The 142,148-nt window shown below is 46.4% G+C and overlaps 6 protein-coding genes across 18 annotated transcripts; 2 read left to right on the top strand and 4 right to left on the bottom strand.

Annotated features, from left to right (window-relative positions):
* Positions 1-22,393: 22,393 nt before the first annotated feature.
* On the bottom strand, positions 22,394-68,138 carry RPA1 (replication protein A1). Its single transcript, XM_038376262.2, has 17 exons — positions 68,000-68,138; positions 65,543-65,590; positions 65,093-65,171; positions 64,342-64,450; positions 63,371-63,459; positions 50,871-50,960; positions 49,028-49,160; positions 46,844-46,946; positions 45,544-45,612; positions 45,205-45,397; positions 43,957-44,096; positions 41,417-41,565; positions 32,223-32,355; positions 30,751-30,927; positions 26,129-26,236; positions 23,859-23,945; positions 22,394-23,470 (listed from the first exon to the last, which is right to left on the bottom strand). The coding sequence occupies exons 1-17, from the start codon at positions 68,030-68,032 to the stop codon at positions 23,360-23,362; spliced, it is 1,851 nt and encodes a 616-aa protein (XP_038232190.1). The 5' UTR covers positions 68,033-68,138; the 3' UTR covers positions 22,394-23,359.
* Positions 68,139-68,170: 32 nt separating this feature from the next.
* Positions 68,171-89,438, top strand: SMYD4 (SET and MYND domain containing 4). Of its 11 annotated transcripts, XR_006276135.1 has the most exons (13): positions 68,191-68,294; positions 68,568-68,726; positions 68,808-68,952; positions 70,525-70,605; positions 71,668-72,838; positions 75,057-75,239; positions 76,448-76,617; positions 77,572-77,704; positions 78,207-78,323; positions 78,680-78,803; positions 79,615-79,830; positions 81,122-81,314; positions 85,360-87,816. XR_006276135.1 is itself a non-coding variant. In XM_043499164.1 (11 exons), the coding sequence occupies exons 1-11, from the start codon at positions 68,191-68,193 to the stop codon at positions 79,716-79,718; spliced, it is 2,451 nt and encodes an 816-aa protein (XP_043355099.1). In that variant the 3' UTR covers positions 79,719-79,977. The 11 variants fall into 11 exon arrangements, 6 of the variants coding, with proteins under 6 accessions (XP_038232186.1, XP_043355099.1, XP_038232184.1 ...); XR_006276134.1 differs by lacking the exon at positions 81,122-81,314; XR_006276136.1 differs by lacking the exon at positions 85,360-87,816 and having other exon boundaries at positions 78,680-78,763; positions 81,122-81,258.
* SERPINF1 (serpin family F member 1) lies at positions 80,340-88,354 on the bottom strand. The gene is made up of 8 exons (XM_038376268.2): positions 88,221-88,354; positions 85,399-85,484; positions 84,787-84,988; positions 84,553-84,708; positions 83,401-83,604; positions 82,297-82,439; positions 81,199-81,409; positions 80,340-80,748 (listed from the first exon to the last, which is right to left on the bottom strand). The coding sequence occupies exons 2-8, from the start codon at positions 85,474-85,476 to the stop codon at positions 80,489-80,491; spliced, it is 1,254 nt and encodes a 417-aa protein (XP_038232196.1). The 5' UTR covers positions 85,477-85,484; positions 88,221-88,354; the 3' UTR covers positions 80,340-80,488.
* Positions 89,439-91,559: 2,121 nt separating the features above from the next.
* SERPINF2 (serpin family F member 2) lies at positions 91,560-103,115 on the bottom strand. 3 transcript variants are annotated; one of them, XM_038376267.2, is made up of 11 exons: positions 102,272-103,115; positions 101,593-101,631; positions 100,960-101,023; positions 100,072-100,143; positions 98,614-98,688; positions 97,347-97,803; positions 96,855-96,998; positions 96,408-96,611; positions 95,380-95,522; positions 94,568-94,772; positions 91,560-93,307 (listed from the first exon to the last, which is right to left on the bottom strand). In XM_038376267.2, the coding sequence occupies exons 1-11, from the start codon at positions 102,385-102,387 to the stop codon at positions 92,982-92,984; spliced, it is 1,845 nt and encodes a 614-aa protein (XP_038232195.1). In that variant the 5' UTR covers positions 102,388-103,115; the 3' UTR covers positions 91,560-92,981. The 3 variants fall into 3 exon arrangements, with proteins under 3 accessions (XP_038232195.1, XP_043355106.1, XP_043355107.1); XM_043499171.1 differs by lacking the exon at positions 101,593-101,631; XM_043499172.1 differs by lacking the exons at positions 100,960-101,023; positions 101,593-101,631 and having other exon boundaries at positions 91,561-93,307; positions 102,272-102,323.
* Positions 103,116-106,506: 3,391 nt separating this feature from the next.
* On the bottom strand, positions 106,507-120,323 carry WDR81 (WD repeat domain 81). Its single transcript, XM_043499158.1, is given in 14 exon segments — positions 106,507-108,530; positions 109,629-109,808; positions 110,049-110,192; positions 110,780-111,480; positions 111,849-112,014; positions 112,148-112,313; positions 112,658-112,848; positions 114,798-114,988; positions 115,234-115,341; positions 115,736-118,718; positions 118,720-118,791; positions 118,793-118,983; positions 118,986-119,335; positions 120,103-120,323. Coding segments are annotated over 13 exon segments (5,733 nt in total). The 5' UTR covers positions 119,299-119,335; positions 120,103-120,323; the 3' UTR covers positions 106,507-108,203.
* Positions 120,324-124,140: 3,817 nt separating this feature from the next.
* LOC119844576 (protein ABHD15-like) lies at positions 124,141-131,300 on the top strand. Its single transcript, XM_038375606.2, is given in 4 exon segments — positions 124,141-125,926; positions 128,353-128,613; positions 128,615-128,706; positions 129,761-131,300. Coding segments are annotated over 4 exon segments (1,293 nt in total). The 5' UTR covers positions 124,141-125,506; the 3' UTR covers positions 130,281-131,300.
* The last annotated feature ends 10,848 nt before the right edge of the window (positions 131,301-142,148 follow it).

Here is a 142,148-nt window from a genome sequence, read left to right as displayed (position 1 = left end):
CTCATTACACTTTGGAGTCATTAAATAAAGTCTATTTTTACTAAAAATTTTCCTGTGTGGCTGAGATTTTGAATGTGTCCAGTCATTCCATAACAATTTGCATATTTCTCTACATTCTCTTGAGCTCTTCCCCTACCTTACCAAGAAATCTCTATCTCAGTCAGCTCCCCTTCCTCTTCTGTAAAAACAGAATCAAAATAACTGTTAAATGAATCAGCCATTACCTTCTCCCATGTCACCAATTCCCTGCTATCATTTTGTAATGGACCAATTTTCTTTTTTACCTTCTGTCTGTTCTGAATATATCTCCTGAAGCTTTGACTATGCATGAAAATATCCTCTCCAGTTCACTGCTTGATCTCTTTCTGCTCCTCTAATTGCCCTTTTAACTTGCTTCTAAATTTTTGTACAAATCTCCCAACCCCCCTCCTTTGCAAGTTAATATATAGTTTATAACTTATATTTACTACCAAATTGTTGTTTAAATAACACACAGCAGAACACAACTGCTGCATCGTAGCTCTGATTACACTTTCTGCCAAACAAATCCCATTTTAACCCCCCAGATTAGCACTTGCTCTCACTGCAACTCACTAGTATTTTTTACTTCTACTGCAAAACATTAACAGGACTAATTCCAGCTTTGCTAGAAATCTGTCTTCTGAAAAATCAGCGGGATAAAGGGGATTGTACAGCAACATTCCTGTCTAGCTTTTTCTGGGCCATGTGTAGAGGAAACAAAACAATACAGCTATACCATAGAGAGATGGGGCCTAACCTGAACAACAGTCAACAGGAGCTCTAGTGACCTTAACGCTTTGAGAATCGTGCATTGCTCCTCACTCCCACAGAGCCCTTGTACTATTGACAACCGCAGGGTAACATGTGCATTGTTCACCACACACAGCTTTTTAAAGGACTTGCTAGAATTATTCAGAACCTCCATTTTTTTTCCCATTTCTTCACCCAATTTGTTTATTTTAGTCTGATATCCTCCCTGACTCAGAAAATGCTCTACTTAAGTACTGCAGTAACTTTCACAAATCCTGAATTATCTAGAGTAACAAAACCTCACACACAGATTCTAAAGGCAAAGCTCTCCCTGAGGTCAGTGAGAGTTTTGCTTAAGTGAAAACTGAGTAAGCGCTTTGGGGTTTGGCCCTCAGTCTGGATCGTAAACTAAGTAGACTCCCGCTAGATTGTAAGATCCTTGACACAGGAACTGTCTCTCTATATTTGTCTTGTACTGAGCTGAGCAAATTGTTGCTAGTTAACAACTATGAAATAGCAATTAACCATAATGAAGCAGGATCCCTCCCCAACACCACTGCCAATGTAAATGATATCCTTCCCATTGGAATATAGTCAGGGTGTGGCTACTGGCTCTGTGGAGTCAGCAACCTGCCAACAACATGGCAAGCCAAACCTCCAGAAGACACAGCTGCATAGCCACACACCCCAGAGCTTCACTGTACCTGGAGATTATAGCTCTCTCCATACCTCAGTACAAAGAGCAATATATCTGACTTTAACCAGTGCAAACCTATCTTCTCAGGGGACAGGTGTTAAAGAAAAGATACAATTAAGAGAAAGAGCAGTAGATAGAAAAAGGCATTAACTAACAACATCCCAAACCCTTCAGTCAAGGGTTACAGAAAAAGGCATCAGGATTCCATTCAAGAGCAAACTGCCACTATAAAACAGACTATAGATCTCTGAGGCCGACACAGAAAATAAAATATCTATTAGTCACTCTGACCTGCCTGAGAACAGGTTGTAATTTCTTCTCCACTTCATACCTTTTGCTTTTCAGAAAGGTGGATGCCTCTTCGGTCAGCCAATGTTACTTTTTTCCATTCCACAGAATAACTTTGTTTAGAATTAAGCAGCATGAGCTTCAGCTGCACATCATACCTCTTGCTTCCCCCTCCGTAGGTCTCCAAGCCAAATTCCAGAGGGGATTTTGCAGTCCTACAAAATCACTTTTCTTAAAGAACTTGTGTAGTTTCCCCTAATATTTATCGTGAGGAGTCTAATGCCTGTACTTTAAAGCTAACAGTGTAATTCTATTTATTAAACACACAGATCATTTCCTACAGGATTAGGTGCAAAGTAACCTGACTACTCTGTTTCAACCAACTGTAGGAGACAATTCTATGCTCTCACTAGAAAAAGTTTGTATAGAGGTTCTCTCACTCAATACCTCAGTGATTAAAATATCCAGTGAACAAAGTTCTTGGGTTCTTTATACGTCTGACCTATGAAAGAACTTTTGGATCTACTTTTTCACAACTGCCCTTCAGGTCTGAAGTTTAGAACATCTAGGAGCTACCCAGTTACCGTCATTGTTCCTATCTTCATAATCACCATCCTAAACATGGAGGAAAGCCAAGTAGCGCTATTACACTAAGAATCTCACTTTTTGATTTAAGGTCATATCCATGTATTACGCTTTTGGTGTGTGCATTACGCAGTGTATAGTGCAGTGCAACTGGGAAGGACCAAGCAGCCTTCAAAAACTCAGTTTGTTTCCTGCAGACTACCCCAACTCAAAGCTGCTCTGTATCCTCTGTCCATTGGAAATATTCCTATTGTATGAGAAGCTAGTATCACATTTTCATCTGATTTCTGCTATGAAGAGACCCTGGGACACCCATAGTTTCCCAGCTCTTATATAAATGCTATTTCAAAGCATAACCCAGGAAAATGCTTCCATGAAAGAGCATAGAATGCAGAACAGTGGAAACCAGACAACAACAATTAGCCAGAAAAACAGGCCATAGGGCCCTCTGCGGCAGCAGGAAAATTCCTCAGCTCCCAGGCTCATTATTGTACCAGTTGCGCATGGATAAAGCAATGAAAAATCAGAAGACATACATGTGTTGGGTCCTTCCCTACAAATTATAGTAAACAGAAAGCAAAGAGCTGAGAGCTTGGCTCCACTATCTGGATTTTCAGTTAGCTCAGCAGGGCCTGATACATTCAAGTTCACTGAATGGCTGAAAGAGGTTCTCTGCAGAGCAGGCATAGGCAGACTCTGAAATCCTTTCTTTACTTGCTATTGTTAAGAGCTGTCAGTATGCTAAGAGCTGTATGACTTCAGGAGAAGACCTGGCCCCTGCACTGAGAAGCTTATGGTCTAAACAGTGGGACAGCACAAACACATGGGAAGATGCAGAGGGAGGTTCTGCCTTAGATCATCTTAGTTTTGATCATGTCTGTCTTTCTAGAAACTTACATGGCTCCTATCACTGTAGAGGATTAACACTATAGGTGGGTAGCAGCACTTTTCTGACGGGATAGCAGCATTTAGGGGCTGCGTGGCAGAAGTGAGCACTGAGCAGGCACTGAAGTGAGTTAGAAGGGAGCTTGGTGCATTGGGATGAGGAGAGGGGTTCTTTCCAGGTGCAGGGGCCAGCATGGGAGAGTGAGGCAAAAGGAGAGGTGAGGCAAGAGCACCGTGGACAAAAAGACTGGTCAGAAATGACAGCACACATATAGGCTGGGATGGAATCATGCAATCATGAAAGGAAGAAGGATATTCTGATTCAGAGGCTGAGGGGAAAACTAGAGAAGGGATTCCAATAGGGGAGACTATGCTCTGAGCAGTGGCTATGAAAGATAAACTTCGCTGCTGTGTTCTGAATGGACTACAGGGGACCGAGATGAGATTCAGGGAGGCCTGAGAGGAGGATACAGAAGTAACAATTATGTGGTTTAGAGATCCATTTCTTTCTGCTCAGATGGGACAGCATTCAGTGCAGATAATATTCACAGATTCCAAAGGCAGAAGGGACCATTGTGATCATCTAGTCTGACCTCCTGTATAACGCAGACCAGAGAACGTCCTCATAATATGTAAACGACTCTTCTCTGGTGGCACATGTGACATTCTCTGGTCAATGTTAGCATGTCATGCACATGTATGTACTGTAGTGTTTGGGAAACAGATATTTGCCCCAACAGTCTGCACAAATCCAAGTGCAAACATTAATACAATTAATACTATCATGAAATGTTTTCTTTTCAGCGTTCCAATGGAACAATATTTTCTAATAAGATACAATATACTGTTCCTTTGTGTGAATGTTTGTGACCTACACCAAGCAGTTGATTTTCTATTTGCAGTCTCTTATTTTTAAAATCTTTTAAAACAAAGGCAATTCCATTATCTGTGCTGGTTTTCATCATTTCATCTCAGGTGCTAGAAATGGGATTCCTTTAACAGTGGTTTCCAAGCTATGCAACTATCATAAATATAAAGGGAAGGGTAAACACCTTTAAAATTCCTCCTGGCCAGAGGAAAAACCCTTTCACCTGTAAAGGGTTAAGAAGCTAGGATAACCTCGCTGGCACCTGACCACAATGACCAATGAGGAGACAAGATGCTTTCAAAGCTGGGGGAGGAGAAACAAAGGCTCTCTCTGTCTGTGTGATGCTTTTGCCAGGGATAGAACAGGAATGGAGTCTTAGAATTTAGTAAGTAATCTAGCTAGATATGCGTTAGATTATGATTTCTTTAAATGGCTCAGAAAATAAGCTGTGCTGAATAGAATGGATATTCCTATCTTTGTGTCTTTTTGTAACTTAAGGTTTTGCCTAGAGGGACTCTCTATGTTTTGAATCTAATTGCCCTGTAAGGTATTTAGCATCCTGATTTTACAGAGGTGATTCTTTTTACTTTTTTCCTTCTATTAAAATTCTTCTTTTAAGAAATTGAATGTTTTTTCATTGTTCTTAAGATCCAAGGGTTTGGGTCTGTGGTTACCTATGCAAATTGGTGAGGATTTTTATCAAGCCTTCCCCAGGAAGGGGGGGGGTGTAAGGTTTTGGTGAGGATTTTGAGGGGGAAAGACGTTTCCAAACGGGCTCTTTTCTAATAAAATAAACCCGGTTAGATGCTTGGTGGTGGCAGCAAAAGTCCAAGGGCAAAAGGTAAAATAGTTTGTACCTTGGGGAAGTGTTAATCTAAACTGGTCAGAATAAGCTTAAGGAGGTTTTCATGCAGGTCCTCACATCTGTGCCCTAGCGTTCAGAATGGGGAAGGAACTTTGAGAGCAACTCTTCAAATTAACTACAAACTGAAAACCATAAAAGGCAGCTTTAGGCACCAGAGAAAGCAGAAGAAAGGGGAAGCTAAGTCAACACAGAGCCAGTTCCTTTGGGCTGCTAACGAACCCTAAACCCAAGCTAGAGCAGAGAGGCAGTAGGACTCCCAGGCCCCTTTTCGTTGGAATATCCTCTGGCTCTGAACTTGCAATACACACAGTGGGAGTAACAGGCCCTGAAGAAATGCCGGGACCGGAGCCACAAAGACCGCCATCTCACATCTTTCCTGTTGACAGAGTCTGATTTTATTTTCTTGTGTGTTTCAGGGTCCAAATGTGCTCCCATTGAAGTTAATGGCAAAACTCCCATTGGCTTCACCGTCAACAGGAGCAGGCTCACAATGCTCACGTTAACCTGGCTCATTCTGTTAATTGTGTCTGTGTAGCAGCATCACTGCTGACATTATCACTGCTCTGGGAACTGAACCAAACAGTACCCTATATAAACTGCAACTCTTTAAAAAACTCAATTGAGAAGTTGATTGTTTATTTCCAGGGGACACTCCCCACAAGACTGCAATAGTTTGTTAAAGTGGGTCAGATTTTGGACGCAATTTAGGAGACTGTGTAACAAATTAAAAATAAATAAAATAAAGCAAACATTTGGGAAGTCCAGGACATCACCATTATGATCTCAAATACTGCAGTCATTGTTAAGAGTTTGCTCTTATTAAAATAGCAATTTGTGACTAAGAACTAAGTAAAGTTCACCAGTCAATTCTCTCTGGGGACTTCCAGCAAGCTAAGGCCATCTCTGAAAGCAGCTCTATTGTATTACAGCATAGGCTCCATAACAAATTAAATGTGCTAAATACCCTACCCTGCCCATCAAAGCTGCAACAGCACTTAACCTGTTCATGTATTCATACGACCAAAGTCACAAAAACATGCGAGTGCTCTAGCTAGGAGCAGTGGAACTTGCCATTGCCCACGTGGACAGGATCTGAGGTTTACAGAGATAAAACTATTAGGATTATCACATTAAAAAAGAAAAAACCCTTCAATGTTACCTCCCTGCAAATGTTCCTCCTGTTATAGTTCTGACCATTGCACACTGATTGTCCATACTTGACTCCTTGTGGGCAAAAACAGCAGCAAGAGCCAGTTTTTTCAAAGTTACCAAAAAAAAAAAATGTCCTGCTGTGTTTGTAAAGAGATGTTTTCTTCCTGAGCTATACAGCATGGTGGTTTTAATCTGAAACTTCTTTTTAATCATAGCAGGAGTCCCAATTAGCACATTGGATAATCTTTCAAGTAGAACTGGATTTTCATGGATACAGTGAGCAAAGGAAATATACAGCAGCAGAACAACAGGGTAGAGAGAGTGAGCGCACATGCATGCAGGTGCCAATGTCTGCTTCACAGGCTCCCAGAAGCTCCGCTGCACTACAGCAAAACTAGGGCAGCTTTCCTCTGCAATATTTACATTCAAACAGGTCTCCTGACTTTCCAGGCATCATGTGTCTGACAACTACAGTAAGGATGGGTGGGGAAGAAGTGAACATTATGGTGCACCTTTACCTAGTGAGCTGTAAACATCAAACCACATGCAGCTTCCTGTGTGGAAAATATTGTTCATATTCCTGCTTCAAAATGCAAGCGTGTAATTCAACACACATGCTTCTGATGAGGCAGTAGAGGGCGGACTTGAGGGGGGGGGACCTGACAGCGACCTACTTTCTTTTGTTATTGGAAGTGCTGATCTCTATGCAGAATTCAGCAGAGAGCAAGGCAGAGATACTGAAAAGGGGCCCAATTCTCCTCTCTTACACCAGTTTTTACATCAGTATAACTACTGATGTCAGCAGTTACTCCTGATTTACATCCATCTAAGTTACAGGAAAATCAGACCCAGTGTTTGTAGGAGGCAAAGAGATTGCACAGGTGTAACAGAGCAGATTTTGGCACCAGATTGCCATAAAGGAGATTTACCCACATTGCAACTCTTCAGATACTAACCTTTATCCAGAGGATGCACTGAAAGTACCGTGGTCAGCATGCCTTGGTGGCTTAAGAAAAAGGTAACATTTGAGGAACCCTTACATTACATTTTTGTTTTCATTCACAAGGCAATCAGGCAGGTCTGGGTTAGTCACTGCACTGACCTAAAAAAGAAAGGCTGTCTAATAGATTCAAATGCATACTTGTGTGGTAGATTTCAAATGCACATATTGTATAAACAACACAGGCAAGCTTTCAGGAGCACTCCTGCTCCTTCTACAGCTATAGTAGGTACAATGGTATACATCCAAACCCTATAGCTGTCTTTGCAGTCCCAGTGGTATCCTCAGTTAGAATGCTGAGCTGCAGCCCTGAGATTTGGGAGTTAAAGGTTCAGTGCAGTCACTGGGGCTGGTATAAATTGGTCTTCAGAGAAAAGAAGTCAGCTGCCTTATGCATAAACACTCCTTGGTAACCTACTAAAGAGTCTCACCAGAATTTCTCCTCCTGCCTTCTCAGGTACCATGGAAAAAGATTGTCTGAATTTGCAGATTTGGGGATAACATGCTTTTATCTTTAGCTTACTTCCTTCATGCTACATAATGCAGTTATTCTAAACCTCACTTTCCTTTTGCAATGGTTTAAGAATGGACCATTTTAATTGATTAGTTTTCCCATTACAGATTATAAGTGGAACAACATTGTTGGAACTGAACTTAGATCTTTGAAATGCAGAACAACATTAGCCTGCAGTGCATTTGGAAACCTTGCAGGCTAATTTCTGCCCTTTCTGATGTTTCACACTCTCACTGTGGGATTTACCTAAGCACACAGGATGCATCTCTATACGGCTGGTGGGTGGAATTGCTTTTCATTGACATTCAGTCAACAGATTCTAATGATAAAACAATTTCAAATCCACATTTTCATTAAAATCAAAGCCATGGGAAATCATGCTAAGGTACATCTAATGAATTTCCCCTTCCAGGACTTTAATGGAAGCCTGCCAGGGGACTAAATCCAATGGGGCAAAGAAAAGTTGGATAGACTTCATTTTCACCCCAATTCCTAGAGCAGGCTTCACACACAAACAAGTCTGGCCACCAAGAAAATAATCCTTTCAATTTGGCAGCAAAATCAGTCTACTGGGGAAAGGATAAAAGGCATCTGAAGATGAAAAATCCCCAACAATCTCAAACTGTATATCCATGAAATTAAAAAGGGATCTAGGTAATTAATTGTCCAATAAAACAATCCAATCTATGTTGAAACAGCGCCATAAGATTTGGAAAAGTCAGAGTTAGCATACTTAAGTCACCAATTCCAGCTGCTTGTCAATGCACATCTTCTAGCATTTTGTCCAGTGTATTTTTCAGTCAGTGAATCAACATTTTTGGTATTCAGTTCAACACCAAACAGCAGCTATTGGCATTTGTTGAAGATGAATACAAATAACCAAACACTGTTGCAGTCTCATGAAATATTCCAGAAAGATAGGGAGTAGCTTCCACCAGCAAACTGACCCTAGAGCATGGAATGGTAGCTTCAGAGAGATCTACACAGGGCACAGCATGTTCTGTAGCAACTGAAACTGGCATGTAGAGTTATCAGTAACATCACAGCCTAGCATTGTCCATTGAGGCAGTGGGTACTAGCCACAGTTGGCAAAAGGACTAGATGGCCTCCATGTCAGATCTGGCCTAGAAGTTTGTCTGTTTTGGGGATAGGAAAATCCTGGTTTGTATCTTTAACCTTGCTCTGCTTTCATGTGACTACTGCAGTGGTGGATTTAGAGTTAGTGGGACTGTAGATGCAACTTCATTTTCAGGGGGCCCTCCTCGGGACCCAGCCAAGAAAAAGAACATTATCTCTTACCTCCCCGCCCCCCCCATTTTTCATTATTTTTTTCTTCTCCTCTAAAAGTAATGGGAAGTAAATGAAAATAAAGTGAGGTACCCTGATTGGGGCAGGGGGTTGGAGTGCAGGAGGGGATGTAGGAGGTGGGCTCTGGGACGAAGTCTGGGTGCGGGCTCTGGGCTGGGGCAGGGGTGCAGGAGTGGGACAAGGGGGCAGCGCTTACCTCAAGCAGCATGACTCCCAAAGTTACCAGCACACACACCCCGGCTCCTAGACTGGGGGGGGAAGCAGGGGGTCTCCACGTGCCACTGCCCCCCCAGCTGCGGAGTCGGTGCTCAGGGCGGGGGCAGTGCACGGAGACATCCTCACCCCCCGGGGCTGGAGGGTTATGCCAGCCGCTAATGGGAACAAAGCGGCACAGAGGGAGAGAGGCAGAGCAGACAGGGGCCACCTTAGCCCTGCTGTTGGCACATTTCTGTGTGCCTCTTGGTGGGAGGGGGTCAGTGGGTCTCCGTGCGCTGCCTGGGGTAGGGGCAGCGCATGGAGCTGCCTTCTCCCCCTGCCAGGGCCGCACAGAGACATGCCAGCAGCCAGCTGCTTCTTGGAGCAGTGTGGGCCCACTGGCCTCAGCATGCAGGCAGCCTGTCAGCCTGAGCCCTGCTGCACCGATGACAGGGACTTGGGGACAGGTTGTCAGATATCTGTCCTGTATTTTGGGGGGCACCCTGTCATTGGGGGCTCCGTGCCATCGTAGGCTTTGTTTCATGATAAATCCGCTCTTGGGCTGCTGAGCATGAAGGAGCAGAGGATGGGACAAAGAAACACCAACAAAAGTGATCAGGGACATTATGAAAAAAACACCACATGGCTACACTTGTTAATTTAGCAGCTTCTACCACGAAGAGTCACAGCCAGAGATGTGGGTGTCCTGGGACAGACTACATGGCATTGCAGCCAAGATGAGCTAGAGTTCTCTCCTTGGGTCTCTTCCTCTCATGCTGTAAAGCAGATTTCTTTGTCTCACAGAGATCTTTCCCGTTTTCGCCTTGAAGGAGCTTCACTTTTTATTTTAAATATCCATATGCTGGTGTATGTGAAAATTCCTCAGGATGACATTTACAACAGCAAGCATCCTACAATATTTTCCTGACTTAAACGCAGATGAGTGTCTCATTCCTCTCCCTTGTACTACAGAATTTCTTTGCCTGACTGGGGCAGGGATGTAACTAGGAATTGATGAAATTGTGAGTCATGCTCTAACAACCCCTCCCTACAAACTCATGGCAATGTCCCTACATGAGAATACTTTAGACTTACACAATCAGCTTTGTAAAACATTTTGTATTATCCCCTTTTACAGATGGGGAAACCAAGGCACAGTGACAAAGCAATTTACCCAAGGTCACGCACCCAGCTGGAAGCAGAAATGTGACAAACACATGGCTGCTGCCTCCAAATGCTATGCTCAATCCACTAAATCTATAGTCTCTCCTTTTGGAGCAGGCATAGCCAGGGCCAAGTGCTCCTGAGGGAACCCTTCTGACACGGATGTTGAGACACAGACAGTACCACGAAACGACCATGCCCCATCCTGAGTAGCCTGCATGCTGCGAGATTTCCCCATGCATTTCATGCTAGTCACGGTTTATAGGGGCCTTAGCCCTTGCTCTTGCCCCACAATGCAGGAGAATTTTCATCCACCCAATGGCATAGAGTTTTCCACCTAATTGTGTCAGTCGTGCAGCCTTTTCTGAAGAAGAGGGTCATCTGGCCCACAGAGCTCTCATGAGTGTGTGTGTGTGTGTAATTTTGGACATTCTTGGAGCCAAAAGTCATCATTTTTTAGGTGGGCTTGGAAACTAACTGCTCTTTAATGTAGTTGCACACATTCCTAAAGATGCACACTAATCCTAGTTAACCTTTTTGGGATGCTGTTCTGCCTTTTGCCCCAGCCCTTCCTAAATGGCAAGAAGTTTGGTTTGAGAGAACTTGTCTCTCCCGAGTTACTTTTGCTTCACTGTTCATAACCTTCTGTTTAACATCACAATCTGTTGCAAGAAACTGGGGCATAAACAAAGGGTTGTTGAACCACAGCAGGAAGAAGGGGAAATGGCCTATTCTCTAAAGGCAAATGCCTTCAATAATTAGAAATAATAAGACCAAAACATACATGAAAGTGAAAAACGATGGTGCTTAAATGTTGTGTTATTTAAAGAGTACCCTGGTGTTAAAGTCCCTCATTACCATACAGGTATGCAGACTCAATGTAATTAGCCAGGGAAAGCACAGCGCCACCTGCTGTGGACTAGGGTCACACGCTCTCTTTCACTTCTGCTACTGCTAAGGGTAGCATTTAATTTCTCTTCCCTTTTTATTTTTTTGACAACACCCTTCATTTTGGAAGCATACATCATTAACTGCTTTCACATCAAAAGCCCTGAAAGGTTCTTATTAGTTCTAATGCTACACAAAAGTATTGAGAGGCAACTGCACATATGTTCTGCCCTGCCTGGAAAAGTATATAATATAATGGTATTAGCTGTACTCCAGTAAAACAGCTGATACACCTTGGTTATACTGTAATCAGACAGGTGATGATAAAGAGAATACATCTATCCACAAAGCACTTGCTGGTCATGAAATGGCGTCTATCTTATTAGTCTGAAAGAAAGAAGCTAGGAGGTCCCACAAAGAGTAATGTGTACATTTCTTTTGGAGCTGTCAGGGCATTGATAGAGACTGTCTTGTTGCAAAAAGCAAAGTGGGGCTCTGTGATCTCACTTATCTCCCAGCTGAAAGGCATAGAAAAATAAATGAGAGATCAGCACTAGCATCACACCCAGGAGCCTTCCACAGTCACAGTCTGGTTTGGGAATCCACAGGGCGCATACAACTCGCATTACATTCACAAAAAGAAAAGGAGTACTTGTGGAACCTTAGAGACCAACAAATTTATTTGAGCATAAGCTTTCGTGAGCTACAGCTCACTTCATCTGATGCAGTGAGCTGTAGCTCACGAAAGCTTATGCTCAAATAAATTTGTTGGTCTCTAAGGTGCCACAAGTACTCTCTTTCTTTTTGCAAATACAGACCAACACGGCTGCTACTCTGAAACCATTACATTCACAGTACACCTCAAGTACTTTGAGGGTCAAAGGCCTGAACTTGTTTGCTCAGGGACTCATTCCCCTCAAGATACTGAGCATGGAGCTAACTCCATCAAACCCTCTTTCATTTGGGAAAAGCATTGCCATTGACAGTCAGCTGCTGCAAGAGAGATTAAAGATGAAAGTCAGTAAGGTTATGGTTTATATACACCAAAAGAAAAAGCCATTTACTGCTGCTTGAAAAGGGGCCAGGCTATCACTAATTCAGCCTTCCATGTAGAGGAGCAGCAAGTTATGTTACTCACAACCAGCACCTGGTTTAAACAAGAGGTGGCGACTGGCTGGGTATTTTCCGAAGAGGGTCTTCAACAAGGGGATTCATTTCCGATCCCAAAAAATCATGAATGTGTTGAGATTCAGTGAATACTGCAAGGGCCACCTCATTCCCTGGGCTGCAGGTGAGGCATAGCAGGAAGGAGGGGCTATGGTTTCCACAGGTAATTGCCCAGTTAAGTGATTTCTTCGGTTATGGGGGCTGGGTTGGTACAGGCAGAGTTTGCCTTTTTCTTTTCTTTTTTTATTAAGCAGATTATGTAGTACAAAATATATTAAAATACTCTGAGTTTGGAACAGATTATCCCAAGAAATAAGAAAGTTAAGCAGCAGAATGTTAGTGCCTGATTAGTTCAACTATGTGTTAAGATGAAGAATTTAGATACTAACATATGCACTGAGCATGGAGATGTGCAGTGTATGAGGCCTGCTTACAATTCGTGACCTAGCAGAATAAAAGCAGTAAGTGACGAAGAAGATTAGGAGTAGTAATGATGAAGGCTGAAAGGGGTGTGAAGCAGTAGGGATAGGTATGCACCCAACTTCCTCAGGGTTGCACTAATGCCCAAAGTAAACACAATGGACTATACTTTGCTTGAGGTGCAGTGTTTTCTCCCCCCACTGTCATCCTAAAACTGCAAAGCGGGAAGGTATTGAGGGCAAAGAGCCCCATGCCCAAACACCCTGGAGCTGCTGTCTGTCATGAAATGGTACACATCTAAAAGTGTTCTACAGTTTACATGCCTGCTGCTTATTCTCCATGAAAGGGGCTGACTCTTTCACACATGAGCAAAGAGCTAGGAGAAGGACACTGCACTTTTTCCCCCCTTGCACACTCAGACCGGGTTAGGTAGAATCTGGTTCTCTTTACAACAATGCTCAGAGTACTGAAATAGCACATTAACAATTTTCACTTCAATAGCCCCTTTCATCTGAAGTTCTCATAAGACTTTCCAAACATTAATTACATTAAACCTTACATCAGAGTCATGTTGTACAGATGGAAAAATTAGAACAATCCCGCACCCATTGATACACTGCCCCAACTACTGTGGAATGCAATAGCCACAGTGCACAGGAACTCTATGGAACTTCTATGGCAGGAAGTGAGAATGGCTCAAACAATTTTTCATAAAGCAGAGATGCTTATTTAACATGGGCCTTTGTTCGGGTGGAGGAATTCAACTGCTATAATTTATTTCCCTCGTAAATGCAGCAGTTATCACACATTTTACCACAGGATTCTTGGTCTCCTAGTGAACTTAAACGTAGTGCCATTATAGCAGCACTTTAATATGTAAATATTACATTCCTGGTCCTTTAGAAGACATTTAGTGAAAAAATCCTTCTAGTAAAACACCTGATCAAAACCTTCAGTTAAATTGGCCCAGTAATTGCTGTAGGACTGGAGAGAGTCCAGTGACTGGTTGCAATTTATGACCACTTTTGGTGTGTGTGTGTGTGGGGGGGGGGTGGAAATCCATCCTGAAGCATCTACTAAAGACTGAGCTGTGGTGAGATCAGAGTGAATTTACATTGCAGCTTTCTGTAACACTAAGTTTATGCTGAATTCCATTGTAATTCTGATGGAATCATATCTGACATTCATATAAGTAACAAAATTTCTCAGGAATAAAGTTACTACAATAAGGAGCAAAGGGAGGAAGAATGATTCATCTTTCATGGAGAGATATGCCCTTTCCTATAATCTCTGCTCACACAAAATGATTTGCCCAGCCCAAATCTCACACCCAGAGGCCGACAGAATCCAAGTTGTAAGGTGGTCATTTTCATGGGAGCCACACAAAAAAAGCAGTTATGGTTTATCAGAGAAATATAGTTAAGGATGAAAGCTGTGAAAAAGCATAAAGAAAATCAAGCACTTGAGATGAGCTGACGGGGGGGCTACAGAAAAACACTGCTCTACAAAGGGGCATGAATTAGATGACCCTCATCTTTGCTTTTATTAAATCATCTAGGAGCTGTGGCTGGAGCAGACAGGAGGGAGCTAATAAGACCATTTTAACCCTTTCAACTAAACGCGCACACACACGGGATTAAAAAAAGCCAAGAACAAATACAGGAAACAGTGAAATCAGAACTTTCAGACTATTAAACAAAGACTCTATGGAACCTTCATATTGCAGAATGGCAGTATGAAGGTCCAACACAGAGTCTCTCAAGGAAAGGCATGTCAATCATGACATTTGCAAAGACCTGAAGGAGTTTGGAATCTCTTCCTTTCTCTAGTGGGGAACAGTCCCATAGCATGTTGGGGTTGGGAGACAGACACATCCCTGTACAATGGGCTAGGGAGCAAGGGCCCGCTCCAAGGCTGACTGCATCATTTCCCCCGAAGATAGTACACATTCAACATTCAATTTTACACTGCAACAAGAACAACTTTGCACCTGAACTGCATGCATCACACCCCTCAAACAGGCATACAGGACACCATAAAGATCATTCAACATTTTTATGGGGCTTGACCACCAGGGCAATAGGCACCTTAGGAGAAGCTAAGAGTAAGAGCCTGAGGAAAGGACGGACGGACGCAGCCATGCAGGTAAAACCAACTCAAAACTCCAACCAGGCCTGAACTCTGGGGCCTCCAGAAGTTTGCCTAACTTCTCCCAGATAGTGTTGGATGTGGTACCCCTCTTGGTTCTGCTCTGCTTCTTGAAGCAGGAAGTACAGTACCAGAAAACTCACAGCAGTCTATTCAGAAGATGTCCAGCCTCACTCTACAGACCCAAGAGGCCTAAAGAGCGCCTCTGACTGTGGTCAAAACCTAAACGTACATACATAGCCTGTGAAGTCGTCATCTAATGAATTAAGGCAACAGCTAAATCACGAAAGAAAGGGCAGCAAGCTTTACTCTGCTGCTTATTCTTAAGCAAATACTTCAGGGACATCTCTACTCATTAGTCAAATACTGTTAATATGATTGGAATGACATCTGGCTGAAGCCCCAGCTCTTTGGGAGACACAAATGCTCAAATAAATTTGTTAGTCTCTAAGGTGCCACAAGTACTCCTTTTCTTTTTACACAGAATTGAAGTTGCATTTTTTTAGACTCCCATTGGGTCTAGTAATCACTGATACAGAACTCCAGCATCTCTCTTCTTAAGTCAGTTTGCCAGCTAAGCCTATTCCTCTTTCCTATAGTGTTAAAGAGATCCTATAGCAGATTCATCAATTTTTGGATGGTACTGAACTTTTGCATATGTTGAATGAAGAGTATATTAGCACAGCTACTTTTTCGTTACAGTAACGAGAGCCTTGAAAACACCACCAAGGGAAACATACCGTTTAAGAGCTGAGACAAATTACAGCAACTGAGTCTTAAAAGAAATTTTTGAGTAAAAATATAGTATTGCATGAAGTTATGGCAACTGATGATGTAAAAGTAACTGCATCAGGGCAAATTTTCTTCATCCATTCTGCTCAGCAAAGTCTTGGAAAACTTATAAACGTAGCTTATCCCAAAATCCTTAACATTCCAGCCTCATGCCATCTGTGTGCAGTGAGTCTACTAATAAGAAAATATATCTACTAAAATCCACTAACCATTAAAAAAATCCCATCCAATATTTTTCTAATGTAATTTCTCAATTTAAACACATTGCATAATGTAATATTCTACAGCATTTCATTAAAATGATAAATAGCTGTAGAAAAACAAGAGATTAAATATACTGTAATGCAACATAACAGTATTTAAATTTAAATAAACCTGAACATGGAAGGGGAAGCGTACTGTGTTTGGGAACAAGAACAGTGCAAATTTAACTGCAGATCTCCGAATCAGAGAGTATTAAGAAGACAGAGGAAGAGGAGCAATAAGAAATGACAGTCAACTTCAGAGGAAATAAAATTTCCATTAGGCTTTGTTATAAGATTACATCAAAGAAGTTCATGTGTTTTAATCTGGGGAAAGAGAAAGTAGCTACTTGGGGTTTGTGCCTGGGGGATGCCTCTGCGTACTGAACCAGACAGTTTGCATAATGAACAATTTTTATTCAATCAGGATTTCAGCACAGATAGCTCCCACTCAGTGGTCCCTAGCACAAATGGGGTTTAGAAATAGTTTCTATTCTTAAAGCTCCACCTGCTGGCTCCAGGATATACGCCATTAATTCACAGAAGATTCGCATTAGCCAGTTGTTATTGTCCTAAAAATGTTAAATTAAATACCCTTCATGCTAAAAGTTAATGCTGGGCCAAAAAAGGCCAGAAGAAAGAAAATCCTGAGACTAGGCATGGATTTTTCTTTTTTAAATAAAATACTAAATGGAAGAAAATGAATTTTTATCCCAGAATTCTGCCAATATTTTAGTTGATTTAGGCATGTTCAACAGCCTAGTTAGACCCTGGATTGTGATGACCGTTTTGAAGCAGCGAAGATCCATGGGCTGCCACACATGCCTGTAAGACGAAGGCCCAGTTAGGACAGCAGGAGGAAAGATATGATGTGCACACAGCAGCCACAGAGTATCAAGACAGAAGGGGGATCTCTGTTTACTGCATACAAATAGGATTTTGCACTTTAACCACTTACTGGTTTTGTTTTTGTTCTGTTGCTGTTTGAGGTATAAGAAAATGCAACATACACCTGCATAAAATCCTTTCATTTTAAGAGCTGAGCCAATCATTTTGAAAACTGGTACAAAATGAATATTGCTTCCTAGGAGAGGCAGCGTGTATGAGACAGCTGAGATAGGGAGGGTTTATGACCTAAACCCCATTTTCCAGCAGTTATTCCAGTGGCTGCGCTGCTGATTACCTTCAGCAATAGTGCAGGTTGTGGCTGTTCTACCCTACTCATCCAGATTAGTCACTAACAGCTTTATGGAAAAATCAAACCAAGCTGCATGAAACTGTTTACTAAATCCTAGGATGATAATTTAAATGTTTAAAATATGCACATGGTAATTCAGAACTAATTACCCTGAGCACATTTGAAACATTTATGCCATCATCTCTGGATCCTGTCTATTGATTGTGCTCTGCTGAAACACTAGTGTTTCTATAAACTGCTTCAGTAAATTTAACTTCCAGCCTAATTCAAGTAGGCTCTGCCTCTGCCTCCTGTCGTTGACTGGTGCAGAAACCCATTTCCCTTACTTTCAGAAGCAGAGCCTTCTTGTACTTCAATCCAGCTCTTTACAGAGCCACGAATGTGCTCATGTAGTTCTGATTTATTGTTTTCTTCAATGTTTTTATTCATTATTTCTATGGTTTAAAATCTAGATTGCTATATGGCACCACTAGTACCTCTTGACTTTTAATCCAGAGAGATCCCATCTCTCTCCTCAGTCCCTGCAAATTTTCACTAGTCATGGAAGAAGAAACTTGAAATTCCTGATTATTTTGCAGTCTATTTTCTCCAAGTTTACAACTTCTTTAAAAGGATTACTACCACTGCCAGTTATTGAGGCTTCTAAACCTGTGTCAGGACATGGGTATAAAGGAGACAAACTCTCAATGCTGCCCATATCAATAAATTAGAAACAATCTGCCTTTGGTGAGAGTTTACAGAACAAATGTCATGCACTGGTATCCTGGTGGGGCCCATAGCCAATATGCCTATAACTAAACTGGCTAAAGCAAGGAAAGATTGACATTACTTCTCCAAATTACAAATTCTATTTCTCAATCTATCTGGATGGATTAACCTTAGACGAGATCCAGAATTTAAAGATTCTGGATTCAGAAGCTATTATGAATCAAGAGGAGGAATTAGCATTCGAATTATAAATATTCTCCAACAAGCTTTCAGGAGCTGGCTTGCTACTCCTTCGCTGTTTGAAGATGGTGGCATCAGGCTTGCGGCATTTAGAGACAGTACAAACCTAGAAGGGATTTCCACAACCCAGCTGAAGTTTGATAGTAACAGTAGTTGGAAAAACATTCTTCAGCCTCCCATTGCCAAATGAGGAGAATTAAGAGCCTTTAAAGAACTGAGTATGGGTTATTCCAGTATTATCCCCTGCGGGAGCTCTACATCCAGTTGGATGAAGGCAGATAGAACCACTAGAAGATAGACAAAATATCTTTGCGATGCTTAGTTGGGTAAATAGAAGCCACTAATATCAGACAAACACTCAATGCAGTAGGTAATGAAGGTAATAAATAATGATACTAGCTACTCAGATTTTCTGCCAAGCAATCACTGATTTAACTGGTAACAAGAGGCATCTTTACAAGAGAATTTCTCTGAGTAGCGTCTTAAAAGCTGAAGTTTGGCAGGAGACTGCAAGAAGGATGAGGAAGAGGTGAAAGCCAATTTTACCTGGTAATTTGCTATGCTATTTTTGTCCTATCTGGATCATACCTCATGCATTAATAGTACCCTACATTCTTCCTATTCACTCTAGCTCTTCAATAGCACCCAGGAGCTAATGGTTTCTATTATAGGCATGTGCAGAAGGTGGTTGCAGCACGTACATCTGTCTGTGAAATAGATGTTAACCCGGTAAAATACCTAAACACCTTCATTCTTGAGCAAATGGGGATGGCAGTGGTGCTCTTCAAGCACCCTCCCAATGTGACAGACAGGGCTCTGTGCTAAGAGATTGCACATGCTCCTACTGTAAACAGTAACACTTCAGAGGGGCCCTAACAGACTATTTCACAAAGGTATACCCTTAAGAGTTACTCTAATGAGTATTTCCACACCAAAAAAAACCAAAAAAAACCCACAACCCTATACAAATATTCCAAATATAGAAAAACACCAAAAACAAACAACTGGTGGAGCAAAATATGAGGTTAGAACCCTCTCTGATTCAAGAGAAAATTATTAAGAATAGCTATAAAGATAGTGTTGGCATCTTTTGAAATGAGTTAGTTAGATTCAGAAATGGCAGTTTCACATGGCAAACAATTCTCTATTTAATTAGAGGGCTCTGTGTGGAATACTTCCAGGCAGAGGAGAGGAGCAGATTGTGATGCAGCATCTCAATTATCAGGACAGCACCTTAAATGTTTCCATGGACAAACATTTTCAACCAACCACAAAGAGCAAGGGGGTTTTGTTTGGATGATCAATGTGGGAGTAAGAAGTCTTTTCAAAGGCCTTTAGTAGGAAACAAGCAAAATCTGGGCCTTATTACAATAGGCATTAGTGCAGGGCATTCTCTCTCCAAAAAGGATGGTCTTCGCTCCATGACTGGCTGAAAACACAAATAAGCATCTACAGCAGAAGCTATGACAAGGAGACATGAGTGTCCAGTTTGGTCCTTAGGTAAAATCTTTAACTCTTAACTAGGTTAGAGGGTGCTACGTTCACACAGAGAAAAATATCCAGCTATTCAGTCCAGGACTCTGGAATAAGTTTCGACCACTGAAAGGAAATTCTCACTAATACAAGTTAAATATAGGTTACGTTAGAAGCATTTTACAAGCACTAGGAATGTTATCGGAGAAAGCTGTCATTTTTAATGACAGCAAAAGCTCCAATTACCAGAAAGCTGATACACTTGGGAGTGGAAGAATTTTTTTAAAACTGCTTGAAATCTTAAAAAAAAAACCACATTAGTTATCAGCTTCTGAACCGGATGTAAATAACTTCACCTGGGCTTAAAAAATTTAACCATTTCACATGACAATGGAACAAATTAAAACAATTTTTAAAATGCAGCTTTATTTTCCTGCCAAATTTTACACAGGCTTTGTGACATAACACCAAGGAGGACATGTAACTTGGAGGCAACACCGTCACAAAGAAAGAAGCAAGGCTGAATGTGGCTCGGAGTATTAGCAGGGAATGGTTTAACAAGCCAACCAAGCCCATGAAACAAGGCAGGTATGCACCCGTAAGCAAGATGGCTCCGTTCTTCAGTGGCAAGATGCTGAACCTTCTTTCCTGTATTATATTAAAGGCTACCTTGGCTTGAACCAAAACCATGCAAAACCGACCACCACTCTGGTTGAGCCTAAATTAGAACGTCTTATTTAAGTGTGGCTTTTTCACACCAGACAGATCTGCTTTAAAAAGGGCAGAATTGGTTATGCTGAGTAACGCTGTACTAATTTCTCTTAAGAATTTACATAACCCAAAGATCCTTCGGGATACAGCTGTTTATAGGAAATGCAAAGCTGCTTGGAGACCTCTGACCTAATAAATTTTGGAAAAAAAACCAAAAACAAATAAAAAACCAATGGACCTATATACTAGCAGAATAGCTTGGTATTAAGAGCTAGTACAACAGACCTAAAAGCTAAATGCTGAAAATCTTAGTCCCCCAAAGATAAATGAAAATCTTAGAGTGAGTCAGTAAGGGGAACAGTAGCTTTCTAGTTTGTGGCGAGTAGAAAGTAGGATTGAATCATTACCTGAAGAGGAACCTGTATCATTTTCTATAAATAAAACCTGCAAAGCACATTGCCAAGGCAGCACAAGTCAATACAGCTTTTCCATAAGTGCTGCCAAACTTCACTTTTAGACAGTATATTAATTATATAATCAATAACTGTGGTTTTCATTAGCGTATTAAATACCTCAATCAATATTTTTACCTTTCAGAAACAGTCCTTTCAAAAAGGGGCGGGGGGAATTTTTGACCAGGCAGTTCAAAAAGTTAGTGCAACACACCAGAGAGGAGAGCTTTAACAGAAAGCATAGAACAATGGGAAATAGAAAGAAATTAGATGATTACTCTTTTTTCAGTCTTTTGCACAATAAAAATATGAGGGGTGTTCTAGGACTATAAAATAAAGGCAAGAATATTAATTTTTTCTTAATTGTTTAACAGTGATGTCATTGTGGATATGACAGAAAGATTGATCCACAAGTGAAAGATATTATGCAGAATAAAATAATTGGCCTTTATTACTGTTATACTTCCAAAAAATATATAAGGTCCAAGAGCCAGAATCTATTTAGAAGATCCTCTAGGAACACAAACTCTTAAAAAATAAAAAAAAAACACTGGCACCTATTTACGGTGCATCTCCAAAGAGAAATCTAAAGTGAAGCTTTGGCAATTGCTCTCACTGGAGCACCCCAGTAAAAATGTGTTCACACAACAGTTGTGCAATAGCTATACATCTCCTCTTCCCCCAACTTGAGAGCAAGAGAAATAGACTAAAGGGCTCACCACACACAGGAACATTTCATGTTAACACCTTGTTTTCAGTGCTCCCAAGAGGGAGGTGAAGTATAAGAAAGGAGCAGAACTAAAAGACTGGTTATCAGAGTGGAAAGACAGATCATCACTCCTAACACACAATTTGTCAATCCAGAACAGCGTCGAAGACTATAATTTTCTAGTCAACGCTTTACAAGCAAGGTCAGAGTGAACAAGTACTTCCATAAAAATTCTGAGGCATCAGGAAAAGAACCAAGTGCAATCTACTCACTACCTTTAGAGTCCAAAAAGGGAAAAAGGGTTGTCCATGCAGTTAATGGGCCTGGGAAAATGCCATTCATGTCCTTTATCAGCAATGGCATTTAGAGCTCCTGAATATAGAAGGACCCACAAACTGAAGGACACGAACAGGACATTCAGGAAGTAAAGAGTGCACCAATCAAGCACACAAGCTACAGTTCTATAACAAAACTCAGTTTTGCTACCACAAACTGACCGCAATACTGTCTGGATGTTTGGAGCTGCGCAGCAAATGCCAAGCTGTGAGCTGCAGCCAGGGAACACATAATTAATGTGATTAGGAGCACACACAGCTAGCATGCTCTGCTGACTGAAAAGCCCAGTAGCATAATTACTGTTTTCTATACTAGCTCACTGTCTGTACAAATCTCAAAGCCTGGTTAGCTTTAGACTGCTGTGTAAACGTCAATAAAAATCCCAAAAGTGCCAGATCATCAACATTCGCAGGCAGAGAAATGGTAAAAAAAAAAAAAAATCATTGCATTTCCATTGCTGCCAACATCAGGCAGAGAACTCTCCATTCCTCAGTCTAACCTTAGAGTCTCAAAAAAAGGTGATGTCTCCCCCAAGTGAACACTTATTATGAAGCTAATTAATTGCTTTCCAGTAATAAGAAAACTTCAGTTCAAAGAAAGCAGATTCACAACACAGGAACAAAAAGCTTTGTTGTTTATTGTTATTGTTTATTGAAACACAGTTTTAACATAAAGCAGCCCCCATTTAAAAACTTGTTAATGATTAACACTTTTACAAACAAAACCAAAGAAATTAAACACCAACACAAGAAATACATATAAAGCAAGAAGTATGTGAAGTGAAAACTAAAGCAATGCTTTGTAGTTGCCTAGATTTCCCTGGGGGACAGAGAGTCAATGCTTATCAGCTTCTCCCAGAAGAGAGAATTTTGATTAATATCAGACCCATCTGACTCAGTCTGATAAACCCTGAAGGAAGGATATTCTTCAGATATGAGAGATGTATCTTTGATTAATAATTCTACCATATTGCCATTCCAAGCATTAACAACTGCCTGGCACCTGTGGAAAGAGAAAGCCTTTGAATTCTGCGGAAGGAGGACTGATTCGTGCTAATAGGCCCTTTCGTTCTCCTTAGTCCATATCAGAAAGCTGTATGGCAGTCTCTCTCCCTCCCTCTCACTCCCTTCAGAACAAAAAAGTCAAAAGTGTCAAGGGTGTCACCAGTCTCGTCCAGTAAAAAAAACAAAACAAAAACATCTGTCTGTAATTTAGCTTTAAATCTCTGAAGAGAGCAAAGGCATACAAAATGTCTGAAAAATGAAATCTTAACCCAGGTTGCAGGCCGGCAGGAGCAACTAGTATCCGTTTGTCTAGAGATTCCTCTTTATCTCCGCCATAGTTTAATTGACCAAGATAGTGCACTCAGGAGGCCTTGGTTTATTATGGACTTTCTTTTAACTTACCACTGAGATATCTGCACACAGGATTCCATGAAATCACTTACCCACTATAAAAGGCTACCATGCACTGTATAACTAATGTCAAATCATCACATGGAGTGGGAAGAAATCAATTTAACTTCAGCTCTTTAGTTATTCTGTGTGGAAGTTCTAGTTTCAGCTCAATCAACACCATCCTTCTCATCCTAGCTGCACTGCGTTTTTTCTGATGTTCATGATCAGCCTCTTGCTGTATTCTTTGTGGTTCACAGGCTTCACATCCAGTACTGTAGCCTTAATTCGAGATTCATCCTTTGAAAGAGAAAAGTGGTATGTAAGAGGGAAAGCTGGGGCTCAGTGCTCCAGACACTCGAGTTCTAATCTCCCTTTGCTCAAAGTAGCTTCATTACTCTTGGTGTCAAGTTTACTCAGCAGTGTGAAGTTCCGTCTTCCAGAGCTAATAGTTCCAGTGAAAAGAAAGTGAAAAGCTAGATTTTGCTGAGTAAGAAGAAAAGCAGAGTCACAAAATTATGCTAATTCTTCTCTCAGTCCATGCTGTTTTAATTAGGATGGCCACTGTTCACCCCTGGAAGCTCTTTCCCCTCCCCCACTCCATAGCATAAAAGAAAGCAGCTTCCTGTCAATCTAGTCTAAATATAGCAGAGCGATATGCCCCCATCCACCTGGTGGGAGTACTCACATTGTAAGTCTCCAACTTGACTCTGATCCTGAACTCGTATGAGCTGAAGTTGGCATTTTGGAACACTTCCTCAAATGCCTGCTCATTCTGTGAGGAGTACAAAGACAGAGACGTGAGACGACGACAATCCAGGCATCCAGCTGCTCTATAGAGTCTCAGAAAAGCTCAGCCATTGTAAAGTTTGAGGGAATTTGTTAAAATATAGACTAGCTGGGCCAACGGAAGTGTGTGGGCATAGTAAAATCTAATTTGGAGGACTGTTCTTCCAACAAATTGTTTAGTTTCCACAGTTGTAGTTTAAATTAAAATTTTAAAAAAGATGAAGTTTCCAGTCCATGCTGAAGACTCTTGATTGGCCATATGAAACAATGCACAGTTGTGTTCAGTTTGCAGAGAACTAAACTGAGATCACCAACAGCTGTGAAGTCTCCCATGCTTCTGAATTGGGGTTAATTCTGATGCTTAATTATAGTCACTGAAATATCAAGATGGTTAGCCATTTTACTGCCAACAGTCTTATCAAACTTATTCAGCTTCTGTGCTTATCTAGTGAAGCTGCATGTGTATCCTGGCATCCTGACACGTATTCATTGGAAAGGATACCATACTAGAAAAAGGGTGGTGGGAGGGGGGAAGTTGTGATTTTTTTTTTTTTTTTTTTTTTTTTTTTTTTTTTTTTTGCCAGCTATATGACTGTCCAGGTTGCATGGAAAAGCACTCAAAAGTCAGGAAAAGTTAAGGTTACACATGCAATTGTACTATTCGTCATGTGTCTATTATACCACCAAAGACTGCTTACATGACCACATACCATTTCTCAAATACAATACACTTTTTTTTTAAATAAAGCTTTACATTTTAAAAACTGTATACACATTCCACTAGATCTCTCAGCCCCTGAGTGATGCAGGCAAATAAATACTGCTTTAATGTCTTCTGTATAGAGTTGGGCTACTGTGGGAAAGTGACTTATCCAAATTCAAGTTTCAGAGTAGCAGCCGTGTTAGCCTGTATTCGCAAAAAGAAAAGGAGTACTTGTGGCACCTTACAGACTAATAAATACAAAGTCAAGGAGCAGATAGCTGTCAGACCCAGGAATTGAACCCAGACTTTTTGTTTGTTTTATGTTTTTGTAATTGGGAAAGTATTTTCCCCAATTCTCCTCTGACTCAGAATTGGTTGAACCATTTTTGTTCAGAATCAGGCAGAGACTAATCATGTCTGAAAGATGAGAGAGTTTCATTAAGTTAGGGATGTAAAATAAAATTTATACAAACGTAACTATGCTCATGAGCAGCATCACACCTCAATGGTGGACAGCTTAGCCACTTGCTACTATCCTTTCAAAATAAAGTCAGATTAAGTTATATAGCTAGCTGACTGCTAAAAATATGTCATCCTGTGCAACAGAGTTCCTCTAAGACTTTAGGTCCAGCAACATTTAATACATTTTGGTTTAATAAGCCAAGTATTTCTGAATGACCTGCTTCAGTCTGATATGAGCTTTGACACCAAAAGATCATTTTCAAGAGAAAAAGCTAGAAAAAGTTTTTTGGTTTTTTGGGGTGGGGGGTTTGGAGAGGGGAGGGAAATTGTGGTAGAGGAGAGGTATGTATACATAAAGAGAAGAAAAGACTCATTTTTATTAAAGCTTAAGTGGTTTATTATCAAACTATTCTAATCTGGTGAGACAGATGTCTAAAATATCTCTGCACACACTATTTAAAAAGCCATAATTTGTCATGCCCACAAAACTGAATTCCACTAAGCAGCACCAGTAAAATTAGCCTCAGAATTGAGTTGACAGGATATTATGCTAGTGTGAACAAGAAAGTTGGAAGCCATGGGTAAAATCAAATTCCTGCTAAATGTAGCTGGAATCTCTCAGATACTCTTTGTATACTCATTTCAATAAACAAAAGTTCCAATTTTGCAATGAGAGCCACATGAGTGGAACCCTAGGCCCCTGCAAATCCCTGCTAAATTCACTGGTGTTGTGTGTGCATACAGGGGTCTGTCCATACAGAACTCATGGCAGGATCCAAATCTACACCCTTCAAGGGTCCTTTAGAGTTAGTGAATTGCCACAGAAGTCTAACTACAGGATCAGAAAGAACAAGAGACCTTTTTGAGGGTAGCGCCACTATGCTATAGCTACCACTGTTAGCTTCTAAAATCCCAAGCGACAAAACACATGGAAACAGAATCTTGTATACTCTTGACATTTACTTTATTTTTTTTTTAAAAAAGGAACAAGCTAGTTGACTCACCTTTTCTTTCAGTTCTCCCAGGAAAGCAGCATTTTGCCCAAGAATGACCTCTGCTGACTCCTGAAAACAAGTCACCCACTGATTCTCCTGACAGTCTGCAATGTTCACCTAAAAAGAGTCCACAGCCATTTAATCCAATTGCCTCCACTGAAGAAAACTAAAGAACAAAAGTTTTATTTTACAGCTGGGGAAAGCTTTAAACTTTAAATGCGACTGTTGCAGCCTCAAGCTCCCTGTTTTTTGTAACTATTTGTACTCATTGGTGGATGAAGTGCAACAATCTTTTTCATGGCAGTACAGACTACCTAGCAACATGCTTCAACCAGAGTACAAAGGAGAGGCCAACAAGCTGATAATTTAAACATATGGAGGAAATGGCTGCATGCCACCATCACCCTGAAGTACTAGTGTAAGTGACAGCAGAAGACAGACCATTAGCCTCAGTGCAACATGGCAATGAATGAAGGTAGCTGCAAGCAGCACTACACTTTTTTTTTTCATGCCAGTGAACAGGAGCAGCAGCTGCATGCAGACTGACAACCACACTACACTCAGGCAGGAAGGGTAGCTGTGCAGAAGCCTGGTGTACAGATCACATTTGGAAACTGGGACGTGATGCACAGGCTATGACAAACTTCAAAGATTTTGTTTGTTTTAAGTGTCAGATGAATAGTGCTTTCAACAGAACAGCAGAGGTCTTCAATAACTCAGATGCCAACACATGCGCAGGAATGGACATGGGTGGAGCTTTATCTTAGCCTGCAATCTCTATCACTACAATCAGTTTAAGAAACCAATGTGTGTCCTAATTTAACCTTAACGTCTCCTCACAAACCAAATTGCATCCAGGTATTTCAGCACAACAGCATGCAAAAAAAAAAAAAAAAAAAAAAATCACACTACCTTGAGACTCCCACAATACCGAGCAATAATGTGGTACAAATTAAAGACCAAGCAAAATCCTCAAGTGAATTCTCTGTCTTCTGTGAAAAACAGGTTTCAGAGTGCTAGCCGTGTTAGTCTGTATCACCAGAAAGAACAAGGAGTAACCCTAAACCTATGCTGACAGATTGTGCCACATACACTCAAAGAAACTGCGGAACCACTTGATCAACATCCTACACAGCAAACAGGGAAAGATTAAGAATGAGCTCTCAAAACTAGATACTCTCATAAAAAACCAACCTTCCATACAAACTTCCTTGTGGCTGGACTTTACAAAAACTAGACAAGCCATTTACAACACACACTTTGCTTCTCTACAAAGGAAAAGACACTAAACTACTACATGCCACAAAGGGCCACAACAGTGGTTCCCTTAACCCACTCAACAATATTGTTAATCTATCCAGCTATACACTGAGCCCAGCAGAAGAATCTGTCCTATCTTGGGGCCTCTCCTTCTGCTCCTCCACCCCCATGAATCTGATATAGTTCTGTGGTGACCTAGAATCCTACTTTCTATGTTTCCAACTCAAGGAATATTTCCAACACACTTCTGAACAGCATACTAACCCACAGAAACCTTCCTACCAACACTACAAAAAGAAGGATTCTGCGTGGACTCCTCCTGAAGGTCAAAACAACAGACTGGACTTCTACATAGAGTGCTTCTGCCAACGTGCAAGGCCTGAAATTGTGGAAATGCAGCATCACTTGCCCCATAACCTCAGCCATGCAGAAAACAATGCCATCCACAGGCTCAAACACAACTCTGACATCATAATAAAAAAGGCTGATAAAGGAGATGCTGTCGTCATCATGACTAGGTCAGAATATGAACGAGAGGCTGCTAGGCAGTCCTCTAATACCACATTCTGCAGGCCATTACCCTCTGTTCCCACTGAGGGTTACCAAAAGAAACTACACCATCTGCTCAAGAAACTCCCTGAAAAAGCACAGGAACAAATCAGCATAGACACACCCCTAGAATTTTGACAAGGGGTATACTATCTGCTACCCAAGATCCATATACCTGGAAATCCTGGACACCCCATCATCTCAGGCATTGGCACCCTGACAGCAGGATTGTCTGGCTATGTAGATTCTCTCCTCCTATGCTACCAGCACTCCAAGCTATCTTCGAGACACCACTGACTTCCTGAGGCAACTACAATCCATTGGTGATCTTCCAGAAAACACCATCCTGGCCACTATGGATGTAGAAGCCCTCTACACCAACATTCCACACAAAGATAGACTACAAGCCGTCACGAACAGTATCCTCAATAATGTCACGGCAAAGCTGGTGGCTGAACTTTGTCCTCACCCACAATTATTTCACATTTGGGGACAACGTATACCTTCAAATCAGCAGCACTGCGATGGGTACCTGCACGGCCCCACAGCATGCCAACATTTTTATGGCTGACTTAGAACAATGCTTCCTCAGCTCTCGTCCCCTAACGCCCCTACTCTACTTGCACTACATTGATGACATCTTCATCATCTGGACCCATGGAAAAGAAGCCCTTGAGGAATTCCACCAAGATTTCAACAATTTCCATCCCACCATCAACCACAGCCTGGACCAGTCCAAACAAGAGATCCGCTTCCTGGACACTACAGTGCTAATAAGCGATGGTCACATAAACACCACCCTATACCGGAAAACTACTGACCACTATACTTACCTACATGCTTCCAGTTTTCATCCAGACCACACCACACAATCCATTGTCTACAGCCAAGCTCTACGATACAATCGCATTTGCTCCAACCCCTCAGACAGAAATATCTACAAGATCTCTATCAAGCATTCTTACAACTACAATATCCACCTGCTGAAGTGAAGAAACACACTGACAGAGCCACAAGAGTACCCAGAAGTCATCTACTACAGGACAGGCCCAACAAAGAAAGTAACAGTACGCCACTAGCTATCAACCTTCAGCCCCCAACTAAAACCTCTCCAGATCATCATCAAGAATCTACAACCTATCCTGAAGGACAATCCCTCACTCTCACAGATCTTGGGAGACAGGCCAGTCCTTGCTTACAGACAGCCCCCCAACCTGAAGCAAATTCTCACCAGCAACCACACACCACACAACAAAAACACTAACCCAGGAATCTATCCTTGCAACTAAGCCCGTTGCCAACTCTGTCCACGTACCTCTTCAAGGGACACCATCATGGGACCTCATTACAACAGCTACACTATCAGAGGCTCGTTCACCTGCACATCTACCAATGTGATATATGCCATCCTGTGCCAGCAATGCCCTCTGCCATGTACACTGGCCAAACTGGACAATCTCAACACAAAAGAATAAATGGACACAAATCAGACGTCAAGAATTATAACATTCAAAAACCAGTCGGAGAACACTTCAACCACCCTGGACATTCAATTACAGACATAAAAGTCACAATTATTCAACAAAAAAACTTCAAAAAACAGACTCCAACGAGAAACAGCAGAACTGGAATTAATGTGCAAACTGGACACCATTAAATTAGGCTTGAATAAAGAATGGGAGTGGATGAGTCATTACACTAACTAAAAAATATTTCTCCATGCTAATTTTTCCCCCTACTGTTACTCACACCTTCTTGTCAACTGTTTGAAATGGGCCATCTTGATTATCATTACAAAAGTTTTTTTTGTTTTTTTCCTGCTGATAATAGTCCACCTTAATCGATTGGTCTCGTTAAGAGTTGGTATGGCAACCCCCATTTTTTCATGGGGTGTGTGTGTGTGTGTGTGTGTCTTCCTATTGTATTTTCCATTGCATGCATCTGATGAAGTGGGCTTTAGCCCACGAAAGCTTATGCTCAAATAAATGTAAATGTGTTACTCTCTAAGGTGCCATAAGTACTCCTCGTTCTTTCTGTGAAAAACAGGAGATTCAAGTGTGTGAAATTCATAAGTACACCTCCCACATCCCCCCTACACTCCACAGTAGAAATACTAATTCATAGGGTAGTTTGTACATTTTTAGATTTTTTAATAAGAGGAGTATTTCTGTTTGGAAGCACTGTTTCATTTAGTCTTTGTGTTACCCAAAGTGAAATTGCAGCAATAGATCCGCTCCCAAGCAGACCCCCCAGCATAGCAATTCTAAAGGCAGGCACAACCCACTATTTTTCAAGCATTTTATAAACATAAAGGCTGAAAAGAATCTCAATGTGAGTGGTGCAAGCAGGTGTCACAATAACAATTCTCAGACACATTATTCTGAAGCAGGTTCTATTAATGCATTAGACGCAGAACACTGCCTACAAAAGAATGAACTAAATATAGGTAGCTGTAAAAGTGCAATTACTACTCTCCAGAAATGCCATTTTACATTAGTTTATCTTCATAACTGAAGAGATGTGGGCTATCTAAGTTTTGCACTGCATGCCATGTTTGCAAACCAGAATCAACTGCGTTAGCCTGAAACTTTTTGGAATAAAGAAAAAGCTTTTCATTGAAACAGAAGGAAACAAACTGCTAATCAGATCAATGAAACACTCCTTACCTGCTTGGATAAAGCACATAAGCTGCTTAATACTCATTTATCCACGTTGGACCACTCTGCTCTGGTGCCCCATTCTCTCAGACAAAGCATATAATTATGTTTATACTAGGCACGTGGTCAATGAGCAACACTATTTCTCCTAATCCTTTTACTTACCGAGAGTATCATGCGATACTTGAAGTTGGGGAACTCGCGATCGCATTTCTCACAGCGATACAGTCCATTTTGTTGGTCTATCACTTTCTTATTGCAGTCCTGAGAGGGACATGCCTGGTACATGCAATTCTCTTTACGCAGGAATACCACTGTGCCCACGCAGCTAAAATAATCTGCCTGAGAGAATGAGAGAGCAACATTACCTACAAAACACTGGGATTTTTTTCTGAATCTGAGTTCTAAATGAATTGGAAAACATGAAAGGCCATAGCTAGATTTTTATGAGTAATAGACCTCAAATTTGTGGGTCACTGGGACTTGCAACTCAAATCTGCTGCTGCCACTGCTCTTGGATTCCATTAAGTTAAATGAAGTCCCTACATCGTCATTGAACCATGTTCACAATCCCTACTTTATTAGAATGAGCACATTTGCTCTCCCATTGTCTCTAGTCAAGACTGGAGATTCATGTTCTGTTGTTCATTCACAACATTTCATACTTTCCCCATTCTTCTTGAGAGAGTAAAATTAAAAAGGCAGAGGATCTATATACAATAGAGTATGCTGCAAACTAACATTCAGTAAAACCACAGCCTGCAGAACAAAAGAACATAGGAACTGCCATGCCAATGGTTCATCAAGTCCAGTCTGACAGTGGCCAGCACCAGATGCTTCAGAGGAAGACAAACCCCATAATGGACAATTATGGAATAACCTGCCTATATGAAAAGTCTCTTCCTACCCTTTAGATGCTGGTAGGTTTATACCATGTAGCTTTCGCATTTAAATTTCAAAAACAAAGGCAGTGTGATCTCATGAACAGAGCACTGAACTGGGACTTGGACGTGGGTTCTAACCCCAAAAAGAACTAGACAAATTCATGGAGGATAGATCCATCAATGGTAATTAGCCAGGATAGGCGTCCCTAGCCTCTGTTGCCAGAAGGTGGTAATGGGCGACAGGGGATGGATCACTTTTTGATTACCTGTTCTGTTCATTCCCTCTGGGGCACCTGGCATTGGCCAGTGTCAGAAGACAAGATACTGGGCTAGATAAGACTATTGGTCTGACCCAGTATGGTGTTATGATGTTCTTATGTAACTCTTCCACTTCCCCAAGGTCACACAGAAGGTAAGTCACTTCACCTCTCTATACCTGTTTCTCCTCCCACAATTAGTCTTGTCTATTTAGATTGAAAGCTTATTGGTCATAGAGTGTCTTTTTTTTTTTTTAAACAGGGCCCAGAACTCTGTTGGGGATTCTAGCTGCTATTATAATATGAAAAATAAATAAAGTGATGCCATGAACTTCAGGATCTGATTAACCTCTGTTCAAACTCAGTAAGATCAAAAGTTCTAACAGTCTCCAAAGGTATCCCTCAAGAATCGGTAACTTCAACCACCACACTTTGGTAAAACCTAACTTATTTTCTATGCAGCATACACAGTTTTCATTTAATAGCCCTATTTTACCTTATCTCCTTGTCCCAAATTTTCAGATTTAGCTTCATGCAAAGTTTTCCAGTTGGTACTTCCCCCAGTTGTTGGTCCACCTCTCAGATCAGAGATTGAGGTACATTCCAAAAGCTGCCCTTCAGAGTCAAACCTGAAAGCACAAAGATTCTTTCAGTTTTGGAATGCAAACCAGCCAGACTTATCCAAAATCTTATATTTAGTGTTACATACTTAATGCAAGAGGGAGTTATCTGCGACTTGCACAGGAAACGATTACTGTGCCATGGGCATATTACACAAATAGCATTTCAGGATAAATTAATCCTGTTTTAATTAGCATAGCATTTTATAATCTCAAAGGTGGACAAATTCTGCTTCACATGTCCATAGCTTTGATGCTAGCTAGTGGCCAAACCAGGAACTGCATACATTTTAGAAGCAGCCACATAGTTGCATAATTAGAATTAAATTACATGCTGCCATTATCTTTCCTGCAGCTTTCAAAGAAAAGCAAATAGTATTTAATAGATCATATTTCTTGAGTTAAAATAAGCAAATAGATCTGTCAGTGAAATTGGTGCTACAAGCCCTGCTCAGGTGATGTTGCGATTTCAACGTAGTGGCAAATTTATTTCAGCAGAAAGCTCATTTCAGTTGCGTCAAACCTCCCAGAGACCACTGTCCACAAAAGGGTAGCTTCTTGCATCAATACAGCCATGACCATTAATTGAATTACAGCACATCTGATTTGGCTAGCGGAAGTTCTCTCAAAAACCCACTAGTTATATATCCATCACAAAGAAATAACAGAAGTCCACAGGAGCAGTAATGACCATTATAGGTAAAACTGCATAAGCTTTTGATTCTAATCCCATTTTCAGCCATTCACTTTGAAGCAGAAGTTTCTCATATTCAGTCTTTGCACAATTTTCTACTGGAAATTGAGTAACAACAGTTCAACTATTTTTGAGAAGAATGGACCACCACTTAACTATTGTAATAAATTCTTGCAACATTTTTCTGCACAGCTCTACAGCCTAAATGGTTAGGGAGTGCAAGTTGAAACCTGGCACAAAGACAGACCTCACTGAGAAGTGCTTTTGAGGGTTCTGATAAAAACTGGTTTGGATTTGACCAAGTTATAACGCGCTGGAAAAAAAACAAAACAAAACAAAACCAGTTACCTACCTTTTGTAACTGTTTTTCTTCGAAAGGTGTTGCTCATGTCCATTTTATTCTAGGTGTGTGCGCACTCCCACATATTCGGTTGGAGAAGATTTTTGGCTTAGCAGTATCTGTAGAGTCGGCAGTGGTGCTCCCTTCGGTGTCATGCTCACGCATCAGTATATCAGGCGCCACCAACCCTATGCCCTCTTGGTTCCTTCTTGCAGGCAACTCCAACAGAGGGGCAGGAAGGTGTGTAATGGAATGGACATGAGCAACATCTCGAAGAACAGTTGCAAAAGGTAGGTAACTGTTTTTTTTCTTTGAGTGCTTGCTCATGTCTATTCCATTCTAGGTGACTCACATGCAGTGCCAATGGAGGTGGGCTCGGCCTTCACAGTTTTGCAGCTAGCAGCACTGTCCTGCCGAAGCCAGCATCATCCCAGGGACGTAAACTTGTGGACAGACGACCAGGTAGCAGCTCTACAGATCTCTTGCATCGGCACCTGAGCCAAGAAGGCCACTGATGATGCTTGCGCTGTAGTCAAATGCGCTTTGACTATCGCCAGTGGAGGTGCACTTGCACGCTCTTAGCTGTATCAGATGCACGCTGTGATCCAGGACAAAATCCTCTGTGCAGACACTGGGTGACCTTTCATCCTGTCTGCCACAGCAATGAACAGTTGCGTTGATTTACGGAAAGACTGTGTCCTGTCAATATAGAAGGCCAGCACCCTCCAGATCTCCAGGCCTGTAACCTGCACTCCTCTTTGGAATTATGGGGCTTCGAAAAGAAGACCAGTTAGAAAATGTCCTGGCCGGTATGAAACTGGGAGATTACTTTGGACAGGAACACTGGGTGCAGCTGCAACTGAAACTCATCCTTGTAGAACACCATATAGGGTTGTTCTGATGTAAGTGCCCTGAGCTCAGACATCCTGACGGCAATTACGTCCGCCCGCAGAAACTCCATCTTCCAGGAGAGAAGGAGAAGAGAGCAGGAAGCCAGAGATTCAAATAGAGGGCCCAGGAGCCTTGACAACACGAGATTCAAATCCCAGAGGAAAAAAAACTAGGAGTCCTTGTGGCACCTTAGAGACTAACAAATTTATTTGGGCATAAGCTTTTGTGGGCTAGAACCCACTTCATCAGATGCATGGAGTGGAAAATACATTAGCATGTATACATACACAGCACATGAAAAGATGGGTCAGTGAGAGGTCAGTCTAACGAGACAATTCAATTAACAGTAGGCTACACCAAGGGAGGAAAAAATCACTTTTTTAGTGGTAATGAGAGTGGCCCATTTCAAACAGTTGACAAGAAGGTGTGAGTAACAGTGGGGGGAAATTAGGTTTTGTAATGTCCCAACCGCTCCCAGTCTTTATTCAGGCTTAATTTGATGGTGTACAGTTTGCAAATTATGTTGGAGTCTGTTTTAGAAGGTTTTTTTTGTAGAAGAATTGCCTCTTTTAGGTCTGTTATTGAGTGACCAAGGAGACTGAAGTGTTCTACTGGTTTTTGAATGTTATCATTCCTGATGTCAGATTTGTGTCCATTTATTCTTTTGTGTAGAGGGGCATTGCTGGCACATGATGCCATATGAGGGACCAGATCCCGGATGTGCGGATAAAGACTCTCCAGATCTTTCAGGAATTAGGCCATCATGTCATGAGCGAAGATCAACCTGCCTTGGAACGGAGGATGGAAAGCCGAAATAGCAGCCAGGTGAACCCTGACTGACAACAGGACAAGCCTTAGAGCTTGAGGTGTGGGAGATAGTCCAGGATCACCTGCAGGAAGGCCTGCTGGACTCAGACATGCCAATCTGAGGCCCAGCATGTAAACTTTTCCCACTTTGCCCGATAGGTCACACTGGTGGAGGGATTTCTGCTACCCAGCAAGACTTCTTGCACTCGGGTTGAGCATTCCCGCTCATCTGTATACAATCATGCAGCAGCCATGTTGTCAAGTGCAGCACCTCCAGGTTCGTGTGCAGAAGACTGCTGTGATTCTGAGACAGCAGGTCCGGCCAGAGAGGGAGTCGCAGCAGCTTGGCTACCGAAAGGTCTAGCAGCATGCTGAACCAGTACTGGTGAGGCCACTCGGGGGCTATCAGGATAACCCTTGCCCTGTCCCGCTTGACTTTCACAAGAACTCTGGATCAACGGCACTGGCAGGAAGGTGTACAACAGGGCCCCTGACCACAGAAATAGGAAAGCATTTGACAGCAAACTCCTGTCCATCCCCTGGAGCAAACAGAACATGTGGCATTTCCTGTTCCGGCGGGACGCAAACAAGTCCACCTGACGAGACGAGAAGTCCTGCTGAGGAGATCCGCTAGCACATTTTTGGTGCCGGGCAGGTGCATGGCTACCAGATGAGTGGCATGCCGCACACAGAAGTGCCAAAGGTTGAGAGCTTCTTGTCAGAGGGCTGATGAAATGGCTCTGCCCTGTCTATAGATATAATACATTGCGGCAGTATTGTCCATTAGGACCTTCACCACTTTGCCCTCAGGTGGGGCAAGGCGGCCTGGCAGGCCAGGGGAACCATTCTGAGCTCCCCGACACTGATGTAAAGGTCCAGATCGTCCCGCAACCATCTGCCCTGGGTGCTCAGCTCGCCCAGCTGGGCTCCCCAGCCCAGTTCCAAAGCATCAGAGACCAGGGTCAGTGCGGGGAGGGGTCACGAAGGGGACACCCTGCAACACTGACCCGGCATCCAACCACCAATTCAGGGACGACAGGATGTGATCCAGCACCCTGACCACCAGGTCAAGATCATGTCTTTTGTGGGTGTAGACCAATGCCAGTCATGCTTGCAGAGGCCGGAGGTGGAGCTGGACATGACTGACCACATAGGCACAAGCACCCATGTGGCCCAACAACCGCAGGCAAGTGTGAGCCATGGTGAGCGGGCAGCTCCTCACATGGGAAATCAGGTCCGACAGTCTGAAAATGCTCCTCCAGAAGCTCTGGAAGGAAGGCTCTGGCTTGCGTGGAGTTGAGAACCACTCCTATGAACTGTGTTGGACTGGCCTTAAGATGGATTTTTTCTCATTTATTATCAAAAGGCTCAGGTCATGGCAGGTGGCATGCAAGGCTTCTCTATACTTGGTTCCAGGACCTGCCCTTGATGAGCCGGGGATGGCTGGAACTGCTTCCTCACAGGCTGTGGCGTATGTATTCCGAGTGAGCGAAGGGTGATCCTGGTGTCCTTCAGCCCATGTAACTTTGCATCCGAAAAGAGACCATTCCCATCAAACGGGAGGTCTTGGATGAGGTCTGCATTTCCTGGGAGAGACCTAGAGTCTGAAGTCAGGAGCTGCACCTCATCACCACCACCAACGCGACCATCCTGGCTGACGAGTCTGCCACATCCCACAACCTCTGAAGGGAGCTCCTGGTGGCTGCAGTGTCCTCCTCCACCAGAGTGCCAAATTCTTGGGTCAAACCCTGTGGAAGGGACTCCTTAAACTTACGGAGAGATTCCCATAACTTAAAGTTGTAACAGCCCAAGAGGGCCTGAGGGTTTGTCACCCGGAACTGCAAACTGTCCGTCGAATAAATTTTATCCTAAAACGTTTAGCCTCTTTATTGTTGAGAGTCGAACTGGTATGCCCCTCCTTGTCTCTTTTGTTGGTCACAGAGACCACAAGCGAGCCGGGAAGAGGGTGGGTATAGAGGTACTCAACCCCCTTGGCCGGGACAAAGTACTTTTTTGGCCCTCTTTGAGGTGGAAGGAATGAGTTTGCCAGAGACCACTGGCAATCTTAAGGACACCATTGTGCAACAGTAGTGTGATATGGATTGGGGTGGAGCTGACAGAACGTTAAACAAGGTGTCCATCTGCTCAGCCATTTCCTCCACCTCCAGGCCCAAGTTCTTGGCCACCCAACGCAGCAGAGCCTGATTTTCCTTGAAATTGTCCAGCAGGCTTGCCCTTGAGGGACCTGCAACCGCCTCATCTGGGGACGAGGATGATGATTGCACCACCAGGGGAGGTTCTGGGGCATCTTCCCCCACAGGGGAGGGAGGCTTGGGGTGGGCACCGTTTCCTCTGTTTTGACTACTGGGAGTGCCTTGTGCACCAAGCCCGGTGCCACCAGCTGCTGCTCTGAGATGGTGGCCGATCAGTGGTGAGAAAGGGACATCGCCACAACCAGCATTCCCCATGAACCCCAATAAGGCCACTGCACCAGCCACTAGCCATGCTGCTAAGTTGGAAATGTCGACGTAGCCTCGGGTGCCCGTTTGTGCTAGTGCAGACTGAGCGAGGGGCTGAACTGGGCTTCCGTGCAAGATAATCCCTTTCCAGTGACCACAGTGGAGCTGTTGACACTGGATCTGCTTGCTGGCCATTGCTGTTGGGGACCGGTGCCCAAAGTGAGGTGATCGGTGCTGGAGGACCTGGAGATGTGATGGGAAATGCTCCCACTATACAGACGACTGGAACCTGTGCCTAGAGGATGATCTGTGGGAGGGGGAGCAGCGTCAGTAGTACAGAGACTGGCGTCTTGCTCTAGGCGATCCTCTTTGACATAGTGGCGACCATGAATGTGGTGCCGGTGACCGAGGATGAGCCCCAGAGCATCTGGGCTGCGACTCCGGCGACCTGTAGTGCAGAGGTAGAGAGCACTGCTTCATCTCAGGGGATTGGCGGTGCTCCACTGCCCCAAGGGGTCTTAGCAGCTGGCTTGCCCTCGTGGGGAGCCTTTGCCAGTTCGTGGGGCACATGCTGCAGTGGTGGCACGGCAGAGACCTGTGCGCTCTCAGCACAAGGGGAGCCTATGAAGGAGTCAGTGCTGCCAGGATTTTTAGTTCCATGCTGCTCCTGGGAGTCGGTGGTGGACCTTTCATGGGACTAAGAGCCCCGGCTGGGGGGGCAGTGCGAGCGCACAGCTCTGTAGTGGCCAGGCAGCCTGAAGCGGGTCCTTTGCCCAATGGCCCATGGCCCTTTTTGCTTGGCGCTGGGAAGCTATAATATTTAGTCTTCTTTTTGGGCACCAGTGACAGGGAACAGTGCTGTGGGAGCACTGCGCACCGAGGCAGAGGTACTCGGCAAGTCTTGCTGGGGCTGCTCGGAGGCTGGAGGCAGGGTGGACTCCATGGGGAGAGCCCATAGCCAAATATCCTGCCCCTTTTGCATGCGAGCCCGGAAGTTCTTACAAATTTGGCACTTGTCTCTAACGTGTCACTCCCCATTGCACTTGAGGCAGCTGCTATGGGGGCACCTACAGGCATAGGCCTGTTGCAGACCAGACAGGGCTCAAACCCGGGAGACTGGGGTATGCACCGCCTGGGGCAAAGTCCCTGCTGAGACCCTAACTGCTAACTATTAACTACACTTAACTACTTAACACTAAGTGCTATTAAAAAACAAAAAAACTATTTACAAGGCCTTAAGGCTCGAAGACAGTAGACGAAAACCACTAGCACTTGCAATGCAAGGAAAGGTGCACCGACCAATCACCACAGGCAGTAAGAAGGAACTGAAAGGGGGTAGGGTTGGCCGCACCTGATATACTGGTGCATGAGCGCGGCACTCAAGGGGGTGCCACTGGAGACCCTACAGATACCGCTAAGGCAAAAATCTCCAACAACCACGCACGTGGGCGCACGCACACCTAGAATGGAATTGACATGAGCAAGCACTCGAAGAACTGCACTTTGCATACAACTATCTTGCTGAGCTTATGAAGTATGCAGCTAAGGCAGCTGCAGTACCCAACATGTGCATGACTAACTTAGTTGTATGCTGAAAACTGAACTGAAATAATGAGGAAGCCTTGCCTCAACCTATGTACACTTCGAATGGGGTTGAGGGAGGCCTCAGAGAGGAACCGAGAAGTCTTGGGAAGAGGAGACTAGAAAACCTGGAAGTCATTGAAATGGAACCCAAGTGTATTGCATAAAAAAAGCAAAAGCACCCTCTACATAGTTTTCCAAAGTAACTGGTATCAATTTAAAAGGCTCCCAAGCCCTTACTCCAATTCTCTTCCAAAGGCACATCTTCTCCAAGCTTCCCTCAGGTATTAAAGTAAGCCTAAAAGCAGACAGATGGTGCCAAGTGGGAGAATCAGAGGTTGAGTTATGACCCTATCTGTCCCTTCCCTCAAGGTCAGAAGAGGCTGAGAGCAGGCTGGTGAAAGCTCATCACTTCATGCTCCAGCAACCACAGCTAGGTGACAAGTGGCACTGATAGACTAAACCCATTCTCTGATAGAGAGAAGGACATCATGATCTTGAACTAACACAAATCTAGAACTCCCAAAAAAGAGAATGATACTCTTTAGGATTCTGATATTCCAGAGCCAGGAAACCCAAAAGCTGAAGTACTTACTGGTGTTTCTCTCTCCCACCCCTGAGGAACTGCTGTGCATTGTTACTTTAATGCGGTGTTTGTTTAGCTTTTCTTATGGAGGAAAAGGTTTCCAGTTTGTTTGGGAGGCCATGCACTCTTCACTGGACTGTAAGGTCTTATGACTTTCAATAGAGTGCAATGCAGACATCACACTAAACCATCACAATACATGGCTATGTTAGTGTAAAAACTAATTTTGAGAGCTGTAAGTTATTGTCCATAGACAACCACCAATGAAATATTAACACTGGTGAAGCGTGAGAAAGAACCCAACTATCAGGAAGATCTACTAGATCATGTCATGGGCTAACTTGCCCCAAGTTATTTTTAAGCAGCCTGAAGTATAGTGCCAAATACACTATTCCCCACCATGTTGCTCAACGTTAGTTATGTTTATTTAAACGTAGCAATTCCATCATGTTACAGTTTGGAGTGTTTTCTTTGTAACTTGATTCCAAAAGGCAGGGGATTTTGGGGGGAGGGGGTGTTAAGCTTCTCATCCTCACCTTTCAGACCGCACACCTCTGCCCTTCCCTGTATCTTTGATCTCATTTCTTACTTCTTATCCTCTCTTCTCGTCTTCCGTCACATTCATTTTTTTCCCCATGGTGTGCCCTCCACCAGATTCCCACCCCTTTAAAATTCCTCCTCAAACCTCACTTATTGTACAGAGCCCACAAACATGAGCCTACACTTACATTAAAACAAACAAAACATGTATCTTAAGATAGAGCCCTGTTCCATATTTCGCAATGTGTTTGATGCTTGCTGTCTACTACAGCATAACCTCCTTGAAGGAGGAGCTATTTCTGTATCTGGTACAGACTGAGCATGCTGACAGCACTTTGTAAAAAACAGCATTTAATGAAAACTGCAGCAGTATCTGAACCTCAGAACCATTAATGATTTTATTCTCAACAGTCCTGTGAGGTATGGAAGTACTATCCTCATTTTACAGGTGAGAAATGGAGGCACAGGGTAGATTAAGTGACTTGTAAAAGATCACACAGGGAGTGTCTAACTGAGCCAGGCATTGAATTCAGGACCTCAGTCCAGTGCCTTATCCACTCATCCTTTCTACCCTTGTAGTTTCCTCTTAGCAGGACTTGTAATCTAGCAGCACTAGGGGAACCTCTGGAATTACATTACTTTGTTGACAAAGATCTGTCATCATTTTGTTATTATACCATAAAAGGCATCTAATAAAGGAAAAGGAGAGTGCAATACAACAAAACCTTTCAAGAATCAAAACTATTCCTCCCACCCACACTAGCTGAACACACAAGATCCTGCAGCATGGATAAAGCTTGTGGAAGAAAAACATTCTCAGGTAAAATCCATAGAAGCAGAGTTGTTAAAAGTCTGATTTCATGCTGCCTTCCAAGGATATGGGTCAACATGCAGCACTTCCACTAATTGCTTCTTCTCCAATTTCTTCATAGTTTGCTATGGGAATACAGGTTTGTCAGTTTAAGAATTTTAAAACCAACCTTTCAAAGGCCATAATGCCTCCAAAAGAAATAGAAACTGTTCTATTTAGAACCCAAATCCTGTGCTTCCCTTCTTAATGCTCTGTAGACTGCTCACGTGGATTACAGGGGTAACACAAGAACAGAATCCTCAACAAGTTAAAGTCAAGCAATAGGCAGTCCCCTCTATTCAACACAAGTACACAGTCATACCATCCTCGGAGCTTAAATGCTTCTGGACTATCTGGGTTCACCACGACTGTGCTTGAGGCCAGGACAGAGAGACTACGGCCACCAAAATCAGAGACTCTGGCTCCTTTGATAGCTACCACAGGTTGTCTAGAACCATCAAATCTTTCAGCCTGTGAAAACACAGAAAACATTAATGGCCCAATGTGGCAGCTCACCTCGGTTCATAATTCATAGATCATGACTAAAAACAGGTCAAAACTGGACCAGATTTGTCCAGTTGCATCTATGAGGTACAGTACCTAAGCTAGGTCATTAAGCCTTTGAAAACTGGCTATTAATCATTGTTTAAAGGATTTTTGTATCCCCAATGGCCAATCTAAGAGAATTCAGGAAGTCCCCAAACCCTAGTGTGTGTGCATTTAACTGGAGAAAAATGGAGTCAGCCTAATTTCACTACTTGGAAACACAAAAACAAAATTATTAAAACAATGGGTACACCTGGAGGACAATACATCAGAATGCATCCGATGAAGTGAGCTGTAGCTCACGAAAGCTTATGCTCAAATAAATTTGTTAGTCTCTAAGGAGGCACAAGTACTTTTCTTTTTGCGAATACAGACTAACAAGGCTGCTACTCTGGAACAGTGATAAGAAATAGCTAACATGGGTGTGTCAAGAACAAATCATGCCAAATCAACCTATTTATCTTCTTTGACAGGATTGCTGGCCTAGTGTATAGGAGGAAGTAGTAGGTGTGATCTTGAATTTAGTCAGGTTTTTGACCGTCCTACATGACATTTTCATAAACAAACTAGGGAAATGTAGTCTAGGGCTCCTCATTTGTTTTTACTGATACAGACTGACAGGGCTACCCCTCTGAAACCTGTCACCACTCAGAGTAGTTATCAATGGTTTGCTGTCAAACTGGGATGATGTATCTACTGAGGTCCCACAGAAATCTGTCCCGAGTCTGGTACTATTGAATATTTTCCTTCCTTAGATAATGGAGTGGAGAGTATGCTTACAAAATTAAAATATGCTTATAAAAATTGAGGTCCCTTCCAGCTCTACATTTATATGATTCTATAATTCTTCCTTTGTTTAATAAATCATTTTTAAAATAGAAAACACGTTTTGATAAGCTTTTTTCCTTATGTATCCAGCACATACAGTATTTTTATTTAACTAATAAAAATTAAAATGATGCAAATTTTTAAGTGAAATTGAATTTCCATCCAACAGAGCTTTACACAAAGCACAAGTAAAAAAAAAATTAATCTAGTGAAGAAATACATCGTTCACCAGCAATAAAAATATAAAAATTAAGAATCTGAATAAATGTAATTTAAGCTATAGAATTGTGCATCAATAAAGCGTATCTTCCTGGTTAGCAAAAAGCAGCACAAAATTTAGAGTAGAGGCTATATTTAGTTACAAATCATCATGCTTTAATTGTTACCAACTAATCAGAATCAACCCTTTTTTATGACGATAACTAAAAAGTATAAATGCAAAACACTACTAAGATTGATACTTTAAACCAAGATTTCCTGCTGGCTGATTTAAATCATGATCAAATTTGATGATTTAAAAATCAATCCACCCCCCAATATTCAGCCGTGCAAACAAACTGCAGTAGACCAGGATTAAAGACAATGAGTGCTTATATTCAAGAAATCCAGCCAGATCACAGATCTCCCCCTGCAGCAGCAGACTGGCCATTCACTACCCACACTGTGCCCCTCTCCTCCCTCTCAACTTGCTCACCCTCTCCAGTCTGTGACAGAAAACAGTTTTAATTCATGATGTTTATAGCTCTGCACAATGGCTATTTGCATGGAGTTAACATTTAGCTCTTCTGTGGCACCTTCCATCAGAGAGGCTGTGTAACTTATGAACATCTAGCCTCATAGAATCCTTGTCAGGTGGATCAGAAACATACCCATTTTACAAACAGGAAACTGGGGAACAGATCAACAAGAGCCTACCATATCACTAGAAAACAAAGTGATTTGTTCAAGGCCACAACAGACATTTATGGCAATGCTCAAAATTGAGCTCATGTCCCCCAAATCCCAATGGTTAAAAACCAAATACATCCATGAGCTCTTTATTCCTGATAGCTTTTTGAGGTTGACTCCTCCTCACAACCCTAGACAAGCACTGGTTTTAGTCAGGGTTGCAAGGACCCTGCCCGACAAATAAACCTTAACCCTGCTGGACCCTTTGGTCATTGAGCTCTTCCTTGATCAAGCAGCAACTCACCTGGAGCTAATGCCGAGATTGGCTTCCTGAATCAGAAGCCTGTTTATCTCCAGACTCTTGACAGCCATGATGCACAGTGTTGCTCAAACTACACCAGATCGGCCACAGCATAAAGTTATTTTGGAGAAAGACTAACAATGTCAGATCAGAGTGAAGCCAAATTAAATCTTTTGCCCTCAATATTGAGATGCTTCCCCTCCCTTAGCCCAGTACTATTACCTGCCTCAGGTGACATACAATACCCATTCTTTTTTTTAATATACCTGAAAGCTCAGAACAGGTAACAGGGCACTTACCTCATCTCCCCACAGAGTAGCTGTCACCATCTTCCCCGATGTATCCATCAAATGCACATTCCTCTTGGACACCTCTCTATTGTTAGATTTCACTGTAATTTTAGTGCTGTCTTCATAGCTCTTACAGACTCCAATTACGTCTGAAAAGTAGGCATAATTCAGTTAGAATTACTTGAAAGGTCATGGCTGGAGCAGATGAGCAAAGACTGCATGGGAAGAACTCACACATAGGTAGCATCAGATTACATCTTGTGAGATTCTAAATCATTATTAAAATTCTAAAAGTCGAAAACCTGAGAACCCTGTCTATTAAAGTAGAAAGGCTGTTGGTGAAAAAAATCCATTACATCTTTGGAATACTATTTTGTTCATGAATTTAGCGTTCATAAAAGTAAGGGACTCCCCGTACCAGGTAGATTAAGATTTTGTGCAATCTTCTCTCCTACCACTTTATAAAATGGACTTCATTCTCATCTTGCAGCACCACTTTCTATTCCAGTATGACAGGTTTCAGAGTAGAACACAGACTGGGAGTGGCAGGGTCATTACATATATTGAATCTATTTCCCCATGTTAAGTATCCTCACACCTTCTGGTCAACTGTCTAAATGGGCCATCTTGATCATCACTACAAAAGTTTTTTTTTCTCCTGCTGATGAGCTCCTTTCTGCTCATCTTAATTAATTAGCCTCTTATTCCACTTTTTCATGTTCTCAGTATGTATATCTATCTCTTCTTACTATATGTTGCATTATATGCATCCGATGAAGTGGGCTGTAGCCCACGAAAGCTTATGCTCAAATACATTTGTTAGTCTATAAGGTGCCACAAGTACTCTTCTTTATTCCTTTATGAGGCTCTCTTGAGCAAGGGATTATAAAAAGTGGCTATTATGCAGACAAGCATCTGCTAGAAACTATGATGAGGACATCAAAGTCATTTTCATTTGGCAACCCAAACATGTTTGGATGTTTTAGAAGTGATAAACTCGTGCAACATGTCCTCTAATCTCTATATTGTTTTGAACTCGGACATCCATCTCTAAAGTTCCTAGCAGCAAAACGAGCAAAAGTAACTACCTCAGGCATTTCTAGGGACATCCACCACTGCAGTAACTGAGTGTCAATGTCTAACAGAGGACATATCAATCACATAGCACTATAGGTTTCTTCATCTGCTCCACAAGTATTTGGTACAAGAAGACTAATTTTAAGCCTCATGGCTCCCCATCTTGCAATACAGACTCACCGATAATTGAATCTTTGCATGTGTTCTCCAAGTCAGAGATGGGCACAAACTCGAACTGAACTGAAGGAAGGTGCTGAGCATCCTCACAGGGTACAACAGAAGTCTCATTATGGAATGTGATTTCATAGTCATTTTTCACAGCTGTGTACTGCTTGTTAGCTGTCTTCAGATGGCCTTTGGTGAAGTAATACACCTACAGGAGAAGAAGTGATGAAACATAGGATACTCCTGTACTGAAATGCTGCAGATGGCTTACGTTCACATTAAACAACCCTATAAACTCTATGAAAACCTCTCTTTAGCTCATATTGGTTTATATAATAAATAATGATACTGTACCTTGTTCAATTCAATGAGGGGAAAGAACTTGTCCACTTGATCATTGAAAGCAGTAGCTCTAATTTCACCCTGCAGGAAAATGCAAAAGCCAGTTAGAACTAAAATTCAGCATGCAAAAATCTTTCCAATATAAAAGTGGCACATTTCTACAGATGTAGAATGCTCTGTAGGGGTAGCTACAGCCACGGAAGAAACAAATTTTCCATACATATTTTGCTATAACTAGGATGATAAATCCTTTGCTTGACCATCTGATTTCATCTCCATGTTTTAACAACCCCATATAAAAAAACTCCAGAAAGAATGAGATGTAGTGGTGCATACAGTATGCCATCATGTTGTAGTAAAGAAGCGTAGCTCTGAACAGATATGCCCGAACCTTGCATTAATTGTGTCATTTTACAAATTAGGCAATACCTCATTTTAGATATAGCATTTAGCTTCACAAATTAGGGGATGACATCATATCTGATCAGTACAGCAGTGTGTGTTGTGACAAGCTCTTCCCTGAGTGACAATTAATGACAGAGCTAGAATTCCACTATTTAAGATATTTATGCAATAGAAATATTAACAATCAAAATAAAAACTGTCAGTCAAAATGCTGACAGCATACAGAAGTGAAATAAAAGGCTGATGAAGATGTGTCAAATTATGAACCACACATTTGGTACTAAAAATAATCTCATACAAACAAACAAGCTGCTGTGTAACAAAATAGTTTAATCAAGAGATTTGTGTAACAAGTCTCAAGAGCAGACAGATTGACCAGACTTCACTTATCAAAATAAACCAGAAATGGAATTTCTCTTTATTACATTTTTATACATTCTGATTTCCCAATTAAAATGAGAGTTTCTATTTGGAGATGCTCATTTAAATTCCATGTCTTATTCCTTGTATTATGGATGTGAAGTCCTAGCAACAGCAATGGGATTCATCTGCCAATCTAAAGGGGAGTGCCACAAACCAGAGATATTGTCCATCTGCATAGATATCAGATTCTGATGCTGCCACCACTTTTGGCCACATACCACGTTAGACTGAGTTAACAAAAGAGGCAAACAACTGTATTTAGGGTCTCATTTTAGATAGCTGTAAAGATTCTGAGCGAATGAATGCAGGACTATCACGTACATTAACACCTCAAAGAATGCCATTCTCTATAACAAATCTGCCAACTATTTCCTTTGTTCTTCCTTCTCTCAGAATGTTGTTTCTCAAGAACTCGTCTGCTCCTATCTAGCTACTTCTATGGCTCCCATCACAGTAATATCTTGGATCGCACCACAGTACTTACACTTTCATCAACCAGCTCCATAGAGAACAGCTTTCCTTCACCACGGGAGTTGCTCCATGTGCGAACCTGGCCTTTCTGGGTAACACGAGCACAAATGGTCCATCTGGAAACAAGACAGTAAGAATTAGTACTCCAATGTCCTTTTTTAGACTGGAGTGGAGTCTTACAAATTTCACAGACTTTCAGTTCTTAAGATGTTAATTTAGAACCTAGGATTCTCCACTGTATCTCAGTGGATTCTACTTGTCTGTGTAAAGGGTATACTGTCTACACCATTAAAACAGAAATTATAGAGAAGCAGTAACATTTAAGAAAACAGTCACTTTTAAGGCATATAGGGTGATAAAGCACCAAACAATTCTCCTGGAAGCAACTCTCTAATCCTTCACACTTCTATATTAAGCGTTCCTGGTACAGCAATATACCTGTACTGAAAGGCCATATATTAGAACCTCGCAGGAGTCCAATTTTTGGGTTCAAACAGTTGATAAAATATGGGGTAAAGTGCATCAGTTTGTATAATTTAACTTCTGATGCTCCCAAAATACATATATTCACATTCTCTTAAAACAGGACATCATTCCTCCTGAAACCAGGATGAATAAATTTACGGCAGAGCAGATCAATAGGCTACCAAAAGGAAACCTATGGTAGAACATGCCAATTGATTTTCAGGCAATATACCATAGTAACCGATCAAGGTTAGCAGAACCCACAGACTCTGGAACCAACTTTACAAGTTTCAGAGTAGCAGCTGTGTTAGTCTGTATTCGCAAAAAGAAAAGGAGTACTTGTGCCACCTTACAGACTAACAAATTTATTTGAGCATAAGCTTTCGTGAGCTACAGCTCACTTCATCGGATGCATTCAGTGGAAAATACAGGGGAGATTTATATACATAGAGAACATGAAACAATGGGTATTACCATACACACTGTAACAAGAGTGATCACTTATGGTGAGCTATTACCAGCAGGAGAGTGGGGGAGGGGGGAAACGCCCTTTTGTATGATAATCAAGGTGGGCCATTTCCAACAGTTGACAAGAACATCTGAGGAACAGTGGAGGGGGGGAGAATAAACAATGCATCTGATGAAGTGAGCTGTAGCTCACGAAAGCTTATGCTCAAATAAATTTGTTAGTCTCTAAGGTGCCACAAGTACTCCTTTTCTTCATGGGGAAATAGTTTACTTTGTGTAATGACCCCCATCCACTCCCAGTTAATTGCATCCAGTTTGCAAATTAATTCCAAGTCAGCAGTCTCTCGTAGGAGTCTGTTTTTGAAGTTTTTTTGTTGTAATCTGTAATCAAGTGACCAGAGAGATTGAAGTGTTCTCCAACTAGTTTTTGAATGTTATAATTCTTGACGTCTGATTTGTGTCCATTTATTCTTTTACATAGAGACTGTCCAGTTTCGCCAATGTACATGGCAGAGGGGCATTGCTGGCACATGATGGCATATATCACATTGGTAGATGTGCAGGTGAACGAGCCTCTGTGGGTGATGTGATTAGGCCCTATGATGGTGTCCCCTGAATAGATATGTGGGCACAGTTGGCAACAGGCTTTGTTGCGAGGAGAGGTTCCTGGCTTAGTGGTTCTGTTGTGTGGTGTGTGGTTGCTGGTGAATATTTGCTTCAGGTTGGGGGGCTGTCTGTAAGCAAGGACTGGCCTGTCTCCCAAGATCTGTGAGAGTGATGGGTCGTCTTTCAGGAAAGGTTGTAGATCCTTGATGATACGTTGGAGAGGTTTTTTTGGGGGGCTGAAGGTGATGGCTAGTGACGTCTATTATTTTCTTTGTTGGGCCTGTCCTGTAGTAGGTGACTTCTGGGTACTCTTCTGGCTCTGTCAATCTGTTTTTTCACTTCAGCAGGTGGGTATTGTAGTTGTAAGAATGCTTGATAGAGAACTTGTAGGTGTTTGTCTCTGTCTGAGGGGTTGGAGCAAATGCGGTTGTATTGTAGAGCTTGGTGATCCAGAGCCTAATCTCAGATTATCAGAATTCCTAGGACATGGGGTAATTAAAAAAATACCTTTGTACCAGCTGTGTTGAGGTAACTGACACTGTGTCCGAAAAAAATTAAAGAATTTTTGGCAGACGTAAAAGACTGATGTTTCTTCTGAGAGAACAGAAATTTACTCTGAGCATCATTCCTTCATGCATGCAGTATTCTTTGAACTCACTTGGATTGGTATGGGTTCAGACTGGCAATTGGTACCACTTTGGACTGTGATCCACCAGGGGTGCTCAAGAAGCTAGTACCACCTGCTTTACCAAGCTGCTTTGAGGGGCCATGGTACTTAGTAGTACTGGGGCCTAGAAAAAACAAGCGTTAAGTTCAGTTATATAGAACTCAGACAAAATGATCTTGCACTTTTGTTTTCTATGTATAGACAAAAATTAAAGTAAATAATTTTCAAATGGCAGTGCCAAGCCAGGCACCACTCAATTAATTTGCAACAGATGTTTCCTCACTAGGCTACAGGAAGATGATGCAAATAAGCAAGTAGAAGAAAGTGCATGTAGGCATTTATAAGGCTCCGGTTACCAGGGTACATAGGCACCAAACAGTATGTTATTAAGTAAGTTATTCACTGTTTTAAAGCACTTCTACTCGAGTCACAAACTGTACCTAGTCTGTCACTGCAAACTGTTTCAGAAGAGAAATGCTTCAGTCTTTTATGACTTTTAAACCGTAAATGAACTAAGAATGGCAGCTATGGACAAGTCTCCAAGGGTGTTCAGTTAGAATCATCAGCTAACTGTCAATGGATTAATCAGCAAGGACAAATCAACATCAATAAGATACGGCAAGTTTAGCTACAGTCCTGCAGCTCCTTGGAGAACTCAAACACACAGTTACTAAGCCTTTTTATGCTCCTATAAATGTAAAACGAATAACCAAATTCGTTTAAGTAAGGTAAGGAGTAAAGAAAGTAAGATAAGAGTCATTTTCACTTTTGTCTTAGTAAGCAGGCTTCAAAATTCTCGTATCTATTTCAAAATGCTTTTCAAAATAGTGCAATTTGGCCAAAAAAGTCTAAGACAGGTCCCAAATCTTACTCATAGCTCAGACTTGGATGGAAACCTTTTTGCTTGAAAAATAGACCTGCAGCTAGACAGACAATTTATATGCCAATTTAAAGCCCTCACCAAAAACTAGTATTTACAGAAGCAGTTTCAATTGAATCTCATTCCTATAACACCATTCTGCTTCAATGGCTTAGCACGGACACACCCTTTCAATCAGTTTGGAACCACAATCTGTTTAGTTGTCTAGAGGGCACAATGTAGTTTCAACTAAGGGCATATCTTCACTAGCAATGTTAAAGCACTGCTGCGGCAGTGCTTTAACATGGCTGTGTAGTCACGGCACAAGCGCTGAGAAAGACCTCTCCCATTGCTGTAAAAAAAGCCACCTCCACGAGGAGAATAGCTTCCAGTGCTGGTGCACTGTCATGCTGCCACTTTACAGCACTGAAACTTGCAGTGCTCGGGGGAGCGGGGCGGTTGTTTCACACTCCTGAGCGAGAAAGTTGTAGCGCTGTAAAGTGGCAGTGTAGACAAGGCCTCAATCAAAAGTCATCCATAAGAAAGAATGTGCAATATATGTCACTTCCCAAACGAGGTCAAGAATTTTTACCAAGTTTCTTTCATGTGTTTTAAGATGGACTTATCATTCTTCCCTCACAGAAGGGTTCAAATATTTTAAAGGCAGTAGTTCCTTTTCGCCATGGAAACAGATTCCAAAGATTCTAGGACAGCATTCTCTCAGGGACAGTAAGTGAATGAAGAGACATATACGGTTTGTCTGTTGCTGTATACTTTTCATTTTCTGGTTTAGAACAACTTCTTGCCCTCTCTTTTCTCAGCACTTTGAAGTGGTGCCCTGAAGTTGCCTCCATTCTTGGCTGTTATAGGATTCTCTAACTGGGTTTACTTTCCAGCCCTAAACAAATTCAGTCTCATAATTCAATTCAGTATTGCGAGCCAATATTTAGAAACCCTGAATGAGAAGTGTCTTACCTACTGCAGAATTTCCATTCTGCTGCTGTGGTTTGCTTTGTGTTGGGCTGGCTGCTGGAGCTGAGGAACGTTGCTGCTGGTGCCCCTGTCCTGTTAACCAGAGGAGAAAAGACTACTTATAATGCAATGGACTGGAGATCAAAGTAATTAAAACTGCCTTAAGGTGCCTTTTTGAGATGGAACCTTGTTTTCACAAGAGCCCCATAGCACGTAACACCCCCTAACATTCAAATGTGTTAGAAGACAATAGCAAGCCACCCTGAGGCTATGGGCACTAGACCAGCACAACTATTGTGCCACAGGTATGCTGCTGTAGTGCAGATGCATCCTACAGCAATGACAGGGGTTTTCACCATCACCACAGAAACTCCAAAACCCCAAGCAACAGTAGGTAGGTCGACAGAAGCATTCTTCTATCAACCGAGCTGCCCTCATGTTGGAGGTTAATGTCACCATAGCTATGGTGTTCAGGGGGTGTGAACTTTTTTCCACACCCCTGAGCACTATGGCTATATTGACCTAACTTTTAAATGAAGACCACGCCTGAGAAATGCAACAACCATATATGGATCTCAACCAGATCTCTCACAGCAACTGCTTTATGGGGACCCAAGTAATCAAAACTGCCTTTCGGATTCCTGTCACAGGGGGTGGCCCTCTGTGGAGTCAGGCACCCAGCCTCCCCATGTCAGGCTCTACTGAAAAGAATGAGCCAACCCAGATCTACCTATGGATGGTTAATTGGATAAACAGGTAGGCAGAAGTTAATTAGTTAAGGAACACCTGGGCCTCAGTTTATGGGCCTCAGGCAGGAGCCCAGAACCAAGAGGATGCTCCACAGGGTAGCTCAATAGGAAAGCTACTCCCAGTCGTGTGTTCCTGGAGAGCAGAAGCTCTCAGCCACAGAACACAAAGAGAACTCTCCAGAGGAGAAAGACTACAAAGCTCTTCAGGCAGAAGGCATGGGAGAAACCCTGAGTTAGCATGGGAAAGACTGCACAGCTCCTGGCAGAAGAGAAGCCCTGGCTCTTAAAGCAGGTGGTGGCTTGTTTACAAAGCATGTTTGGTGGTTGATTAAATAAACTAGATCTTGGAGGGGCTCTGTTCTCTGAACTTACCGAAAGCCCACTAAGGGAAAATGAGGCACACATACCCATGGTGTCACAATGGGATGTAATCTTATTTTCACAAGAGCCCCATGGCATAGAACATCCACTAACATTCAAACGTGTCACAAGACAACAACAGCAAACCATCCTGAGAAGAGCCATAGCATATGGTGATCTCAACTGGATCTTTTTTCACAAGCAACCACTTTCTATTACTACTTAGAAAGAATTCGGGGTGGACAATTATTTAAAGAGATACTATTAAAGGGTCTCTCAAAACTAGGTGACTGGGCAACAAAATGGCAGATGAAATTTAATTTTGAGAAATGCAAAGTAATGCACATTGGAAAGCATGATCCCAACTATACATATAAAATAATGGGGTCTAAATTAATGGTTACCACTCAAGAAAGATATTGGAGTCATTGTGGATAGTTCTCTGAAAACATCCACTCAATGTGCAGCAGCAGTCAAAAAAGCTAACAGAATGCTGGGAATAATTAAGAAAGGGATTGATAATAGGACAGAAAATATCAAGTTGCCTCTATATAAATCCATGGTATGCCCACATCTTGAATACTGTGTACAGATGTGATTGTCCCATCTCAAAAAAAGATATATTGGAATTGGAAAAGGTTCAGAAAAGGGCAACAAAAATTATTAGAAGTATAGAATGGCTTCCATATGAGGAGAGATTAATAAAACTGGGACTTTTCAGCTTGGAAAAGAGACGGCTAAGGGGAGATATGATTGAGGTCTATAAAATCATAACTGGTGTAGAGAAAGTAGTGTTTACTACTTCTCATAACACAAGAACTAGGGGTCACCAAATAAAATTAATAGGCAGCAGGTTTAAAACAACTAAAAGGGAGCATTTCTTCACATAACGCACAGTCAACCTGTGAAACTCCTTGCCAGAGGATGTTGTGAAGGCCAAGACCATAACAGGGTTCAAAAAAGAACAAGATAAATTCATGGAGGATATGTCCATCCATGGCTATTAGCCAGGATGGGCAGGAATGGTGTCCCTAGTCTCTGTTTGCCAGAAGCTGGGAATGAGCGACAGGGGATGGATCACTTGATTATTACCTGTTCTGTTCATTCCCTCTGGGGCACCTGGGACTGGCCGCTGTCGGTAGATAGGATATTGGGTTAGATGGACCTTTGTTCTGACCCAGTAGGGCCGTTCTTAAGCTTTTGACAGCTTTCAGCAGTAGGGTCTGCACCACTTATGTTTTAGCTCTTGCGTGGTGCAATTTAATAAAACTCTTTAAAATGCAGACGAAAAGGTGCTGGGTGAAGGTAAATCTAGACTCAACACTAACCATAAAGAAACCTATAAGAGATTCCATATTTTCTAAATTAAAATATAAGGTGACACTAAATGAAGAATAATGGGCTCCACATTATAGAAGCCACCACAGTCAAGTCTGAATCCACGGCTGACCAACCTGAGCCACAGTGCTGAGATTCACAGGAAGTCAGGTAGATCACCACAGCATCTGATCACCTTAGACATAGTTGTCAGTATATTGATAATGGCCACTTGAGAGCACCCTAAAATAGGGACTGACTCTACAGTACAAAAAACTAGCCTATGTATGTGTCTTAATTGCAAAAAAAAAGTGTTCAGTCAATTTAAAATAACAGTGAAAACGCAGCAACTTGGCTTTTAACTCAGGTTAGCAGCTTGAAGTTCAACTCCAGACTCCCCAATAGGCTTCAACTTTGATCTTTGAGCTGCTAACCCAAGTTAAAAGCTAAATTGCTATGTCTTCACTGCTATTTTAATCCAAGGTAACACCTCCCAATTCCCCCCCACCCCTACCTCCCCTGACCCTCCCTAGTGAAGAGTTACCCATAGTTTGAAAACTCAGATCCTCTGAGAGGTGTAATAGTCACCCTCATTATTTCACTGGTCAAAGATTTTGTTGGGTTTTTATTGACTGAGCGAAGTCAGGCCCTGCACTCAGCCTGATGGCATTTCTATACGTCTGGGCACGATGCAATAATTTTTAGAACAATGCATACAATCAATTCTCAAAATTCCAGGTCTACAGTTGTTTAGATCAAACAATTGGTTTGATGGCAGCCATTAACACCTTCTAGCATAACACTCCACCATCTCAACTCTGCCTATTGCACCAAGAGATTTCAAAATGTCCACAACCTGAATAACTCATCTCCCTGACAAAAAAAAAAAAAAAAAAAAAAAAAAAACCACAACAGTAGAGGGAAGCACAAAGTGCCCCCCCGGGGGGGGGGGAGAAGAGGAGGAGTGTTGCAGGGAGTCCCTGAATGAGGGGAATGAGAGGGTGGCACATAGGGAGCTTATGGGGGGATTAGTGGAACATAAGGAGCTCTGGTGTGTACAATGAGTTCAGCTGACAGAAGCTATGAAGTGCGTGACCCTCTAGTTTATTTTTAATCAGAACACGGTTTCCACACAAAGCCAATCTACTCTTCTAATTGGCTGCTACAGTAAAGTCAATACTGAATTGTTTCAGAGTAGCAGCCGTGTTAGTCTGTATTCACAAAAAGAAAAGGAGTACTTGTGGCACCTTAGAGACTAACAAATTTATTTGAGTATAAGCTGTTGTTTATCAGATGCATTCAGTGGAAAATACAGTGGAGAGATTTATATACACACACACACACACACACACAGAACATGAAACAATGGGTTTTATCATACACACTGTAAGGAGAGTGATCACTTAAGATGAGCTATTACCAGCAGGAAGGAGGTGGGGGGGGGGGAGAAAACCTTTTGTGGTGATAATCAAGGTGGGCCATTTCCAGCAGGTGACAAGAACTTCTGAGGAACAGTGGGGAAGGGGGAAACAACATAGGGAAATAGTTTTACTTTGTGTAATGACCCATCGACTCCCAGTCTCTATTCAAGCCTAAGTTAATTGTATCCAGTTTGCAAATTAATTCCAATTCAGCAGTCTCTCGTTGGAGTCTGTTTCTGAAGTTTTTTTTGTTGAAGAATAGCCACTCTCAGGTCTGTAATCGAGTGACCAGAGAGACTGAAGTGTTCTCCGACTGGTTTTTGAATGTTATAATTCTTGACATGTAATTTGTGTCCATTTATTCTTTTACGTAGAGACTGTCCAGTTTGACCCATTGTTTCATGTTCTGTGTGTGTGTATATATAAATCTCCCCACTGTATTTTCCACTGAATGCATCAATGAAGTGAGCTATAGCTCACAAAAGCTTATGCTCAAATAAATTTGTTAGTCTCTAAGGTGCCACAAGTACTCCTTTTCTTTTTGTAAACCCAATACTGTGCGCTTTCTCCAGTATCCACTAGACAGAGAAGCTAGGCTTCACCCTTGCCACCCAAAACTTAGCTGACTTAAGTGCTCAAGCTTCAAAAGAGAAAAGATGCCCAACAGGACTCGCTCTTCAGTAACTCCAAATTTATTCTGTATAGGAGACAGATAAGAAAGCTAGAGTCCTAGATGCCCATGAAAGAGGAGTTAAATGAAGAGGCTTCAGAAATAGCACAAGTTTGGGGATTTTTTAAAACTATTTTTGCTCTTCCACATTTTCTCTTGCATTTTAACAGGAAAATACTTGTGACAGAATCTTTTTATAAAGGCACTAAGAACTTCCAAGGCATGGCTTAGTAGTCAGCTGCCCAGTATTGTGCTTCACAACATACCTCAGGGGATATATTACTTATAAGGTATCTATATATTTAAAGTTTGCAGATGACACCAAGCAGGGAGGGGATGCAAATGTTTTCAAGGACAGGATTAAAATTCAAAATGATCTGGACTAACTGGAGAATTGGTGTGAAGTAAAGAGGATAATATTCAATAAGCACAAATGCAAAGTACTCCACTTAGTTAGGAAGGAACAATCAGTTGCACACATACAAAATGGGAAATGACTTCCTGGGAAGGAGTGCTGTGGAAAGGGATCATAATGGATCACAAGCTAAATAAGAGTCAATAGTGAAACACTGTTGGGGGCAGGGGAAAGCAAGCAAGCAGCAAATATTCTGGGATGTATTAGCAGGAGTGTTGTAAGCAAGACAAGAGAAGTATTTTTTCCACTCTACTCCAAGCTGATTAGGCCTTAACTAGAGTATTGTGTTCACTTCCAGGTGCCACATTTCAGGGAAGATGTGGACAAATTGGAGAAAGCCCAAAGAAGAGCAACAAAAATGGTTAAAGATCTAGAAAACGTGACCTATGGGGGAAGATTGAAAAAATTGTGTTTGTTTAGTCTGGAGAAGAGAAGACTGAGGGGGGACAGGATAATAGTTTTCAAGTACATAAAAGTTGTTACAAGGAGGAGGGAGAAAAATTGTTCCTGTTAACTTCTGAGGTTAGGACAAGAAGCAATGAGCTTAAATTGCAGCAAGGACAGTTTAGGTTGGACATTAAGAAAAACTTCCCAACTGTCAGGGTGGTTAAGCACTTAAATAAATTGCCTAGGTTGTGGAATCTCCATCATTGGAGATTTTTAAGAGCAAGTTAGACAAACATCTCTCAGGGGAAGTCTAGATACTACCTAGTCCTGCCTTTAATGCAGGTGACTGGACAGATGACCTCTAGAAGTCCCTTCCAGTCCCACAATTCTACGATTAACACATCTGGAATATGTGTTCAAATATACAACTAGCAACAAACTCCCCTAGCTTCCTGGTCTTTCTCACTTAGGAGTCTATGGTTTTAACCAGGTAAAAATTTAACACAATCTATAGCAGAGGATCCCAAACTGCAGCACATGGGTAGCTAGTTGGTTGCAGAGCACTTGCTTGGGGTCTACAGAGAGCTTATTGGTCATACAATGCTGCTGGCAGACCAGGTCATGCCAGAGTGTATTCAGGCCAATTCACCAAATCAAAGTGACTGTTGAAGGTAGAAAAGAGTATTTGATGTTTAGACTTCATAAAACTAATGGGACGTTTCTTGCATTGTTTTCACTAATCTGTATACTGTTATAACGAGCAGCAAACATTTACATTGTATATACCCTTATAACTAAATAACCCATCAAAGAAGGGGGGTCAAGGACTCGAAGTGCATTCCTCACTCACCACCACCAAAGGAAAAGCCCATACAGGTATAGACAAAACAGTCAGCTTCTTTTCTGTCAGATGAAGCTATAAATATGGATTCAAGGAAAGATCCTTCTCTGAACCATTTGGATTCTTACAGGGAACTGTACCAGTTGCAAACCAGAGATCCCCAGAGACATTTTGGGAAATTGGTAGTTTATTACATCACTGCCACCATTTGGAATTACGAACTGTGATTCACTTATATTCCCCTCCCACACACACACACACACACACACACACACACACACTTACTTTACCTGCTTTAATCTCTCAATAATTCTTGTTTCCTTTTCTTAGCTAATAAATCTTTAGTTAGTTTACTATAGAACTGACTACCAATATTGTCTTTGGTGTAAGATTTAGAGTACCAATTAATCTGTGGTAAGAGACTGGTTGGTCTCTTGGGACTGGGAACAATCTGATGTGGGGTGATTTTTGGTTTAAGTGCCCTTTTATCGTCAGTCCAGTTTGTCTGGGTGGCAAGACAGAATGGCGAATTTAAGGGTACTGTCTGTGACTCCATGGTAAAACTGGTATAGTGATCCAGGAGTTCACCTTTGTTACTGGTTTGGTGAAATCTAAATTATAGAATATACCATTTTGGGATGTTTGCCCTGTTTTCTACAGTCTGCCCTGAGGTTGGCACTCAGTTATCAGGCACTCCAAACAGCATCCTCTGCCCTATTTTCAGCTGTTAGCGTTTTTAGCTTCTGTTAATGAATTTTAAGTACTTCCTTAACATCACTGGTCCCTGCAAGAAATTGCTGCAGTTGCCACAGGGATGTTATGAGATGCCAAATGTGAGGGCATGAAGCGCACAGGACTATCTCTGGGTTAAAAAGTGGTCCACACTAAAAATGTAAATATCGTTTAAAAAGATAACCATTTAAACTATTAAAATTATAGTGTTTAACTGGTTAATCAATTAAAGGGAGAGGGCCGCAGGTACCTAGTTTGTCCCAATGCGGCCTCTGCAGACTCTCCGTGCCACCCCAGCAGCGCTTCCCTTCCCTGATCAGCACACCATCCGCTTCCGCAGCTGAATCCCTTCCAGTGGCACGGGGGAGACCGAGGACTACTTTACCCCCCTCAATGGGGCCTGCAGCCCCAGCCCATCCCCCCCAGCCTAAATGTGCTCCCCCTGCCCAGCCAACCGGCGCAGGGACAGGAGAACCAGTTCGAGACCCACACGCAGGGGGTTAACAGTTAGGGTGGGTTTACCGTAAGATTAATACTTACCAGTTAACCGTTTAATATCTTACATCCTTAGTCCACACTATGAAAAAATTTGAGAACCTCTAATCTGCAGAATGCATCAATGCATTGGCCTTGCTCCTGAACCTTTAACACTGCTCTGACTATATTAGACCAAATGCCAACAGCTTTAGTTCTTTGACTAGCTGTAAATTCAAATAAGAAACACAAGAAGCAAAACTCCCCCAGTAATTTTAACAATTCAAGAACTGCTCAGTCTGTGTTGATTTCTGTTCCGATTAAAATCACTTTTATGCAAATTTAAAACCTAAGCCATACTACAGAAAATTTCAAAACTTGCACATTCAGAATAATCTGTAACTGAAAAGGCATCTTAGAAATATTTGAAATGACAAGCTGCTTCTAAGCAACAGTAAAGAATTACAACAACTCTGAAACAGACACCTAGCTAACAAGAAATATACTATTGCATCAGACAAGCAATTGGGAAGAAAATCACACATGCACATAAAATAGTCTGTTCGGTAAATTTTCAGAAGACACTAGCCTAGACCTACGATTAACCACACCATTTAAAATTGTGATTAACTTCATGGCTGTCACAAGAGCAAGCTCTTGTTGTTTAGTGCATGCATTTCTCCCCCAAAAGTAACAATGGAAGTAACAGTGATAGAAAACGATGGTTCTACACAGCAGCATTAGATGGGATTTCTGCTCCAACTAGTCAGCTAGATTTCTGGTCAGCCTGGCAGTTTACCTGTCAGTCCTGCTACTTTACCACACACAAGTTTGTTATTTTCCCAAATCAGAAGGTGGAGACAGCAACAATGAAAATGGATTGCATTGTTACCTGAGTTTCTCTGAAAGGCACTGCTCCTCCCAATGAGCTATTTCCCTGCCAAATTTCAACTATTTATCCCCACCCATTTCAATGATAGAGCTGTTCAAAGAAAGTTCAGACTTTAAAAAAAAAAAAAAAAATCATAGAAATATCAGGCTGGAAGGGACCTTGAAAAGTCATCAAGTCCAGCCCCCCGCACTGAGAGGCAGGACCAAGTAAATCTAGACCATCCCTAACACACGCAAGTCCAACCTGCTCTTAAAAACCCCCAGTGATGTGGATTCCACTGTCTCCCTTGGAAGGCTGTTCAAGTGCTTAACTATCTTTCCTGATAGTTTTACAAAGCTTTTCCTAATATCTAACCTAAATCTTCCTTGCTGCCGATTAAGCTCATTACTTCTTGCCCTACCTTTGATGGATGTGGCGACCAGTGGATCACAGTGCTCTGTAACAGCCTTATCAGGTCCCCCAGCATCCCCACCTTCTTTTCTCAAGACTAAACATGCCCAGTATTTTTTAGCCTTTCCTTCTAGGTCAGGTTTTCTAACCCTTGTCATTTTCACTGCTCTCCTGGACACTCTCTATCATTTGTCCATATGTTTCTTAACATGTTGTGCCCAGCACTCAGAAGAGTGGGACAATTACCTCCCGTGTCTTACACACAACACTCCTATTAATACACCACAGAATGTTATTAGCCCTTTTTCGCAACTGCATCACATTTTTGACTCATTCAATTTGTGATCCACTATACCCCCAGATCCTTTTTCACAGTACTACCAGATAGCCAGTTATTCCCCATTTTGTAGTCGTGCATTTAGTTTTTTCTTCTTAAGTGAAGTACTACGCACTTATCTTTACTGAATTTCATCTTGTTGAATTCAGGCCAGTTCTCCAATTTGTTACGGTCTTTTTGAATTCTAATTCTGTCTTCCAAAGTGCTTCCAATTTCTCCCAGGTTGATGTCATCTATAAATTTTATAAGCATGCTCTCCACTCCATTACCAAAGTCATTAATGAAAACATTGACAAGTACTGAACCCAGGACAAACCCCTGCAGAACCCCACCAGATACTTCTAGTTGATAGGGAACCACAGATAACTACTCTCTGTGTATGGTTTCAGAGTAGCAGCCGTGTTAGTCTGTATTCGCAAAAAGAAAAGGAGGACTTGTGGGACCTTAGAGACTAACAAATTTATTTGATCACATCCGATGAAGTGAGCTGTAGCTCACGAAAGCTTACGCTCAAATAAATTTGTTAGTCTCTAAGGTCCCACAAGTCCTCCTTTTCTCTGTGTATGGTGTCTCAGCCTTTTGTGCAGCCACCTTATAGCAATTTCATCTAAACCACGTTTCCAAACTTTGCTTATGAGAATGTCATGTGGAACTGTATCAAAAGCCTTACTAAAATCAAGATATATCACATCTACTGACAGACCAGTAACCCTATTTGTTTCAATATCTTCAGTATCAGATATTGAAGTTAGGCTGACTGGTCTATAATTCCCCCAAGTACTCCTTGTTCCCCTTTTTAAAGAGGGGTAACATGTTTGCCCTTCTTCAGTCCAATGGGACCTGATCTATCCTCCATGAGTTCACACAGATAAATGCTAATAGTTCCAAGATTGCTTCAGCTAGTTCCTTAACTATCCCAGGATGAATTTCATCAGGACCTGATGACTTCAATATATTTAACTTATCTAAAATATTTTCTAATCTCTTTCCATATTTTGGCTTACATTTCTTCCCCCTTTGCTAATATAAGTTGTGTTGAGCATCTGGTCGCCATTAACCATTTTAGTGAAGAGTGAAGCATTAAACACCTAAGCCTTCTTGATGTTTTCTGTTATTACTTCTCCTTCCCCACTAAGTAGAGGCCAACATTTTTGTTTTTTTCTTGCTCCTAATATATTTAAAGATCCTCTTTTCATTACCTTTTATGTTTCTTGGTAGGTGTAACTCATTTTATGCCTTAGCCTTTCAGATGTTGTCCCTATATGCTTGTGCTACTCTTTTATACTCCTCCTTAGCAATTTGTTCATGTCTCCACTTTTTGTAAGATTCCTTTCAGATTTTCAGGTCATTAAAGAGCTCCTGATAGGAAGAATAGAAAGAGGGCCAATATGGCTCTCTCTTTCCTTTATATCAGGATAGTCTGCAGTTGTGCCTTTAATATCGTCTCCTTGAGAACCTGACAGCTCTCCTGAACTTTTTCCCTGAGATATTCTTCCCATGGCACCTTACCTGCCAGTTCTCTGAGTTCATTAAAGTCTGCTTTTTTGAAGTCTGTGATGGGGTGGACTAGGTCCAGATGCCCCATCTCACCCCTCCCCAGAGAAGGGCAGAGGAGAAGTCCTCTAGGTAGCCTAGAGTGGCTGCAGGGGAAGCAGCCAAACAGAGGGACCAGGAAGGCCACATAAAAAGAAGCAGCAGAACAAGCAGAGCAGTCAGTTGCTTCCTGGTGCTGGAAGAGGAAAAACCAGGTTCCTGGATGGCTGGAAGAGCAGCAGGACAACATACAGCTCAGTGTGGGCAAGACCGAGCACAGGGGAGGCTGCAGAAGACTGAGGAAGCTAAAAAGGAGTTCCTAACAGGCTGAAGGGGCCAAGCAAAGACAAAGAACCTAGCCAGACCAAATGAGGGTATACCACGATGGGCCCAGTTGGACTGTTATAAAGGGCAGTGTCTCCAGGGAGGAAGCCTTGGCAGAAGGTAAAGACAGTATACCCCAGAAGGGGTTTGTTTGTTCTGTTCTACCTATAGACAGTGTGAGAGACTCAGCCGGAGGGCTGAGCCACTGAAGACCTGCTGAAGAAACCATCAACCAGAAGGGGGCGCTTGTGAGAAGTGGATGCTACCCCATTACCACAAACCAAGAAACAACAGGATCACATCCGACCAGAAGGTGCACTCATGAGAGGCAGGTGCCGACCCTGTTACAAAGTCCATTGCCCTCATTCTGCTGATCTCATGCCTTCCTTTCCTTGTACTCATGAAATAATCATTTCATGATCACTTTCATCCACGCTGCGTTCCACCTTCACTCACCACCAATTCCTCCCTGTTGGTCAGAATCAAATCTGTTCCCTGGTTATTTCCTCCACTTTCTGAAACAAAAAGTGTCCTCAATACATTCCAAGAACGTATTAAAAATGTTATGTTTTGCTGTATTACTTTTCCAAAAGATGTCAGGATAGTAGAAGCTCATGATCAATACCATGTCTTGTGTTTTGGATATTTCTGTTATTTGTTCTAGAAATGCCTCATCCACCTTCTCTTCCTGATTTGGTGATCCATTGTAGACCCCTACCATGTCGTCACCCTTAATTTTTTTTTACTCCTTTTTCTTTACTCAGAGATTTTCAACAGGTCTGGCCTCCCATTTCCTCAGAACAAGTGTATATATTCTTGAGGTTTAATGCAACCCCTCTTCCCTTTTTTTACCCTGCCTGCCCTTACTGAACAAGCTATACCATTAATACCAATATTCCAGTCATAACACTTCTCACAACACCAATTAAGTCATAATTTAGCTCAGGGACTAAGACTTCCAGTTATTTATGTTTATTCTCCATAGCCCTTACATTTGTGTATAGTCAATTAGTTGTCAAGCAGATTTCCTCACTAATTTCCCTCTTGTTGCTCCTATGACCCTATCATAAGTTTCCACGTCTCCCCCGCCACCAACAGCTAGCCCTCTGTTAAGGTCATTTCCTTTTACACTTACCTTTGGGCTTCTGTCTCCGGCACCTTTTAATCTAGTTTAAAGCCCTACATATTATAAATATTTTTCCCACCCACCACCCAACTTTCATTAAGAAAGCTGATCTTTTTTGATCGATTTTCCAATCACAACCTCAAGGAGCCTGGCTTGGAAAATGTCTGCCTGAAAGCTGACAGTTACAAGCAGATAAAAAAAGAATCCGAATGGAAACATTTAGGGAACATTATACTTGAGAGCTATATAGAAAGTCACTAAAGTGTGACAATCAGCTGGTCTGATACTTCCCCATAACACACTGAAGCAGGAACTAACCCATTTGGCTTAGGCTTAGATATTGTGGTGACAGGCACTGTACAAAACTGTAAGCTACACAGGTACAGGTGACAGTGGAGAACTGGAAATCAAGACTCCAGGCACAAGACAATTAAATGTGTATCTTTTTTTTTCACCAAAATCAGAGTAACCAGCTGAAAACCAGCATGATAGTGAGTCTCTTGTACAATTCTATTCTCTGTAGGAAGTTCCTTACCTTCATTGTATGGTATTGGATTGCCAATATTTGCACCAACCACATCAGCTGTTTTCAGAACATCTAAATCCATCAATATAATCACTCTCCTACAAACAGAAAGCAAGCAACAGTAAAGACTCTTGACATCTTCCTGGACACTTCTGGAGAGAGAAGCCCATATATAGCCCTAGGCTATAAATGCGTCTTTTGCATACACACAGGAACTGCAATCACTACAGAAGGCAGATTTCCTGCTGAGGCACTGTCAAGAAGAAACACTCCACAGGTAGAAGTGGTGTAGATTGAAACAATACAGCACTTAATCAGGAAGAGTAGATAGCCATCAGAAAGATGCACGTGATGTTGAGATGTAGTGACAACATTATTGTCGGATCACATAAAATGTGCTAGATCCCTTACAACTCTGCCCCAAATGGCATAAAACTAAATACAAGTGAGTGTCAAATAGAAAAGGTGGACTGGGGAGAAAGACAGTGACAGCAAAAGTTCACACACGCATTCATGCATGTACACAATCTTGAAGGTTTGTTACCCTACCTTAATTTGCAATAGAAAGTTCAAGTACTTTACCATCTTAATACAAAAACAACCACCACCAGGGAATGTCTTCATTTGCACCCTCACCCACAGCAAGTAATTTTCCGTGACTGAAGTCTAATGATTATGGAGTTGGATCCATTTTATCCAGTTATTTCCATTTAATTACTACACAGATATTAATACCTGCAACTAAGCACATTGCAGCCAGGTACTGCAACTTTTATCTCTCAACCCTCGAACAGCCATCACGATTACATGATGTGTCAGGAGAAACACATGCCTCCTCCCTCATGCACCATAACCCCAATGGATATACCTATTAATAATCTCAGAACAACAGCACTTGACCTCTCATCCTGTATGTGAGATGCAGCAGCATCCACTAGTCAGATGCATTTGTGTGCCCATATCTAAATATACATGAATACCTTCCATCTTTCAGGCTGTTAACAATGTATCTGTTAACCTGGCAGATACAGTGGGCAGACAAGCGCTCCTCTTCAATTAGAGAGTTCAGCTGTGTAGCCAACATGAAAGCTGCAAAAAACAGAAGAAAAATCCTAAAACAACCAGCATATGCAGCCCTGAAAAGATGGCCGTCATAGCTAACTTGCAGTCAATCCATTCTGGCCACTGGTCCTGCATAGATCTAAGGCCTGCCCCGTTAATCGTCTCACACAAACCAGTGCAATCACAAGTGAGAAAGTGTGAATATATCTCTGGAACATAAATCACTTATTAAATCTCTAAAGTTTGAGAACAGAATACAACACCCTTGCAATGATATTTTGCCTAGTAGCCCAACCCACTGAAGTAAAATTTATGCAGCAAATTAGAAAAAGATAGATTAAGATGAGAGGCTAAATGGTTCTTGGACCTCACCACTATTAGGATAGTCCGCTAATCACCGTTCTGTATGACTGAGCTGTTCTCCATAATTAACATGAATTCTTGGACGCTCTGCAACAACAACTCAGAAAAGCTGGATTTTGTTTGTAAGATTAAAATGCAATTATAGATCCCAGAATCTAAATAAATTTAAATAAATAAATTTTATATCCTTCCCACACTCCTTTGGAACTTAGTTCAGCAGCAAAAACCACTCTGTCATTAATCCTGACAATTGGGTGCAGTTATTAGCCATGCACTTGTAAATTCTCATCACTATGCATTACTTACAGGAAAGCGTGTTCACCCCATCACTCATCAGCACACGGTAACGAGGTGGCCCATTTCCTGTGGCGATGGCACGGATGTTCTAGAAGAAAACACTTGAATTCTTAGCCCTTATCTGATTTTATAGGCACACAGAGACAAAGTACGTCACACCTATTGGGGAGAGCTTACTCATAAAGCAGAAAACTAAGATAGACAGATGACAATCAATTAAAACCAATCTCAGATTGACTAAAACATGCTTGCTCAGATTCACGCCAACGAGCCCTTCAGTGCTCCTTTGCTGTGCCTACAAGGCTTCCACCTCTTCATGTCTGAATTGGATTGTAAACTCATGGGGGTGGGGGGTTGTCAGGCACCTTATCTTTATGGACTCATAGATCAGCATGTACAATTATAAGTACACTAAACTACGGATAATAGGAATAAGACAACACTTGAGGGAATACTCACAATGACTTGGAGGACAGGCTTTAAATTATTTTCTCCCTGCATTATGGCCTATAAAGGAAGATAGAGGATTTAATCTTTTTGATTGGAAAACATTTAGAGCTTTGTGACTGAGGAGATTAGCCAACAAATAACTGGACTAATTATAATAAACTGTTCCAAAAAACAGGGAATCAAACTTGGTTAGTGTGCCAACAGTGTGAACATCCTCAAAATTTCTATTCATTGTATAAGCGCATCCTGATTCAAGGAAAAGGACAGACCATTTGTTGAGAGAAGCATTTCACCTCAAAAATCCCTGCACTTTATGGGAAGTGACAGGATGATTTACTAGTTCATCAATTCTCACACAGTTGCCTGTTGAGCATTTTCAGGCAGCCGATGGAGCTGCTGCAAGTAGTTATACTTCCTACAAACTGTAACTTAGCCAAGGAACCTAGAGGTCCCAAAGAGTTCAACTATTTTTTTAAAGCCCATCTCTTCCCTTTCCACGTTTCTCTCTTTGTCAGGGGTGGGCAAACTTTCTGGCCCAAGGGCCACATCTGGGTATGAAAATTGTATGGCGAGCCATGAATGCTCATGAAATTGGGGGTTGGGGTGCAGGAGGGGGTGAGGGCTCCGGCTGACGGGTTGGGGGTGCAGGAGGGTGCTCTGTGCTCAAGGGGTTCGGAGGATGGGAGGGGGATCAGGACTGGAACAGGAGGTTGGGATATGGAAAGGGATCAGGAGTGTAGGCTCCAGGCACATTTACCTCAAGCAGCTCCCAGAAACAGCAGCATGTCCCCTCTCCATCTCCTACATAGAGGCACAGCCAGGTGGCTCTAAGTGCTGCCCCATCCAGAGGTGCTGCCCCTGCAGCTCCCACCATGGCCAACAGGAGTTGCGGGGGCAGCAGTTGGGGAGGAGGCAGTGTGCAGAGCCCTCTGGCTGCCCATACATGTAGGTGCCAGAGGCGGGTACATGCCACTGCTTCCGGGAGCCTGCAGAGCCACGACACATATGGAGGGGGGCAAGCCCCAGACCCCGCTCCCCAGGAGATTGAGGGCCAGATTAAAATGTCTGAAGGGCCAGATGTGGCCCCTGGGCTGTAATCTGCCCACCCCTTGCTCTTTGTTGCATATTTCTCCGGTGTTGAATTCAAGGGTGATCCAATTGGCAACTACCAGAACTAGAGTAGTAGTAAACAAGCAGGCACAGAACCAGACTGCAAACAGTATCCAAGAGTTGGGGCAGAGAGTGCTATGGGTAATTTATTTTTTTGTTATACTTTGTAGGGTTGTTGCTCACTCTCTTTTGCTCATTTAACCAATTGTCAGAGTGCGCTGAACAGATGACAAGCACTCCCTTCTAACTTTATAAACCTTAAAAATAATAGGAGTGAAATTATGGACAGGCAGCAAGAATAAACAGCTCAGATACAGAAGGGCAGGGTTATAACTAACCAGCAGCTCCACCACTTTAAAGAAGACAGAAATCCACAGCCAGGCAGATACTATCCAGCTATAACTTCAGGGCTGGATAGGGAGGTATGCGTGACAAGGATCACTGAGGATGCGGCCATGAAGTGGAAGAATGTAACAATCCAGGGGTGTAGTGAAGGGGTTCTCAAAGTGGGGGTCATGAGATTATGTAGGGGTCATGAGCCGTCAGTCTCCATCCCAAACCCCTCTTCGCCTCCACCATTTATAATAGTGTCTCATATAAAATAATTGTTTTTAATTTACAAGGGGAGGCCGCACTCGGAGGCTTGCTATAAAGGTCACCAATATAAAAGTTTGAAAACCATAATGAAAGCAGGTCCAGCATAGGTGCCGACTCCGTGGGTGCTCCGGGGCTGGAGCACCGACGGGGAAAAATTGGTGGGTGCTCTGCACCCACCAGCAGCTCCCTGCCCCGCCCCAGCTGAGCCTCTGCCCCGCCCCTGAGCGCGCCGCGCCCCGCGAAACCGCGGCAAGCGCTGGGAGGGAGGGGGAGGAGCGGCGACGCGGCGCGCTCAGGGGAGGCGGCGGGGCGGGGATTTGGGGGAAGGGACGCGGGCACCCCCCGGCGCCATGAGAAGTTGGCGCCTCTGAGGTCCAGAGCGGGGTGAAGGGGCCTATCTGGGGAACCTGCCCTACCCGAGAGCAGTTACACCAGTCGGCGGCGCACGCTAGCCTCTAGGGGGGCAACGGGACAGGCCCCGAAACCCCCCGCCCGCAGCGCCTCTCCGGCCCTCCCCCCACATGCCCCGCTCCGGGCCCCTCCCCCGCGGGCCCGGGGCCGGCCCCTCCCCCGCGGGCCCGGGGCCGGCCCCTCCCCCGCGGGCCCGGGGCCGGCCCCTCCCCCGCGGGCCCGGGGCCGGCCCCTCCCCCGCGGGCCCGGGGCCGGCCCCCCCCTCCTTCCCACGGGAGGAGGCGGAACCGCAGCGCCGCCGGGCGGGCTCAGGGCAGGCCGAGCGCCCGCTCCCCCGAACCTCCTCACCGCGATGGCCCCCTCGCTCAGCCGCGCGCTCATGGTGCGTAGCCTCCCCGACCGCGAGCTCTTCGCACTCCCGCCAAACCCTCCCTCTGGCCGCTCAGCCGCCACGCCACGCCCTCAGCACGCACGCTCCGCACGCATAGACGTCACCGGTGCGACAGCCGCTATTGGCTGGCGGGCTCTGTACGGCGGAAATGATGCCCTGGCCGGTTGTCTGTGGGCGCCGCCATTGGCCCTGCGTGGCTGAGTTCGAGTCCCACGGCTGCGGAGCGAGACTGAGAGAGCCCTGCCGGCGGGGGTGAGCAGGCAGGGCCGTGTGGTCTTCTCGGGGTTGGGAACGGGGGGCGGGGAGCTCAGCGGCCCGTGTCTCCAGGCGCGTGAGGGGTCCGTGCGCTGCCCGGCCCCGTGTCAGGCGCTCGCTGCGGGCGGACCCGTCTCCTGGGCTGCGTGAGCGTCAGGCGCCGTGTCCCGGTTGCCCCCGGTGGGGCCGTGACACGCTCCCTCGCCCGCCCTCCAGCGCGGGGTCTGTCACGGCCCCGCTGGTCCTGACCCCGCTGCTGCCAATTCGCAGGGTGGCTCTGTCCCGCCTGCGGGCCATGGCTCTGCCTGTGGAGAAGTGGGAGGCGCACGCTCGTCGGAAGTGGGCCTCGCTGGAGCCCTGTCTGCAGGAGAAGCTCTCTCTGGCAGTGCCGCTTGGGGACACCTTCCTCCTCTGCTTGCCCCTCTTCCAGTGAGTAGCTGCCTGCCTGCCCCTCGGTATTACCTGTCTGGTAGCCAGGCCTGTGACGCCGAGCTTCCTAACTCCCCACAGACCCGCAGACGAAGAATTTTTGCACAGACTGGCCGTCACTAACTGGGTGGGAAAGGATCCGAGAGCTGCACTTTTCTACAAGGAGGAGGGGAACAAGAGATTTCAGAAAAAGGAGTACACAGCTGCACGGATACTCTATTCCAAGGTAAAGATTCAGAGTTGTTCACACTGATGGAAACATGGTTGCTTTGACAGGTTTCAGAGCAGCAGCCGTGTTAGTCTGTATTTGCAAAAAGAAAAGGAGGACTTAGGGCACCTTAGAGACTAATAAATTTATATGAGCAAAAGCTTTCGTGAGCTACAGCTCACTTCATGGGACGCATTCCATCGGTTGCTTTGAGGGCACTTCAGCCTCAGGTTCGTCTCCCTGTAGGAGGGTTTGATGTGGGGATAACTTTACTGGAACTCCAAAGGAATTGCTGAGGTGTTTGTGAATATTGTAACCGATGTCTAATGCAGTTGTGTAAGATGAGCAAGGAAATAGTGTTCTGGGGCACCCTTGGGTAGAACGGTCATGAGAAGTTTTGTTCTGCGTGTACCCTGTATGTAGCCAATCAGTCTTCTCTACTAACGGCTATAACCTGACCACTTGTTATTCCTATCTCTGCTATGGGCTTCGGCAAGTCACTTATTGCTCTTTGCTCAGTCTGGAAAGGTGCTAGCAGTCTCAACTCCCAGTGATTTTTCACAGGAGCTGAGAATGCTCTGCAACATTCAGGATTGGATCTATGATCTCTGTGTTCTCTAGTTTCTATATATGTAAAATAAAAACATCTTCCTCACAAGGGTGTTGAGGCTTAATTTATAGGCTTTTGTACAGTGCATTGTGATCCTTGGATGGAAGACTCTAGAGAAGGGCAAATTATTATGATTGATAGATTTTTAAAGCCAGAAAGGGCCTTTCTAATCATCTAATCTGACCTCATACAGAACACAGGCCGTGGAACTTCATCCAGTAATTCCTACATCAAATACATTCTTTGTGATTTAAGCTATAGTGTGTCTTTAAAAAGACATCCAATCTTGATTTAAAGATTTCAAGTGATGGAAAATCCACCATGTCCTTAGGCAAATTGTTCCAGTGGTTGGTTGATCTCTCTGTTAAAATTTTGCAATGTGTTTCAAGTCCGAATTTAATCTAACAGAAAAAGGCATAATGAAGTGTTCTTGTGCAAGTATTTATAGACTGGATTGAATCATCTTTTAACTATATAGTAACTAAATAGGTTGAGCTTCTTAAGTCTTTTGCTGTAAGGCAGGATTTTCAGAGCTTGAGTAATAATTTTTCCATTTTCTGAATCCTCTCCAATTTATCAACATCTCTCTTTGAAGAGTAGGCATCAAAATCAGGAATAATATTCCCATAATGGCTTCACTAATGTAATCTACAGAAATAATACTTCCTCCCTGCTCCTCTGTATTCCCCTGTTTATATATCCAAGAATCTCACAAGCCCTCCTAACCATGTTATGGTGTGGAATAAAGATGGAAGAGGTCAAGATAAGCAAGATAGGATAATGACAGATTGGGCATGAAAATCTCTAGTACACTAGTCCAGTGGTTGGCACATAACAGGTTGAATTGACTCTTTACCCCACTACTCTCCCTTTCCCAGCCCTGAACACACACATTTCATGTCCCAGAAAACAAGATGCCCATAGAACATGTACCAATCCCTCTTTCTCAATGTGGCAACTACTTTTTTTGGTCTTTGCAGGCGGTGTCCCACAACAGCCCAGAAATGTCATTGTGTTATGCCAATCGCTCTGCAGCCCTCTTTCACTTGGGTCAGTTTGAGGTAAGTACTAGATTTGACAGAATCAAGGACAAACCAGCAGCTATTCATTTTGAAAACTGGGTATAAAGAATCCGGTAATGGCAGTGAAGTTTTGCAGCTATTCAACTGTGTTTTATATGCTGTGCCACAACTTCAAAAAAGTGGCATGCTGTGTATTTCTGAAAGTCCCAGCACTGCATAATCCCCCTATATGTTTCCCAAAAGACAGCAGCAATCGGGCTAGTTGAAGATGTTAAAATGAAGTGTCACTAAATTGAAAAAGGTCATACCTCAGTGGGAGACCATTGCTCAGCATTGTGTGCTCTTGGTCCAAAATAGCCTAAGACGTCATTTGGGGATGGCTAGAGTAGGGTTTCTCTTTTGGAATCTGAGCAGTGGATGATATTAATCTGTTTTGTAATGTGTTCTTGCTGCTGTTTTTGTAATGGTTTTATGGTATAGTTTTAGTGGATGATAAGGGTGCCTAGGACTTGGTGTTGTGTCCTTTGCTCTTTATATAGCAAACATAATAAGAAGAAACCACACTGGCACAGTGAAGTCTATATCACCGTATTTACTAACTGTATACAACATGCAATGCCTAGCTACATTTATATATTGCTGCTCTGCATTCCAGTAGCTTTTAAAACCTAGAAGAGAGGGAAAGCCAGTAGAGGGCTTACTAACTAATTCAAGCTATATTATCCAAACCCTGTACACTAGACCTGGGATAGGTGTTCTTGTGTTTATTTAAATCCAAATTAAGATGAATAAAGAACAAAGTTTAAATACCAGAACAAGAGGCTGTGGTCCCATATGGTTTTAAAACTGCTTCAAGCTGCAGGTGCCTTTCTGAATTCCTGCGGAGTCTCTTCACTCTTTCTCTCTGTGGGATGGTCTCACTTTTAAAGTGGCAGCACTGTATAACACTTTACTGTGACCCCTGTTCAGTCATGGACCAGAAACTTAGTTAATGCAGTTCTAAATAAATGAAATATGCCCAACCTCGAATGAGGCAGAAGAGTAAAAATCTTTCAGGCATTTTTCAAAGTCATTTAAAACACCTCTTGTATTCGCTTCCAGGATTGTCTGGAAGACATTGACAGGGCTCAAGCCCAGGGCTATCCAGACAGATTGCAGCCTAAGATCTTGCTGCGGAAAACTGAGTGTCTGCTTCTTCTGGGAAGATTGCAGGAGGCAGCAGGGGTCATCAGCAAGGTGGAGAGTAAAATAGCTATGGATCAGAGTCTGAGTAGTACCACACGCCAGATTTTGCTAAGAAAGGTCAGTCAACTTAAAGTGAAAGCACATGAGAAGGAGAGTAGCCCACTATCGGTGCCGGAAGCACTCGGCAAAACTCAAAAGGACTTGGAATTCTGGGAAGAAAATGGTAAAATTTCAAGTGCATCTTCATCTGTGAACCTGAACTTTAACTCCTGCAAAGGGCGTCATCTGGTTGCCACCAAAGATATTCTGCCAGGGGAGAACTTGGTGAAAGAGGAGGCCTTTGTAAGTGTGCTCAGCCCAGGGAAGAGCCTGTTGCTCCAGGACAGTCCTGAAACAACATGGGATACTAGGATCACTAATGGGGATCTCCACTGTCATCGCTGCTTTAAGCAGCTCTTGGCTTCAGTGCCCTGTGGGGGGTGTAGTTATGCCAAGTACTGCAGCAAGAAGTGTGCACAGCTGGCATGGGAGCACTATCACAGTACAGAGTGTCCATTAGGGGCACTGCTGCTCACACTAGGGGTCTTCTCCCATGTTGCCTTAAGGACTGTTCTAGTGGCTGGATTTGCAGAGGTTAGCAGCTTAGTGAAGCAGTTTCATGGAGACGACAAGGAACTTTACAAGACTGAAGCCAGAGGTAAGAGTCTGGATGAGACACTAGATTCCACAGCTGGCATGGAGGGTCTCTCTGAGAAAGCAAAGTCTTTGATTCCTGGTTGTGAGGATGATGGACAGTACCAGGGTTCTTACCAAGCTGTCTTCAACCTTTTGACCCATGCTGAAAAGCACAGCCCTGAACACAAGTTCCTTTGCAGTCTGAGCATAGTAGCCATATGCAAGAAACTGCTAGACACAGATCTGACCATTTTGAGTCAGGAGTCATGTGAGAGCCAGTCCAAACTGAGAGCACATGTGAAGATGTCTGCTGAATTGTCTCCGGAGCTGAAGATTCTGGGAGAAGCAATGCTGAGGCATATGTTGCAGCTGCAATGTAATGCTCAAGCAGTGACTGCAATCCGGGAGTCAGGTCAGTGAGAAATTGTACTCTTCTCTCTTGTCCTTGTTGGATTGCCCTTTGGGAGGGATATAGTAAATGGATGAGCACTCTTAAAGAGATCACACTGCACTCGGGTAAACTTTGTGTAAGTATCTTATCTCCCTAAAACCTCATAATCTCTTTTACAATGGAAACTTCCTTATTCTTTCCTAGTGGTATGCCCAGCATAGAATCATACAAATGTAGGGCTAGAAGTGACCTCAAGAAATCATCAAGTCCAGCCCCCTGTGCTGCAACAGGACCAAATAAATTTAGATCATCCCTGCCAGATGTTTGTCCAACCTGTTTTTAAAAACTTGCAATGATGGACATACCACCATCTCCCTTGGAAGTCCATACCAGAGCTTAACTATCATTATAAGTGAAAAGTTTTTTCCTGATATCTAACCTAAATCTCCAGGACTGCAGATTAAGCCCTTTATTCCTTGTCCTACTTTATGGAGAACAATTGATCACCATCCTCTTTATAACAGCCCTTAACATATGTGAAGACTGTTTTCAACACCCCACCCCACCACCCCCGCCAGTCTTCTTTTCTCAAGACTAAATGACCATTTTTTTAACCTTTCCTTCTAAAAGGTTTAGAAAATCTGATTTGTCATTTTTATTGCTCTCCTCTGACACACTCCAATTTATCCACATCTTTCCTAAACTGTGGTACCTAGAAATGGACACTGTACTCCAGCTGAGGCCTAACCAGTGCCAATAAAGTGGGACAGTTACCTCCTGCATCTTATACATAATGCTCCTGTATATATACCCTAGAAAGATACTAGCCTTTTTCACAGCTGCATCACATTATGGACTCATTCAATTTGTGATCCATTATAACTCCCAGATCCTGTTCAACAGTACTACCAACTAGCCAGTTATTTCCCATTTTGTAGTTGTGCATTTGATTTTTCTTTCCTAAGTGTAGTACTTTGCACTTATCTTTATTAAATTTCATCTTGTTGAATTCAGACCAATTCTCCGATTTGTCAAGGTTGTTTTGAATTGTAATCCTGTCTTCTAAAGTACTTGCAACCACTCCCAGGTTGTTGTCATCTGCAAATTTTATAAGCATACTCTCCATTCTGTTATCCAAGGCATTAATGAAAATATTGAATAGTACCGAATCCAGGACTGACCCCTGCAGAATCCCATTGGATACGCCCTCCCAGTTTGACAGTGAACCACTGATAACTACTCTGAGTGCAGTCTTTCAGCCAATTTTTCACCCAGCTTATGATGGTTTCATCTAGACCACGTTTCCCTAGTTTGATAGATAACTAGGCTTGGAAGGATTAGATTTTTTTTCAGCAAATATCAGTAAACATCAATTTCACCATACATGTACAAACAAAAAATACTTCAATCAAAATTTACAAATAGGGAAAGTAAGAAAAATGCTGCTTGAGAACTATTTTGATTTGAGTTTGATTTAAGGATATTTACTTTGTATATTTTCACATGGGATGTTGACAGTTTGTGTTTTAACAGCTATAAAGCTTTAACTTTTTGAATCTCAGTGTCTACTGCCATTTAATGATTGTCTGACTCCCCCCATAATTTCTCATAGCTGTAAAAATTTAAATCAATATAAATCGAAAAAATTGCTTATTACCCATAATTTTGCAGACATGAAAATTTAAATTGATAAAAATTGGGAGGGAAATGCTTAAAAATAGACACACCTATTAGCAGAATTAGATTATTTTTATCTTTTTATAATGTCAAGTATAATGACATTATAGAATAGACCTTAGGGAATCTATTCTTCATTTGGATGCAGGGAGAAATGATTGGATGCAAAGATTTCTAAATTTATAATTTTAAGTTCTGTTTTTAAAAATATTTCAGTTAAACAGCAGTTAAACCAAATATTTAAACTTAGTATTTGTATTATAATAGCAGTGTAGAAGAATAGAATTTACCTTCAGCAGTCTAGAAACTCTTTGCTTTCCCTGTGGATTCAAATGGGGAGCTGATTACCCAAAACCATCTCCACATGGTCAGACTGTGATCATGGCAGCTTTCAAATTTGTTTAGTAATTATTCTTTTATTATCACATTAAGACACCAAAAACTTTTTTTTGCTGCTGATGTTTTGCTGTGATTAGATTCAGTGCCCGGAATATGAGCAAAGTAGGTTACTAGGTCTGATTTCATGATGTACTTGGCCCTTTTTATGTTGTGTGGTCTTTAGAGTCCGGAGACAGCATTGTTGCAGATAGTGAGCAGGTGTGCCTGGCCACAGCCCTCTTCCCTGTCACAAGTCTCCTGAACCATTCCTGTGACCCTAATACTAGTGTGACTTTCAGTGGGACTGCTGTCACAGTCAGGGCATCGCAGCCAATCCCAAGAGGGCAAGAGATTTTCCATTGCTATGGTAAGTTGCAGTCCCTTTCAGGGATACATAGGGTACACAAGTGACCTTTCACCTCTGCAGTCCCTGCAGTATCATGGCCACAAGGGTAACATTTCCAAACATGTGTTTGGAGTTTCTCTGTTCTATCCACACATGCATGTGTGTGCACAACCCGGCATCAATGACATCAGCATGAGACCTCCTACTCCTGCTGTTTATCTCTTACAGTCACTCTCTAGGTTTCAGAGTAGCAGCCGTGTTAGTCTGTATTCGCAAAAAGAAAAGGAGTACTTGTGGCACCTTAGAGACTAACAAATTTATTAGAGCATAAGCTTTCGTGAGCTACAGCTCACTTCATGTAAATGCATCCGATGAAGTGAGCTGTAGCTCACGAAAGCTTATGCTCTAATAAATTTGTTAGTCTCTAAGGTGCCACAAGTACTCCTTTTCTTTTAGTCACTCTCTAGTTGCATCTCAAGATGTGGGACCCACAGCTTATAGCCCTGATGTAGAGGCACTGGGCCACACCAACCCCTTCTTCAATCCCATTGATTTCACTGCAAGGTGTCAGATCTGGGTGGGAAATCCAAAATGTAATGAAGCCACAGATTAAAAAGGTTTCAGAGTGGTAGCTGTGTTAGTCTGTATCAGCAAAAAAAAACGAGGAGTACTTGTGGCACCTTAAAGACTAACAAATGTATTTGGGTATAAGCTTTCGTGGGCTAAAACCCACTTCAGCGGATGCGTGCAGTGGAAAATACAGTAGGAAGATATATATACACAGAGCACATGAAAAAATGGGTGTTGCCATACCATCTGTAACGAGACCAATCAATTAAGGTGGGCTATTATCAGCAGGAGAAAAAAAAATCCTGATTATCACAACAAAAATTTTTTTTTTCTCCTGCTGATAATAACCCACCTTAATTGATTGGTCTCGTTACAGTTGGTATGGCAACACCCATTTTTTCATGTGCTCTGTGTATATATATCTTCCTACTGTATTTTCCACTGCACGCATCCGATGAAGTGGGTTTTAGCCCACGAAAGCTTATACCCAAATACATTTGTTAGTCTCTAAGGTGCCACAAGTACTCTTCAGGTTTTTTTTACAGATTATATATTCCCTCTCAATCCATGGCAGGGTGGATTTTAGTCTGTAGTTAGGTACCAAATTTCCCTGCTTTCTTAATGTATTATCTCTTTGACTCATTATCATCCCTTTGTAGGGCCTCATCGATGCAGAATGAGGGCTGCTGAGAGGCGGCAACGGCTCCTTTGTCAGTATTTCTTTGAGTGTCGATGCCAGGCCTGCCTGGATGAGTTGGGGTCTGATGTCACAGGCATAGTAGCCACAAGGGATATATTCTGCTGTTCCAGCTGCCATGCTTCAATGCAGGTAACTGTTTCATAATCACAATTGTGTAACTTTTGAAATGTTAGTAAAACTAAATGTTCTCTGCACTCTGGCATTGTACTGTGAGGGGCAAGTGGGGATCTGAGTCCAGGGCCCCTGCTCTTGGGACTAGACAGAAGTGAGGGATGGTCTCATTATTCTCAAGCAACCCTTATGGAAGACTTGTATTTCTCCAGCCTGTCCAGAGGGAAAGGTTGCCACAGTCAAGGAGTCCCACTCAAATACTGTTTTCTCCCCACCCCCACAGTCTTCCAGATGTTTGGAAATCCCTTAATGTGTCTGCCTTGTGCCCTTGCTCTCAGTAATCCCTTTACAAAGCTCACTTCTCAAGGAAGGTTTATAAACTAAAAACAGTCCTACTAGGGTCCTAATAGGATGTGTGCATTACTCTCTCGAGCAACCACAAAATCATATGATCTTTGCCCTAATCCTCCACCAGCCTCGTGGTGGTCTCTTTTCCTGTTATTCTGGTCTTGTCTTCAGATTGTAAGCTCTTAGAGTAGAGACTCTGTTTCATCTGTTTTTGTAAAATACCCTGCACAGCCATGTTGTTTTTACTTCTAAAACAGCTGTTGAGCCATGAGCCCTCAAGAAAGAGGGAAGAGAAAGTGTATATTTTCTGTGCAGATTAATTGGGTGGCTCATGCCCTATTATGGCCTTATCTAAGTGGGATCAGGCTGGCACCATTGCCAGGGCTACTCCTTCAGCTTTCTTCCAGAGATCTGAAGATATAACACCAGCACACAGACAGGCCCCTTTGTTTTAAAGTGTGGCTGGAAAACAGTGCAATAGTCCTGTGATACACAACTCTATGCTTTCTGTGTGCAAAAATTATTTTAAAGGTGGCTTGGTCTAGATAATTTAGTCCTGCCTTGAGTGCAGGGGATTAGATTTGAATACCTCTTGAGGTCCCTATGATTCTATGACTTCTACAGGGGGAAGATGTGCTTCGTTGTTCCAGTGGTGCTTGTACACTATTGGTTGGCAGGGATTACCTCCTACACCAGTTATGGGACCTTCAGCTGCAAGTTAAAACAGCACTGGGACTTCTCCAAGACAACCAGCCCAGTAAGAGAGCCAGCCATCTGTCCTGGACGTTGTTCAGTTCATTACACAAGTAATCTTTATAGCAAGATCCTGGTCCCAGCCACCAGATGGCAATTTTGCCCAAGCATTTAGGTACTGCTGATATGAAGCTGGAATGGAGCACAAGTGGTAGGCTGCTTATGCTGCTGATCAGACTAGGAGGCTAAATCTCACGTTTGCCCCACTGGAATATGAGGGAATGCAGGGAAATGTTAAAGGTTCGGGCCCAGACCCTATGTTCCAGAAGGTCCCCCTGCCCCCGGTGACTCTGCATTAGGTTAGACAGGCTTCAGACTGAAATAGAAATAGTGACCCTAGATAATCCTGCAAGAACAACATATAAAGTCCAGGGCTAACTGCTCAAGGCTGGGGGGTGGGAATAGATGGACCCAATCTCACTTCATAAACCATGGCTAGCTGGCAACTGGCACCTGAAATGGGTTCATGTCTTGTGAAAAAGTGCTTTTATTCCCTGGATTTGCAGATCAGGCTGTTGAGCTGCTGATGAGGTGCCAGATGGATGCTGAGAACTTCCTGTCTGCAGAGCACATGCTGGTAGGCGAGATTGAGGATCACCTGGCACAGGGTTATGCCACGCTTGGTACGATGTCTTCCTGTTCCCTCTGAGGTCATTTTCTTATGGCTGGCCTATTAATTCTAATGTCAGTAGAAGGAGATTCCCTGTTTGGTCTCTTCCCTTTCTCACCTCCCTTCTCTTATTGCACTAAACTGACATAGCGGAATCTTCTTAGGAATCTAGTTTTAACCACAGTCTCTATTCCCGGCCAACAGGGACTGTCTGTGTGACCTTGGGTGCCTCAGTTTCCCACTCTGTACAATAAGGATAACACCCCTCTGTGAGTCTTTAGTTCACTAAAGTTGTAAAGTCCTTTGAGTTCCTTCCATGGCAGTGACTATAGAAAGGGAGCTATAATAATCCATTCTCTTTTTGGCCAGGAAAGTGGCAGGAAGCAGCGAGGCACCTGCAGCGCAGCATTCAAATTGTGGAAGCTCGCCATGGACCGTCCAGTGTGGAAACAGGTCATGAACTCTTCAAACTGGCGCAGATCCTCTTTAATGGGTAAAGAGCCCCATTCCCACAATCTCACCCTTCAGTCTACATCTCTTCCCTGCTTTAGTCCATGTACCTTGTGTCTCTGAGATGAGGATGTGGCAGGAAGTCCTTGGCATCATTAGTCCCTTTGCAAGATGTCTTCCAGGACTCCTGGATGTTCTGGCAAAGGGGAAACATCTGCCCTTTATCCAGGATGAGGTGGAGGCTGCAAAGTATTTGGATCAAATGAAAGTTTCCTTCAGTTGGCTAGGGGCTGCACAACCATCTTGTGTTCCTTTTGGCATCCTTCCTACCCATTCCTCTGTCCCACTCCTGTCCTATCATCCCCTTTCCTGTTACTGCTTATCTGGCATCCCAGGTACCATGGAGTGTTCAGGCCCCAGTACTACAGTGCTGCTGACACTTCATTTTAAAGTGACAGCGCCCCAGACGCTTTCTCTTCTAACCCATTGGCCAGCAGATCCCATTACTTTTTTTGTAGACCCCTTTTTTATCAGTATTTCTGGTTTAACTGTCTCCCATCTTGGCAAGAGTGGCAATAAGATAATATGGCTGTTTTTCCAAGGGTGAAGCACTTTGAGTTCCCCTAGCTAAATCAGGGCATTTACCTGATAGTGATGGGATGTGGAGGGTGAGTCCTACCCCTGTGATCAGGGAATTTCTGTCTCAGTGAAAGAAGGAAGAGGTGCCTGAGCTGTCCTGGCTTAGGGGGAAATGGAGGAAAGGATGAAGGGTGCTGAATGAATGACTTCATCAAATGTGCTGTGGGAAGATTGTCCCCTAAATCTTTCTCTCACTTCTTCTCTCTGTACTTCAGGTTTGCAGTGTCTGAAGCTCTGTGCACAATTCAAAGAGCAGAGACGGTTTTGTCTGTGCACTGTGGCCCTCAGAATGCCCAGGTCCAGGAACTGCAGGAGATGAGAGCCTGTCTGCTGGAGCTGCCCAGAAGCCTCCTTCACAGAGTTGAGTGACTAACAAAGGAAGCTGCCATGTGGCAGGGCAGCCATGCAAACAAGGCCTGGCTACAAGCTGGGTGAGCTCTGAAATGTCCCTAGGGAGGGCCATGGAATGAAGCTGATCACTGCTGACATGGGAGAGGACACCACTGTGGTACTGACAGAAGGGCTGTCCCATAGAAATGAATGTTGCTATAGAATTTCTTAACATGCTTTTGAGAGCCCATTATGCGTTTTTTCTGAAGTTGTGGTTCTTCCCTGGAGAGTTAAATGTTGGTCCTATGCACGCATCCCCCTCATGCCCACCACTATTGTTTGCTTTCGAAAACTGTGAAGTGCTTGCCTGCCATTCAGCACACCTATTCCTGCAAACATGAGACACACAGGGCTGGAATGAGGCAGGCAGCAGGCCAAGAAATGTAGAGCCACAAGATGAAGGGGATGCAATTGAACTTGGGCCAAAACAGTGGGGCTCACCAGAGGGGACATATGGTGATGTTGGAGGAACTCTGGGAAACTGGTATGGGGACCCAATGCAAACTGAACCAGGGCCTGTGTTATAAGGGAGAACATTGCGACGCTTTGAGATGTTCATGGCAAAAGCTCTTTTATTGCAGCATGTAGGCACAAGATTTGCAAGTTAAAATCTGTGTAGCAGAGCAGGGACCCAGCATCCTTCCCAGTTACCCCAGCCTTTCTGGAGGACTCTAACATTGCAGGCTGCTGTCCATGGAGCTAAGTGCTCCTGGGATCCAGGATTTTGCCAATAAAGAGGAGGGTTCCTGTGATGTCATCCCGCAGCACAAATAGGAAAGGTCTGTCCAGATGGTAGTCAAGGGGGAAGGTCAGGCGAGCAGCAGTCGCTACAAGATTTGGTGTGGATCTTGCCCCATCTTCATTTAGTTCCAGGACTGCTTTGTGTTGCACATGAGAGAGCTTGGTGGATTTGGGAGAAATCTTGCTGAAGACAGGTGATGTGAAGAGCGACTGGAGCCCTATGGGAAAGGAGGAAGATTCCATTAGCTAGGAAGAAGGGGCCTTCTGGGAGGATAAGTAGACAGTGCTGCAGATTGGGGCAGTACTACTAGTGCTGTAGAGGGGAGGAGTCGTAGGTAGGGTTGCCAATCCTCCAGGATTGGCCTGGAGTTTCCAGGAATTAAAGATTGTCATGTGATGAAATCTCCAGGAATACACCCAACCAAAATTGGCAACCCTATTCATAGGATCCATTGAGCTCATTGGGGGATGGTGGGAGTGGCCCCCAGGCAAAGCCTATGTGAGAGATGGAAGCATGGGCTGCAGTTGTCAATGAAGTCCATATATATGACAGCAGGACCTACTTTGTGACCATTGACTGCTTGTTCTCAGGAAGCTGAAGGAACAGAGCAGCTCCGCTCGCTGCTCTGAGCCCTGGCAGCCTGCAGAGGGCCATGCTGTGTACATACTCATTTCCTGCAGTGTGCTTCTAAGTGCCTCCTCAGAGCTCAGCTTCAGCCTGGGTATGCTCAGCACAGCGTGAACTGTCTTCAGCTCCCTGTCAATGTCACGGACAAACTCTGAGGTGAGACTCTCCTCAATCAGGGTCATGTTCTGGGTCACCTTCTGTGGCAGGAAGAACATAGCACTGACACCGCCTGTTAAAGGTAGCTGGGCAATCTGGAAGGGTAGTAAAAAAAGACAAGGAGTTATCTCTAAACACACCAGCAGAATCTCCCAGTGCCAGCTGTGGTCTCTGAACCTTGGTGGGCCAGCCAGCCACTCCACCTACCAGGTTCTTCCTTCCCACCCTGCTTATCTGTTATACCACAAGTCCCCCTTGCCCCTCCACAATGCAGACTTCTGCCCTAAACCCTGTCCCTCCTGCTGTGAAAGGGAATGCAAAATCTCTTCTGTGAGAATCTGTACTGAATTGCAGTATTGCTGTGTGGCACCGTGGAATTCTCAGCTGGAACTTCTACCCCTATACTGATGCTGTGCTATGCACAGTCCCCAGTTTTGGGAGTCTGACCCAGGGTCAGCCCTGTCTAACTCACTAGCAACCTTTCCAGCTATTTCAGGAACAGCCTTGATGAATTCCCAGAAGCAGCACTTTCCCTCCCCATCAGAGGGAGGATCCTTACCAGAGGGTGGAGCTCCATTAGGAATAGGCAGGAACCACGTTGTAAAGCAAATAACTTGCCACTTCTTGAAAGGCAGTGAGTCAGTGGGAAACTTCTACAAGAGCCTGCCCTTCGTTGCAACCTATCACTTTCCTCCCTGCCCAGCTGGGGATGGCTGTACAGACTGGAAAGACCTTTGTGCTATTTAAAGATGTAGTTGCTTGCCATATGATCATGGGAATGTGGAGTTCTCTGAGCAAACCCAAAGCTCTCTGCCCTGGTGTACAATGTAAGCATAAGAGTTACAGGAGTTTGGTGGGAGGGGCAGAACTCACCCTCTAGTGGGGGGGAGCTAGTGAGTGAAGATGGATCTTTCCCTAGTCTTGGGCGAGGTGATTTTGCACAGGGACTACCATCTCTTTCTTGCTCAGTCCTTCACCTGACCTTGCAGTTGAGTTCTGAGTCGAAGCCATATCGCAGTATGGCTTTGGGGTCCGACATCATGGGCACCTTCGCAGATCTGTCTTCATCCAGGTGGAAGTCCTGCAGCGTAGTCTTTGTGGGGTCAAACTTGGTCTCCCACTGTCCTATTTTTAAAAATAAAACAGGAACGTTCAGGAATAATGGGAAAACCTAAGGCCGGGGTCTGTAGTCAGTGGAATGGTTTTGTGGTTTCATACGTGAAATAGCCCTTCTTTAGGGGATTGGTCTTGATAGAGGTGAGAAAGCCAGTTACTGGGATCAGCTATACTTGCAACTTTGTCTTATTGTTACTGTTGGCTCTCTAGTCCCTTCCATCCCCTCTGAGGTTTAACCAGATTGGACACGAAGTCATCTGACATATGCTGGTTGGGTGAAGGAGCAGCTGTAGAGAACTGATATTTTATTTATGTAATTATAAATGCATAACTATTTTATACTTTATATGCACAAATACAAGTGGAACTGCTAATCTCCACCTACCCTTTGTGTAGTTGCTCATTGTCTTGACTTGTTAACTCTCCAGGCCAGGGACTGTGTCTGTACCCCTGTTCCGGGAGCATCCAGCACAATGTGGCCCTGATCCTGTCTAGGCCAATAGCTTCTCTTGTAATATAAATACTTGATTTCTGGATTCCCTAAAACGGCTACCCAGTATCTCCTGTCCATGGAGAGGGGTGCTGTGGCAAGCACAGTCCCATCTGAACTCTTGATGAATCTCCTTCCATTGGGCAGAACATTCTGTCTTTCATCCTTACAGGCTTTCATTTTCCTCCTTCCCTGACCTCTTTTTGCAAGCAGGTCAAGACTCAGCTTCCTGTGAGTAGTGACTCCTCCCCTGGGAAAGTTCTTTACATGATCATCAGACATCTGTCCCACCTCCTTTATTAAACTCACAGTAGAGAATCTATATCCATGTGTTCAAAGAAGTTTCCTCCTGTCACTCTGTCTTTCTCCTACCTCTTCAATGTGCTGTAGCCAGAAATTGACCTTCCCTCCTGTGTTTTCTGGCATGCAACTAGAAGACACCCCGTTTCTCCCCCGCGATGAACAAGAGTAAGCTCTTACCTTTGAAATAAGCTGCCCCAATGAGGAAGATGCTGATGCCTGTAGGTATCTCCTTCAGGAATCTGACAATCTTTCCCTTGGTCTGCTGTTGTACCCAGTTGTTGATGTCTTGAAGGTCTGATTGGGCATTGCCAGTCAGCAACTTGGGCCGTGCGCCATAGGACTTCGCCAGCTGGCTCACAAACCCAATTTTCATTCTCAGTTCTGAGGGCAGAAAGACCATTACTGCAGCCTACTCCCTCTATCAGAGACGAAATCCCAAGGCAATGACATACAGCTGAAGGCCTGACAGTGAGCAACCCATGCCCTTTCCTGACATACTTACAGATGTGTAAGCCAAGGTCTTCTAAATACCCATTGTTGTGATACAGAGGCATGTGCAAACACCTAGAGAGTCTGAATAAAGCTGTGTGGGGAACTGATGTATTTATCTAAGTCTCACAGCCACACCCTATGCTGTCATCTGGAAAAACCTTCAACTAATGGGTAAAGATGGGAGATAGGAACCGAAAACCCGCCTGTAATTGCCACTACTTTGGTGTCTGACTCTATCCCTGTCCCTACACTCCTTATATGATTACTGCTTATTGAGGAGCTTGGATCTTCCTCAAGCACCCAGGCTGACTGGGGGAAGTGGGAGATTTTAGCATTCTTATCAAGATGGTCTAGAGCAGAGTGAAACATGGCATTTTAACTGACACTGAGGGGTCAAACAGTCTTATGTGATCTGTCTTCCAGGCTGGGGCTGATCATTATTGTAAAGCAAAAGATATAATCAAACTGTATCTGGAACTGAAAATACATTAGCTGCGCCTACTTCCCAGGAGCCATCTGGAGTAAGGTTTAGAGAGGAGATGAAATTATCAAAGCAATTTCTTCTTGGGTCCCTTCTGGGCCAGCAGCTCTGTTGCCCAGTGCCCTGTTGACACTTTTGATTTTAATAAACATTTTCCAAGCTCTATATAGGGACCACCAACATTGTTACTGCATGGTGCAATCAGCACAGGGCAAAAGCAGTTGCTCAGGCTCCAGGCACAGCTGTGTCCCATAACTTAAGCCATGGGCTGACTGTTACCCATCCATTCTGCTCTACTGACTGCTGCTCAGGGACAAAAACAAGATTTACATAGGCAGGTGAAGAAAGGTTTTTACTTCTCTCCACAATAATGCGAGTGGCACTTCTTAGGCCCTTTACAGGTGCAGTGATGCTAGCCAGCAGCTCCTTGTAGATGTTGTGGACCTCAGCCTTGTTAAGCAGGTCGTAGAAGAGAGTACGAGAAATCAGGTCTTCTGTTTGCTCTCCAGCACCTGCCAACCATAAATAAGGGTGCATGAGGCCCCCCTCCAGCCATGCACGAGTATGTGTGAGGAGGAGGAGGGACTCACCTAGTAAAATACCAGAAAGTGCGGTAGCCACACTGAAGGGAGACAGTAACACATTGGCAGTGGGAGTCTTGCTCGACTGCTGGCGATATAGGTCATAGCCAAAGTTGGAGACTGCAGCTGCCAGTTTGTTTACAGGGCTTTTGTAGAAGGGATCTTCCTCCTCAGCAGCCTCTGTGTTGCCTCCTTCAGGGGTACCAGAGTCCTTGCAGGCACAAGAAACACTTCTTTAAAATTGCTATGTATCAGAAGGCAGGAGCAGTAATGATAGCCAGAGAACCGTTCACCTTCAAAGTGCTTTACAGACATTCCTCTGTAAACTGGGGAAGTACTGGCCTTGTCTTACTATTGGGAAAACTGAAGATCACACAGTATGTCATAGGCAGAGCTGGGAATAGAACCCAGTCCTCCTTGCTGTACCTACAAGAGATCCCACCATGCTTTTACCTAGGCAGAGTAGAACTTGCCTTTCCCATTTCGTTGCCCATTATGATCCTAGGTTGTCCTTGGCAACTCTGGAGGATGGTGCTTAATATTCCCATTTAGAATTTTAATTTTGGAAGTTTTATGTTCCAGGTTTCTCACTCTCCTTGTCATGTTTTGTATCATACTCACCTGCTCTGTAGCCGAGTCCTGAGATCTGCTGGGGGAGGCTAGGAGCCCTAGCCATAGAAGAACAAACAGAGTCTGCATGATGGAACCTAGAAGGGAAGAACGCAATAGAGCTGTTTGCCCTAGTCAATCTGCCTACTTATTTGTTCCAGTAGCTCTATCTACTACACCTAGCAGGAACTGCATTTGCATCTCTGTCTGCAGCAGGATCCGGTGTGCACAGCTGACCAGTTGCAAATCCTCTGCCTTTGGCTTCTTCAGCTCCAGCTGCTTTGAGCTTCTTGAGATTGTGGCATGCACATTTGTGGACACATGGGCAGGTGTGCTTGTGCCAAAAAGCAGAGGTAGAGACGTGATGCAAATCACACTGGCTCTCAGACAAGACACCAGACTCCATGGCCCTGAAAGGTACTAGATCAGATCAGTGCACAAGAGACTCTTCTTGCTGCTTTACATCCCAAACATTCAAAATGTCAATATACATACAAAAGCAGCAAGTGCAACAACTAACACTGGATGAAATAAAAGATAGATAGTTAATGGGCTACTGCTGTTGTCCTGAACATACATACACCCCCTGCCCAGCCTTAATTCAATTCCTAGCCTCAGTCTTGCTCACTGAGTCGCCCTATCCTTGGAGGATTACTGTCTGCATGAGCACCTTACTATCACTCTCACTCAGTAGCTGATTAAATAGCAACATTGATGGGCTCCAAAGGGAGTCCCACGAACTCTTCCTCACCCTAAATGCATACCATAGGGTAAAGGCTAAAGCAGAGAGGAGGTAAAGGACAGGACTGGGCTTACTCAGGATTCCTGATAGGAAAAAAACCACCAAGCTCCTAGAGCCAGTAATCCTGTTCTTTTTCAAAAATCCAATGTTAACCTCTCCAGTGTCTGCATGGGAGGATTCTGTACAATGATGTGTCTGGCCCAAAGGGTAGTGTTACCCAAACGTTCATCCTGGGTAAATTAGAGCTATTGCAGGGATGCCATGTCCCTGAGGTCAGATGCCACAGGGGCTGGGTGAAAGCTATGTTTATATACATTCCAAAAAAATTAAAGGAAGGGCACTTGTATTTAACTAACCCCTGTGATCCAGTGCAGCCAGAGGAGTAGGAGCCTGCACATGCGTTTCAAATTAAATGCAGCTCTAAAGCAAACATGGCTGTTGGTAGAATTGCAAACTCTTAAAGCCACGTGTCCACACAAACTCTTAAAGCCACGTGTCCACAACGACTACAATTCAGGGACCAGCCTGTTCAGGCAGAGGATTCCCCTATAAGAAAAAGCTCCCACAGACCCTCTCTCCATAATAGCATAATTTGCTTTAGGAAACACGATGTGCCTCTACAGCATCCCTGCCAAAAGAGATTCCTCTGTAGCATTGTTTCTGTTTAGAGCAGACATGAATCTGGCTATGCAGTCCAATTTCACAAAACTGCATCTATGCTCAGACACCATCGCCCACCCAGGAGAGCGGTATTCTGGATTTCTTTCCAGTGCAGAAATATGCTTTGAGTAGAGCTGCTGTACTGACCAAAGTAATGTTAGGTGGCGTGATGGTGGATGTGAAACAGGGACTTTTCATTCCTGTGAGAGTGAGCCTTATGGTAGGGATTTCTGAGCAGGCCTGCCTCCTGCGGCACACCTGAGCAGAGAGGTTCTGGCTGGATTGCTACTGAGGGATGCCTTCTGCAAGCAGATTCTTCACCTGGCTTTACCACTAGCATAATACGAGAGGTGTGCTCTGGGCTAGGGTGTGAGACGTGGGTTTTCCCATGAAGTGTGGTCTTGTTCTGAAAAAAATCTCTACAAATACTCTGCATCCCCAACTACTCTGTGCTCCTGGGGACGCATGAGAAATGGAGCGTGCATTCCCAGATCTTATCTTTGCCAAGATTGTCCACACCCTCATATTCTACGGCTTTGCCAAGAAGTGATTTCCATTTTAGAATTGACAAAGCCCTGCTGAGCTTGAATGGGCCTGAACTCTGGATTCTATTTTGCAGTTATGATGCACACAGCCAAAACTGCAGATAGAAAAAGTCCTTGCTGGAGCAGAGCAGGGGTGATTTCTAGCATGACTTTAAAATCTATAGCTATGTTTAAAAAGAAAGAAAAAGATCTAGAGCACACAGTGTGATGTTAGACTCAGAAAGAGCAGGTTGGGAAACAAGCTGAGAAGATACTTTCAAAGCGTGAATTGTCCCATCCCTAGATCTCTGCAGCTCTAAAATAAAACAGCATTTCCTCCAGGCTAGAGAGTTCTGAAGGTCTCTAACTATCCTTAAGCATATTTGAGTGTGGGATATCTCAGCCACCCCACCCATGAGGTCTGTTTCTCTCTATTGGGGGGGGGGGGTGTCTCAAAGCACCTCACCAAGAGGGTCTGACTAAATTTTCTGCTAGACTTAGTTACTATTGCAAAGAAAAATATCTAACTGCAACCCAAGCACTAATTGATGCAGAATTATAACCCCCTGCCCATCCATGCTTGATCCTCAGAGCCTCCAGGAGGGACCCTTGTTCCCAAGCACATTTCCGGCCCTCAATCCCTTCAGGAGGAGCCCCATGACATCTGGAGAGCCCCAGGCCCTCTGTGAGAGTCCCCCATTTTCAGCTACTCCTATTCCCCAGGAGGAATTCTACACTCCACAGGCCATACCACAGCAAGGACCATCACTCCTGTCTCCCAGGCCCTGCAAGAGAGCTCCCACCCCCACCCCCGGGCTCATTCCTGTACCCTTCCCATAATTCTGGGTACTCCCATTGCTACTAGTTGTGGGCCAACAGGGCTGAAAGCAGGGTGAATTGCTCCTTACCTCGGACTCCTCTCAGCCAGTGCTGTCCAATGTTACCACCCTTGATGAGAGTCTGGACAGCATGGAGCTTATAACAGCCACATCTGCTTTCTTTGCTGCCTGCCAGCAGACTGCCCCCAAGCCCAGCCTTTAGCAGGCTTCAGGTTACACTTCCCAGGGCTCTCTTAAAGTGGTCTGCTCTCATTTTTGATCCTGTGATTGTCACTGCATTGTGCTTGCTTTAACCCTTCACTTGATCCAGCTCCCAAAGCAAATCCCATTATTTGAGAAACAGTCAGTGGTTAAAGCACAAAACTAAGAACCAAGTTCTCTGCCTTTTGTTCTATGCTTTGCACAAGCTCCTTGTGTGACTTTGGGCAAGTCAGCTCCCGTCGCAGTGCCCAGCTTCCCCGTCTGTAAAATGGGACTATTCCTTCCCTACCTCAGAGGGTTATAAAATGCTTGGTGATGGCTGTGTGGGAGCTGCCATAGCATCATTAATATAGCAGCAACTTTAACACTGAACGTAGCAAGAACCGCGACCCAGCAGCAGGATCCAAATACTGATTTAAAGCAACTAAGGAGAAAGGACCCAGGAGTGGCTCTAGCCAAGATGCAGGGTCAGTATTAACAAGACTGCTAATGTACTCAGTGACAGAAAGATGGGATGGGACTGTGGCTGTCCGACCATTGCCTCAAGCAGCTTGTCTAGAGGGAAATGCTGAAAGTGTAGCGAAGGCAGCTGTGCCAAACCCCCTATGTGGGATTGTCCTGGAATCTGTCCCTGCTGCGCTGCAGACCTTACGCTCTAGGCAACAAGAAGCCTAACCCTGTGTTATTCACACATGCACTCTCTGCCTACAGGCCCCCGCTCATGGGAAGCGGGGGACTGGAGACCCCCATGAACTGCAAACCAGCATCTTTGTGAGCTGGAAAAGCAAATCATCCCATCTGGTTTCTTGTGGCTCAGTGCTGCTTCATTGACCATGGCCAAGCAAGAAAAAACAGTCTTCCTGAGCAGTAATAAGATGAACAGTTATGGCCTTATGCGGAAACTACTTCCGGACTTGTATTGTAAGCCGAGACCAGTGGAAATAAGCTTGTCCCCGTGACCCCTTCTGCGTTCACCTGAGGCTGAGTGACGCTAGTTGTTGGAGATTAGCAGTTGACATTTCCCATGTTTTTCTCCACTTCCTCTTTTTAATGTATGTGTTTTGTACTAAAATGCACTTTGTGGAAGGCTTTGGGCTGATTCTTATTAAGGCCTTATCTACACAAGAAAGTTGCACCAGTTTAACTATAGGTGTGATTTTAACCCATGCAAAGGCTGTGTGAACACACCTATTTTGTTTTAGCTAAGTCAATTAGTCCTTTTCTATGTGGAGAGTTGTATCTGTTTAACTAAAGCTGTAAATTTAAACAAACTTAGCTAAACCAGTCCAAACCCTCCATGTGGACATTTTATTTTGGTTTGAGGAGCTTATTTTATTTAAAATAGGGCATATTCTTTTTGAACAGCATTAGACTTTATGTCATGGACATTTTGTATGTTTGATATTCATATGGATTTGCTAAAGTGAAGAAATTCAATAACATTTCAAATATGAAAGTTTTCAAGAAATATTAATTTAGTGATGGCTTCACCCTATGGGCAATTGTTTTCAGGGAAGAGGTCCTGTACCTACATGAGGGAACAGAAATTTTATAATAGAGGGCTCTTCAATCTAGCAGAAAAAGTTATAGCAAGATCCAATGGCTGGAAGTTGAAGCTCAACAAATTCAGACTGGAAGTAAGTTATAAATTTAACAGTAAGGATAATTGACCATTGGAACAGCTTACTAAGGAACATGGGAAATTCTCCATCACTGGAAATTTTTAAATCAAGATGGGATTTTTTCTAAAAAACCTTCTCTAGTTCAAACAGAAATTAATTCAAGGAAGTCCTATGGTCTGTGTCATACATTTGAGTCTAGAAGATCACAGTCATCCCTTCCGGCCTTACAATCTATGACAGAGTTTTGCTTTACCAGAATAGGTTCAAGGGTCATTACCAAGATGTATGAATGTTAGCAAGAGCATTGTCCTGTGGTGGGAGGTCGTGAGCCTGGATCTTAATAATACTTTGCATTTCTACAGCGCCCCTCCATCGAAGAGCCTCAAAAGACTGTGCAAAATCTCATGAATTAATTTTGATGTAACAGATCATTTGTTGAACATAAAAAGTTAATTGTGCCTTATACACAGTGCAGCAGGAACTAGCCACTGTCCCCTGGAACAACGTGAAGATGGGAGTTTGAGAAGAAAAGCAGGTGGGAACTCCAGAATGAAGAGGAGTAGGAGGAAATAAGAACCAAGTTGTTCAGGGCTTTTGAAGAGGAAAAAACATGTACATTCTGCACAAAGGGAGCTGGAAGGCAGTGGTGTGGAAGGAAGATGACTTTAGCTGCAGGATTTTGGATAGAATGGAATGCAGCAAGGTGCGAATGAAGGAGGAGGAAGTTGCAGTAGCCAAGGCAAGACCTAACTAAGGCATGGACCAGCATCTCTAAATTAAGGCAATAATTATGAGAGCAAAGCAATCTGAAATGTTCTCTGAAGGCCCTGGTAATAGAGCTGGATTCCTGCTGGTTTACTTGTTAATTACACAGTAGAGTAATTATACCCTCTTTTTGACCAGTAAATGTCATTCCATGGGTCACAGGGCTGGGAATTATTCTTAGCTGGTCTCCCCTTAGACTTGGAGTCTGTAAACCATGTGTGGTGTCTATTGGTAATTGCAGGTTTGAGCCAGTTGCTTTCTTTGAAAAAGTTTCTTGTGTCCCTGAAGTCTGTGGTCAGTGAGTCGATCCCCCTCCCTCCAATCCCAACAGAAAGTGCAGGCCAGTCAGTGAGGGAGATGCCAGCAGGCAGCTTGCTGTCTGGTTGGGGAGATCTACTTAGGAAAGGGGAAGCTGTTGGGAAGGTGACTCTGGTTCTTTAGCTACTTCCATGCGAAAACAAAACCACTAAGGTATAGCTACATGGTGTCTGGGAGTGAGTCCCTCAGCTCAGGTGAAGAGACTTTTGTTAGCAGGGCTCACGGTAGTGTGCTAAAGATAGCTGTGTAGATGTTGCAGCTTGGGCTCTGAAACCTGTGGGAGGAGGGTGGGCTTCAGAGCCCAAGCCACCCTGTCTACACAGCTACCTTTAGCTCACTACTGTGAGCCCTGCTAACCCAGGTCTATGGATTAGGTGGGAAGCTCGCTCCCAGATGCACTGTAGACATACCCTAGAATGGCTTCCTGGAAGCAATGAGAAGCAGAATCTACCAACAAAGAGTGGTTCTAAATTCCCTTTGTCCGCATGTAGACATTCACTATTAATTGCTACAGAAACACCAAAACTAGCAAGACTAACATAACACAGCTTAAGTTGCTGTGGTGGGGGTTGCTTTCCCCAAAACCATCAGTCTTTGCTGCTTGGGTCAGACATGCTGAATTATTTTAGAGCAGGGATCCAGGGAACTGTACCTATCTCAGAAGTGAACCTCAAGGTGAACACCATCCCTGTACTGATGGAAGGAAGTGACTCTGACCCCAAGGAGATGCAGTCATGTCCCGGAAGATGTCAAACTCCTGTAACATTTTTCTGCAGGCTCAGAAGTACCCAACATAGGAGAACAAGTCACACGTAAGATGTGCCAGACCAGATTACACCACTGATCCATTGAAACCAGTAGCCTGCCAGCTGGCAATGCCAAATACCAATTTCTCCCTCAGAGGAAGGCAAAGACCAGCCAGTTGTGCTATGCTGCTAATGGGGAAACTTCCTTCCTGACCCCTACAGCATTCAGCTCAGACCCTATGGCATCAGACTGGATCTCCCCTCTCTTTGTATCCACCCACACTAGTGGATTCTCTGGTATGTTCAGCTGAGATTTCCAAAGGGGAATAGGCAATGTCCTTTTAGTGGTTCCATATTTACTAGCCATTAATCTCATCCTGTGGCTCCTCATTCTGGTGGTGTGAGTTGGAGTAAGGAGAAAGGACTGCTTACTTCTCATGAGACCCTTGAGGACCTTCCATCCTTCGGTCAAGCCCCAGTAATTTTTTTTCCCCCAGTCTTTGCAGTTACTCCACCTGTTTGCTGCCTTGCTATGCCACTTTCCAGTCTCTGCCGGGTATCTCTCAAGATGACAACTCAGCCAACATCTTCTGTTTTACTCTTTATTATTCTGCCAACATAAAAATTACTAAAAAAACACTTTACAAAAGATGCCTCCAAAATCCCAGGTGAAGGGCTGGTGCTAGCGATAGAAATGAAACCCCTCCCTTGTGCACACACCCAGCAAATCCCAGTACCCAGGGGTACAGAGGCAGGAATGTTCTAGGCAGAACCTTTATCAGAAATAGTAGCTGAGACTCACATCCCAGGGAAGGCAACTGGCTGCAAATCAATTTGATTTAGCTGCCATTTGCCTGTATAGTGACAAGCAAGTCCTGCTGTTTGGTCAATGTCCTGATCAAGGAATGTGCATCAGGGGCTCAGAGGGAAGAGCAGCTTTTACACCTCTTGTCTTTGTCCAATTGCATAGAGACATTGTCAGAAGCTAACAAGTATTCAAGACAATGAGGTACCCAGCACTGCTGCTCAAGAGTGGTGCTGAGGAGGTCTAGAGAGAGCCCTGCCAGAGCTGGGATAGGGCAGAAGGGCTTCTGATGGAAGCCTGCTCAAGGGAGAGAGACCCTGCTACAGAGGTCTCACATGCAGCAGTCCCAGAACTCCTAGGCACTGCTCCTCCCTTATTTGGGGATACTATTTTTGATGGCATTTTTCAGGTTAGGCAAGTCCTGTGGCTCTTTTCTCTGTTTGGCAGCGTTGGGGTTGGGGTTCTGGATGCTGCCCACAAAGAGTGGGATGCCCGTTGTCTCCTCAAAGATGATGAAGAGAAAGGGTTGGTTGAGGCTGAAAGTGGAGAGTGAACGAGACATCATGACACTGGTGGCAGCTGATGCCTCCACACCATCTTCTGCAAGCTCCAGGGTGGACTGGTGCTGGATGCTGGATACAAAGAGAGGCTCATCTGTGATCTTCTGCAGGTCTGGGGCTGAAAACAACTCCCTGAGGCCTAAATAGAAATCAAATTGGGGTCAAACAGAAGCCTGTCTACTCACTAGTTCGGTGCCATGGCATGCCATTGGCTCAGACATTCATTTTATCCTTGTAGAACAGTGGTTCTCAACTTTTGTACTGGTGATCTTTTTCACATAGCAAGCCTCTGAGTGCAACCCTCCCTTATAAATTAAAAACACTTTTTTATATATTTACACTATTATAAATGCTGGAGGCAAAGCAGGGTTTGGGGTGGAGGCTGACAGCTCACAAACCTCCCAGAGGTCCTGACCCCCAGTTTGAGAACCTTTGCTGTAGAGGCAGCAACAGCCTGTATCTCTGTATTCTATACACAACACCAGGGACTGGACAGGCAGAGGAAGGAAAAGTGCACTCTGGCCAGATTTACCAATCCCTCCCTGTATGGAAATCTGCAAGTGTCAAACAAACACAGCTTTCATATGGACTGATCATATCCTAGGGCTTTATACTGCTGCCCACAGCATGGTATCTGAGCACCTTCCACATAAAATCAATAGAAACAGTGATGTCCCTAGTGGAATTCATAGAGTCTCTGGCATTTCTCCCTAGTGGGGGGGAAGCTCTGGTGGGGTATATTTTGTTTGCTGCTTAGTGTTGATTGGTTGGTTGCAGATTTTGTTTTCTGAAGGGTGCTAGAGTAGATTGGGAGCTTTGTGGTGAATGTCATTCCTGCTATGCTGGAAATGTTTTGTCCATGAGGAAGGTTCTGCTGCATTTCCTAAACACACTCATACTCTGTTTTTGCCTAATCTCATCTGGAAGTCCATTTCATAACCTGGTCCGGATCCTCTTAACAAAGACTGTTTTGTCCTTAGTTCTCACACACTTTGTTCTGGGCTTTGTGATCTGCATTGTCACTGAGAAGCATGGTTGTCTTAGCAGTTCATACATTCTAACATCAAGGGAAAATAAATTGAGGTAACAGGCAGGGGAAAGGTGGTCACAGCTGAGTTTGGAAGTGAGATAGAGAGCTGAAGGAGGGGAAGATAGGGAGAGACAGCTACAGGAACTTCAGTGAAGAAGGCTCTCAGACTAACAGTGGCCACATTTTTGCGGGGTGGGCAGAGAAAAGGCTGGTGCTAAAAAAGCAAAGGGCAGGAACAGGGAGAAGAGTAAAGAGTTACACGGTCTTTGAAGTTGCCTGGAGCAAGGAGATCAGTTCTGAGCTTCAGTGCACAGATAACTGCAATCAGCCCAACCCATTCATCTGTGCAAACCCCACCATGGGCATTACCTAGTTGGCTGAGGACTTGGTTGAGTTCAAGCTGGTAATCTACATGCAGTTTGGGCATCTTTACCATGGTGGGCTTCTCCTTGAGGAAACGGCTGTGCAGCTTGTCATGGCTGAGGTTCACCAGCACCTGGGAGACGTTCCACTTAAACTGGTTTGGGACAATGGCCACAAAACTCATGTTGCCCTTAAAGGGAAACCTGGCTACCTGGAAACAAACCAATCAGAAGAACTGGTGGAATAGGAAACAGCCAAGCAAAGCCAATGAGGGCTCAGAAAGGGATACTTCCCCTTGGTGCTGATTTTTCAATAGAACAATTAGCCAGGGGGAGGAGGGCAGCATGGTGGGAGTGGAGTGGCTATTTATCCCAGGGAGATAGAGGTCAGACTGGAATAGATAGGGCTAATGCTCAGAGCCAGTATTTATCCACAAGGCAGTTGGAGACCAAAGATATGAGAAACACAAAATTCACCCTGTAAAATGAACTGCATTTACACTGCAGTGGCCCTGTTCTGAAGAGATCCTCCCAATTTTCATGGGAGAATTCCATCTCCATGTTGCTTCGTTTCTCTCAGACTTATCCAAAAGGTCCATTAGGTCCCATCTAGTCCATCATCCCCATGAATTTGAGGGCAAAGACGTTACAGCCTTTCAGGGAATGAAGGCAAAGGATATTTGAAAAGAACTTCTGTGTCCTGCATCTGTGAACAGGTATTACTCATCTCTTCTCATAGAACATGTATACAGTGGGGGCATTGCAATAACAAAGGGATATTCCTGTAGCTGCCTGGCAGCACCCTAGACAGACTCTTACCTGAACCTCCAGGGGATCCAGAGTAAACCAGCTCAGGGAATATTTCTGAGCTTTCATCATCTCAACTGGAACTATGAACTGGTCGTCAAGGTGGAATATATCTGGCCCAGTCTGGCTGGGGTCAAACTTATGCCTCCAAAATCCTGTTCAAAACCATAAATTTGTAATTAATCAAACCCAAATCTGAATGAAAAAAAAAGGAAAGTGCCTGACAAAGCATCAGCGAACAGGTGAGTGGGGACTGGAGCAGAAGGAAGTGCCAGAGTAGGAAGAATTGTGAGTTCAGGATGTCTTTATCCTCAGGAGAGGCTGTGTGGTGCAGTGGAATGAGCCAACGCCTAATGGCATCCCCTTTCTGTGCCTCTGTGAGGGAGAAGATTGAGGTGCTGTGGGGAGGAAGTAGAGAATGTCTGTAAGTGCAGGATAAAGTCAGTGATGGAGGAGAAGAGAGACAGCTGTAGAGCAACCAGTAATGCAGGGATTGAGGAAGGAGGCTAGCATCAGTAATAGTGCAAGGAGCTCCTGCAAGAGTACAGGCCGGGCTCCTGGCAGCACAGAGGTATTCAGCCCTCAGGGAATTAGAGGAAGACCAGGCTAAGGTTGGGCTGGGCTGGGCTGGGGTAAAACCCTGGCCAGTACTTCACAGGAGCACCTCAGAGCACCTTGCTGGGCACCTAATGAAGTGTGTGTGACCTGGCTAAGAAGAGCAAGATGATGCGCTGCCTCCCAGGGACCAGGACCAACAAGGCAACAGGGACGCTGTGGGTTAGTTCTGGCTCCTGGGTCAGTTAACGTGTAGCACAGGTGAGGAAGTGAAGAGGCTGCGCTGTAATGGGATTTGAAGACAAAACTAAACAAGGGGAGCTGCATACATGCAGGGGAAGGAAAAGAGGGATCTAGCAAAATTGGGAAGAAATTAAAGGAGATTCCACCTGAGTACATGCAGCTACTTCACGTGGGGAAAGGACCTGGAACCCCAGCTAGTCACTGAGGGAAAAACCTGGAAAGTGGGGATTGTGGAGTCTCACCTTGGAAGTGGACAGCATTGAGTAGGAGCATCACAGTGCTCGCAGGGAGATGATCCAGGAAGGTGGATATCTGCCCTTCAGTAGCCTCCTTTATCCACTTGTTTATGGCTATGAGGTCATTTTCACTGTTCCCAGACAGGATCACAGGCTTTGCCCCATAGAATTGCTCTGAGTTCTCCAAGAATTTCTCTTTAACCTCAAACCCTGCAAGGAAGGAACTTGACATGACGTCATCTGGCCTTGATGAAACTCGCTCAGCATGTCAGACAGTGCAGTGTGAAGCCAGATGTGCTCACCAGATAGCAGGGCATCCCCACAGGGAGTACTTCAGGAAACTAGCAAGTGTCAGTGTTCTATCAGCCCAGTTGCTTCAGTGTGTGTGTGTGTCCCAGAGAGTTTTATTCAACAGACCCACCCCAGTAGGTATTCCCCATTCCTGGCTCTCACCTTTCTGCAGATAGACGCGTGAAGCTACTCTGAGCATGGACCCTGTGAGCTGCCTGCGAATGCTGCTCAGCAGGTGGTGGAGACAGGGCACTGATTCCAGGTGCAGTGCCTCCAGCAGGCGTTTCTCCGTCTGGTTTGCTGCTCCTTAAAAGCAACATCAGATCTGTGTCAATATCTGAGGGGCTAGGGCAGGTACTCTGACCACCTCCATCTGATGTCTTCCCAGAGAGACTCTGGTGGTCTGAGTGTAAGGCATTAGCGACAATACCACAACATCTCCTGACTAGGTCCATGCTGTCCCAGCAAGTGAAACTGAGACCAGCCTCAAGTGAACGTAACCTCATTCCCCTTAGTAAATAAAGCCAGAGGATTAACACTGGGGGGAGGGTGCCCGCTTAGTGTTTGCATTTTGGACATTGGCTATGGATGCTTCTCCTAGAGGGAACATCATAGAGGGTGAACAGCTTGTGCTGTTTGAACGCAGTAATTTACCTAGTGCCAGCTGGGACAATGCCAGGGTGATGCTGAGGGGAGACAGGATTACATTGGGTCTGCTAGTCTCCAGCTGGACCTCTGTCAGGAGATCGATGGTGAATTTCATCAGACCTTCTGCTAGCCTGTGTGTCTGCTCCTGAGACGTGTCACAGCCTCTCTCTTGACCTTCTCCCTCCTCTTCAGAGGAATCAACTTCTTGCCCTTCCAGCACCTGCTTGTGATCTCCTACTGTCCTGGTGACAAGATGGCTCTCTGAGCTTGTGAGGCCAGCCCCAGGGCTTGTGGTGCTGGTAGTGGTAGGAAGTGGCAGTGTAGGCCCATGGATGTCTTCCCAGGTGTCAGAGGTGGAATCTGACACTGCAGCATTTGGCAGGGTTGGATCCACTACTGGCAGAAGAGTGGTGGTGGGAACAAACTGTGGATCTCCTTCTAAGGCTCCAGCCTCTTCAGAGTGCTGTAACGAAACAGAAGGATTCAGAGTAGCAGCCGTGTTAGTCTGTATTCGCAAAAAGAAAAGGAGTACTTGTGGCACCTTAGAGACTAACAAATTTATTAGAGCATAAGCTTTCGTGAGCTACAGCTCACTTCATCGGATGCATTTGCAAATGCATCCGATGAAGTGAGCTGTAGCTCACGAAAGCTTATGCTCTAATAAATTTGTTAGTCTCTAAGGTGCCACAAGTACTCCTTTTCTTTTTGCGGAAACAGAAGGATGTTACAGTGAGAGAAAGCAGGGAAACAGAGCTGCATTCCTCACACTTTTACTGGGACTGCAGGTGGCTTGTCACAGGGAAGGGACGAATGGGTCCAGTTCACACTGGTGGGGAGGCAGCAGTGCCTTGTTAGCTGGCACAGGCTACATGCTCTGTGATGAAGCATTACAGGTAGTCAGTGAGAGGGAGGGCTACCCAGAGGGAATTGATCAGCAATCTGAAAGATCAGCACTGTCCTGACATCTGAGCAGCTACTATTAGAGCTACATTGAAGAGCAGAGGGACCAAGTCCCCTGACAATAACAGCAACCAGATGATGACCTATATTAAAGGGGAGGATGATGAGGGACCTGTTGCATCCAGTCCCTTCTCAAAACTTGTGTGTATTCTTTGACTATGGAGTATTAGTGCCGAGGTGGCCACTGTGTGTTGACACAATATATCCCAGGACAGAATATGCTGAGCTAGTGACAGCCTCACCCCTTGTGCCTGTACTGCTCTGCCAGAAGATCAGCCGCAGCTCTGGCCAGCGCCCCCGTCCTCTCTGTTACCTGACTAGTCAGTTGTTGTGCTGAGGGATCCCACTCCGGATTCTCTATGCTGGTGTCATTTTCCACTGCAGGGCCCTGAAGGTTGAAAGCAGTTATTCAGGATTTCACACTAGCACAAACTTGGAAAATAGAAAGGGCCTTATTCTGAAGAAAACCGGCCAAGCCAAGGTCTTCCAAGGCAGTCAATCACTCCTCCCTGCCTACTCTCTTGATCTGCCCTGGCTAAGTGAAAAGATGGCTTCATCTCAGCTTCCTTCAGTTAAATATCTCCAGCTAACATCCTTCTCTTGGCACGAGGAGTCTTCTGCACTTCAGTTCTAGCTTTCTTCTTGTTCAGGTCTTCCTTCGCCTCTTCTGGCTGTAGCTCCAGCATCATCAACCCCGAACTCTCCTCCTCTCCACACCTCTAGAACTGCAGATCTGCCTCGCACCATCTCTGCAGCATTCTCTGTGGGTGTCACAGCCTCTACATCTACAACGCTGGTCGCTTCTTGGACCTAGCCGGCCCTCAGTAACTCCACCTAAATGACAAAAACCCTCCCTACAGAATAGCAGGGGGAGAGGGAGAGACATACAGAGGTTTCCTTGTGTGTATTTGAACAGATCCATGTGGCACTCAGGTAACACAGGGATGGGCACAGTGTAAGAGCCAAGACAGACACAGTTTCAGACACAAGCCTCTATTCTTCCTTGCCCACAGCTGGTAATTTCCTTAATTGGTTTTATGACTAAATAATTCATTCACCAGCCAATCTCTTTACACATCAGTTTCTGTCCCTTATACCAGTGATTCACAACCAGGAGTACGCGTATCCCTGGGGGTACACAGAGGCCTTCCAGGGATACATCAACTCATCTAGTTATCTCCCTAGTTTTACAACAGGCTCCATAAAAAGCACTAGTGAAGTCAGTACAAACTGAAATTTCATATAGACAATCTGCTCTATCTACTATACAGTGAAATGTAAGTACAATAGTTATATTCCAATTGATTTATAATTATATGTTAAAAATGAGAAAGTAAGCAATTTTTCAGTAACTGTGCTATGACACTTTTGTATTTTTATGTCTGATTTTATAAACAGGTAGTTTTTAAATTAGGTGAAACTGGGGGTACATAAGACAAATTAGACTCCTGAAAGGGGTACAGTAATCTGGAAAGGTTGAGAGCCACTGACCTATACCGTATGCTGGCCTCTCACTTAAGACTAGGGTTTTCAAACCGGCATAAGGGAGTGAGGTGTCTAAGTGCCATTGAAAGTCAGTTGGAGCTGGGCTGCCTGACCATATTTGGGATGCAGTGCATATGGCAGTCTCTACACACAATGAAGTTGGACATCCCTGTATTTTTGGCATGTGTTTGAAGGTGGCACTGGCAGGACTAGACCAACATGAGCTGGTAGAGCTTTACAAATACCCTGGAGTAACCTCAACATATGGGAGTCTGTCACCCCTTACCTCAGGACTCTCCTGCTGGGCAGTGTCATTACAGGGGGGAGTCTCCATCTCAAGGGCATGTACCAAAGGAAACTGGAAGGAAATGAATTGAGTCAGAATTGGGGGAAAGGGAAGAGGCCCAGAGTTGGATACCAAATAGCTTCCTCCAGGTTTGGCTGAGGAAATCACTCCCCTCTGGCTCACTTCCTGCCACGTCCCTCCAAGCTGGGCCAGAGGCAAGCATGTCCCCTGTGGTTCTCTTAGCTGACTGAAGCAAAGATAGTTCTAACCTCTTTGTAGAATGGATGTAACAGAAGTGGAGGAGTCCTGAGGTGGGAGATGGAAATGGTTAGAGAGAGACTGGAAAGATTGGGACTGTTTAGCTTAGAGAGGGAACAGGAGAGAGGGATGCAAAATAGTGGCTGGGATAGAAGATAGACTGAGCAATTCTATATCATGAGAGCAAGGAGGCAAATGGATGAAAGGATTTTTTTAAATCACATGCCTGATGAACCCCTGTAACTCACAGCCACTAGATATCATTGAAGTTCAGGAGGGTGCTAAAAAACATTAGGTATTTATCTGGATCATGAGCACATCCAAAGTCACATCAGACTGGATAAAGAAACAGAGGTCTATACGCCCTTGTGTGTCAGGACAGGAGCCAACAACTGACTGACCGGGTGCCAAAGCAGCGTCCCCTGGGGGCAGGTTATTCCATTGTAGTCTGTTTGGGGATTTCAGAAGCATCTGGTGCCAGCAATTTGAAGATCAGCCCTGTTCTAATCCAGCCTGGCATTGCCTGCCCTGTTCCTGCCACTGCCCCCAGCTGACTGGGGTGAAGCGTGTGCTGACAGAGGAGATGCCCTGCCGGACGGGTGAAGGCAATGCTTTGTGCCTGTGGCTTACCCCTGGGCTATCGTGCAGAGTGGACAAGCAGAGCAGCAGACCCCAGAGCAGCATCGCCGTATTTCTGGAATACAAAAGCTGTCAGTGACACTCACAGGCTACTCCCTGGGTCCTCTCTGCTCCCGGGGTGCCTGTGCAGGGCCTGCCCATTATTACAATGAGAACAGCAACAGATAATGAGCCCAAAGAAGAGGAAAGGAAAGAAGGATCCAGGAGGAATAGACACAAACTGCTGGGAAACCAACTCAGGGAGACAGCAGCTGGCAAGGTGAATGATCCTGAAGAGAACAGTCCCTGAAGCAGCACTGGAGTCCAGGACCAACACAAGGCATCGCAGCCAGAGAGTTTACCAGGACCCAGCACTGATGCAGTGCTGTAGCTGTGCTCAGGAGTTTATTCTTCCTGGACACTTGCATTTCTAACCCCTCTCACCCTCATTTGGCTGGAGAGCAAATTGCAGTTTCCTAATAATTCCCAAATGAAATCTGTCCCACACAAGCCAGGGAGAGGCTCAGCTTCTCCACTCTCTCATCCATGCACACAAAGCTGGGGCTAAGGGACAGGCCTCTGGCTGATGGTCAGAGACATCTTCTGCTGCTCTGTGCCTCCGGGGGGGGGGACAGTGATACTGACCTGCCTTGTAAGGAGCTGCAAGGATTCAGCAGGTGCTGCCTGTAGAGGGTTATGGATGGGAAGTGCAATGTCAGAGCTGATCACTAGTGTTACCCTCTCAATAGCTGGCCTGCAGCACAGAGCCCTCCCCTTCCCCCCACTCACATATTCCCTTTACAGGCAAGCATAGCCCCTCCCACCACCACACTCTTGTTCCTGACACTTGGGGGGCCAGGCTCCCTGCCAGTGCCCCAGACATGGCCCTGCCCACTTGCAGTGGCCTGGACCACTCTGGGACCCGGCTCCAGCCTCAGGCACTCACCCTGGTCTTGTGGGGGTCGTTCTCCTACTCCTTGATTGGGTAAACACCCAGCACCACCCCCAAAACAGAGCTGCATTCCTGGGGGGCAGCATCAGTTTGCCAGGCAGTCCCTAGAGTAACCTGGACAAGCTGGGCTGCAGCCCTTCTCCCCCATCTGCCAATCATATGTGAAGAGCTTAAGGGCATTTCAACCCCCCCCAATCCAACAGCTGGCCCCACATGCAATCCATGAGGCCCCTAGCCCTCAGTTCATTGTTGAATTCTCTACGCCCCACACCCTCCACTAGGGCAATTTCACACTGTGCCCCCCCACTGGAACAGTTCCCCCAGTTTATTGCCAAATCCCCCCCCCCCCAGTTAAGTTCCTCTGCCCCTTACCTTGGTTTGCTAAGCATTTCTGTTGGTGCTGATACCCTCTCTACCCAGCCGATGGCTCTGCATGGGACAGATGAAGCCCCTTGTCCAGCCCACGCTTGCCAGGCAGTGACAGGCATGACCTTCAGCACCACCCCTTATTTGAAGATTTTTCCCTTTCAGCAAATATTGACCTTGTACATCCGGTTAAACATTTGTTCTGGGATGGAGCGAATTGATGTTTTTCTGTGGGGCTCTAGGTCCGGCTCTAGGTGGGGCTCTAGGTCGCTCCAAGGACAGCTGTGACCCTGATTTTACCAGCTTATGTTATCCTGAAAGTTCAAGAGTAGAAGTTACAAGTAGAATCTTTTGTCTAAGTGAGACTCTCCCCCTTTCCAGATCTCCTTTGTGCCTTTGAGGGAGTGCAGACCCCTTACACATGGCCTCAAATGGGAGAGCCAAGGTTTGGGACTTACTGGCTTTTGGGTTCCTCACCCCACCACTATTCTTAGAATTTTCTGTGCGAGAAACTCCAGCTTTCTAGTCTATCTATCCCAGGCTCTCCTCATGCTGCAGCAAACACGGGGACTGTAGCCCTTTGACACATAGCCAGGGCCCAAGTTACTGGCTGCAGTGGGTCCAAGCAGGAAGCGGAGTGGGCTCAGCTTGGGCTGAGCTGACACCCTCTGGGCCATGCCACACATCATGAAGGCAGCAGCAGAGCCATGCCTAGAAGAGTTGGGTTTTCCCACAAGCAACGGTGTTGTGAGCCATTGACACACACACACCAGAAAAGCCCTCACTCTAACGTGGCAGGATGTTCTTGTGGAAAGGGCACAATCCTGGCTCTCTCTCTGACTCGCTACAACCTTGGCCTAAGCTTCCCCTCTGAACAGTGGAGATCATGAGCCTCACCTGTCTCTGGGGGTGATGCGGCCTCATGTGTTAATATCACTGTTGGACTAGAGTGCTAGGGAGGGGTGGAGAATTTGAATGGGACCGTAGGGCCTGAGTCAGGGCTGTGCTGGCTGAGTCTAGGCTTAGAGCCTTCGAGCGAGGGCAGCTGCCCTTTCCCCACATGCATACACCCTGGAGTAGGCCCTGGCCCCCATGGTGACTACAGGGAGAAGCCTTAAGAGGTTGGGGAGGGGAGAACAGGTGAAAACAAGACAGGCTTGAGAACTGTCACCACAAGCTGCTTTAAAGGAGGCTGATTTGGACAGGTCAGTGTTCTGTTAGGAAGCTGCTTTGAAAGGCCAGGGAGGGGGAAAGGAGCTCTAGAACATACTGAAGTAGAAGTTGGATCCAAGGGTCAGCAGCACAACCTACTCCAAGCTGGCAAGGCACAGGGCTGCTCAACAGCACCCCTTCTTCCGTCAGGGGAGCCTAAATGAGACGAGCTGGCTTGGTTCTCGTCAAATCACTACTCAGAGCAGAGAAACTATTGGCTGCAGAGTAGTCACTTTGCAACCCTCTCCCACAACCCCAACCCTAGTAATGCTGCACACCCATTTCCCTCAAACACACACTGCCCCTCCACCATCAAGCTACACCCCATGCCTTTCCCTCAAACACACAACAGGCAGAGCCCATTTCTACCCATAGACTAATAGATTCCAAGGCCAGAAGGGACTGTTGCGATTATCTAGCCTGTTCTCCTGTACAACACAGCCCAGATAACTGCCTCAAAATAATTCCTAGAGCAGAGCTGTTAAAAAAACATTCAATGTTGATTTAAAAACTTACAGTGATGGAGAATCCACCACCAATCTTGGTAAATTGTTCCAATGCTTAATTACTCTCATTGTTAACTTTTTCCACCTTATTTATAGTCTGAATTTGTCTCACTTTAACTTCCAGCCATTGGCTCATGTTAGACCTTTCTCTACTAGATTGAAGAGCCCATTGTTAAATATTTGTTCCCCATATAGGTACTTACAGACTATAATCAAGTCAGCCCTTAACCTTCTCTTTGTGAAGCTAGATTGAGCGCCTTGAGTCTATCACTATCAGACATGTTTTTTAATCCTTCTTGTGGCTCTTCTCTGACCCCTTTTCAATTTATCAATATCCTTCTTGAACTGTGGGCATCAAAATTGGACACAGGATTCCAGCAGTGGTCACATCAGTGCCAAATACAGAGGTAAAGTAACCTCTCTGCTCTTACTCAGGATTCCCGTTTAGGCATCTCAGGATCACATTAGCTCTTTTGGCCACAGCGTCACATGGGGAGCTCATATTCAGCTGAATAGCCACCGCAACGCTCAAATCTTTTTCAGTCGCTGCTTCCCAGGATAGAATCCCCCATCCTATAAGTGTGGCCTACATTCTGTGTTCCCAGATCTGTACATTGACATTAAGCCATAACAAAACACATATTGTTTGTTTGCAGCCAGTTTACCAAGCGCTCTAGAGCACTCTGAATCAGTGACCTGTCCTCTTTATTATTTACCACTCCTCCAATTTTTGTGTCTTCTGCAAATTTGATCAGAAGTGATTTTGTGTTTTCAGGTCACAGATAAGGATGTTAAATAGTGTAGGGCTAAGAACCAAACTCTGTAGGACCCCCCTGGAAACACACCCACTCAATGGCAATTCTCCATTTACAGTTACATTTTGAGACCCATCAGTTAGCCAGTTTTTAATCCATTTAAAATGTGCCATGTTAATTTTATATTGTTCTTTTTTTAATCAAAATGTCATGCAGTACCAAGTCAAACACCTTACAGAAGTCTATTAGCTCAACATGATTACCTTTATCAACCAAACTTTGTCTCATCAAAACAAGATAAAGTTAGTTTGATAAAATCTATTTTTCCATAATCCCTGTATTGATCTGTATTAATTACATTACCTTAATTTAGTTCTTTATTAATCGAGTACCATATCAGCATATCAGCTACTCCATTATCTTGCCTGTGATCGATGTCAGGCTGAATGGTCAACTCATTTACCCTTTTTAAAAATTGGCACATTAGCTATCTTCTAGAACTTCCCCAGTACTCGAAGATATTGAAAATCAACATTAATGGTCCAGCAAGCACCTCAGCCAGCTCTTTCAAAGCACTTAGATGCAAGTTATCTGGATCTGTTGATTTTAAAATGCCTAACTGTAGAAGCTTCAGTTTAACATCCTCCAGAGATAATAGTGGAATGGAAAGAGTTTTATCATCACCCTAGGATGAGTCTGCTTCATGTATTTTCCCCCCAAAATAGAACAGAAATATTTATTGAAAACTTCTGCATTATTGATAATTCTACCATTTCCATATAGAAATGAACCAAAACCATTGTAAGGATTCTTCCTCCCTCCCACCCCGAATATATTTTAAAAACTCCTTGCCCATTGCTGGCCATAGATTTCTCCTTGCATCCCTTGGCTTTCCTTATCAATTTTCTAAAGTTCCTACCTTCTCATTTATATTACTTACTAACACCTTCCCTCTTCCATTTGTTGTGTGTGTGTGTGTGTGTGTGTGTATACATACATACACACACACACACACACACAGAGTGAGAGTTGGGTTTTTTTTTTGTGTTGTTTTTTTACTTTTTACAGCTGCCGTCATTTCTTCTCTAACCCAGGTCATTTTTTTAATCAGCACGGCCTTTTCCCTTGTTTGTGGCTTTTTGGGGCATCTAGTAAGGGGTTCTTAAATGATTCCCAACCATCATTCACTTTTTTCTGATTAAATTCTTCCTTGCAGGTGATTTGGCTCATACTTGTTTTCAGCTTTGTCAAATTGGCCCCCTTAAAGCAGCAAGAATATATATAACTGGTCTGGAGTTTGTCACATTTATAACATGCAGGGAGAATAAAGTCATGATCACTCCTACCTAAGCTACCATTAACTTTTAGTTTTGTGATCAGTTATGCGATGAAGTGAGCTGTAGCTCACGAAAGCTTATGCTCTAATAAATTTGTTAGTCTCTAAGGTGCCACAAGTACTCCTTTTCTTTTTTCTGTTAAGACAAGGTCTAATATAGAATTCCCCCACGTTGACTGCAACAGGTTTTGAGTTAGGAATGTTTAGAAAGTCCCAAGGCTGTTTTAGTGCTGGCAGCATGAGAACACCAGCATGTGTCACTCAGACTGACGTCCCCCACAATCATGCAGGTTTTTTCCTATGTTACAGAAAGGTGTACAATGAGGCCATCATCCCTTTCCCATAAGTAAAACTACTCCCCATCTTCCCCCAACACACGCATGCCGCCACACCGCACACCCCTGCACCACACACAGAAAGGCTCCTCTCCTGTTCTCTTTCAAAGGGTTTATTAGAATAAATATTTACATCTATTGCAAATGGTTAATAGGAAACAGGGGACAGAGCTCCCCTCCCACCACTGAATGGAGGGATAGCAAGGGACTACGTGCTCATCTCCTCCACCCTCTGTCTGCAAGCACAGGGCAATGGGAAGCAGAGACCCTCCCCAGCAGTGGGCAGCCCAGGGACTCCCAGCCTGGGCAGGATGACAGCCCTTTCCCACAGTCCCTACGCTCCACACAGAGCCAGCAGGAGTTGACCGATCACTGCAGGCTCCTCCCTTCCACCAGGCCAAGCCCTGATCTTGGGCTAGGCCCCTCTGGTCAGGCTCCCAACCCCTCCGCACCATTCCGCAAACGCTCAGAGCAGCTCAAGGAACCGAGAGGGAGCCTGCAGCAGAACCAAGCCGTGGGGTATGGACAGGCAGCTACCCTCGCTGATGGGCCCAAGGAATGCCCTCTTCTCCTCGAGCACAGCTCCAGCACTACTGCCTGGAGAGGGCAGTTCTAGCCATGGTCTCTGGCAGGAGGTGGAGTCCTGGGGCAGAGGGCAGCACTTTGTGGGTTCAAGGCATGCTGGGTCCTGCCTCTCACTGTCCTAAACCTGTAAGGTAGAGTGTGAGGTATGACAGCAAAGGGGGGCTCAAGCTACCCTCCCTGCCGAGCCTGAATCCACCCAGCGCAGATGGGGCCCCTCCTTTGAAAGGAACAGCCAACACAGCCTCATTCCAGAGCACGCAAAAGAAATCCCCCCCAGCCATGGGTGATATGGATCTGCCTCTTCTGGAACAGGAGCTAGGGAAAGACGTACATCCTGCCTAGGGAGCATGCAGAGATTAGGGGCAGAGGGCCTGGCTGGGAGCCTGAAACCCCCCAGACGGGTCTAGTTCCTCCTCCTCCTAGCAGCTGGGGCTGCCCCACCCCTCTGTAGGCGCATTCCCACCCCCAAACAGATGGTGGGAGGCAGGTGGTGGTTATGCCTTGGGTAAATGGCTGGCTCTGCTACCCTCCATTGTCCTAGAATCAGTGAGAAGCCACAGTGGATGCTGGGAAGGGTTCCCAGATTGATGCCGTGGCGGGGGTGGACTGCAGCAGACTATAAAGCAAACTGAGAAAAAGAACCCAGCTGTGGCCCTTCAGCCCTCACCATCCAGGACAATCAAACAGCCCAGTGCCCTACAGGCCCCATAGGGGAGCATGCCCAACAACAGGCAGTTCCCAGGCTCAGCTGGCCCCACCAGTTCTGGGCTGGAGTGCGGAGGGCAGCCCACAGAGGGCAGAGGCTGTGTTCCTCTTATCAAGGGCTGCCTCTCACCCTGTGCTGGCGGGAGACGGGAGAGTGCCCAGAGTCCACTTTTCTCTCGAGAGCAGCTCAGTCCCAGGGGGAGTCAGGCACACATGGTGCGGAAGGCTCCAGGCCTCTTGCAGGAGGGTGATGCTGCCCTGCAATGCCCAGATTTCTCCCAGCAGCAGTGGAGGTTCCTCCATTATGGCTTTTTTGAATGCAGGCAGAGGTTGGGGGTGATTTATTGAGAACCCCTTAACAAGTACATTCTGCCTGTATCTTGTATCCCAGAGAAATACCTCACCCCCTTTTCCCCATGAGCCAAGATATTGGCCTTAGGTGCTACTACCAGAGCTAGTGGAATTGACTACACAGGACACCAGGCAGATAGGCCGTGGCAGCCACTATGCCAGGAGACGTATCACACCATTATCAGAACCCAGGAGAAGATGACACTTAGTGGGCAACACAGCCAGGCTGGTCAGGGTGCCCCGGAAGTTCTCTGAGCTCAACTTGGTCGTGCTGGTAGGTAAGGCCGATGACTCCAGCATGGAGTAGACACCAATCTTGTTGGCCACGGTGCCGGTCACCACTTCACTGCCGTAGAGGTCAAAGGCATGGACGGGGTCGGAAGCTGATTTATACTGATGCAAAGGCTTCTGCTCCAGTTCCTTCCAGACGGTCAGACAGTGATCAGAAGATGAGCTAATTAGCACACTGCCCTCTGCAGCCTGCAGGAGAGAACGTGCCAGTGAATCAGTGTTTCTACGCTAAGAGCACCCCGGTCTGAGAGCCCAACTCTCCCCACCCCAGATCACAAGAAGCTGACCCTGCAAACAGGAGTAGCACTGAGCTCCTCTCACCATGGCACCTACAGCATCTCCTGCTGGCAAGAACTTGTCAGCCCGAGACACCCTCCCATCTTAGACTCCTGAGTGCAGTCTGGCAACTGGCACTCTCCCAAGGGACTATACAGCGTGCATCTCTGCCTCATCTGACAGCCCTCTCCCTGCACATTGTGGGCTTGCCCCTTCCTCTGTCAGCCTGTTACTATTACAGAGTGGGCAGCACTGCCAGACTCTCTCCTCCCCAAGCCTAGGTCCCCAAAGCACAACCCTGCTCAGGGATGCTGAGCTGAGGGCCCAGCTGAGACTGTGCAACACACTGCGCTGAGGAGAGCAAAGGGCTGGGGCCGCTGCACTCTGGCTAGCAGTGCTGCGAGAGGGTAAACAACCCACGCAGGTGAACTTTGTTTAACCTGAACTGGGTCAAGGACACAAAAACTCCAGTGCTGCTCCCTCAGGGCAGGTAAATATGGACAAGAGTTACTCATTAGAATGAGGTCCTGAGCGGGGAGGGGCTGCTAGCCTCAGGGAGAGAGTGGCACCCTCCCATCCTCCCCAGCTCATGTGTCTGGTCTGCCCCTCACAATGCCCACGCCTGCTCATCAGCAAGGAGACCAGGGATCTGCTGGCTCAAACAGAACACGAGCTGGAAGAATCTAATGCACCAAAAGTCACTGGCAGTCCCTAGGCAAAGCCCAGGCAAGTGGGCAACAGGGATGGCCTTAAAATAAAAAAAGTCACCGAGAGTTTAAAAGACTTCTAAGGAGTGGGGGAAAGATGACAAATTGGCATGTCTACCCACTGCCCTTTGAATGCTGCAGGAGCCACCGGCAGCAGGACACCCCACCTCAGCTCTGTTTTTCTGCTGCCGCAAGGCTCAGCAGGATCCGCACAGCAGGCCCCACACAGCCAACTCTCAGCCTTTAGTGCCGTCTGTGGTCCCCCACATGCAGGGGCAGCCCACGCCCTATTCCAGCCTCTCACCTTTATCTGCAGGATGTCTCCCTCATGGGCAGGCCACCCTCTCAAGATGAGCCCAGTCCTGGTGTCCAACAGCACAATGAATCCAGATGAGAAGCCAGCCATTACGCTGCGCCCATTGGGACTGACAGCCAAGCAGCGGATGAGCCCGGCGCTCACTCCACTGGCCAAGCGGAACTCGTGCTACAGGAGACAGAGGTACAGGCAGGTGTAGCCCCAGTTATTGAGTGACAGGAGAGGATGCAGGGAGGGCCTGGATGCCAGGCCTAGCTCACCAGCCTCACCCTGTGGGTACCCAATCATGCACGGACTGGGAGTAGCAATGACTGGCCCAATAATAGAACCTTGGAGGTAGGTGCAGCTGTGGAACAGATCAGGGAGAGGGTGGCCCACAACGTCTACAGATAGCAAAGACCCCAGTACCTGTAATCCTGGCTTCCTGTGGTCAATGAAGCGCAGCACAGAGTCTGCGCTGGCCACAGAGATGCTGCTGTGGGGAAGGGCGATGGTGGTCACGGCGGTGATGGGAACTTTGCTGTCCAATGCATCAAAGGTCCGGAGAAGTTTTACCTTTGAAAAGAACAACAAGCTGAGTGCACCAGCACAGCCTGCCTACCTCACTGCAGCAGGGGAGGATCACAGCAAAGCTGCCCCATAGCGTCACCGGGACTCAGGGCACGGCAAAGTGGGCCTAGCTCCCGGAACCAAAGACAATTCCAGTCCTTGTGGGCAACTCCATCGCACTGCTGCAAGGACACCCATGATGTCAGGAGGGTGGGGAGGGAGAAGGAAGGGAATAGAGCACAGTCTCTACCAGGAAATCAGCTGGAACCAGCAACACAGGACACTTCTACTCCAGTCTCCTGCCTCTAGAGGCAGACTAGACTTGCTGCTTCAGAGCAAGGGACCCCCTCTGTCCTATAGATAAGACTCTGCCAGGAGCAAGAGGAGAACAGAATCACTCTGTCTTACTCTGCAGAGAAGCCCCAGCCAGCTGTTCCTCTTGAAATGAAGAGGACAGAGCTGGGTTTCCTATAGGTGCAGATTAGCCTGGTCCTTCTCAGTAAGCGTACAGCCTGCTGAGTACAGCTCAGCCTCTCACCATTGCCCCGACTTCCCCTCTCTTCCAACACTGCGTCAGCAGACGCCCCCTCACCTGTGAACTGGTCCCAGACATGGACAGTACCATCGCAGCTCACAACCTGCTGCGGGGCCTCCAGCTGGCTTACATAGAAGACAGATTTCTTGTGCTGAGCATACGTGAGCCGTGGCTCCGTCTCATGGGTGCCATCCCCACAGTTGTAGAGGGGCCAGAGGCGAACAGTTTTATCTTTGCTGCCACTCAGGAAGAAGTCCTCACAGCTGAGTGGTGCCACACACTTGATGGCCCCTGTGTGCCCCAAGAAGCTCTGCAGTTTGATCTGGTGGAAGTGGAAGCGGGGGTCGTGCTGGCTCACTCCAATCTCGTATTGCCAGTAAGCCAGCCAGTTCCCACATAGCATGTGGGCACTGCGGGGCAGATCCTGCTTCAGGACATTCTCCTCGCTGGCAGAACTGGGGCAAAAGCCATCAGCTCTGGGGCTGAAGCAGAGTGGGCCAGAACTCTTGTGCTGTGTGTCCGCAGGGACTTGAATGCGGTTTCCCACCAGCACACTCCCAAAGGTGCCCGAGTGACTGTCTTCATGGTGACTGGAACTGGGCTCGTTGCCTCGGGCATCCTGGTCCAAGCAGGCTGGGCTCGGTCCTGGCTTCGGACTGACCAGAGGCAAGCTCTTTGGGTTCACGCTCTCCAGGTACAAGTTGGCCAGTCTCCCGACCAGCAAGTGGTTAGGGACAATCGTCCGGATAACATCACCTGAAAGTACAGAGCACAGCTCTGGAAGAAGGAACCTCTCCCCGGCCTCCCCATCTCCCTCAGCAATAGCACAAGGCTTGCAGAGCATCCAGTATTCTGCTGGCCCAGGGCCCCCTCCAGATACCATCACCTACATGTCCTTCCTGGTCAGAGGGGCAGGGAGATCTTCTGTCCCCTGCAGGTAGGGCAAGGCCCATATGATGTCCTGAGGGTTTATTCCTGTCCGTCAACGCTGCATTATGATTCAGGGCTCACGCACAGAGCAGTTGCTGCACTTGGACCCCAGGCCAGGCATATAAACACAGAGTGCAGGGCAAGGACTGTTAGCACGAGGCCCCAGCAGCGGAGAGAAGGTAGCTGAAGCATACCTAGCAGGCAAGAGAAGGGGACATAGGTGGTGTAGGCCATCTCTGGGCTAAAAACCTTCTGTAACTCTGCCAGCATGGCTGGGTCCAGGGGCAGCACTCTTCCATCTGAGAAGGGCACCTCCAGCTCAGGCGTCTCACCATGGCTCAATGACTTTGAAGACAGACCCTGAACAAGAGAAGACAGATGATTTCCAGTGAGACCAGCCCCTCACACGTTCCCTGGGCACCAAGAGCTGCAATGTCCATGTGCCCACAGCCCCATGGGGAAGAGGGAGACAGAAGCCATTGAGGTCACTAACCTGCTCTTGCAGTTCCTGCACTAGCGAGAAAGCCCCAAAGAAGGTTCCTACGGTGTCACTCAAGTGCTGCTGCACCATCTCCTGCCCAATCCGCAGGCAGATCAAGGCAATTAAACTGATGGTCTTAACACACAGGACAATGCGGGCCTGGGCACCACTAGGGAAACTGAAGAGAACACATCAGTCACCATCCCACCCCACAGACCAACAGCGTGCACCCACTTAGGGTTCTTGCCCTACAGGAGCACAGGGGAGAGACAGCACTGTCAGAGAGCTCCAGAGACATGAACTGTGTACGCGCACTAAGCATTGGCATAAGGAGAGCCCACCGGGTGGGGATGGGGCAGAATGGCAGCGCGAGCCCCCATAGTCCTGAACCCACCCCCACCCAGGAGAGTTTTATCTCAACCCTTTAGATTGCACATGACTTTTTATGCACACCAGCAGAGGAAACGCCAGGGTTTGGTGGGTGCTGATTGGTCCCTGGGAGTGATGGCTCTCTACACGCACCCAATGGCAGGCGAGGTCAGGAAGCCCAGTACTGGGAGCAAGACCTCCTGGCTGATCTTGGGGAGAATGTCCATCAGGGTGGTATCTGAAAGGCACACGATTATCTTCTGGGTCAGAGTCACAGCTGCCAGCAGCCCAGCCTCCTTCCTGCTGTTTAGCCGGCCAGAGCCAACCCCACTGCTAGGGGCAACCTGGAGGGCAGAAAGAAGAGTCAAGCAGTCGTAAGCTCTCTCCATTACCATCTCCCATTTCATGGTTACCAGCCTCCCTGCACAGGTCGGACAAGCCACATTTTGGAGCAGTTCCCAAGGAATTCATGCTTGCACCTCTCACGGCCTCCAAAGGAGCTTCCCACCATTGCTCAAGCACCGAGCCCCACCAGGAATCAACAGACTGCAGGGGAGAGGCTGAGCCCAAAGCCCTCATCTGCTGGAAAGATCCTGAAGCCAGGAGGAGGGAGAGTGATGAGAACAAAGCACTTCAATTCCATGGTACAGACAGTGTTTTCCTGCAGGACACACTAAGGTCTGGAGTCTGAGCTGGGGAAGCAGAGAGAAACGGATGCCCTGCCCCACCCCAGCCTTCAGTTTGCCCAGCACACAGGCCTCAGCACCACCAGGCCATGCCAGGACGCTAGCAGAACCTGGGAACCAGACTCCTGGGCCAGTGTCATTCAAATGATACATTCCGAGGGGCCAGCCCAGCACGCTTCAGAGCTGGAAGAGCAGCCTAGGCCCAGAACCTCAAAGGTCAGGCTTGGAATGTACATGACCATTTTCCTTGCCTTAAGGGCACTGGCTACAGCAGAGCTCTGGCCACAGTTAGCATTATTAAAAAGCTTTTCAGTGTAACACCAACGGCATCCTTTCCAGATTATCCACCCTACAAACCCATGCTCTTACCCAAGTCGCAGGGCAGAGAGCTGTTTGCACTGAAAATGGGAACAATTCTCGGTGGAAGCTTCTGATCACAAGCTACGTTTCTTCCCATCTTTTAACCCAATACAGCACAGGTCTTGCACAAAGCCTTCTGCCAAGCCCCTGCAGGAGCAGTTGGTGGGCGTGCCCCACAGTTTCATCTCTCTGACATCAGGTTGCCAAACACTGTTCCACAACAATAAGGCAGCACATGGTGTCCCCCCTTCCCCCCCGCCACACACACACACAAACACACACACACACTCACTCTCTCTCTCTATTTGGACTAAAACAAAAGGCCAAAGCAAATCAGCTGCTAACATAACTCTAGCTGCTGACTGCAGACATTGAGAATCCCCTCCGGGGCAAATGGATCATAGAGAGCTGGTAGGAAAAGAGGCTTAACTCAGTGACTCCCAGGCTCCTGTGCTGACCACCTGCATGATAAAGCCGCTTGAAAGTTTCCACAAAGTTTTTATTGAAAAATGGCCTTTTTTCAAAAACAAAATTTTTCCACAGAAATCTGACCAGCATTGTCAAAGGGTTCCATGAACTGTTGTGCCATTCCCCACCCACAATTTTTAATCAAAAAATGCTAAGGAAATGGTTACTGAAATTCATCATGTAGCAAGAGTCTGTAAGTAGAAAAGTAACAACTATTTAAGAGAATAAAAATGGGTCTGTTTCGTACATCAAAAAAAAAAATCAACCTTGATTTTGCTTTCAAAAACAGGGTTCCATTTTTTGATCACCTCTACTGCACACTTTGCCAAATAATCAACAGGAGCAACTAAGAATTTCAAACCAAGAAGCCCGTAAATCTTGCTAATGTTTCAGTATGGAATTGAGAGGCAGATGCCTTCAATCCCTCCTGGGCCTGTCCCATATGTACATAGTGCAGAACTCTTACACCAAGAGCTCCTGGAGACCAAGGGTTTCCAAACAGGAAATCCCTCCACTGCACCCATGGCAGAAAGTGGGAACCCACTCCTGGAATAGGCAGTTCCTGCTCTGGCTGCATCAGCAAAGTGCTCCCCCTGCCAACTCCCAGCCAAGCAGGACATTGCTCAGCTAATGCGTGTGCTCTGGAGACTAACAGCTCTCTCAGCGGCCTGTGCTGTAAATCATCCCTCCTGTGTGCCTGCAGCTCAACATTTGATGCAGCTCTCGCGCCATCACATGTGTGAACAGCTACAAGGAAAGGAGAAAGAATGGACACTAACCAGGTAGCTGATGTAGGGCAGGTACTGATAAGTCAGAACAGGCTCTCCATACAGGTATGCCATATACATGAGACAGGCCAGGACCGGCTTGGACACCTGGTCCCCCAGCACTGGTCGCTTCTGGTAGATGTTTCCCGCATTCAGGGGATTGTTCTCCTCATTGCTTGGTACAAACTGCTGTCTGGTAGGACCTGCCAGAGAGACAGCTCAGTGAGCTGAGACACACACTGTGCTGAATCCCAAAGGGCAGATTCATCCCAAGATTCACATGCGGGTCCTGTCCACCCCCCCCACCCCACCCCTGCCAGTCATGCATGCCATGCAGGTAGGTCTGCACCCCTTCTCGGGGAGGGCAGCATTCACAGAAGATTGCTTTAGGACACAGTCAGAGGAACAGCCCTTCAAAGGGCCTCTAAAGCAGGTGGAACGACATTACCGATATAGCAGGATGTGAGGAGACGGAGCAGGTTCCTTGCAATGTAAAGGGATGTCACGGTAGGACCTAGTTTGGCCGAGAGCCACCTCACCATCTTACAGGCTGTGTCTGCAAAACAAGAGCACAGAATAGGAGAAGGAGCAATAATCTACCACTCTGTAAGCTTGCCAGACCCTGCCCATGGAACACTTAGTGCCTCGGTCCTCACCAGAGCTCCCCACATAGCTGAATCCTGACCTGCAGCATTGCCTGGGGGTTTCTGTCAAGCACCCTGCCAGCTGCATCAGCCAAGCAGCAACATTTGGACTCCATCTACCACCCTATTAAAGTGTCCATTTGATAGATTCAGATTTGCTCTGATCACCTTCCTGGAGAATTCAGGAGCATGTCCAGAGCTGGTTCCAGCTCCTCCTGCATGGGACTGGCTTCCCATCTCCCCCTCCCATTGCTGCACCAGTCACTCACCACCTCAGACAGACAGACATCTAAGTGCAGCTCTTACCCAGGAGAATTGTCTGCTCTTTATCTTCAGAGTGGTCATGCAGCTCCTGCTCGTCCCCCTCCTCTGGCTCACTGTGGTCATCAGCCAGGGCAGCATCCATGGAAGGACCAGTGCCCACTGACAGGGTAAGCTCTGCAGCAACTGTGGCCTCCTCCTCTTCCTCCTCCTCTTCCTCCTCCTCAGAGTCTTCACTCTGCTTCAGGTCCTGACTGCTGTCCACAGACTTCAAGCTACTCTTGTCTTTCTGGGAATCCCCATCTGCAGGTCTGTCCTCTCCCAACGACACTTCACTGGTGCTGCTTTTGTCACTCAGCCGCCCGAGGCTAAGCAGCTCCTGCTCCTGAGGCTGCAGGGACTCGCTGACATAGAGGCCACTCTGGAAGTCCTCATTCTCTGGCAAATAGACCTGGTCATGGAAGCTGACTCCAGATGTGTAATCCAAAAGGTCGAGTGCCGGGGAACCATGATCCACATCCATTTTGATCTCTTCCCCAAATGCACAGGAAACTGGGCTGCCTCCTCCATTCTCCTCATCTTCTGCCATTCCCAGAAGGGACTTACTTTCTTCCCAGGAGCTCTCAACACCAACAAGGATCTGCAGGATGTGAGCCAGCAGATTAGAGAGGAAGGACTGCAGCCCCAGACGCACCATTAACTGAGCCACAAAGCAGTCTGTGTACAGGTAAAACCGGCCATGGAGGCAGCAGGGACTCTCATATGCACCAATCAGGGGCTTGAGCAGGTACTTGTTTGCATTCTTGGGGCCCAAAGCTTTTGCTATGGGTTCAAACAGGTACCAGGCTGTATAGACTGCAGTGTTCTCCTCCGACATCAGAGACAAAATGAAGGGCAGCATGATCTCCAAGCCTTCAGGAGTGATTTCACAGAGGATCCCCTCCAGCTGCTGCCACAGCTGGAAAACAAGCTCACGGCCCTGACTCTCATCCTCCACTTTCTTTGACTGGTAGGTGAAAATGAATTTGTGCAGAGATGGGAAATATGGAGGGAAGGGAACAACTGAGCTGAAAGGACTAAGGAACTGCAAGGGGCTGGGTGGCGGGAGACCCTGGGAAACAGGTTTGTACTCAAAAAGCTGGACTCTGTTCTTGGCCACCTTGTTCTTTAGAAGTCTCCCCTGAGGCATGTTCAGCTGCAGCAAAGTATCCAGCATGTGCTGGAGCGGGGCTGGGATCTCCTTTGGGTGATACTGGCAAAGATTCCGAACAGTCAGGAACCGCTCCAGCAGGGATGCATCGGGCTTCAGGGTGCGAACCCTCGGCGCAAACACAATCTCAGCTATCAGAACTCCCAGTGCCTGCATGTCTCTCTGGAAAAGATCTGAGAGGCCCAGCAGTGGCTCCACCCGTGGCTGCTCCATCAGCTCCATCTCACTGTTTAAGCCCTTAACCAAGAAGTTATCTAGTTTTTCCAGCTCTTCCAGGGCCTGGACAGGATTAAAACCCTCAGGAAGTGTAATCTTCATCTTGTCCCTTTCAACTTGATCCACAACACCAGGCTTACTCCTTCGATTAGGCCGGACATTTGAGGTTTTGCCTTCTGTAAGATAGGCAGGGAGGTTAGAGGGCTGAGCTGAAGGCGTGCAGGGACAGGGCTGGTCAGCGGCTCTGCCAGCTGCAGGAATGGAATCCAGAGCTTCAGTGCCTTGCTCCAAGTCATCCTCACCACTGATGGATTTGTCACCAGACCAGCTGGTTTCACAAGGAGTGGCTTCCAAGACCAGCCCATTGACCCCATCACCCATCTGACCCTGGACATCCTCTAGGACTATTGTCTCTCTGGCATTCTGGATGAGAGGTTGAGCAATGACTGGAGCTTCAGCGGATATGTATGCAAGTCCCACCATGCGTCTGGGATGTGGCTGGTCAAAGAGCTGCACCACTCCATAGCTGGTCAGATGGGTGTGGTTGTCCACCAGATGGAGGCAGACGTTTTTCTCCTTGACAGCATCCTTCCCCAGCAGCTTGTAGCCAAAAGTGAGGTCAATCCAGTGGTGGAGATCCTGGGAGACTTCCCTGCTCTCCAGCAGCATGCGATGGACTTCAATGAACTCCTCACAGGAGCTGCACCAAGATGGCACATCCAGGTCAGGCATGTCAGAATGAATGGATTTAAAGATGATGGGGTTTGTGTAGAACTCAGGGATACACTCATCTGGAGTCCAGCTCTGCATGCGCTCCATGCTGGCTGGATATTCATTTGGCTCCCACTGCGATCTCACATGACAACAGAGCACAGCCTTGGGTGTCCTCCGGGCAGTGTAGACGTAGTAAGTGATGTCCGAGAGCACGTCGGAGATGTGGTGGGGCACATGGAACTGTTCTCCACTTGATCCTCCGGCTGCAAATGCCTGCTTGGTCATCTCGTAGGTGAAGTCCAACTGCTTGTCTCCTTTATTGAGGCGGAACTTGGATTTTCTTAGGTCTCTGAACTTGCCATTTTTGGTGGTGAAATCCACCACCCAGGGGAGAACTGGGTGGTAGTTGGGGTCTCCCATTCTCCGTCCAGACAGGCGGTTCAGTTGCATAAGGTAGTGGAAGTTACTGACTCGCCCATGCACCCAATCCAGCACAAGGCCCCTGAGCTCCTCCTGGCAAGCTGTGCACCTAGCCTCCTTCCCAGTCCATTCCACAGCCCTGCTTTTCTCAGCCTTTTGTTCTTCATCAGCTCTCAGATCCCTCTCTTCCTCCTTTGGTTTCTCATACTCACGGAGGTTAATTCTGAGCCTGCTGCACAGCTTCTCATCAACTGCCACATCGCGAAGGGAGAAGGGGCCACATGCCAGCCCTGCTTGGTGACAGGCCCTCATAGCCTGCAGGACATGGAAGAGGATGAAAAGGACCTTGGCATGGCTGTTGGTGAGCTTCGCAGGGCTGAAGGTCACAATGTCATGCAAGCAATACTGCACATAAGGGTAGATGATGTATAGCATGTTAGCTGACTCCAGAAGAGCTTCTGCTCGGATGGATGTTTGGGCAGGAGGATGTCCCCTTTGGGGCTATAGAACCTTCTTTGGCAGGAGAGGCATATTGGACACTCCCTATCCACCTGGAGAAAAAGGCAGCCATGGATCTTCTGAAGACCCACTCTGAGCATGTCCAGGGCCTGCATCGTGGGCGGCATGTGAGCACGACAGGACGGCTGCACATACAGGCGGTGAGCTCTGTGCCACAAGTTTCTATAATTCTGGGAGGCAACATTCTGCATGAACCCATGGAGTGTTTCCAGCCCCCATTCCGATTGTCCTGCGTACTGTGGTGCAGAGTCAGCGGATAAGCCAGCCTCTCTTTCCTCAGACCATGGATTTCCACTCTTGTCCAGCCAACAGGCAGCTTCTGCACAGAGTGCTGAAGGAAAGTCCTCACTTCCACCTCGCTCAGCCCCTCAGGCCAGGGGCACAGGCTGGGCAGCACCCTGCGCTCCTTCAGGCTCACTAGCCACTTCACTGGGACAAAGGCAATGAGATGGGTCCCCCTCAGCAGCAGCAGCGAGCTGTTGTGGTCAATATTCAGGTCTTTTTCCACTCCCCTAAGGAAACACTCCATGCTGGTCAGGCACCGGTGCGTTCCAAAGCTCAGCGGTCTCTGCGGGAAACAGACACACTTTAAATGAGACAGGCAGCTTGGGGGCTGCGATTCCACCCATCCCCAAGGGGGCTCGAGGACTCTCCTCAGCCATCATGTATCTACACTCCTCTCGGTCCAGGCACCACGACCCACACTAAGGGCTGGGGGCTAGCACTACTGGAAACAGGGAGTCCAGAGGCCCCGCGTTCCGGTGGCTAGTCCAGCCTCGCCTTTAGCAACACTAGTTCAGGCCTTGCTAGCGCAGGTCTGTCTGCCCGGGCTGGGAAGCTCACTCCCCGCCGCAGTGTAGACAGAGCTAGGGGTGGAAGACTCACTCCTGAACGGGGGATGCCTGAGGCGGGTGCCTTACCGCTCTGCCATATGCCACAGGGCTGCCAGTCTGCGCTCAGGAGAGCGGTGGCAGCGCCACTAAATCTGGGCAAGAGCAGCACACAGGCCGGGGGGAGCTTCAGCGGAGCACGCCCGACCCCTAGAGCCTGGCCAGCCCCCCAGCGCCGCGCCCCGGCCGGGTCACAGCCCGCGCCCCCGCTGCGGCTCCCCGGCGGGCGGGCGAGAGGAGTCGGGGACGGGGCCCGGGCCCGGGCCCCGCTCCGGCCCCAGCGGCCCAGGGAAGGGCTGGCGCCGACCCCCGCTGCGCCCACCAGCGGCCCTAGGGACGCGCGGCGGGGCGAGGGGGAGCCGGGCCGGGGCCCCTGCGCCGCGGGCAGCAGCAGACCCGAGCGGCCCCGTTTCCACCCCGGCCCGGCCCGGCCCGGCCCCTACCTGCGGCCGCGGTGCGGCGCGGGCTCCCCGGGCTGGGACGGGCCCGAGCCCTTAGCCCCGGCGGGCGGGGGCGGCCCGGGCCCCGGCCATGTTGGATCAGCTGATCCGGTCACATGAGGCTGCTTCTCCGGGAAACAAACTCCACGTGGCGGAGGCGCCCGGCCCCCGGCGCGGCCCTGGAGGGGTCTGAGCCGGGCCCTCGGCAGAGCCCCCGGCGGAGGGGCCCGGGCCGCCCCAGGGCGAGCTCAGCGAAGAGGCTGGTGCCGCTGCTCTCTCCGGCCCGGGCGGTGCCTTGTGTCTAGGGGCTGCTGGCGAAGGGCGATGTCAGGGCTCGTTTCAGAGGAGCAGCCGTGTTAGTCTGTGTTCGCAAAAAGAAGAGGAGGACTTGTGGCACCTTAGAGACTAACACATTTATTAGAGCATAAGCTTTCGTGGGCTACAGCTCACTTCATCCGACGAAGTGAGCTGTAGCGCACGAAAGCTTATGCTCAAATAAATTTGTTAGTCTCTAAGGTGCCACAAGTCCTCCTCTTCTTATCACCGCTTGTGATAGTCCTTAGTTCTGGATCCCCAACCCCTGCTCCGGGCCTGAGTGGAGCCCAATTTCTAGGATACAAAGGACCTGAGATTGCAGATGGTGTAACACTAGTATCAGGCCTTTCCCTTCAGCCTTGAACTCCCACAGAGGCGCTCCCCCCCCGCGCCCAACTCCCCTCACCTGGCCCACTGGGTGCCCAAGGATGCAGCCCCAGAATAGCAAGTGTTCCAGTACTTCCCAAATGTGATCCCACCCACGCGGGTGCAAACTGTGTGCTCTGCAACATCCTGTTCTCCACAGTTATGCTGGACAGGGACAACCCTTCCCCAAAAGAGGGCTAGCCAGCTTAAAACTAGGTGAATGGCCTACCTAGGGCCCACTGCCCCTGCAGATGCAACAAAATGGTAGATGAAATTTAATGTTGATAAATGCAAAGTAATGCACATTGGAAAACATAATCCCAACTATACATATACAATGATGGGGTCTAAATTACCTGTTACCACTCAAGAAAGATCTTGGAATCATTGTGGATAATTCTCTGAAAACATCCATTCAATGTGCAGTGGCCATCCAAACGAACAGAATGTTGGGAATCATCAAGAAAGGGATAGATAATAAGACAGAAAATATCATATTGCCTCTATATAAATCCATGATACGCCCACACCTTGAATACTGTGTGCAGATGTGGTCGCCCCATCTCAAAAAAGATATATTGGAATTGGAAAAGGTTCAGAAAAGGGCAACAAAAATTATTAGGGGTATAGAATGGCTGCCATATGAGGAGAGATTAATAAAACTGGGACTTTTCAGCTTGGAAAAGAGGCAACTAGGGGGAATATGATAGAGGTCTATAAAATCATGAGTGGTAGAGAGAAAGTAAATAAGGAAGTGTTATTTACTCCTCATAATACAAGAACAAGGGGCCACCAAATGAAATTAATAGGTAGCAGGTTTAAAACAAACACAAGAAAGTATTTTTTCAAGCAACACACTGTCAACCTCTGGAACTCCTTGCCAGAGGGTGTTGTGAAGGCCAATTCTATAACCGTGTTCTAAAGGGAGCTAGATAGATTCATGGAAGATAGGTCCATCAATGGCTATTAGCTAGGATGGGCAGAATGGTGTCCCTAGCCTCTGTCTTCCAGAAGCTGGGATCGGGTGACAGGTTATCATCAAGTGATCCATGCCCTGTTTCTTCATTCCCATTGGGGCACCTGTCATTGGCCACTGTCAGAGAACAGGATACTGGGCTTGATGGACATTTGGTATGAGCAAGTATAGCCGTTCTTATGGCATCCTCCAGCTTTGTCTAGCTTCTGAGGCCATCACCATAGGGCTGCTGGATAGGTCCCCACGGCAATTCCCTGCATGTCTGGCCTTCGTCACCTTGGACAGAATCTTTTTATTCCCCAGCCTGGCCTGGGAAAGAGAGAGAAGCCGCAGCAAGGACAGGTATTAGGATGATACTGTACAGAGAGACGCTGCCGTGCAGATTGAGGCACTAGTGCAGGGCCCATGGGGCTGCATGGCTAAGAGCCACACAGGGCCGGAAGTAGTCAAGTCGCTACAGAAACGAAAGCAACACAGAACAACATGGCCCACTCCTCCATCCGCAGCAAGGAAGTGGGGAGGTGAGATGGTGCGGTGTTATCAGAGTAAACAGCCAGACAGCGCCCACGCAGCTTGGCTTGGCGCTGCTGACTTGCAACCTGGCCTTGCAGTTTCAGTCTTGAGCTCTCTGTGCACCTCAATAGTAATTTTCAGCCTGGGACATCTAGCATATGCCTTTCTCCCCCACCCAAATAAAGGCTACTGACCCATTCCTGTTCTCTATATTCTCTCCTTTCCCTAGACCCTCCCCACCACAGGGTTTTCTAAACTTTTAATTTGGGGGCAAATTAATGCCAGCTGGACACTGAGCAGGGCCGGGAAGGAATCCCATCTGGCTCTTAGCACTTCCAGACCCTCTGATGAAAGGCAGAGGGGTTTTTATTAGTTTCACCTGTTGGAAGGTTTAGCCCATGGCAGACAGTCTGATGCACAGTCATTTGCACACGCAGTGCAGTGCAGTGCAGGGCAGTGTGACACACTCTTACAGCTGCAGTGCTATGCTTTCAGCTAGGCTGCTTGTGTGTGGCACAGTCATGTGCCATGCTGTGTGTACAGAGCTCTTTTCACAAACAGAGTCAGTTCCACAGAAAAGCAATGACTTATTTTCTCTCACCTGAATTAGGGACTTTGGGTGCCTCTGTCCCAGGTCCCGCAGTAGGCTCACAGGATTCCCAAAGTGGAGTGGCAGCTGCGCTGGGGTCTGCCTGGTGGCCCAGAGAAAGAAACAGAGGAAGAGAGGAAGCAGAAGTTGGGAGTAACAGTGTCACGAATCCACTCCCTACGCCACCAGCACATCCTGTGAGCTCCTTGTTCAGGGTCCTGCAACCATCACAGCTTCCCATTCGCTTGCTTATGTCAGCTTTCATGGGTAAGTGAGTTTTTGTTTTAGTACAAGGAAAGATTCCAGGGTAAACAGGCAGCATCCATTAGCCCAAATGGCTCTCAGAAGAGGCAGGGTCCTCTGTGGGGGAGTGTCAGACACTGCATGATGTGGATTACTTTTAATAAGGAGACTTTTCATTTGTGATGGGCTAAGTTCCTGGTGCTGAGCCTGCAGCCCTGTCTGCGTCCTTCAGTTCCAGTCACACCCTCCTTTCCCAGGCCTGGGGGTTTGGGATGTGATTTTCCTTTCTTTGCCCCACAGCCTCCTAGTGGTAACTGCTCAGCTGCATCTGGTGCTGTGGCTGCAAGCTCCTGCTCTGGCCACACCTGTTCACACTGATGTTGATTAAGGGACTTGTGCAACTTCTGCTGAGTAATTATTTGTGGGGAAGAAACAACCTTCAAGGCAGCAGGAAGATCAATGAAGAAACAAGGGACAAAACAGGCTGTAAATCACCTGGTGCATCATGTCGGGGAAGCCCATGTACTGATATAGACCCCCCAGGGCAATTAGCATCTTCAGGAAGAGGTGTGGGATGGCCTGCCCTTTGGGCATCGGTCCCCCTTATATGGTGGCTAGTGCGGGATGCACAGGGGAAAACCTAATGCACCTGCAGTGCTGTCCCTTAGGGACACATTTCTGCCTGAACCCTTCCTGTGATCAGTTTATGGCCTGGAGCAAGAGATCAATAGTTCTTGGTTGTTGTATCCCTGCTAGCATCACTGCAGATGCTGTTCATTCATGTTCCATACAAAACAATGTTAAGGGAGCATTAATCTTGCCTCGTAAAGCACTCCTGGATCAGACAAGGCCAATGACCCATATGCACCCTTAACCCAGTCTCGGGTGTGCCTGCTTTACCGCGCTCATGCTCACACACTGTTTCTCACACCAAACCGAGACTAATCTGTGAGCGCTACCGAAGCCATCTCTGGACTGTGGCCTGGCCTGGATCCTGACTGGGAGGCCTCCAAGACATGGGTGATTGGTAAGATCTTTGGAGTAAGATCTTTGCCTTGTGGGTGAAGGGGTTTGGAGCCAGGGCTTTATCCCTGGGAGCCAGCCTAGGTTTGCTTTTTGGCTGAACTATTACATGCATAGGAGGTGTGGCCGGATGGGTTTCCCTGTGGAATGTCAGCAGGGGGTATGTGTGTGTGCGAGGCACCCAAATGCCCTGGGGGATGGTGGGGTTAGACACTGCTTCTTGCTGCTCTGGTGCCCTGTCCCCCGACTAGACTGTCTGGTCTCAGCACAGATACAGGCAGGACTGGTCTGAGATCTAGACAAGGCAGTCAGGGTTCCTTAGCCAGCATAGCTCAGATGGCCAAGATCTGGCAGTTGTTGCTGGAGAAACAGACCATTCTCCTGGCTTCCATGTGGCCCAGCTCTGCAGAGAGCCCATGTTGCTGCTGCAAGGAATGGCAGTGGGGCTTATGCCACCAGTGGTCTAGTCATCAGCTGTCATGCTTCCTGTGTCGTGGTTTGTGAGTGCTAAGGGGTGAGCTGCATGGTGGATGTGGCTGGCCGTGCTCCTAGAGGGAGGTGATGCTCCATCTCTGCACAGTGCTGCTGAGGTGAGAAGCTGTTCTTTGTGAGTGCAGCTGGGGATTTCAGCTGCTCCGCTGAGCGGGCTAGAAAGCGCTGCCCAATTAACACTCCTGCTTCTTGCCCGTGCATCTGCCCTGGATGTCCAGCCCTGGATTGGAGCATTTGAAATGCTGCTTCTGAGGGCCAGAGCCTGAGAATAAGGGACGGGAAATGTTAACTCCTTTTCTCTTCTGTATTTGCTCATGAGCTGCTGAACCTGTTGCAGAGAGTAGCCATTGCCCTTTGCTTTGGGTGTCCCGGGCTCTGTCTTCCCCAGGTCTCCCTTTTGCTTTGCCCACTCTCCTAGGACGGGGGTTGTTCTCACTCCTGTGCCCGGAGGGGGTAGGTGCAGAGTGGTGAGGTGCCGCCTGCCCCAGCAGCCGAGGGAAGCCTTTCTCCCCACAGCATCCCTCACACACATCCCATCCCCAAGTCCCCCCTCCCCTCACCCAAAGGGTTAGTCTTTAATGGACAATCTCTGGTCTCTGTGGTTCTCTCTCTCTGCGTCTGGGACCTACACGGAAACTGCTGCAGCTCTTCCTCCAGGCTGCTGCTTCACACGCCCCAGCCATCCCCGCCCTCTCTCACTACCAAAGCAGAAGGTTGAAGTTTGCCAGGCTAGAAACCTGTCCTCTCTGGAGGGAAGTCTGCTGAGGAAGTCTGGATAGCGCAGCCCCCTGGGCTCAGCTCCTTCCTCTCCCTAGGGCTGTGTGTGATTCAGCCCCCCACAGCCCATTGAGGAGCAGGGACCTGTGATCCAAGAAGGCTCTGTCCTGGCCATGCTGCCATGGGTGGGGATGCTGGTCTTCTTCCTACTGCTCATCTTCCTGTGTGTCCGGGATTGGGTTCAGAAAGCAAAAGTTCCCAGCAGCTCTGGGGCCCAGCTGGTCTGCAAGCCCTCTGTGCTGGCTGCCTACCTGGAGAGCCAGTGCCAGGCCTTGAAAAGCCTATGCGAAGCCAGCTGGCCATGGAGGGCTCTCCCCTCCCTGCAGACATTGGCCAGCATGATGGGGCCCCTGGATAGCAGGGTGCACTTTGTAAGGACCTATCTGCAGCTAAGCGATGAGGGGCTGGTGGCACTGGACTGGGCAGTGGGACCAGCACAGCAGAAGAAGAGACAGACATCCACCATCTGCAGCACACCTGTCCTGCTGCTTATCCCCAACTCCTTCGGGAAGGTCACCCGCAACATCAGCAAGGTAATGAGGGGGAGGGACTGGCAGTGACAGGCAACAGGGCTGGGCACTAGGAACTGCAATCCCGGTTCTGCACTGACTTACTGGGTAACCTTGGGCCAGTCGTTTTCCCCTTTGTAGAAAAAGGGACCATTATCCCGACCCCGTCAGCTACAGCTCAGAGAATTTCCTTAGACAGACAGCGACAGGACGCAGAGATGGAGCCAATCCCTACCCTTGAGGGGCAGAACAATGTGTGTGTTTGTGGGGAGGTGGGACTCAGGGCAGAAGTGGGCTGTTTGGAGGGTTTGGAAACACTGTGGCCTATTTGGGGTGGGGGCGAGTGCTGTGCCTAGCTGGAGAACATAGGGGGTCACACAGGATTTGGAAGGGTGTACTGTACTTAGAAAATTGCTGCACAACCCCTGCCCACGCCCACACCCACACCAGGGAGGACAGGCTGTTCCCATCAGGCAGGTGCATGGAGCTCCAGTCTGTCTCCCAGCTGCCCGATGCCCGGGGCAGAAGCTCTCTAACCAAGGCTGTGTATAAACCCCAGCAGTGTGTTCCTTGTCCAGCACCGAAGTGGTCCCCTAGCAATTGCTGCTAACAGTGGATTTAGTGCCGAGGTTTATTCCCCATCCTCCCATAACCCCACTGACCCCATTTGCTCTTCGGCTGTGCTCTAACAGCTGACAAGCTGAATCTACAGAGAAGACAGTGGATTCTCTTGGACTGGGCTGGGAGACGTAGGTCCTTCTGGGCATCTTTAAACCTCTCTTCACCTTACCAGAAATGGCCTTAGCGCCACCTCACTAGCCTGTGAGTGCAGTTAGAACAACACAGTCAATACCAGCCAGAGAGCTCCCCAGCTAACTCCAGTCTCGGGGTCAGAAAAGCTTGTACTCCCTTTGCTGTTTGATGCAACTGAGTCCAGGTTGTCCTGTCAGTGGCACCCACACCTAGTGCCACACGACCATGACTGTAGCACAGCACATCTGCTGGGTCCATATGACACCTCTCGATGCTCTTGCCCACTCCACACCACCTAGTGCTGATATTCTTTAACAGCTTCATTAATCATTCCTGTTATCTGAACCCTCCCCCTATGCGGTGCCCATCTGGAAAGGGGTAAAGAAGATGCCAGTGAAATTTTCCAATGATGCTGAATTGGGAGGAGTTGCAAACAAAGGGAGCTAGGGAGATGGAAAGCAAGGGCAAAAAATAACAAAATGCCATTGCACATGGGAAATGCAGCCAACCCATCTGACCATCTGGGGCAGAGACCTCCCTCTTGCAGGGAGAGATCAGGGAGGATATTAGAAAAAAACTTATTCACTAGGAACGTGGTGAAGCACTGGAATGGGTTATCTAGGGACGTGGTGCAATCTCCTTCCTTAGAGGTTTTTAAGGCCTGGCTTGACAAAGCCCCAGCTGGGACGATTTAGTTGGGGATTGGTCCTGCTTTGAGCAGGGGGTGGGACTAGATGATCTCCTGAGGTCCCTTCCTTCCCTGATATTCTATGAGGGTGAGGGGTAGGGCTCATGGACTTAGAGGTGAGTGGACAGTGTGATAGAAAGCTGAATGGTCAGTGCTGTTTGGGGCTGTGCTGCAGCAGGGAGGGGGCTGTGGCTGACTCCCCTGGTACTGTTAGCTTCACCGAATTAATAGATGGATTTATCCCAGTGGGAGCTGGCCAGAGATGGGCACACGACTGAGTTGGGGATGGAGGGGCTGACACAGAGATTAAAGGCACCAAGCACTCAACGTGCTTGCTCATTTGGGTGCCTCAGCTTCTGACCAGCCCCCGTGAGAGCCTGCGGCTCCCACTGACTTCAGTGGGACGATGGGTCCCCAGCACACTGGGAATCAGACTAGGTGTCTCCGGTTGGATGTCCACATTAGCAAGCACGTCTGCAAACCTCGGCCTGAATGTGGCGCCCGAGGCCAGGAGACAGGGATCAAAGCAGCATGGCCGGGGATCAGGACACTGAGGAAAGGAAGAATGAGAGAAACGTTCCAGGCAGTGATACCATGGCACTGAGCAGAGGAACAGGCTTCTAAGACCCATCACATGGGTCCTTTCAAAGGACCATTTATAAGACATAGATAATGGCCACAGAGAAGAATCCTGACCTGGATTCCAGGTGCGATCACAGGTTTCTCCTGTTGTCTGAGTCCCTAACCTAGGGCCGTCCCTGGGGGGGAGGGGGGGTGGAAGTGACGGATTTGTCTCTTCCAGGACTGACCATGCTGGCCAATCGCACCGGCCCACGGGGCCGCCAAAGCATGGGGCCCAGAGTGGTCACCCCTATACGTCCTACCCAAGGGATGGCTCTGCCCTAACCCACCAGCTGGTAGAGCAGCCCGGGGGTGGGACCCTCAGGGCAGACAGGCTGTCCTTCCCTGTTCCCAGGGCACTCACAGTGACTCCCATTGTCTGGTCTAGCTATGTCACGTGGCACTTCTTCATGGCTACCATCCTGTTGTCTTTAACCGCCGTGGCCAGAACGGCTGCCCCCTAAGCACTACCACGCTGCAGCCGTATGGGGATCCTGCTGACCTGCGAGAAGCCATCCGATACATCCGCTCCCAGTGCCCAGGGGCCCTGGTCTTTGCAGTGGGGGAGAGCACTGGGGCAGGGCTCCTGTTCTCCTACCTGGGAGAATGTGGTTCCTCTAGCCACCTGACAGCTGCTGGCTGCATCTCCCCCCATCTTTGATCCTCGGGGATGGTTTGAAGCTGGGTGCCCCTGGCTATGGCAGCAATTCTTGCTCATGTCCCAGAAGATGTGGCTCAGCCGGTGAGTGACTCGTCTCTGGGTCTGTCTGGGGCTGAGATGGACAGTGTGTAGCGATGGCCTGGCCCTGCAGGGTCTGAAGCAATGAGCCACAGCCTCCCAGCTCCACCATGCCATGAGTGCAGCTTTGCAGTGCACTGAGGGATCCCAGTGGCTTTTGACCTTGTCCCATGGACCCATGTGAGATCCTGTGGGATCAGCAGATAGGGGACAGAGCTGGTGATCCTTTGGCCCAAAGGCCACATCGGCATTGTGAAACTCTGTGGAGGGCCGGGTAGGGAAGGCTGTGCCTCCCCATATGGCCTGGCCACCCCCTTCCACTTCCTGCCCCCTGACTGTCCCCCTCAGAACCTCTGACCCATCCAACCCCCCCACTCCTTGTCCCTGACTGCCCCCTCCCAGGGCCCTTGCCCCTAATCACCCCACCAGGACCTCACCCCCTATCCAACCCCCTCGCTCCCTGTCCCGGGCTCTGACTGACCTGACTTCTATCCACACTCCTGCCCACAGACAGGCCCCCCGGGACTCCCATGCCTGCCCCTGTTTCCCATCCCCTGACTGCCCCCCGGAATCCCCTGCCCCTTATCCAATCCCCCCACCCCCTTACCATACCACTCAGAGGAGCCCGCAGCCCCACTGCTTGGCCAGAGCCAGCCACGCCGCCTGCACTGCCCGGCAGGAGCACTGGCGGTGCACTGAGGCTGCGGGGGAGAGGGGACAGCAGAGGAGGGGCCAGGGACTAGCCTCCCTGGCTAGGAGCTCAGGGGATGGGCAGGATGATCCCGCGGGCCGTAGTTTGCACACCTCTGCCCTAGGGTGTAGGTGGAGCAGTCCTGGTTAGTGAGAATGCTTCTCAGCACAAGGTGGGGAGCTGCAGAGCCCTGGGGGAGTTGGATGAAGGGAGAAGGCCTTTTCTATCCCAGATAGAGCCATGGTGAGATGGTCAATTCAGCCCTGAGTTGCCCCATGCTCAATCAATTAACCTCCCCCAGCACAGGGAGCTGTCCCCCCTCCTCATTCTCCTGCTTGGGCTCTTACCAGTGTCTGTCTCCCCCAGGTTTGCCACGGTGCTAGGGGAGGTTCTTCCCCTGGATCGTTTCTTTGGGGGGCAGTCACTGAGGGAGCTGGAGGAGGTCTTGTTCTGCCAGGCCCAGACCCGGGACTTGTACTGGGAGAGGAACGACCCCCTGCGGGACGTGGACGACGTGGCAGTACCAGTGCTGTCCATCTGCAGCCAGGACGACCCCATGTGTGGGGCCCCCAAGGACACTCTGCCCTTTGAGCTGTTTGAGACAAATCCCTACTTCTTCTTAGTGCTCACCCAAGGAGGCGGACACTGCAGCTTCTTCAAGGATAGCCTGTGTGGTGCCTTCTGGAGCCATGAGGTGCTGCTGGAATTCTTCCACACCACTGGGGATTTCCTCCTCGCAGAGGACAAACTGAAGGGCCAGGACAAGAAGAGAGGGGCCAGGCTGGTGATGAAGGTCACCCAGGGCAGAAGTGGCTGCAGGCAGGAGTCCTGCTGCCCCCACAATAGCCCTGACATTTACAGCTGGCAGCGCTCCTACACCCGCTGACCTGCTCTTCATTCGGCATCTGGAGGACGTTCTGCTGACCTTTCCCGAGAGCTCTGTCTCATCGGCTGCACCTGGATGGTTTCTCAGCAGCCCAGACAGCTGGGTTGTGCCATACCCTCCCTACCCCCCATGCGCTCTTGGGACTGTGACTCTTTGTAACAAGAACAGGGCCATCCCTAGGGGGGTGCAGGACCCAGGGCGAAAGAGATGGATTAGTCTCTTCCAGGACCGACCACCCTGGGCAATCGCACTGGCCTGGGGCCCCCCAAAAGCACAGGGCCCGGAACAGTCACCCTGAAGGGACAGCTCTGAACAAGAACATAGTATTTCAGTGAACAAACGGATCATGTTAGATGATAACTGCAGCGTGACAGAGGTGCTGGGTGTTGGCATCTCAGGTTCTGCCCTGTCAGATGTGGTGTTTGTGTCCCAGTGCCAGTGGCTCCTGGTTGTGATAATGTGATGCGTTTTTGTGCCTTTGCTGATGGTTGCCAGGTACTGTGATGTCCCAGTGCTAGAAGATTGGGGTCCAGCCAGGTGCTATGCTGCAATGGAACAGAAAGGGATGAATGATTATTTATTTTGTAGCACCTGAATTTATGCTGGGTGCTTCATGGAAGACCTACTAAGACACAGGCCCTGCTGCAGTGAGCATATCTCTAGGTTTTACAGGTGTCCAAGCAAATGGAGGTAGCTGAGAGTCAGGAGGGAGGCCAGGGGCTGCAGCAGAATGATGAGGGGTGACTCAGGGTCACTGCCTGGGCAGCATTTTGGGCCTGTTACTTTTCTCCATGTAGCTCTAAAAATAAGGACATTAATTGGCGTAGATTCCCTTCCTGAGGCTGGAACTGCTGTACATAGCTGGGTGATGCAGTGCTAGACACTCCTGGATCCTCATCTGTAATGCACCCCTGTTGTGTAGTTGTACCTCCTTGCCCATGTGTGCAGGCTAACTGGCATTCTTCATTAATGCTCCATGACAAGACTAAAAGATGCTTGAAATATTATTTTAAGCTCAAAGACTGGTGTCTTCCTCCCTCATCTGCATCTCACTGGGATCAGTAGACACTCATTCACAGACATACATGTGTGTACACTCACAGACACATGGACATGCACCCACAGGTGCACACACACACTCCCCCACTGCACACTAATGCTCAGCTCAGGTGACACTTACCACACATCGCAGCCAGATAGCTTAGCTCTGTCCCCATAGGGAAGCCACAAGGGTACTTTATGCCTCCATAACAAACACCAGCACGTTATAAGTCTACCACAACCACTGGCTGATGCTGTGTTCCCCAAGTATCATTGCCCCTAGAGCTGCCATGTCCCCATGTACCAGTATCGCAAAGGGGGTAGAGGTAAAGTTGTCTGGGTGTGTCATGTGGAAAGCTAAGAGTGGCTAGGGATGTCTCTTGAAGCAGCAAGCAATGCCATGGGAAGACAAGGGACTTGTGCTCCAGTACAGGAAGGCCTGAGCCAGTAACACAGATCCAGCAGCAGGAGGAAAATGTGTCTATTCTTTGAGGAGCTGGTGTGTCTGACTCCTCTGTATGCACTACTGGGCAACAAGCTGATGAGAACAACAGTGTCATGAAATGGGTGGACAAGGAGCCTGGGAGATGGACTCTTAGGGTGCCCTTTAGAATCTAAACCTGGTGTGAGCAACACCCTGGAGCAGGTGCTGATGGGGGATGATCATGCCCCCTGGGAGCTTGGCAAGACTGAGCTGCCTGTGGGCTTGGTTATAGTCGCCTCTTTCCTGGGGGAATGCAGCTTCCCTCAGTGCTGCTGTAGCTAAGGCGTAGGGACCACTGTGCCAAGTAGCCCTGCTCTGAACGGGCTTAGTCAACGCCGCAGTTAGGCTGCCAGGAGCCCTGCCTCCACCGGGGAGTGCTCATGTTCTCATTCTCCCTAGGTGCCCCCATCACCAGGGCATCTCCTAATCACTATTGTCTTTATCTTCACCAAAGACTGTGGGGCAGGGCAGTTCAGCACCAAGCAGCTCAGTGACTTGCCTGAGGTCAGGCAGGAATTGAACCTGGGTCTCCCAACTCCTAGGCTAGCACCCTAGCCCCAGGGCCACCTTTCCTCACTTAAGAGTGGGGCTTTTTTCCAAAACAGAGGCTGGTGTGCCAAACACTGGCTGGGAGGTGAGGGAAGGGAGGGGGGCTTTGCTAGCCAGGCACAGCAGCCTCTTTACTGGGCTATTCAGTTCACTTGTAAAAAGAAAAGGAGTACTTGTGGCACCTTAGAGACTAACATACTCCTTTTCTTTTTGCGAATACAGACTAACACGGCTGCTACTCTGAAACAGTTCACTTGTGTTATTGTTGGTGCTGTAGGGGAGCGGGATGAGCCATGGCTGCTCCCCTGGGAATATTCCCTGGGCTGGGTCATGTGGATGCTGAGGGTCTGGACCAGGGGCCGAGGCAGGGCTGGGAGGTTGCCCTGGATACAGGATTACATGCAGGTCGGGTTGTGGAACTGACCTGACTAGCAGCAGTGGACACAATTTCTACTTCTAGGGAGTTTCCTTCTGTGTCTGTTCATCTATCTTAGGCATGTCTGACACAGCCACCATTGTAGTGCCGGAAACAGGAAATTTGACAGTTGTGTTCCCAGTTCTGCTTCCACCGCATAAAAAGTGCCCAAAGGTACAAACCCAAACAAGGTACAAGAGAAAGAACAAAGCTGACGAGATTCCTTTTCCCCACTCCTGCCTTTCCCCTAAATCGTCTCCCTGGCCTGCCACCTGGCCAGGACTCTCAAAGGGCAGGGCTGGCGTTAACAGCTGTGCAGTCTCAGGGCAGCAGGTTGGGGCCGGGGGGTGACTGCCCAAACTCCACCACATCCCAAGAATCTTACTGCTGGCCCTCAAGAAACTTTTACCTGAGCCCTACTCCCTGTGCTCAAGCTACTGTGCTCAAGCCAGCCTGGAGATTCGAGCCCTCTGCTAGAGCCTGTCAGTGCTGCAGTGAGGGTCCCAGGGGCATGAACTGCCCTGCCTTTTGCCCCACTCGATGGCCTTGTTTTTCATCTTCACCTAGATTCCTGTTTTGCTGAATCCCCAGTATGGCATTACACTCCATATTATTTATGGAAATATGCTTATGATATGAATATAACACGGACTATGTCACAGTTCCAACTCCCCACTGTTCCCAGTAACCTCCCTGGCTCCCTACTGCCCCCCCCTGCCTGCAACAACTCCCCCCTCCAGCCAGTGAGAATCTCTTCTTCCCAGGGTGTGGCACCGCTGCCAGAACTGCTGCGCCAAGTGGACACCCAGCCCAGCTTCCCCATCAGCGCCCGCCCGGGCCTCCAGCCCAGCCCTCTGCCACCCAGGGCTGCCCCTCAGGCCCTTTGCTTCCCCAGAACAGGGCCTTTGTCTCCGCAGTGGGACCCCGCCATGGCCGGCAGGTGGCTCCCTGAGCTGCATGCGGACGGGCTGGCTCTACTCTGCCCAGCAGATGGCTGAGTGCTGGGAAGTGGTTTTCAGCGCAATGCTCCGGTTGTGGTTTGAATGCACATAGACCAGGAATCGCACTGAACCCAAGCTCTGCCAGCGCTCCCCCTGGCCCCATTATACAGAGGGCAAAGGCACAGAGAGGTCAGGGGACTTGCCTAAGGTCACATAGCAAGTCTGTGGCGGGGCAGAAACAGAACTCAGGAGTAACTTCTAACTCCAAGCCCTGCTCCAACCCCCCTTCTTGGGAGGGAGCAATTGGCCGGAGGGGCATTGCAGGAGCCCCTAGTTTGCTCTCTCCCGGCACCAACTTTCCTGCTGACTCCGGCCCGGAGGTTGGGCAATGGACCTTGATTTCCTACTGACCTTTGGCTCGGAGCAGACAGGAGGCTAGACAGGGCTGTTCCCATGACAACTTCCAGAGTTGGTCAGAGCCCAGCAATTAACCAGAGAGATCTTGAGGGAGAGATGGTGCAGTGATTGGGGACAGCCCCCAGGCTCTCTGGGGACCAGCCCTAGGCCAAGGGAGCCCCAAGGGTCAGAAGAGAGAGGCAAGGCACCAATCTGAACAAAAGGGATAAATTCACCACAGCGCCAAAAGCCTCAAAGAGGGACAGAGAGCAGCTTCAGGTGCCTTGGGGAATTTGGCACCCAACATCGTGCCTGTGCCAGTGGGGACAGGACCACCCAGGAAGCCCCCCTACGTGCCCAGGGAGCTCAACACCCAGGGGGCATGAGAACAAGGGAGCCCCAGCTGCAGAAGGTGACATAAGTAAGTCATACGCATGCCCAGAAAGGAAAAGAGGAGTAGGACTGGTATGGCTCACTCCAGCCAGTGACCCGCTCAGAGGGAGTGGGCATGAGTGGGGATCTGCGCTTACCATGTGCAGCAAGAGGGTGCAGCTACAGGCAGCGGGGACCTGCCCAGTGCAGTGTGTGAGCATGGACAGCACACGTGGCAGGAGGGCCTGGATATGGACAGCATGCATGGTTTGGAGGGCACACCCAACGGCACAGCACAGGTATGGACAGTGTGGGCGGTGAGGTAAGGTATGGACCGCATGCGTGGTGGAGAGGCATGGACGGCACAAGCAGCTGTGGGGCGGCAGATAGGGATGGCGCGTGCAGCTGTGGGGCAGCGGGTAGGGATGGTGCATGCGGCTGTGGGGTGGTGGGTAGGGATGATGTATGTGGCTGTGGGGCAGCAGGTAGGCATGGCGACTGCGGCTGTGGAGCGGTGGGCACTGTTCCCTCTAAGCTGTGCACGTGCACACAGATCTTAAACCCCGCACACACAGATCTGAAACACTGTGCACACAAAAAATTAAATACTACATCAGAGCTAGGCCGAAATATCATTTACAGGCGACTTTTGGCATTGTTCACCCGCCATCTATCAACACAGCCAGATTCTACTAGCTGGCAAGTTGGGGAAAGGAGTTACATTTCCTTTTTCTAAGTATTTAAAAATGACATTTATAAAATAACATGGTATAAAACTATTACTATCACAAATTGCAAATTAAAACTTTTTAAATGTATAAGCATTTTACTTGCTTGGGCACATTTGCCTGATGGTGCACAAATTTGAACTCTGCTTCAAAAATTTGCACAGAAGAAATTTTTTGCGCACACAGCCTGTCAAAAATTAGCAGGAACACTGGCGGTGGGTAGGGATGGTGTGTGCGGCTGTGGGGTGGTGACTATAGATGGTGCTTGTCGCTGTGGGTAGGGACGGCGTGTGCGGCTGTGGGGCGGTGGGTAGGGATGGCGCGTGCGGCTTTGGGTAGGGATGGAGCATGCGGCTGCGTGGCTGTGGCAGGGATGGTGCGTGCAGCTGCGGGTATGGATGGTGCCCGGAAGCAGGATGCAGTATGGATGGCGCAGTGGGTAGGGGGTAGGTGCAGCCGGAGGGCGGTGGCAGGCCACAGGTCTGGACCAGGAGCGCAGTTTGGATGGCGTATGCAGCAGTGGGGGCAGGCATGGCTAGCAAGCACAGCAGGAGCCAGTGCTGGGGAACACGCAGCCCGCAGCAGTAAATGTGAGTTACATAAAGCTGGGCTGCTGCTCAGGGCAGGGTGTCTATACATGGCAAGGCTGCTGTTATTTCAGGCCCTACTGCTGGAGTGACAGGGAACTGCAATCAGCTGGCAGGCTCTGCTGAGGTCAGAATGACGTCAAAGCAGCCCCAGGCTGTCAGCTGAAATCCAGCAATCCAAACTGATGAGGCATCCAGCCTTAAAGGGGTCCTAGCAGCAGGCAGAGGGGAAATGTGGACCCCACAGAGCTGACCTGAGACAGGCGAGTTCCCTTCTGGAGAAGGCTCTGTGCAGTGGCTCAAGGGAACTGCTCCTCTGCCTGGGCAGAGAGGCCAGAGAAGGGCTCCGGGCCCTGAAAGTAGGTAGTTTGAGAAGTGATTATTTTAAGAAATGAGTGTCCCGCTCTGTCCACCAGACCTAATCGCAGCTCAGATTGCTGCAGTTTAAATCCTGTAATGAGATTGGGAGGCAAGTCCTAAGAGTCACCTCCTGCCCTGTCCCTCCACTTGCCTGTATTCCCTATGCCATTGCCCTTAAGGTGCCAGATCAGACTTTTCCTCTTCCCCTCTTGGCTGAGCAGGGTGTGACTCTAGCCCTGAAAGTCAGAGCAGAATGTCAGAGAAGCCCTCACTTCCCACAGACACAGCACTGGTAACTCTGGAGCCCGCATCCCTTCCAGGGCATCACCCTGAAGTGCTGACCCTTAGCAGCTGTGCTGAGAACATTGAGTTGGGCTGGATGCCCTCCTGCTGTGTCACCCATGGAGTGTGCCACAGCGTGCACCATGCTGTCCAGGTGTATGACTCCCAGGCTGCCCACACAAGGTGGCCACCTGTCTTGACATCTCCACTACCCAGCATGGTCCCTTCTGGCTGGAGAATCTATGACCATGGATAGGGCTACAGGTGGAGTCACAAACATGGGACTTCCAAAGGAAAGTTGAATGGGCAGCTGCCAACCAATGGAAATTCTCCAACCAGGAAACTCAGAAAGAACTAGGTCAGCAGCTCAGCTCGGAGCAGGAGCAAAGAGACTCTCGGTCTGTGGGTATGGCTGCATTGGGAGCTGGGGGTATGATTCACAGCTCGAGGAGACATACTTATGCTAGCTGGCATCAAGCTAGTGCACTAAATGTAGATGCAGTGGTGGGAGGGGCCAGCTGTCCTGTCTGAGACACTGAGCATAGCTTAGGGCAGCTAGGCCCTCCCGCTGTTGGCCCTGCCACAGCTACAGTTTCTTTCTATTTGCAGCTCAGTGACAGATAGTATGAGTGTGATGGGGTGTCACCCTTCCCTGATTAAGGTGGTCAGGAGGGCCAATTAACTCCCTAGGCAGCACCTGGAGGAGAAACCAGGGAGCAATGAGGACTAATTAAAGATGAAGCTCACCTAGGCAGGAACAGGGTGTACCCGGAGGCGGAGAAGAAGCCTGATGGAGACAGTGTAGGAAGCAGTCCAGGAAAACAGCAGCAAGGTGTGGGTTCCCCTACCAGCCACTGGGCAAATGGCACCATTGAGGGGCAGTGAATTGGAAGGCTGTCTGGGACAGTTGGTACAGAGCTTGATACGCCAAGGGAAAAGTATAGTGACCTGGCCAGAAGGCCAAGCCACAAAGAGGGAGCTGTCAAGTCCTGAGACAGAGTGAGTTTCTGCAGGAGGGGGTCAGACTGGCTGAGTGAATCCCCAGGTGTGGCTACAAGGAGGCACCCCAGTGGTGAGTACAGCACCCCAGGACAATGTGCATCTCTCTTTGTGCTGGAAATCACACCACCAGCTCCAAGTGCAGATATATCTCCTTGAACACGCTGCATCCCAATTAGAAATTGCAGAGGAACAAATCTGAGATAAATACCTGACTAGGCCTCTGTGAGGGGACTGGGGAAATCAAAGCACATGAGCAGAGTCACTCTGTTTCCCCCCCCCTCCTGAGCAGAGAGCTGTCCTTCTAAAGAGTCTCTCACAGCTCTCTACTTGCTCACCTGATGGAGAGATCCAGGCACCCTCCAGGAGGGTTTCTAAGAGCTACAGACTGAGCCCAGTCTCCAGTTGGCAACTTCACCAGTGTTAATGCCCAAGTCACAAACCTTAGACCTGGGCTGGTCTGACTCTAAATGTCCTCAAAGTTGGACCCATTGTTCCAGTTCAGACTATTCTCTAGTTGAGGGATAGAATCAATTAAATGCCTTACAAAGGTCAGGAGCTGGGCCTGGGAGCCAGGAATGGCTGGTGCTGGCCAGATGGCTGCATGGTTGTTTTTTCTGTACACTGTGGACTGCTCTGGGCTCATGCTGCAGAGGTAACACTGATTTAGAGGGTTGATAATGGGGGTGGGGTTTTCAGATGCTCCCATCTCACTGGGTCTTTCAAAGTCACAGTGATTCTGAGATTGAACAAGCATCTACATATGTGCAAAGGAAACCTGGTTTGGTGATGCCTTCCCCCCTAGGGCCTTGGCAGCCAGAGGCCCTTGTGCTGCCCAGCGAAGTCATCGCATAATGCCTGAGCAAACAGAATTAGCATAAAACTAGAGAAAGTACATACACGATGTTTCCTTCTTGGAAGAGGGTTCCCTGGACACTTCCCCCTGCCAGAGAGAGCTGCTCCCTCCTGAGGTCCCAATGCCCTGGTGGGCTGTTGCCTCCTCCCCCACAGCCTCGTGGCGCAGTATGGCCCTTTCTGATTGCTCACTTGGTTTCTGGGGAGCAAGACCACAGACCAGGTGTACTTGCTGTCTGGCACCTCCCTGGAGACATTAGCCATCACAGCCCACGCATTGCAGGAAGGGCGTAGCCAAATAGCTGACATTCTTGTAGAATATGCTCATGGCTCAGTTTGCTGGATGGCTCCCATCCCAGTCTTGCCTGAGCTGTAAGGGCCTCTGTCCTTCCTCAGAAATACTGTGTAATGGAGGTTTCAGAGTAGCAGCCGTGTGAGTCTGTATTTGCAAAAAGAAAAGGAGTACTTGTGGCACCTTAGAGACTAACAAATTTATTAGAGCATAAGCTTTCGTGAGCTACAGCTCACTTCATCGCCATCCGATGAAGTGAGCTGTAGCTCACGAAAGCTTATGCTCTAATAAATTTGTTAGTCTCTAAGGTGCCACAAGTACTCCTTTTCTTTTTGCAAATACAGACTCACACGGCTGCTACTCTGAAACCTCCATTACACAGTAAGTGCTAATGGAAAGAAACAAGCAAACAGAGCTGTGTTTCTCTCCAGGGATGCAGGGAGAGAATGGGGATGAAGGGTTTCACTCTGCTTCTGGGGGAGAGGGGAATTCACTCCCCATGTTCAAATTCCCCTGCATGGGACCCAGCCTTCCTTTGGAGCTGATGTAGAACCCCAGTTACTCAGAGCTTCCCACACAGCCATAAAATTAAGCCCCGTTCCCTGGAAAGAAGAGCAATGATGAGTCATTTAAAATCTGCTGCTTTACCCCTTGCTAGACACACTGGGTTCTGCCTCATCATCTTGCCCTTTATGAGCTCAGACAGCAGCAGGGTGCTGCTGCCAGTGAATTCTGAGCTTCGAGCAGACAGCTGCCAGGCAGTATCTTGGCTCTGCAGACCAGTCACAGGTGAGATTAGTTGCTTCAGAAGGAAAATCAGTGTTGGGTGCTCAACTGCATCTGCCAATAAATTTGAAGCTAGAACTAGAAGACAATGAGTCCAGCTCCCATTAAAACTCTCTTGGTGTATAAAGGTTTGATTTGATTCCCAGCAATGACACCTGACCTAGTCAGATGACCTGGATCAGGGTTACAAAGGGTCAACATGCTGTCACGTGGCAGGAGCCAGTATCTGCTAAGCCAAGGGGCAGCTGTTACAGTGTCCCTTTTTGTTTTGGAAAATCAAATGCTGATAAAACATCATCACAACTAAAACCAATTGCCACAGATAGATGCAGCCATGATGGATGGGAGTTTGTCCTGGGCACCTGACAGTCATTCCTGTTTCTGAGCCTTCATAGCTTTCTGATTCCAGTGGTGCTTCTAGTTCTCAAAACAGTTCCTCCTGCAGGGTATTCAGTCACTGAGCTGGATCCCCCACTCCATGCCTGTTTGCTGCTCCTAGTGTGTGTTCTTGTGAATGCATAAGCTCCCCTTAGTAAGCTGGCACCCCACTAGAGCTGACTATAAACAGCTAACATGTTTTGAAAGATGAGTTGCCCTATCTATTCTAAGTAGGGTGACCAGATGCCCTAATTTTATAGGGACAGTCCAGATATCCAGGGTTTTGTCTTTTAAAAAGAGACACCGATTACCCCCACCCCATCCTGATTTTTCACACTTGCTATCTGGTCACCCTAATTCTAAGTGCCAAGTTACATTTTAAATTGGGTTAGTTAAAATGTGCTAGCTAATACACTTTAGAGCAAGACCTATTATCCTAGACTATGCATGGTGCTGGTGTGAACAGTGTAGTTGCTACCTATGACTTTGTGTGACATCTAACATTCTTTCACTTAATAATGGTAACTGTTTGACACTTGTCCTAAAAAGAAAAGGAGTACTTGTGGCACCTTAGAGACTAACAAATTTATTTGAGCATAAGCTTTCGTGAGCTACAGCTCACTTCATCGGATGCATGCAGTGGAAAATACAGTAGGAAGATATGTATCACACAGAGAACATGAAAAAATGGGGGTTGCTATACCAACTGTTACCTTAAACTGGGTATGGGATGTTTTAACAATGCTATTATTAATACTACTACCACCTACGGTAACATTAACACTCTAACCAAATTCATCCTTAATTATAACAGCTAAAAGAAAAGGAGTATTTGTGGCACCTTAGAGACTAACAAATTTATTAGAGCATAAGCTTTCGTGAGCTACAGCTCACTTCATCGGATGCATTTGGTGGAAAAAACAGAGGAGAGATTTATATACACACACACACAGAGAACATGAAACAATGGGTTTATCATACACACTGTAAGGAGAGTGATCACTTAAGATAAGCCATCACCAGCAGCGGGGGGGAGGAGGAAAACCTGTCATGGTGACAAGCAAGGTAGGCTAATTCCAGCAGTTAACAAGAATATCAGAGGAACAGTGGGGGGTGGCATGGGGAAAAGTTTTTTTTTTTTTTTCCACCAAATGCATCCGATGAAGTGAGCTGTAGCTCACGAAAGCTTATGCTCTAATAAATTTGTTAGTCTCTAAGGTGCCACAAGTACTCCTTTTCTTTTTGCGAATACAGACTACACGGCTGCTACTCTGAAACCTGTAACAGCTAAGTTCTCCAGAAAGCTGCTTGAAGATACAAAATGGCTCTGTGCTGCCTGATGCCCAAACCCTACAGTCACAAAAGCATTTGTGCTGACATCTTTATTATGAAATCGGAGGCTAAGGTCTCATCTGACCCATTCGCATGGGTCAGGAGAATTGCTGGAGCTGGACTTGGGTTTGCTGGGCTACACAGCCCGTCCCCAGCCCAAGGTGCCTAAGGCCTCGCTCCCCTCCCAGGGGTGCATTCATTCCCCAAGTGCCCCTCTCCTGGCCCCGGCCTAGGCAGTGGGTGGGCAGGCAGGCGAGCAGGCTGGATCCCAGCTGTCATCAGGAACAGGACATCGGCCCCACTCGCACAGCCAGCCAGGGAGCAGCACAGGGCCCAGTAGCCTCCTGACGCTGGCCCCTTTAAGAGAACGCCTGGGGCCAGCAGAGACGCACACATGGCTCAGCCTCAGCTCCTGCGTCTCCTGAGCGTGTGGGAGTCACATGGGCGGGATGTGGCAACACCTGATTCGTCCCCTGAGGCCTCCACTTTACATCAATCAGCTGTTACTGGGCTAAGGGCAGGAAACTTTCTTAAAGGGGCAGCACCCTGTGCTGCACCCCTGCTGCCCCAATCCAGCTACAGCTGCTGGGGTGGCAACATGGGCACACAGCACTAGCCCAATGCCACTAGGAGGGCACAATGAGGGGGGTAGCAGTAGAACATAATCCCCAGCCCCTCTCTCCCAACCCTCTGGGAGTTCTAGGAGCCTCTCTTCCCCAGACTGCAGTGCAGAGCACCGACTGCCCACAGCACCAGCAAGCAGGATGTAGGAGAGAATCAGTGTGCCCCACTCCCTGCTTCTTGTCTTCCTCCACAAACTGGAATGTGCCACAGAATGAACAGACAAAGGAAGGGGAACTTGGCCTGTGGGATCTATGGGCTAACAGAGAACAGTGGGCCCCCACAGGGGGCAGAGCTGGCCTTGTGGAGTGGGGAAGAGCCATGTTTCTGGAAAAGCACTCTGGACATTTCAGGGGTATTGTTTGACTAGGAGGGCCCAGCAGGGCAAGATGCCTTACTGGTCTTATTCTGTGCAGGGCCAGTTTTCCTGAGTAACAGGTTTCATAGTAG

The sequence above is a fragment of the Dermochelys coriacea genome, chromosome 17 (genome assembly GCF_009764565.3).
Source record: "Dermochelys coriacea isolate rDerCor1 chromosome 17, rDerCor1.pri.v4, whole genome shotgun sequence".
Taxonomy (NCBI): Eukaryota; Metazoa; Chordata; order Testudines; family Dermochelyidae; genus Dermochelys; species Dermochelys coriacea.
The sequence above is the reverse complement of the archived record's forward strand: the minus strand, read 5'-3'. Positions and strand labels throughout refer to the sequence as shown.

What these genes read in the sequence shown, in the direction of transcription:
- RPA1 (XM_038376262.2), bottom strand. Translation starts at nt 68,032, where the DNA reads ATGAGCGCGCGGCTGAGCGAGGGGGCCATCGCG. An exon ending in AGCCTGTCCTCCAAGTCATT is followed by an intron (nt 65,172 to 65,542) that starts GTGAGTATTCCC and finishes GTTTTCTTCTAG; the next exon opens with AACATCCGTGCCATCGCCAC. An exon ending in GCATTTAAGCTCCGAGGATG is followed by an intron (nt 32,356 to 41,416) that starts GTATGACTGTGT and finishes TTGTGCTTTCAG; the next exon opens with GTTTGACTCTGAAGGGCAGC.
- SMYD4 (XM_038376256.2), top strand. Translation starts at nt 68,191, where the DNA reads ATGATGCCCTGGCCGGTTGTCTGTGGGCGCCGCCATTGGCCCTGCGTG. An exon ending in CTCTGCTTGCCCCTCTTCCA is followed by an intron (nt 68,727 to 68,807) that starts GTGAGTAGCTGC and finishes AACTCCCCACAG; the next exon opens with ACCCGCAGACGAAGAATTTT. An exon ending in AGAGATTTTCCATTGCTATG is followed by an intron (nt 75,240 to 76,447) that starts GTAAGTTGCAGT and finishes ATCCCTTTGTAG; the next exon opens with GGCCTCATCGATGCAGAATG.
- SERPINF1 (XM_038376268.2), bottom strand. Translation starts at nt 85,476, where the DNA reads ATGCAGACTCTGTTTGTTCTTCTATGGCTAGGGCTCCTAGCCTCCCCC. An exon ending in TCGCATTATTGTGGAGAGAA is followed by an intron (nt 83,605 to 84,552) that starts GTAAAAACCTTT and finishes TTCTGCCCTCAG; the next exon opens with AACTGAGAATGAAAATTGGG. An exon ending in ACTCAGAACTCAACTGCAAG is followed by an intron (nt 81,410 to 82,296) that starts GTCAGGTGAAGG and finishes CTACCCTTCCAG; the next exon opens with ATTGCCCAGCTACCTTTAAC.
- SERPINF2 (XM_038376267.2), bottom strand. Translation starts at nt 102,387, where the DNA reads ATGCCTGTCACTGCCTGGCAAGCGTGGGCTGGACAAGGGGCTTCATCT. An exon ending in CCCAGCAGGAGAGTCCTGAG is followed by an intron (nt 98,689 to 100,071) that starts GTAAGGGGTGAC and finishes TTCAACCTTCAG; the next exon opens with GGCCCTGCAGTGGAAAATGA. An exon ending in CCAAGTCCTCAGCCAACTAG is followed by an intron (nt 93,308 to 94,567) that starts GTAATGCCCATG and finishes ATTTCTATTTAG; the next exon opens with GCCTCAGGGAGTTGTTTTCA.